This window comes from Staurois parvus, unplaced genomic scaffold, assembly GCF_062004578.1.
Source record: "Staurois parvus isolate SC_StPar_1 unplaced genomic scaffold, SC_StPar_1.0 ptg000024l, whole genome shotgun sequence".
In the NCBI taxonomy this organism is placed as follows: domain Eukaryota; kingdom Metazoa; phylum Chordata; class Amphibia; order Anura; family Ranidae; genus Staurois; species Staurois parvus.
Genome location: NW_028317820.1, coordinates 1,141,681 through 1,285,859, shown reverse-complemented (window position 1 = coordinate 1,285,859; position 144,179 = coordinate 1,141,681). Strand labels below are relative to the sequence as shown.

General features: G+C 44.4%; 2 protein-coding genes across 6 annotated transcripts in view; both read right to left on the bottom strand.

The window, feature by feature from the left end:
• The window catches only part of LOC149472060 (natural cytotoxicity triggering receptor 3 ligand 1-like), a 39,785-nt gene extending 32,151 nt beyond the window's left edge, over positions 1-7,634 (bottom strand). The window contains exons 1-2 of the mRNA XM_089693379.1: positions 7,552-7,634; positions 1,527-1,648 (exon numbers count right to left, since the gene is read on the bottom strand). The gene's annotated coding sequence lies outside the window, so the exon portion shown is untranslated. The remainder of the gene's footprint in view (positions 1-1,526; positions 1,649-7,551) is intronic.
• A 31,592-nt stretch (positions 7,635-39,226) lies between these two features.
• Positions 39,227-128,225, bottom strand: LOC149472059 (uncharacterized). Of its 5 annotated transcripts, none has more exons than XM_089693302.1 (14): positions 127,817-128,223; positions 107,041-107,370; positions 102,760-103,089; positions 99,268-99,567; positions 97,555-97,653; positions 91,014-91,259; positions 89,269-89,463; positions 82,571-82,912; positions 73,256-73,597; positions 69,585-69,926; positions 67,142-67,480; positions 58,636-58,977; positions 45,702-46,049; positions 39,227-41,600 (listed from the first exon to the last, which is right to left on the bottom strand). In XM_089693302.1, the coding sequence occupies exons 1-14, from the start codon at positions 127,899-127,901 to the stop codon at positions 41,533-41,535; spliced, it is 3,708 nt and encodes a 1,235-aa protein (XP_089549428.1). In that variant the 5' UTR covers positions 127,902-128,223; the 3' UTR covers positions 39,227-41,532. The 5 variants fall into 5 exon arrangements, with proteins under 5 accessions (XP_089549428.1, XP_089549432.1, XP_089549444.1 ...); XM_089693306.1 differs by lacking the exon at positions 127,817-128,223 and adding an exon at positions 116,455-116,551; XM_089693318.1 differs by lacking the exon at positions 45,702-46,049 and having other exon boundaries at positions 127,817-128,225.
• Positions 128,226-144,179: the final 15,954 nt, after the last annotated feature.

Below are 144,179 nucleotides of genomic sequence, written 5' to 3'. Positions count from 1 at the left end.
CTGTTCAGATTAGTTATTATTATTATTATTATTATACAGGATTTATAGAGCGCCAATAGTTTGCTCAGCGCTTTACAATATAAAGGGAGACAATACAGCCACAATACAGTTCAATACAAGAGGGTCAGGCGGGCCCTGCTCCTTGGAGCTTACAATCTATTTATGCTGTCAAAGCCTTCTGATGCCTGTAAATACTGTTCACCAGTTATGTGTTTACTTCATAGTATAAATACCTGGGTTACAGAACATATTGGACATTCTCCCCTGGGGAATATTCATACCCTTGTGTGTCAATAAACTTCTCTGTTATCTCACCCGTAAAAAATGTCATCATGATTGAATTCCAGGTAACCAAGAAACAAAGGGTGATAGACAATGGGCAGAACACAGTAGATTAAGGGCCAGTTCACACCACAAAAACGTGCTACGAATACGTTTTCACACCACTCTCTGTTCCAGTGCAGTTTTGATGTAGTTTTCTATTAGTGAGGAGCCGAACACCCCCCTCTTCGGTTCACAGTCTAACATCCGAACCTACAGACTGCTTGACCGTGAACTTCGAACACAAACAATATACTGAGTGGTGTCTTACTGCATCTGAGTATGTGGTAAGAAATCGCTCAGTTACTGAAGTCCGGCATGAGTTCTATTATGAAGTCATGCAGTATTTTAGTAGTGAGACATTCATTCATGTCTCAGCTGTCAGTGAGGTTCCCTGCTGACAGCTGAATGTAAAAATAATTGGCGGCAATGCATGACAGTTAAAATTACAAAAAAAAACAACACAGCTTGGGGTCCCCCCTCACATCCATACCAAGCCCTTCGGGTCTGGTATGGATTTTGAAGGGAACCTTCATGCCAAAATTAAAAAAGAAAATGGCATTGGGGTCCCGCCAAAATCCATACCAGACCCTTATCCAAGCATGCAGCCTGGCAGGTCAGGAAAGGGGGCAGAAGAGCGAGCGGCCCCTCCCCCTCTTGAACTATACCAGGCCACATGCCCTCAACATGGGGGGTGGGTGCTTTGGGGTCAGGTCCATGTTCGAGTCGAACACAAGAACGGTCCATGTTCGAGTCAAACTTACGTTCAACTCAAACATGAAGCCCATCCCTATTTTCTATGTTCCAGTATAGTTCTGTGCAGAAAAATGCAGCATGTTCTCCTTTTTTTTTCTGCATCAGAAACTGACTGGGAATGGCTGCACTGGTGTGAACTAGGGCCATTAGAATACATGGAAAACACTGTGCATGCAATTTTGATGAAGAAAAAAAAACGCACTGGACTGCATCTAGTGTGAACTAGCCCTAAGGCTACATTCACTCTTTGGTGTGTCGGGAACACACAATGAGAGTTTAGCTTCAGCTGCTCTCCAAAATGAAATGCCAGTTTCTGTATCCGTATATTCTGCTAGTGTTTGCTACAACATACAACTAAACAACCTCTGTTGTTTATTACCTCCCAAAATATAACAATGAAACAATCTTCCTTTTGATGAGTGGAGAAAAAATACTGAGATTCAACTGACTTGTATACTCTGAATGTTTCAGTCTGTTTACTTTTTGTAGGTAGGTCACATGAAATTGCTTTCTTTGTTTCTTACTAGTCTTTCAGGATAGATAGCCAGGAAGACACCTGATGAATGTCACCCTTGAAAACAAAGTGACATACAGGTTGTATAACCAGATTGAGTTATTCAGCCTTCCTGCATGTCATACATCCATGCAGTCATGCGTTTTCAAAAATAGACAGGTATGCAGCGCACCCCCACAAGAGACATTAGCTTTATGAGCCCTGTGAAAATGGCTTTTCTTCCAGTTAATCGGTCTGGTGCTTCCACCACTCCGACACACCCCACTTCAATAAGGTGACAACACCAGACTAGATTGACACTAGGTATACAGTTGCAAGGAAAAGTATGTGAACCCCTTGGGATTACGTGGAGTTTTGCATGAATTGGGCATAAAATGTACTCTGAACGTCATCTAAGTCACAACAATAGAAGAACACATTCTGCTGAACATAATACTACACAAACATTAGATGTTGCCACGGTTTAATTGCACATAACATGTAAACATTCACAGTGCAGGGAGGAAAAAGTATGTGAGGCCCTAGCTTAATGACTTCTCCCAGAGCTAATTGGAGCCAGGAGTGAGCCAACTTTGACTCCAATCAGTGTGATGATATTGGATGTGTTGCTGACAGCTGTCCTGCCCTTGAAAAACACACACCTGTTTTGGGTTTACTGGTTTTAAGAAGCACTGTCTGATGTGAACCATGCCTCGCAGAAAAGAGCTCTCAGAAGACCTACGATCAAGAATTGTTGACTTGCATGAAGCTGGAAAGGGTTACAAAAGTATCTCCAAAAGCCTTGATGTTCATGTGTCCATGGTAAGACAGACCGTCTACAAATGGAGAAAGTTTAGCACTGTTGCTACTCTCCCTAGGCATGGTCGTCCTGTAAAAATGACTGCAAGAGCACAGCGCAGAATGCTGCATGAGGTAAAGAAGAATCCCAGAGTGTCAGCTAAAGACCTACAGAAATCTCTGGTACATGCTAACATTTTTGTTGACACATCTACAATAAGGAAAACATTAAACAAGAATGGAGTACATGGGAGGACACCAAGGAGGAAGCCATTGCTGTCCAAAAAGAATATTGCAGCACGTTTGAAGTTTGCAAAAGAGCACCTGGATGTTCCACAGCACTACTGGCAAAATATACTGTGGACAGATGAAACCAAGATTGAGTTGTTTGGGAAGAACACACAACACTATGTGTGGAGAAAAAAAGGCACAGCACACCAACATCAAAACCTCATCCCCACTGTAAAACATGGCGGAGGGAGCATCATGGTTTGGGGCTGCTTTGCTGCCTCAGGGCCTGGGCGGATTGTTGTCATTGATGGGAAAATTAATTCCAGAGTTTATCAAGACATTTTGCAGGAAAACGTACGACCATCTTCCACCAACTGAAGCTCCGCAGAGGATGGGTGATGCAACAGGACAATGACCCAAAGCATACAAGTAATTCAACAAAACAATGGCTGCAACAGCACAGAATAGGCCTTCTGGAGTGGCCCAGTCAGAGTCCTGACCTCAACCCGATTGAAATGCTGTGGCATGACCTTAAGAGAGCGATTCACACCAGACATCCCAAGAATATTGCTACACTGAAACAGTTTTGTGAAGAGGAGTGGTCCAAAATGAGTCCAGATCGTTGTGCAGGTCTGATCTGCAACTACAGGAAACGTTTGGTTGAGGTTATTGCTGCCAAAGGAGGGTCAACCAGTTATTAAGTCCAAAGGTTCACATACTTTTTCCTCCCTGCACTGTGAATGTTTACATGTTATGTGCAATTAAACCATGGCAACATCTAATGTTTGTGTAGTATTATGTTCAGCAGACTGTGTTCTTCTATTGTTGTGACTTAGATGACGTTCAGAGCACATTTTATGCCCAATTCATGCAAAACTCCACATAATCCCAAGGGGTTCACATACCTTTTCTTGCAACTGTATCTGTGCGACATCTGTCATTAGCAAGAGATGATTTTCAAATTTTCAACGACCTGGTCTTTCCCTTCAGGTAGATTTGGTAGGCAGGTTACCCGGGCAGCTTCTTACATACCGCAAAAGGTTGAGATTTCCAGTGGTCAGTGAGTTTGTACTGGCAAGGCAGGCCCAGATTCCTCTGTCCCCTGGATGCAATTTCTAAATCTTTACCCTAAGATCATATTGCTTCTTATTATGCTGTCCTTGGGCATCTGACTCCCGTAGAGCTTTCTCATAGGCTGCCCTCAAATTATTCCTGCCATTCTACATATTCCCTGTGGGATGCTATTGATGTCTGGTTTAATGAGGTGTCAAAGACCAGATAGCCGCCATTCTCTTGCAAATAATAACAGGTACAGGGAAAACCTTGTGGCATGTGGACGTGGCATGGACCATTGCCGCAATGTGTTTACTCCAGTGCTGTTTCTTTTCTGTAGAGAGAGTCCCAAGCATACCTAACAAGGTTCAGCTGAAGCGTTCAGGTCGAGGGTCCCCCTGGTCAAGGAAGTAGGCCTTAGATATCAAATAAATACATAAATATATTGTAATTGCTGCTGTAAACATTATGCTTCAAACCTGGGCCGTGAGCTCCTCAGAACCTTTCTAAGCAGCTAAAACAAGCAAGCTAAGGATATTTTATGACATGACCATTTGGGAACATGTGTCAAAGGTTGCCCTGTACCTTGTTGATTGTCTAGTTATAATGTGACATGTCATACTTGGTCATTTATTCCAAATTAGATATGGTGACAAGCTGCTAGCATCTAACAATGTTGACCAACCACATTTTTGCCTCCTACACAGTATAAATAATCATTGTAAAATAGCAACTGCTGGCCAGTCCTCCCCTGTATGACGTGAATAAACAATTCTTTTGTTCACCTTAAGCGTGTGGTCTGACTGAAATTCCACAACATTGTTAATCAAGATGAAAAGACCCATAAAGGCTGTAGTTTTTACAACCCTTGTTGATTACCACAGTAAACAATTGCGTGATTTGACAAAATAACATGTTTCTAATTATAGTTTGCATTGTCCTTTTGAATAGAGTACAGAAATAGCGTATGAAGAGTCTGCCAATCCTATCAGTCTTCATGGCTTCCGTTTTAACCACTTCCTGTCCGGACACTTTTACCCCCTTCCTGTCCAGGCCAATTTTCAGCTTTCAGCGCTATCACACTTTGAATGACAATTGCACGGTCATGCAACACTGTACCCATATGAATTTTTTAGAATTTTTTTTAGACAGATAAAGCTTTATTTTGGTGGTATTTATTCACCACTGGGATTTTTATTTTTTTTTGCTATGTAAATGAAAACGTTCAAAAATTTTGAAAATAAGTGTTTTTCTTATAAAATTTTGCAAATAAATAATATTTCAACATAAATCTTGGCCAATATTTATTCAGTTAACTTTTTAGTAAAAAAAATAACCCAAATTAGTTTATAACCAAAAATTATAATTTTTAAACATTTGTTTACGTTTTTATTTTATTTTTTTATATTATTATTTGTTTTTGTTTTTTTATTTACATACTGTCACCCTAGCAGTACAGTGTCACCATGGTGACACTGTACTACTTGTGGGGGGTGATGAAGATTTTTTTTTTTTTTTTTTTTACACTGATTGCTTTTACACTCATAAAGGCTGTAAAAGCAATCATTTCTCCTTCTCTCTGGCTGCATTCCTGCAGCCATTGAGAAATACTGTGTGAGCTGTGATTGGTCACAGCTTGTCACAAGGTACAAGTCTGTTGTGACTAGCCCTGTATCATGTGATCTCTGTGATCATTCACAGATTTCACACGTAGTAAGCAATGATGTCAGAAGTGGCATCTTGCTTACTACTCTGCATGTGATCACTGATTGGCCAATCAGTGATCACATGATCAGAACCACGCACAGAGGTCCTGTCCGACGATCGGTGTTCCACTGTGTCCGAAGGACAGGGAATGCGCACAAGCAGGTGGCGGGGAGGCCGTTTATAAACGGCCACCCGACCCTGCACTGCCACCGTCCGGCCGTTTATATACAACGGCCAGACAGGAAGTGGTTAATGTGTAAATTGACTTGTCACTGCAGACACACTACAAGAGATGGTCAGGAACTGCAGACCTACCACAGGAGATGATGAGAGACTACAGACATAGCACAGGAGCCCATACCACAGCCCACCCAACCCGAGCCTGACAGCCTGCCCCACCCAGTGGGCGATGACGTGGTGGTGTCCACAGCGTGAATGCCTGCCAACCGAGTGTGGAGTGATGCAGCGCCTGCACACATGACTTTGACAACTATGCTCTGCTGTTGGCCACACATGGCACCAGCGACAAGCAGCACAGCAGGGACACCATGCAGTTGATTTTTGGCAGCATGCCCTGGAGGGGGGTTTGATCCCCCTGACCCCCCCTTATCTACATCCCTGCTTTGGGGGGACAAAGAATGTAATTTGCCAGCAATTTTAACCGTATTTGTTTTTCTTAATTAAATCTGACTTTTGCTGTACCACATCCTATAGCGAGAATGAAAAACAAATTGTGTAGAGTCCCTCCAAAAATACATACCAAAACCTCTGAGTCTAGTATGGATTTTAAAGGGGTACCTCACACAAAAACAAACAAAAAATGTGTCAGGTCCCCCAGGAAATCCACACCAAACCCTTCATCTGCCCAAACAACCAAAATTGAGTCTAAAATGTTGGCTCTTCCCTGTCCTCTACGGTATGCCAGAGCAATAGTAGATGAGAGTATATTCAGAAATTACTGGTCATTCTCTAAGATCAAGTTGGAGTAAGGTGGACAGATTTTTTTTTTCATATTGCTTTTTTTTTTTTATTGCTGGCTAGATATGATAAAGAGATGAATAGGGAGCGTGATATTAAGAGCCTAATCAACCTTATATATTATGTCAGACAAGTCTACATTAGAGAAATGAGAGGGCAGATTCCCCCGAAATCTTGCATGTTCCTTGTGATCCTATGCAATCCGATGGGGACATGGTTTTGCCCATAGTGGGGTGCCATAATATATGTTTTATGAAGGTCAGGAATAGGAATACTATTGGTGATCCAGGAACAATATTAATGTTTGGTTCTGACATAAGTCTGTATGATTGTTGATGATTACTCACATTTTTGCAGGTCATCTGCTAAATTCGTTACTGATATAACTACAGCCACCATCCACCTGAAAAACCTGTGATAGATAGTCGTGTGATGTTTCTACTAGAATATTAGATACCAATAGCTGGGTATTAGTGGCATGCATAGAGGAATAACCCTCTGTGAATGTAACTATTATTTTTTTTTTCTTTTTCACACTGATGGTCTGATCAGGTCCGCCTGTCAGTTTTTCAGTGAACACTTGTCTGCTGACACCTGCCAGCTTACAATCCGATCCTGTAAGCCACAAACAGACCCCATCTGTCTGGCGGATCAGTTTGGATGACAGTTGGGCGGAAATGTACAGGAGGTCTGTTTCCATCGACCACCCCATAGAAGACAGTGGGCAGTGTCTATGCCCACCCTGCAACAGTGGAGCGGACACAGACCTATCATCTGCCTGCTCAGCAGGGATCAGCGGAAAGATCCCCTGCTGAGCCTTTAACTTGGCTTCTTTGAAAGCCTTTTTAAAGAAGAACCTCACCGTCCCACTATTAATGTTTTTTTTCCTGACTTACCTGATGCTGACCCCCAGCCCCTGTTAACAGACCTCCAATCCCCTTAAGTACCACCCTCTCCCTCCACTGACAGACCCCCAACCCCACCACACACCCGATATTCATGCTACAGCTGCTGTGAAACCCTGTATCCCCTGTGTATACCCACTGTTAATACTGAAGACTTGTGATTGTGTCACCACTCGGCTGTCAAGGTGCCCGAGCTTGTGTTGTGCCTGTGTCTTCGCCAAACATTTGGCATGTAAAGTGTTAAGTGATCGTCTCTGTGTCCCGCCGACCATTCGGCATGTAAGGTATTAACCTAGGAAGTTCATTTACCTCTTCGGGTACAGCTTGGTGCTCGGCTTATTTTGCCTGAATCCGTTGCATGCGCAGTTTCTGCAGAGGATGCAGAACTTTATGCTATACTGGGGGAGGAGACACAGGCATGGCCGCACACAGGGAGGCAAGCGGTGACTGTGGCCCGCGTCAGCCCCATCCAGATCACCGTCCACCTCCCTCCACGCATCCCGATCACCAACAGTCTGTTCCTGCAAGGACATGCAGCCTGGCGGCATCAGCTCACAAGGCAAATGCCCAGTGTGCCCTATGGCCAGTCCAGGCCTGACTCCAGGTAAAAATACTGTTCAAAGAAGCCTAACCTAGTCAAAAGTGTCCTCCTGGTCAGCATGTTTGGAGTATCTGATACCAGCCCAACCCTTCCCCTGTTCTACAAGCAATAAACCTCAAAAAGACATAGCTGAAGTGAATGGACTGTTGTCTGGATGAATGGTGACCTCTGTTATGGAAAGAACCAGTTAAAATCTGTAGCTGCTATGGGGTAGAGCTGCATAAACGTCTGAAAAACAGGAAAACCTTTTATTTTCCAATTTTCTCCCTTTTTTTTCATTTTATCGTGTGTTTTCTTGTTGCTTAAGTTTTTTTGAAGTCAGAAGTTAAAATAACAATTGTTGTACTTTTAATTAATATGCACCTGCTTGTATTTTTTCAATTAGTGTTTTTACTCTCAAATTACAACAAAATACAGAAAAATACACAAAAAAGCAAAGGACATAGGTTTTAGCATTCTCACACAGAGCTCGGATTAGTTTCTTTTTTTATTTTCTTTGGTAACATATATAACTAGTACGCAGTTTATTAGTGCTTTTTGCTTTATTTTCATGTGTGTGTGTTTTTTTTAAATTACTTTTTTTTTATATTTTTATTTAATTGCTTGTTTGTCTATTTATATATTTTTAACAAAATCAAAAATTAACTTTAAAGTAGAACTCTAGGCAAAACTTTTCTTTTCATTATGGACTGAGTAAGGGAGTGTTATAACCCGTCAGATTTTTTTTTTGCCACCTGTCCCATGGGGAAATTTCCCTTAATTTCTTGTCCCATAGCCAAACAGGAAGAGACAGGAAACCTCTGCAAATTCAGTGAATTCCTTGGGGACCCCCCAGGTTACCAGAACTAGTGTCCCCATTGGAAGATTTCCCCTCTATTACTTTTCTGGGTACAACCCAAAATTAGGGATTTTCTTTTATTTTCCCTTTCAATGATAATGGTACACAGGACAAATAGAGAGGGGGAGTCTCCCTAATGGGGACACAGACAGCAACAAAAACTTATTTCTAAGTTATCTTATTATTATTGATTTATTTTATTATTATTAATATTATTATCAATATACCTGTAATAAGCTTTGATCTGGCTTCTGAATAGATTACCATCATTTATTACAACATAATTATTTTATTTTTGACAATGTATACTGTAACGGAACAGGACCCCGACTGCACTTGGGTATTTCCGTTATAATACCGCTTCCCTGTCCAAACACCGACCACGGACACCACCGCGGACCATACAAAACTAGACGACACCAGCCTTGAATTAAACCAGGAAACAGACTCCTTTATTTTAACACAGATACAAAATATATACATTCAAGGGAACAATTCCCCCCTCCCTGCATAATGACACAGGGCGGGGAAAACCACATCTAGCAACAAGAGACACATCAGCAGACACACCCCCACCAAGCCAATACACAAACACATACATCCCATAATAGTTTGCTCCCAAACAAGACACACAATAGAACAATGGGATGCAACCACATGGCATTAAACAATCCACAACCCCCCACCCCGCCTATACATGTCTACACAATATTAGGACAGATCATCCTGTATCCCTAACAGGCACAGGGCGACTTACACATAAGAGGGATATGGGGAGCTGAGACAGGGGTTTCCCCACCTCTCCAAAGTGAGCTGGGTTCCATGGGCCCCCCACCTAAAGTGACTCCCGTCACATATACTACCTGCAGAGGTGTGGGGCCGCGATGGAGGTGAAGTTTTTGCCCTCACTCACCAACCTGTTCAAGGGTTGGTGGGAGCAGTCTCACATCTTTGGAAATGGTAATCCTTTCAGAAATCAGATCAAAGCTTATTATAGGTATATTGATGATCTGCTACGTATCTGTGATGGCAAATAATTTCAAGTAGATGCATTCCTAAAATATGTGAACAAAATATGTGGCCGCTGAGCAGGCAGATTGCAGATCTGTGTCCGCTTCACTGCTGCAGAGTGGTCTGTCTTATATGGGGCAGTCGGATGGAAATAGACCACCTGTCTGATTCTACCTGTCATCCGATTCAATCCACCATACGGAAGGGGAACAATCCCCATCCATCTGTTTTTGGAGTACAGAATCGGATGTCAGCTTGTCCGCTTGTTCACTGACACCCACCAGTCCATAGAGGTCTATGGATGGTTTGATCTAGTCCACCTGAAAAACTGACAGGTGGACCCGATCGGACTGTTAGTGTGAAAGAAAAAGAAAAAGAATAGTTGTTACATTCACAGAGGGAATATTCCTCTATACATGCCACTACTACCCAGCTATTGGTATCTAATATTCTAGTACAGTGGTCTCCAAACTGCGGCCCTTTGTTTGCCTTGCCCTTGGGGCACTATTCCTCCCACTGATATGAGGCACCATTCCTTCCACTAACGCCAACATTGGGACATAATTTCTCCCACTGATATAAACTACAGAACACTATTACTTCCACTAACACTAAACATGGTGTACTTTTCCTCCCACTGGGGTACTATTCCTGCCACTGACATCAACAATGGGGCATAATTCCATCCACTGATATAAAATATAGAGCACTATTACTCCTGCTAACACTAAAGATGGGGCACTATTCCTTCCACTGACACCAATTTTGGGGCCTGGTCCTTCCACTGACACCAGTATTGGGGAAAATTTTCTTTCATAGATACCAGTGTTGGGGAACCATTCCTTCCACTGACACCAATGTTGAGGCACTATTCCTCTCACTGATACCAATAATAGGGCACTATTCCTTCTACTGACACCAATGATTGAGCACTATTTCTGCTGCATTTTCCACTCCCACTGGTTGCAGTCTAAAGTCAGAAGACCAGAAAGCTGGCCCTTTGTTCAAAAAGTTTGGAGACCCCTGTTGTAGTATAAACATCAGACGACTATCTATCACAGGTTTTTCAGGTGGATGGTGGTTGTAGTTATATCTGTAACGAATTTCACAGATGACTTCTACTTCAGACAAAAATGGGAATAATCATCAACAATTGTACAGACTTATGTCAGAACCAAACATTAATTTTGATCATGGATCACCAATAGTATTCATATTGCAGAACTGACTTACAGTGGATATAAAAAGTCTACATATCCCTGTTAAAATGTCAGGTTTCTGTGATGTAAAAAAAGAGACAAACAACTCAACTGAATAACAAACTGAAATCTTTTAGGGGAGAAGAGTAAAAATAAAAATCTATGCCGCATATGCAGTAATCCATTGGTTTTTGAGCGTGAATCACAATCATTGTTCCAGCATTTTATTGAGAGGGGATACCCCAAATGGGCCCTTGATGGGTCTTATTTAATTGCTAAACAGAAAAAAAAAGATCTGAGATGCTCAAGGAGACCAGGACAAAGCAATCAGATAAATTTAGTTGGCCCTCTTACTGTCTTATGCTCCGTACACACTATAAGAAAATTGGACGAACGTATTCGTATGACGAATTATCAAGCAATTTTCTGATGGTGTGTACATCATTTTCGACAGCCGATTCTGATCTTCCAAATGAAAATTACGAAGGGGCCCACAGCAAAACTTTTGTCGTACGGGAACAGAACGAACGATGTTCGTTTAATGTGTACTGTTTTCGTATAAGAAGAATTGGATGCGAAAGGCCTCGCATAATCGGAAGCTGCTTATGACCCGGAAGAACCTGAAGAAAATAAACACCATGGAATATTTGTAAGCATTCTGTAACCATCAGAATTGTGACCGTTCTTGCTAATGTCAAGGTAGATGAACTCATATTTGGCATTTACCACTGCCAGCATTATTATACTAAAGAAGCCCTTGTAGTTGTAGAAGTATGAGCCAGAGTTGTAATTGTAATTGTAGTAATTGTTAAAATGTAGACACAAATATATACACTTTTTGTATATATATATATATATATATATATATATATATATAAATATACACACAGTATCTCACAGAAGTGAGTGCACCCCTCACATTTTTGTAAATATTTGATTTTATCTTTTCATGTGACAACACTGAAGAAATGACACTTTGCTACAATGTGACGTAGTGAGTGTACAGCTTGTATAACTTGTAAATTTGCTGTCCCTTCAAAATAACTCAACACACAGCCATTAATGTCTAAACCGCTGGGAACAAAAGTGAGTCCTCCCCTAAGTGACAAGGTCCAAATTGGGCCCAATTAGCCATTTCCCCTGCCCGGTGTCATGTGACTCATTAGTGTTACAAGGTCTCAGGTGTGAATGGGGAGCAGGTGTGTTACAGTTGGTGTTATCGCTCTCACCCTCTCATACTGGTCACTGGAAGTTCAATATGGCACTTCATGGCAAAGAACTCTCTGAGGATCTGAAAAAAAGAATTGTTGCTCTACATAAAGATGGCCTAGGCTATAAGAAGATTGCCAAGACCCTGAAACTGAGCTGCAGCACGGTGGCCAAGACCATACAGGGGTTTAACAGGACAGGTTCCACTCAGAACAGGCCTTGCCATGGTCAACCAAAGAAGCTGAATGCACGTGCTCAGCGTCATATCCAGAGGTTGTTTTTGGGAAATAGACGTATGAGTGCTGCCAGTATTGCTGCAGAGATTGAAGGGGTGGGGGGTCAGCCTGTCAGTGCTAAGACCATACGCAGCACACTGCATCAAATTGGTCTTCATGGCTGTCGCTCCAGAAGGAAGCCTCTTCTAAAGATGATACACAAGAAAGCCCACAAACAGTTTGATGAAGACAAGCAGACTAAGGACATGGATTACTGGAACCATGTTATGTGGTCTGATCACACCAAGATACACTGATTTGTCTCACATGGTGTCAAGCGTATGTGGCGGCAACCAGGTGAGGAGTACAAAGACAAGTGTGTGTTGCCTACAGTCAAGCATGGTGGGAGTGTCAAGGTCTGGGGCTGCATGAGTGTGCCAGAACTAGGGAGCTACAGTTCATTGAGGGAACCACGAATGCCAACATGTACTGTGATATACTGAAGCAGAGCATGATCCCCTCCCATTGGAGACTGGGCTGCAGAGCAGTATTTCAACATGATAATGACCACTTCTTTGCTAAAGAAGCTGAGGGTAAAGGTGATGGCCTAGCCAAGCATGTCTCCAGACCTAAACCCTATTGAGCATCTGTGGGGCATCCTCAAATAGAAGGTGGAGTAGCACAAGGTCTTTAACATCCACCAGCTCCATGATGTCGTCATGGAGGAGTGGAAGAGGACTCCAGTGGCAACCTGTGAAGCTCTGGTGAACTCCATGCCCAAGAGGGCTAAGGCAGTGCTGGAAAATAATGGCGGCCACAGAAAATATTGACACTTTGGGCCCAATTTGGACATTTTCACTTAGGGGTGCCAACGGTTTAGACATTAATGTGTGTTGAGTTATTTTGAGGGGACAGCAAATTTACATGTTATACAAGCTGTACACTCACTACGTCACATTGTAGCAAAGTGTAATTTCTTCAGTGTTTTCACATGAATATAATATATATAAGATATAATAAAATATTTACAAACATGTGAGGGGTGTACTCACTTCTGTGAGATACTGTATATACGTAGCACTACCCTCGTGAGGGCCGCTGTGTTGTGAGTATCCCTAAGCCTCTCTGCACAGCCAGGCAACAGGTATTTCTCACACAGACTTGCATCCAAAGACAATGACCGGTCAGTGGGCTTGGTTTTGTTGTTTTATTAGGGGAAATCCAATTGGATAGGGAAATAGGGGTTATGGGATCATGGAATCAATGGAATGTCCCCACACTTCCTTCCTATGTGAAAAAGTAGATCCTGAGCTGTTCTTTTCCTGAAAGCCGTGAGTCGTTGCGGATCAGTAGCAACAGCCCCTTATGGGTAAGGAACTAGCAGCCCCTCAAGAATCTGCTTTACTTCTTCTAGCTACATGCAGAGCTGTCTTCTCTCCCCCTGTAGAGCTGCTCCCGGCTCCACAGCCTGCAAACACCACCAGCTTTCCTAGCTTCTTGGAAGATCTCCCGGGACAAGGACAAAGGATTGAGCCTGGCACTGTCCTTAGAAAGCTTGCTACGTGTGGTAGTCTTTCCCCTTGTAGATCCCAGAGAGTGCTGCTGTACTCAAATGGTTCTCTTTGCTCCCTGCTGCTTCAGGTCTCAATCCCATTCATGCCTCACTACTGAATGTATCCTCTCGAGCCAGCCCGAGCCTAGCCTGGAGGCCACCCCCCCCAGACCTAGGGGACCTCTTCTAGGCACTGGCAGTCTTCTGAGCACTGCACCTTCCACCCAACTCCTCTGTCAGCCTGACTCTCCCATATTTATGGGCCAGTCCACCATTCTACCAGGGCCTCCAAACCTGGGATTGGGCAGACTCCCTGGAACATGCAGATCGGGTCTTCACCCCTTTCTGCTTACTGACTTCTGGAAGGTTCTATGATCCTCCAGAGTCATAAGGAGGCGATAGACCCACAACCTGTTGAGTCATCCAGCTAACCTGCAATAACCCGACCTCAATCACAGACTCACTCAACTACCATGAGTCATACACAATCATTTTACTTGCAGTACACTACACTATTCTAGTAGCACACTAGAGGGTGCTACACTTACATATATACACTGTGGACATTCTTGACTTTTTCAACAAATATTAAATAGGCAAACATTAGATCTTCATGAATACAGTGTCTTCGGATCAGGGTGATATACTTGACAAAATGATCAAATGACACAAAAACACCAGCACACAGCAAACATGAAAATTTAAGTGAGCCAAATCCCCTCAGACAGCCTAACCAACTGCTAACTATATACATATATACAAAATGGGAATACAGAAAAGCAGGGGGAAACTGGAGGTGCATGGAGCAGATTGGAAAGGGGAACTGAAACTGGGATCAGGAACAAGGGAGAGCAGGAACAGGATACAGCAGGATACAGTGAACAGGGTAGGAGCAGAAACAGGATAATGGCTAGCAGTATCCGGCAGCAAGTAAAACACTGGAGCTAGTGGGGACTAATAGGGGAGGACCTAAATACCCTCCCAGCAGCCAGCATCAGGTTGAAACTGATTACTGGATCTGCTGGCTGCTGGTGGGAGACACCCGTTGATGTACCCTGGAATTATAACCCTCCACCCAGGGAACCACAGTGCCATCAGCAGGTGATCCAAGTCCTGACTGAAGACACCATTTCAGTACAGGAACCTCCATTTAAATATAGAGGTTTGAAAAGGGAAGTTAATGTAAGGAAATCTGCAAACATTTTGCAACTGAAGGAATTTTGTATGGATAGGTGATGAAAAATTCAGACTGGTGGGCATTTTCACAAAATGCCCGCAGGAAGTCATTTAAGCTAAGGGGGGCAATACCAGTTTCTGTGACCAAGAGCGTACTTATTATCTCTGCAGTACAGCATTATATCTATTGACATTTTTAATAAGAGAATAAAAAGGCAAATTTTCTCTTTATATCATCTCTATTTGAGACTGTAGACACTGTTCAATTGAAAAGCTAGCGTTTGTCTGTTTAAATACAGTGTTGCTAAAAAGCCAACTCATTCCATGGGGTAGAAATTAGTAGAAGACAAGACCCGAAGTGTGATGCACATGTAAACTGAAGCTGTAGTGAATGTACAATGGAATATCCTGGTTCTAATGATAGTTAGGCACTAATTGTCCTCTTCTCTCAAGGAAAAAATGGTTTTGGGAAAACACGCCAAATGTATAAGCTATAAAAGAGCAGAGTGCACAAATGACAGTAAGGCAAGAATCAAAGAAATGCAGGTCCAATCACATTAGATAATGTGTGCAGGAGCCCTTGCAAGTTCAGGGTGACCTTCTAGCTGTGGCCATTGGTAGGGTCATAGCTGTATACAGTCCAGGGTTGCCAGAATTGGCATTTGTTAGGTCTGCCTGTATGCAGGGTCCAGAGCGGGGGGTATATCTCTCACTGATAGCTAAAATATCAGAGATGATGATCTCCCAATTTCTTTGGGTTTCATTGGGTGGATATATTTTTTCACATGACCAGGGGCGGACTGACAACTCATGGGGCCCCCCTGGCAATAGGGGACCATGGGGCCCCTGTGTCCTTGCCCAAACTCAAAAAAGCCTATGAAAAAGGTACCAGGGGCATCTCATGGGGCCCCCTACTGACCCCGGGCCCTCGGGCAGTGCCCAAGCTTCCAAATCGTCAGTCCGCTCCTGCACATGACTACACACATCTCAGATTTCTTGTTTTCAACCCAGTGCTAGCATTGCAGCCTGCTCTCAGTACATGTGTCCAGTCCACTAAGCATTCTCCCAAAAATATGTAAATGGGACATCACGGCTACAATCAATTTATACCTTGCAGCAGTGCATTGTCTACTCATATTCATCCCACTGACACCAATGATGGTGTCCCATCATTAGTGTCAGTGTGTGAGGAATAGTGCCCCATCATTGGTATCAGTGGGAGGAATAGTGCCCCATCATTGGTTTCAGTGGGTGGAATAGTGCCCCATGATTGGTATCAGTGGGAGGAATAGTGTCCAATCATTGGTGTCAGTGGGAGGAATAGTGCCCCATCATTGGTGTCAGTGGAAGGAATAGTGCCCCATCATTGGTGTCAGTGGGAGGAATAGTGCCCCATCATTGGTGTCAGTGGGAGAAATAGTGCCCCATCATTGGTATCAGTGGGAGGAATAGTGCCCCATCATTGGTGTCAGGGGGAGGAATAGTGCCCCATCATTGATATCAGTGAGAGGAATAGTGCCCCATCATTGGTGTCAAGGGGAGGAATAGTGCCCCATCATTGTTGTCAGGGGGAGGAATAGTGCCCCATCATTGGTGTCAGGGGGAGGAATCGTGCCCCATCATTGGTGTCAGGGGGAGGAATCGTGCCCCATCATTGGTGTCGGGGGGAGGAATAGTGCCCCATCATTGGTATCAGTGGGAGGAATAGTGCCCCATCATTGGTGTCAGTGGGAGGAATAGTGCCCCATCATTGGTGTCAGTGGGAGGAATAGTGCCCCATCATTGGTGTCAGTGGGAGGAATAGTGCCCCATCATTGGTGTCAGGGGGAGGAATAGTGCCCCATTTATTGGTGTCAGTGGGAGGAATAGTGCCCCATCATTGGTGTCAGTGGGGGAAGGAATAGTGTTCCATCATTGGTGTCAGTTGGAGGGGAAGAGTGCCCCATCATTGGTGTCAGTGGGGGAAGGAGTAGTGCCCCATCTTTGGTGTCAGTGGGGGGAGGAATAGTGCTCCATCATTGGTGTCAGTGGGGGGGGATAGTGCCCCAACATTGGTGTCAGTGGGAGCAATAGTACCCCATCGTTGGTGTCAGTGGGGGAAGGAATAGAGCCCCATCGTTGGTGTCAGTGGGGGAAGGAATAGAGCCCCATCGTTGGTGTCAGTGGGGGGAGGAATAGTGCCCCATCGTTGGTGTCAGTGGGAGGGGAAATAGTGCCCCATCATTGGTGTCAGTGGGGGGAGGAATAGTGTCCCATCATTGGTGTCAGTGGGAGGAATAATGCCCCATCATTAGTATCAGTGAAACCAATGATGGGGCACTATTCCTCCCACTGACACCAATGACAGTTAACTTGCTGACCCCTGCTCCAGCCTAGGTGCTTCGTAGAGCTCAGAAGTGTGGCAACAGATAAAAAGAAAGAACAATGTATTTTCAATGAGAACATATTTTTGAGCTATCATTGTAGTATTTGCTTTATTTTACACTATATTGCCAAAAGTATTGGGCCCGCCCTCCGAATCATGTGATTCAGGTGTTCCAATCACATCCATGGCCACAGGTGTATACTGTCAAGCACCTCGGCATGCAGACTGCTTCTACAAACATTTGTGAAAGAATGGGTCGCTCTCAGGAGTTCAGTGACTCTAAGCGTGGTCCTGTGGTAGGTTGTCACCTGTGCAATAAGTCCATCCGTGACATTTCCTGGCTACTAAATATTCCACGCTCAATTGTTAGTGGGATTATAACAAAGTGGAAGCAACTGGGAACAACAACAACTCAGTGGTACCAACCAAGTGGTAGACCACGTAACATGACAGAGGGGGGTCAGCGCATGCTGAAGTGCACAGTGCGCAGAAGTTGCCAACTGTCTGCAGAGTCAATAGCTAAAGACCTCCAAACTTGGTGTGGCCTTCAGATGAGCCCAACAACAGTGCGTAGAGAGCTTCATGGAATGGGTTTCCATGGCCGAGCAGCTGCATCCAAGTCTTCCAACACCAAGTGCAATGTAAACATTGGATGCAGCCTGAACCGTTGATACAAGGCAGGGTGGATCCATGCTTTAACCTCTTCACGCCGATGGTGCGCAAACATGCAGCCTCTTTGCGGCTGGGTCTTGACGCCGAGCGGCCACATATTTGTGTATCATTTGTAAACAAACATGTGCTGAGAGCGCGGTACATGTGTCAGTGTTCCATGGAAAGGTTCCGATCTCTCCTTGCGATCAGGACCTTTCTGATCATTTGACTGCCGTGACAGCCAATCATGACCCTAAACCCCACCCTGCCTCCCGGTGACAGAAACCACTTAAAGGGCCAGGAGGCGCTACCGTGAAAGGGTTAATGTTGTTTACGCCAAATTCTGACCCTACCATCTGAATGTGGCAGCAACCAGTCTGCCCATTCTCCTCTGACATCAACAAAGCATCTTCATCCACACAACTGCCACTCACTGAATATTTTCTCTTTTTCAGACCATTCAGTGTAAACTGTAGAGATGGTTGTGCAGTAGATCAGCAGTTTTTGAAATACTCAGACCAGCCCGTCTGGCACCAACAACCATGCCACATTCATAGTAACTTAAATCCCCTTTCTTCCCAATTCTGTTGCTCGGTTTGAACTCCAGCAAGTCATCTTCACCACGTCTAGATGCCTAAATGTATCAAGTTGCTGCCATGTGATTGGCTGATTAGAAAATTGTGTTAGCAAGCAATTAAAGAGGTGTACCCAATAAAGTGGCCGGTGAGTGTGATTTAGTTGAGGACTGAATTGTCCAGTGCTTCTCTGTTCCTGTCCTAATTTATCATTCTAGCTTTGGAATGTGCGCACACTGGAAGAGACTCACACTGACACACAAGTTCAGTCTATGAACACTTCTAGTTTATTATAATGAGAAAGTGAGTTTATATATGCAAAATTATGCAAGAGTCATGTGACAACAGTATAAGCATTATATTAGTCTTTGATTGGTCATTTCCACACGAAAACAATCTCCGTCATGGTATAGGTGTGATCTTCTTCCAAGTCTTATCTTATAGAAAGAAAAACATTCCTTTGTTTCAAGTTGGCACGATGGGAGGGGGTCGGTGCCTGTGAGCAAACATTTCTTAAATAAGGATTTCTTAAAGTACCACAAAGCCCAGCAGGCAGAAAATATTCACACAAGATATATATTCATGCTAAACATTTATAAATATGTGGAAAGAAATAGTATTAAAGTATAAAAGTAAATATGTATAAAAATGTGTAGAAAAATGTATGTATATATATATATATATATATATATATATATATTCAATAGGAAACCAAATAAGCATTTTACCAAATCCATCACAGTCCCCCCTTAAAATGACTATTTTACTCTGTCCCTATAAAACCTAGCTCATCTGTCCTTATGTACCTTGGAACTCTTTTATGCTGTACGTTAGACAGGTGATGACTATTTCATCACCCCCCTTGCCACAGACTTTGTACATAAGGAAGTCAGATGCTATCCCTACAAAATTGTGAAATTGTTGTTGACGGGGAGGGACCGTAGAGGAGTGAAAGGTTTATCCTCTTTCATCACAAAAGGGTCCTCCTCTTCTTGATGGAGAAATATAGGTGTGCTGTTGTCTACAGCCTTGCTTAATAACTTCTTTACAAATGATAGAATACAACATACAATCAGAGCTAAAAGAACTAGAATTATTAATACTGTTACACCTATTTGGGCGAGCACTTTTTGCCACCCACTCATCCAGCTAAAATATTGATCCCACGGGTCTGTGATACCTGAGTTCTTCTTCAGCTCCACTGACAGATCGTCTAATTTCTTTATAGCCAAAGTAACCTTACCATTCGGGCCAGTATTGTCAGGAATATATGTACAACATATTCTGGTTCCTTCTATCATTTTACAGATACCTCCTTTTTCCGCTAAAATCATATCCAGAGCCATCCTATTCTGGAATGTCATGTAGGATGTAGGGGCTAACTCAGGGGTGGGCAAACGTTTTGACTTGAGGGCTGCAATGGGTTCATATATTGGACCCGGGGGCCGGACCAAGAGTAGATGAATGATGTGTATGTGTCATCCATAGTAAGTATAGTAATATTCCCCTATATAGTAATTCATCCCCCATAGTAATTCATCCCCCATAGTAATTCATCCCCCATATAGTAATTCATCCCCCATAGTAATTCATCCCCCATATAGTAATTCATCCCCCATAGTAATTCATCCCCCATATAGTAATTCATCCCCCATAGTAATTCATCCCCCATATAGTAATTCATCCCCCATATAGTAATTAATCCCCCATAGTAATTCATCCCCCATATAGTAATTCATCCCCCATAGTAATTCATCCCCCATATAGTAATTCATCCCCCATAGTAATTCATCCCCCATATAGTAATTCATCCCCCATATAGTAATTCATCCCCCATAGTAATTCATCCCCCATATAGTAATTCATCCCCCATAGTAATTCATTCCCCATATTAATTCATCCCCCATAGTACTATTCCCCCCCAAGTAGTAAGCCAAGTCCCCCCTGTGTCAATTCACTTACCTTTGCTCCGCGCGTTCCTCTCGCCGTGTTCCCGCGCCGTTCCGGTCTCCAGGGCGGACTGTGAGAGGAGCCTAGCTCCCCTCACGTTCGTCACGCTGCCCCGCCTACACACATCCTGACAGCCAATGTATCCCGCGCCGTTCCGGTCTTCAGGGTGGACTGTGAGAGGAGCCTAGCTCCCCTCACGTTCGTCACGCTGCCCCGCCTACACACATCCTGACAGCTCCGCGGGCCGTAGTTTGCCCATTGCTGGGCTAACTGGTCAACGATTCCTTGGAGGGCATCTCTGGTGTAATTCACAAACCTTTGTTGGTTGTAGTATATGTAATTTATCCAATCTACATTTTTATTAACAGTTATTATGGGGATCAGAAATTCGAAGCCTGCTTTTACTTGGTCTCTGACTTTAAATTTATTGACACCCCCCTTGGGACTCCAATGGCATCTATATACACATATGGGTTAAAACTACCAGAAGGAGCTTTTCGCGTCCTCCTACGGCCAGGCATTGGGTCAGGGGTATTTTCTGCTAGGATGTGGAGAGGCATAATGGCCTTTGCAAGAGCATACTCACCAGTCCAAATCCCTTCCAATCTGATTCTAATCTTTTGGTCCCCACAGATCCAGTATATGTCACCGAGAGACTGAGTCTGATTCTGCACCTTAACCCCTGGAATGCTGCTGTAGGTGGAACAATAACCTTCTGTAAAATTACCCAGGAACCTCGCTTTGCCTTTGTAATTAGAGTAACAGGTGTAATTCCCTGGATAGATAGTAATACCCTCTCCAGGTTTTGAGCTTTTAGTAATCATCGGATATTCCTTCTTCCATTTCTCACATGTGGAATGGTTAGTGGATGTGTTGGTGAACAGGCTGAGGAAACATTCCTCATTGTCCCGTGGGATTAAGAGAGGGACTGTACCTATGTGTGGCCTAGCACTACCACAGACATAACAATTACTTTTGTTATGCTGGCTGGCACTGAACCTCATCCACTCAAGCCACAGGTTGGTATCAGAAAAAACAGTTTCTGCGGCCATAGTGTCCTCAAAGGTGGGATTTGCTATTGCCACCATGTCACCTATGGTACGAATAAAGGGTCTGAGGGGATTGACCACTGGTTCTGATGAGTGATACATGTCTCTTAGGTGAAACCTTTCCAGAGAACCAGTTCCAGAAAAACTGGTCCTACCTAACCAATAAATACCTGCATCACCAGGGCTGGGATTCTCTATATTTATGGTGAGCCTTTCCCCCTTGATATTACACCCCGACCTCAGAAACTTCATACAATCAATGAGGGACCTCCCCTTTCCATCTTTCTTGTTTAAAGCACTCTGTGGTCAATATACCCAGGCTGTTCCCGTATTCCATCCTACCGATCCCCAATAGTCACAATTCTGTCCCCAATAATCATCCGTGACACATATGTATATTTGGTCACCACCTTTTTCACATACCCGCTGTGCCCAGTTAGGATCTGGAATGCCTCGGCACCAAGCAAGAAGTACACTACAAAAATCAAAGGTGAAGGTGGCCACATGAATGTTGGATGAGTTGTACCAAAATGTGGTGGTGCCATTTACCTTAGTGATGGCTACCTGTTGAGCACCTGTTTTGGTGATAGCCACCTGCTGAGCTTTTATCAAACTTATTAGAAAAAGGATATACAGCATAATCATCATGGTGTAGATGATTCCTTTTCCTCAGGGGTTGGGGCTTTCTTGCAGTGGGAGGCGTGTATCCAAGTGTTCTTCCCGGCCACCTTGACAGAAGTGGCTGTGATCAGCAGAACTTGGAATGGACCATCATATCTTGGCTCAAGGGAATGTTTCCTCACAAATTTCTTTACTAATACCCAATCTCCGGGTAATAGGCTGTGAGTTCCTGTATCTGACTCAGGATCTGGAATGGAAGAAAACACTTGGGCATGGATACGGGTTAATTCACGTGATAATACAGTCACATAATCAGTTTACACATCAGATTGTAATTGCAACTGTTGTGGAAAATAACAACCAAGTCTGGGGGCTGAGTTAAACAAAATCTCATAAGGAGATAGGGAGTGTTCTCCCCTTGGTGTATATCTGACACTAAATAAGGCAATTGTCAGACTGTCTGGCCAACTCATGCCAGTCTCTTGGGCCATTTTTAGCATTCTTTCTACTTTCCCACTACTTTGGGAGTGATGGGGGTATGCAATGCCAGAGTGACTCCTAATGCCGCCCATATTTCTTTGGTTACTGAAGCTGCGTGGTTTCCATGCGTATCATTTCAAGGCAGTCATGTGGAGTAGTGCAGGGGTCTCCTTCTTCACCTTCGTCTTTTTCTCCCCCCTCGAAAAATGGCAGAAGGGTGGCTGGGTTGAGGGTGAGACACCTTTGGAGGGTCACATTGTCAGGAATGAGGAGGGAGATTTGCAACCGTAGATGTCTGGCCATGGACAGGTGTCGCGGTTGTAACTGATTCAGGATGGCAGCAATGTCATGCGGTGCCAGGAGGACAAGTTCATGTCCCAGAACAATATCAGAGGTCTTATCCAGCAGAGCTTGAGCAGCGAAGACAGCTCTTAGACATGAAGAACCACCCCTAGCTACGGGGTCCAAATAGCAAGAATAGTACCCAATGGGTCTGGTTTGCCCTCCATGTTCTTGAGCTAGGACCCCCGTGGCGTGGCCTTGCTTTTCTGACACAGTTTGAAAGGTTTCCCATAATATGGAAGTCCCAAGGCAGGAGCAGTGGATATTGCTTACTTCAGCAGAATAAAATTGTCCAGGGCCTCGCTTGACAAGATAAATGGCACAGACTTGAGAGCATCATAAAGTGGTTGCATAAGGACCGATGCATCAGGGATCCATGCCCTACAGTAGGATATGAGGCCAAGAAAGGCGTGGAGTGGCTTCTGGCCTAACGGCAGTGGCAGGTTCTGGATGGCCTTAACTCTTTCCTTTGTAAGATGCCTTGTTCCATATGAGAGGCAGTGGCCCAAGAACATGACTGTTGTAGAGCACCATTACAACTTTGGTTTAGAGGCCTTACAGCCTTGGTATGCCAAGTAACATAATAAACTCTCTGAGGCTTCTTCAGCCGTGGGCAGGTCATCAGCACAGAGGAGAAGGTCATCCACATATTGAAGTAGGACCACTGCCGAATGTTCCTTTTGCCACGTGTCCAGTATGGTGGTCATGGCTTTGGCGAACTGGCTCGGAGAATTTTGCGCCTATTGTGGCATAGCTGCCCAGATGTATTGCTGCCCCTCATAAATAAAAGCGAAGAGGTATCTGCAGGAAGGATGCAAGGGAACGCTGAAGAATGCATTTGCCAGGTCCACCACGGTGAAATACTTTGCTGTTGGAGGTACCCCTGTGAGTAAAGTGTGGGGATTTGGAATGATAGGTGTCTCCAAGACAGTGGCTTCATTTACTGCTCGGAGGTCCTGTACCATCCTGTACTTCTCTGGTTCCCCTTTGGGTGTCTTCTTTTCACTGGGAACAAAAGTGTGTTGCATGGAGAGGTACAAGGTATGAGTGCACCATTTGCAGCAAGGGACTTGACCTGCTTTGAAATGGCCTCGGATTGCGCTGGTTTCAGTGGGTACTGTGGTTTCCTGGGTAGGGGAGCTCCAGGCTTCAGTTCCACCATAATTGGGGGTACCTTTTAAACGTCCAATATCTTCGGATCCTGTGGACCATAGGCAACTTGGGATTCTGCTCAGCACATCCGGCAGTACGTAGAATGTACCATTGACTTGTAAGACCGGACACACTGGGTAGAGGCGGCTCACTCGAGGCGTTGGCCTTCCAGTTGTCTAATTTGGTATACCAATATGGCCGCCTCCAGGAAGTGTACTGGGCTGGGCAGGAAGTGACAATACAGGTGCAGCAAGATGGCTGCTAGTGGGAGGTGTACTGGGCAGGGCTGGGGTGGTAAGAATAAAGTAGGCGTTAGACGAAGGGCAAGGCTGTTCCTGGCCTCCTTTGTTCTAAATTCTATCGTCATAGGGCGGTGGTTTTAGCACACTTCCATTTTCAATTTTGTGATACACATACATTATACAATCACCATTTTCTTGAATTTCTTCCAACCATTCTTCTTTATGCAACGCTTTTGCAGTTTTTGTACAAAGCTTCTGTCACGTTCAGCAAACCTTTATCACATAAAATTCCTCTCTGTTCCTGCAATAATTTACGCCAGTCCTCCAGCTGAAGTCAGGCAATGCTGACCTTCAGCTTACAAACTTTCACTACTTTAGATAACTTTTTAACTGCTTCACTTCCTTCTCTCCTCTCTATCCTTCCTAACAGAAATCTAAGACACTTCACAGGCTGCTGTACAGACTTTCCTTAACCCTTAACAAACCCCAACCTTCTGTTATGAATGGCAAAAATTAACTCACAGACACACATTTAGGACATAACATAGCAGTCTATCTTGGTGGGCTATGAGTACAGATCACTGAGTAACTCTTCCTAGCCGCAAACATGGCTAAGGCACCCCGCTGCCACACTACCGTGACGCGTACCCGACACCTCATCTCTTGTGGTCAACACACAAAGTTACCACACACCCAAGAGAAATTATGTGTCAAAACCCTCAGTAGGTCCACTCCTCTTCCACCTCAAGACTGATACATAAAAACAAACACACAACAGAGAACCAGGCAACAGATAAGCAATGCAGGTAGATTTAAATAAACTCCGGGCAAGCAAGGTTACTTGCCTTTAGTGACCTTTAGCAGCCACACCAGGCACAGGAATGAATCAACAACAAAGACAGGATAAGCACTGGTAAGATAGCAAAATATATCTTACCATGCTCCGAGAGTTGATCAGTAGAGATGAGCGAAGTATTCAAAAATTCGATTCGACTGATTCGGCGAATTCGTGAAAAAAATTCGATTCGAGTCGAATATATTCGCTGCGATTTTAACTTATAAAAGGGTGTTTCTAGGCTTCAGAGAGCCTTTATATTAGTGCAGAACAATGTACCTTTAATTTAAATGCCCTTGGAGTCTGCTGGTGAAGAGAAATAATACTGTCAGTCAGTATGACATGGAGATGAGTGCCGTCGATCTTAGAATCACCGCACACTTCACTCATTTGGCCAGTCACGGGGCCAAAACCAGAGTGTGGAGCCACAGTGTGTCGGTGGAGGCAGCAGCAATGGGAGGCCATACAGCACCCTATGACAAAATGGAACCCACCAGCAGTGTGAGGAGACCTGAAAGTGGCACATGGCAGAGTGTGGCGATGGAGACAGCAGCAATGGGAGGCTGTACAGGGACCCACGCTGCTGGTGGAGCTGCCACTGCTCCTACCACCCCACCCCTCCCCTGCTGCCATGGCAGCAGAACACGAGCGCACAGGGCCCACAGTGTCTGAGGATGGACGTTGGCGCAGAAAGGCAGAGACCAACTGACTACATAGGTGGTTTTTATAGTACGTAATTTTGGCCTCCCTCTCAGCAGGTGTGAAAAAGGCCACCATTTTTGAACGGTAGCGAGGGTCCAACAAGGTGGACAGCCAAAAGTCATCCCTCTGTCTGATGGTTATTATTCGGCTGTCGCTACGCAAGCAACCGAGCATGCTATGGGCCATTTGTGCCAAGGAATGCGAGGGACTCCCTGCCTCCATCTCCACAGCATACTGCCACGGTGCGTCTGGGTCCTCTGTCTCCTCCTCCTCCTCCTCTACCAGATGCTCCTGCTCCTCCACTCCTGTCCGCTGAGTGGAAAAACCACCCATTTCACTCAATAATTCCTTAGCACCAATGTCCTCCTCTACCTCCTCCTCTTCTTCCTGTCCTGCCCCCACAGGGGTCATGTGGCGTTGAGATCTGTGCGCCACGTCTACCGCACCCTGACCAGCCATTGTTAACCATTTGTTCCAGGACGTGCAACAGAGGAATGACGTCGTTCATCCCATAGTCCTGCCGACTCACGAATAGCCTGCCCTCCTCAAAGGGCCTGAGCAAGCGGCAGGTGTCACGCATGAGCTGCCAATGGCTGACATCTAAGTTACACAGGGGAGTACCTTTATCCGCTTGTAACATCAGGAAATCGGTGATGGCCTTTCGCTGTTCGTAAAGGCAGTCTAACATATGTAGGGTTGAATTCCACCTTGTTGCAACGTCACAGCATGAGGAGTCGGTACAGGGGCCCATGGCAGATTAGGGGCCTGGCCGCAGCAATGTGAGGCCCGTAATCTGCCAGCACCCTATGACAAAATGGAACCCAGCAGCAGTGTGAGGACACCTGAAAGTGGCACATGGCAGAGTGTGGCGATGGAGACAGCAGCAATGGGAGGCCGTACAGGGACCCATGAGACACTGTGGACCTGGCAGCAGCGTGAGGAGGCGGTACAGGGGCCCATGGCAGATTGGGGGCCTGGCCGCAGCAATGTGAGGCCCGTAATCTGGCAGCACCCTATGACAAAATGGAACCCAGCAGCAGTGTGAGGACACCTGAAAGTGGCACATGGCATGACACACTGTGGACCTGGCAGCAGCATGAGGAGGCGGTACAGGGGCCCATGGCAGATTAGGGGCCTGGCAGCAGCTATGGGAGGCCCGTAATCTGCCAGCACCCTATGACAAAATGGAACACACCAGCAGTGTGAGGAGACCTGAAAGTGGCACATGGCAGAGTGTGGCGATGGAGACAGCAGCAATGGGAGGCCGTACAGGGACCCATGAGACACTGTGGACCTGGCAGCAGCATGAGGAGGCGGTACAGGGGCCCATGGCAGATTAGGGGCCTGGCCGCAGCAATGTGAGGCCCGTAATCTGCCAGCACCCTATGACAAAATGGAACCCAGCAGCAGTGTGAGGACACCTGAAAGTGGCACATGGCATGACGCACTGTGGACCTGGCAGCAGCATGAGGAGGCGGTACAGGGGCCCATGGCAGATTAGGGGCCTGGTAGCAGCTATGGGAGGCCTGTAATCTGCCAGCACCCTATGACAAAATGGAACACACCAGCAGTGTGAGGACACCTGAAAGTGGCACATGGCAGAGTGTGGCGATGGAGACAGCAGCAATGGGAGGCCGTACAGGGACCCATGAGACACTGTGGACCTGGCAGCAGCGTGAGGAGGCGGTACAGGGGCCCATGGCAGATTAGGGGCCTGGCAGCAGCTATGGGAGGCCCGTAATCTGCCAGCATCCTATGACAAAATGGAACCCAGCAGGAGTGTGAGGAGACCTGAAAGTGGCACATGGCAGAGTGTGGCGATGGAGACAGCAGCAATGGGAGGCCGTACAGGGACCCATGACACACTGTGGACCTGGCAGCAGCGTGAGGAGGCGGTACAGGGGCCCATGGCAGATTAGGGGCCTGGCCGCAGCAATGTGAGGCCCGTAATCTGCCAGCATCCTATGACAAAATGGAACCCAGCAGCAGTGTGAGGACACCTGAAAGTGGCACATGGCATGACACACTGTGGACCTGGCAGCAGCATGAGGAGGCGGTACAGGGGCCCATGGCAGATTAGGGGCCTGGCCGCAGCAATGTGAGGCCCGTAATCTGCCAGCATCCTATGACAAAATGGAATCCAGCAGGAGTGTGAGGAGACCTGAAAGTGGCACATGGCAGAGTGTGGCGATGGAGACAGCAGCAATGGGAGGCGGTACAGGGACCCATGACACACTGTGGACCTGGCAGCAGCGTGAGGAGGCGGTACAGGGGCCCATGGCAGATTAGGGGCCTGGCCGCAGCAATGGGAGGCACGTAATCTGCCAGCATCCTATGACAAAATGGAACCCAGCAGGAGTGTGAGGAGACCTGAAAGTGGCACATGGCAGAGTGTGCCGATGGAGACAGCAGCAATGGGAGGCCGTACAGGGACCCATGAGACACTGTGGACCTGGCAGCAGCGTGAGGAGGCGGTACAGGGGCCCATGGCACATTAGGGGCCTGGCCGCAGCAATGTGAGGCCCGTAATCTGCCAGCATCCTATGACAAAATGGAATCCAGCAGGAGTGTGAGGAGACCTGAAAGTGGCACATGGCATGACACACTGTGGACCTGGCAGCAGCATGAGGAGGCGGTACAGGGGCCCATGGCACATTAGGGGCCTGGCCGCAGCAATGGGAGACGCCCGTAATCTGCCAGCATCCTATGACAAAATGGAATCCAGCAGGAGTGTGAGGACACCTGAAAGTGGCACATGGCAGAGTGTGGCGATGGAGACAGCAGCAATGGGAGGCGGTACAGGGACCCATGACACACTGTGGACCTGGCAGCAGCGTGAGGAGGCGGTACAGGGGCCCATGGCACATTAGGGGCCTGGCCGCAGCAATGTGAGGCCCGTAATCTGCCAGCATCCTATGACAAAATGGAATCCAGCAGGAGTGTGAGGAGACCTGAAAGTGGCACATGGCATGACACACTGTGGACCTGGCAGCAGCATGAGGAGGCGGTACAGGGGCCCATGGCACATTAGGGGCCTGGCCGCAGTAATGGGAGACGCCCGTAATCTGCCAGCATCCTATGACAAAATGGAATCCAGCAGGAGTGTGAGGACACCTGAAAGTGGCACATGGCAGAGTGTGGCGATGGAGACAGCAGCAATGGGAGGCGGTACAGGGACCCATGACACACTGTGGACCTGGCAGCAGCGTGAGGAGGCGGTACAGGGGCCCATGGCACATTAGGGGCCTGGCCGCAGCAATGGGAGACGCCCGTAATCTGCCAGCATCCTATGAGAAAATGGAATCCAGCAGGAATGTGAGGAGACCTGAAAGTGGCACATGGCAGAGTGTGGCGATGGAGACAGCAGCAATGGGAGGCGGTACAGGGACCCATGACACACTGTGGACCTGGCAGCAGCCTGAGAAGGCGGTACAGGGGCCCATGGCACATTAGGGGCCTGGCCACAGCAATGTGAGGCCCGTAATCTGCCAGCATCCTATGACAAAATGGAACCCAGCAGGAGTGTGAGGAGACCTGAAAGTGGCACATGGCAGAGTGTGGCGATGGAGACAGCAGCAATGGGAGGCCGTACAGGGACCCATGACACACTGTGGACCTGGCAGCAGCGTGAGGAGGCGGTACAGGGGCCCATGGCACATTAGGGGCCTGGCCGCAGCAATGGTAGACGCCCGTAATCTGCCAGCATCCTATGACAAAATGGAACCCAGCAGCAGTGTGAGGACACCTGAAAGTGGCACATGGCATGACACACTGTGGACCTGGCAGCAGCATGAGGAGGCGGTACAGGGACCCATGAGACACTGTGGACCTGGCAGCAGCGTGAGGAGGCGGTACAGGGGCCCATGGCACATTAGGGGCCTGGCCGCAGCAATGTGAGGCCCGTAATCTGCCAGCATCCTATGACAAAATGGAACACACCAGCAGTGTGAGGAGACCTGAAAGTGGCACATGGCATGACACACTGTGGACCTGGCAGCAGCATGAGGCGGTACAGGGGCCCATGGCAGATTAGGGGCCTGGCAGCAGCTATGGGAGGCCCGTAATCTGCCAGCACCCTATGACAAAATGGAACACACCAGCAGTGTGAGGAGACCTGAAAGTGGCACATGGCAGAGTGTGGCGTTGGAGACAGCAGCAATGGGAGGCCGTACAGGGACCCATGACACACTGTGGACCTTGCAGCAGCGTGAGGAGGCGGTACAGGGGCCCATGGCAGATTAGGGGCCTGGCAGCAGCTATGGGAGGCCTGTAATCTGCCAGCATCCTATGACAAAATGGAACCCAGCAGGAGTGTGAGGAGACCTGAAAGTGGCACATGGCAGAGTGTGGCGATGGAGACAGCAGCAATGGGAGGCGGTACAGGGACCCATGACACACTGTGGACCTGGCAGCAGCATGAGGAGGCGGTACGGGGGCCCATGGCAGATTAGGGGCCTGGCAGCAGCTATGGGAGGCCTGTAATCTGCCAGCATCCTATGACAAAATGGAACACAGCAGCAGTGTGAGGAGACCTGAAAGTAGCACATGGCATGACACACTGTGGACCTGGCAGCAGCGTGCGGAGGCGGTACGGGGGCCTATGGCAGATTAGGGGCCTGGCAGCAGCTATGGGAGGCCCGTAATCTGCCAGCACCCTATGAAAAAATGGAACACACCAGCAGTGTGAGGAGACCTGAAAGTGGCACATGGCAGAGTGTGGCGTTGGAGACAGCAGCAATGGGAGGCGGTACAGGGACCCATGAGACACTGTGGACCTGGCAGCAGCGTGAGGAGGCGGTACAGGGGCCCATGGCAGATTAGGGGCCTGGCCGCAGCAATGTGAGGCCCGTAATCTGCCAGCATCCTATGACAAAATGGAACACACCAGCAGTGTGAGGAGACCTGAAAGTGGCACATGGCATGACACACTGTGGACCTGGCAGCAGCATGAGGCGGTACAGGGGCCCATGGCAGATTAGGGGCCTGGCAGCAGCTATGGGAGGCCCGTAATCTGCCAGCACCCTATGACAAAATGGAACACACCAGCAGTGTGAGGAGACCTGAAAGTGGCACATGGCATGACACACTGTGGACCTGGCAGCAGCATGAGGCGGTACAGGGGCCCATGGCAGATTAGGGGCCTGGCAGCAGCTATGGGAGGCCCGTAATCTGCCAGCACCCTATGACAAAATGGAACACACCAGCAGTGTGAGGAGACCTGAAAGTGGCACATGGCATGACACACTGTGGACCTGGCAGCAGCATGAGGCGGTACAGGGGCCCATGGCAGATTAGGGGCCTGGCAGCAGCTATGGGAGGCCCGTAATCTGCCAGCACCCTATGACAAAATGGAACACACCAGCAGTGTGAGGAGACCTGAAAGTGGCACATGGCATGACACACTGTGGACCTGGCAGTAGCGTGAGGAGGCGGTACGGGGGCCCATGGCAGATTAGGGGCCTGGCAGCAGCTATGGGAGGCCCGTAATCTGCCAGCACCCTATGACAAAATGGAACACACCAGCAGTGTGAGGAGACCTGAAAGTGGCACATGTTTGGGGCATGATTCATGGCGGATTTAGTCAGTTGTGTCAGGAACTGGTGGTTTGAAATCCAGACTAATCCACGCCTGATTCATTTTCACAAACGTGAGTCTCTCCACACTTTGGGTGGACAGTCGTGTCCTCCGCGGAGTTACAATACCTCCTGCCGCACTAAACACGCGCTCCGATGCCACGCTACTGGCCGGGCATGACAGCCTTTCAAGGGCAAATTCAGCTAGTTGGGGCCAAAGGTCAAGTTTCGTTGCCCAGTAGTCAAGGGGATTGTCTACCTCGGTTGGCAGGGTGCTGTCCAAGTAGGCCCAAGCCTGTTGTTTGAGCTCCTGCTCCAGGTCCACCTGATGCTGCTGCTGCTGCTGCGGCTGGTTAGTAGTTTCCTTACTGCGCTGGTGAAGAAAGCTACTCATCATCGACTGCAGACTGAGGCAGCCGCTGCTGGTGGAGCTGCCACTGCTCCTACCACCCCACCCCTCCCCTGCTGCCATGGCAGCGGAACGCGAGCGCACAGGGCCCACAGTGTCTGAGGATGGACGTTGGCGCAGAAAGGCAGAGACCAACTGACTACATAGGTGGTTTTTATAGTACGTAATTTTGGCCTCCCTCTCAGCAGGTGTGAAAAAGGCCACCATTTTTGAACGGTAGCGAGGGTCCAACAAGGTGGACAGCCAAAAGTCATCCCTCTGTCTGATGGTTATTATTCGGCTGTCGCTACGCAAGCAACCGAGCATGCTATGGGCCATTTGTGCCAAGGAATGCGAGGGACTCCCTGCCTCCATCTCCACAGCATACTGCCACGGTGCGTCTGGGTCCTCTGTCTCCTCCTCCTCCTCCTCTACCAGATGCTCCTGCTCCTCCACTCCTGTCCGCTGAGTGGAAAAACCACCCATTTCACTCAATAATTCCTGAGCACAAATGTCCTCCTCTACCTCCTCCTCTTCTTCCTGTCCTGCCCCCACAGGGGTCATGTGGCGTTGAGATCTGTGCGCCACGTCTACCGCACCCTGACCAGCCATTGTTAACAGCATTTGTTCCAGGACGTGCAACAGAGGAATGACGTCGTTCATCCCATAGTCCTGCCGACTCACGAATAGCGTGGCCTCCTCAAAGGGCCTGAGCAAGCGGCAGGTGTCACGCATGAGCTGCCAATGGCTGACATCGAAGTTACACAGGGGAGTACCTTTATCCGCTTGTAACATCAGGAAATCGGTGATGGCCTTTCGCTGTTCGTAAAGGCGGTCTAACATATGTAGGGTTGAATTCCACCTTGTTGCAACGTCGCAGATCAGGCGATGCTGTGGAATTCCGTTCTGCCGCTGCAGCTCAAGGAGGGTGTGCTTTGCGGTGTAGGAATGGCTGAAATGCATGCAAAGTTTACGTGACATTTTAAGGATGTCTTGCAGTGGGATGGTGGATTTTAGGAACCGCTTGACAACCAGATTGAACACGTGAGCCATGCATGGCGCATGGCACAACCTTCCTTGACGCAGAGCAGACACCATGTTCTTTCCGTTGTCGGTCAACATGGTTCCGATTTTCAGTTTGCGCGGAGACAGCCATCTGTCGATTTCTCTGTTCATTACACTCAGAAGTTCCTCCCCTGTGTGACTACGTTCGCCAAGGCATACCAGGTGCAGCACAGCGTGACACCGTTGCGCCCTGCACATGTGATATGCCGGTCGGGTAATGGGACTTGGCACGGGGGTGGCGGCTGAGGACACGGCGGAAGAAGAGGTGGTAGAGGCGGACATGTTTGCTGGACCAAGGACGTGCAAACGTGGAGGCAAAAGCGTCGTGACCTGTCCAAGTTGCTGGTGCGGCTGTGCCGGCACCACGTTCACCCAGTGGGCCGTAAATGACATGTACTGTCCCTGACCGTAGTTACAGCTCCACACGTCGGCGCTGCCGTGCACTTTGGCAGAGACCGACATGCTCAAAGACTGGCCCACCATCTCTTCTACATGTGAATGCGGGCTGGCACTGCCTTTTTGGCGAAGAAATGACGGCTTGGCACTCTCCACCGCGGCGCGGCACAAGCCATCATTTCTCGGAAAGGTGCTGAGTCCACCACTTGGAAAGGGAGGGACTGCAGCACCAGCAACTTGGACAGGAGGACGTTCAGCTTTTGCACCGTCGGGTGCGTGCTCGCAAACTGTTGTCTCTTGGAAACGGATTCCAAAAAAGACTGCTGACGGAATCCGTGAAGAGGAGTAGCAGGAGAAGGAGCATCTGAACGAGCGGAACAACTCCCCTCAGCAGAGGTGTTGGAGCCTTGACTGGCTGATAGAGGGCGATTGACGTCGGGTGACGGAGCAAGTAACGGAGCGGGTGATGGAGCGGGGGCTGGGGCAGGCAGAACCGCCGTATCTTTATCACGGTTTTCCCAGGCCACCAAATGGCGACGCTGCATATGCTGACGCAACGCTGTAGTCCCAACATGGGCCCCCTGGCTACGCTTGACTTTCTGGCCACATAGTCGACATACGGCTACGTTTACTTCCTCGGGCAGCTTGACGAAAAATTGCCACACCGCCGAGTAGGAAACTTTGCCCCCGCTACTCCTCACTGGCTGACTGCTACTTCCTCCGTGCACACCGGCACCACTACTGGCCGTGGTGGTAGGCTGCAGTGGAGCTGGTGCTCTACTCCGTGACCGTTTGCCTCCACTGACACTGCTGCGACCCTGCTGCCTCCTAGGCAACCCACCGACTGTTTTGCTCGCTGCCAAGCTGGCACCCTCTTCTCCTGATGATGCGGAAGAAATTGCCTGATGACGACGAGGCTGCCAAGTGCGATCAACCTCCTCATCATCAAGTAGGGTCTCCGCCTCACTACTAGCCCCCTCGGCTGCGTCTGGGTCAGGAGACAGACCTGTCTCTAGACCGGCTACCGAGCCACTCTCCTCGCCAGTACTTCTTCGCCTGGCTGCTGAAGAGGCGGATGTCTCCCCCCGTTCCTGACCGCCCTCTGTTAGCTCTTCCTCACTGTAAAGTGGGGCTGAGCCCACAGCATGCGATACTTCGCTTGGTGAGGGAACAGCAAAGGACAGGGGCCGGTAGAGGACACGTGATTTCAGTGGGCTTGCTCCCGGGCCATGCCAACTAACGGTTGTGTCTGACGTACACACCGACCGTTGGCTGTAGGTGTCAGAGGTGACCTGGGAAGAGGAAGACGACCGAGCCAACCAATCGATGACGGCAGGGTTGTCGGTGGAGACACGACCGCTGGATGACACCGGGAGCACTGGCCTCTGGCTGCGACTAGTGCTGCCTCGACCCCTTCCTCTGCTGCCACGTCTGCTCGCTCCTAAAACATTGCCTCCTCTGCCACTCCTCTGCATGTTGTCTGACATACTCTTTAATTCAACGATTATGTGTCCCTGAGTAACAATTCTGTGTCCCTGAGTAACAATTCTGTGTCTGTCCCTGAGTAACAATTCTGTGTCCCTGAGTAACAATTCTGTGTCCCTCAGTAACACTTCTGTGTCCCTCAGTAACAATTCTGTGTCCCTCAGTAACAATTCTGTGTCCCTCAGTAACAATTCTGTGTCTGTCCCTGAGTAACAATTCTGTGTCTTTCCCTGAGTAACAATTCTGTGTCCCTCAGTAACAATTCTGTGTCCCTGAGTAACAATTCTGTGTCCCTCAGTAACAATTCTGTGTCCCTCAGTAATAATTCTGTGTCTGTCCCTGAGTAACAATTCTGTGTCCCTGAGTAACAATGCTGTGTCCCTCAGTAACAATTCTGTGTCCCTCAGTAACAATTCTGTGTCTGTCCCTGAGTAACAGTTCTGTGTCCCTGAGTAACAGTTCTGTGTCCCTGAGTAACAGTTCTGTGTCCCTGAGTAACAGTTCTGTGTCCCTCAGTAACAATTCTGTGTCTGTCCCTGAGTAACAATTCTGTGTCCCTCAGTAACAATTCTGTGTCTGTCCCTGAGTAACAGTTCTGTGTCCCTGAGTAACAGTTCTGTGTCCCTCAGTAACAATTCTGTGTCTGTCCCTGAGTAACAATTCTGTGTCCCTCAGTAACAATTCTGTGTCCCTCAGTAACAATTCTATGTCTGTCCCTGAGTAACAGTTCTGTGTCCCTGAGTAACAGTTCTGTGTCCCTGAGTAACAGTTCTGTGTCCCTCAGTAACAATTCTGTGTCTGTCCCTGAGTAACAATTCTGTGTCTGTCCCTCAGTAACAATTCTGTTTCCCTCAGTAACAATTCTGTGTCCCTCAGTAACAATTCTGTGTCCCTGAGTAACAGTTCTGTGTCCCTGAGTAACAATTCTGTGTCTGTCCCTGAGTAACAATTCTGTGTCCCTCAGTAACAATTCTGTGTCCCTGAGTAACAATTCTGTGTCCCTCAGTAACAATTCTGTGTCTGTCCCTGAGTAACAATTCTGTGTCCCTGAGTAACAATTCTGTGTCCCTGAGTAACAATTATGTGTCCCTGAGTAACAATTCTGTGTCCCTCAGTAATTCTGTGTCCCTGAGTAACAATTCTGTGTCCCTCAGTAACAATTCTGTGTCCCTCAGTAACAATTCTGTGTCCGTCAGTAACAATTCTGTGTCTGTCCCTGAGTAACAATTCTGTGTCCCTGAGTAACAATTCTGTGTCCCTCAGTAACAATTCTGTGTCCCTGAGTAACAATTCTGTGTCCCTCAGTAACAATTCTGTGTCCCTCAGTAACAATTCTGTGTCTGTCCCTGAGTAACAGTTCTGTGTCCCTGAGTAACAGTTCTGTGTCCCTGAGTAACAGTTCTGTGTCCCTCAGTAACAATTCTGTGTCCCTCAGTAACAATTCTGTGTCCCTCAGTAACAATTCTGTGTCTGTCCCTGAGTAACAATTCTGTGTCTGTCCCTGAGTAACAATTCTGTGTCCCTCAGTAACAATTCTGTGTCCCTCAGTAACAATTCTGTGTCTGTCCCTGAGTAACAGTTCTGTGTCCCTGAGTAACAGTTCTGTGTCCCTCAGTAACAATTCTGTGTCCCTCAGTAACAATTCTGTGTCCCTCAGTAACAATTCTGTGTCTGTCCCTGAGTAACAATTCTGTGTCTGTCTCTGAGTAACAATTCTGTGTCCCTCAGTAACAATTCTGTGTCCCTCAGTAACAATTCTGTGTCTGTCCCTGAGTAACAGTTCTGTGTCCCTGAGTAACAGTTCTGTGTCCTTGAGTAACAATTCTGTGTCCCTGAGTAACAATTCTGTGTCTGTCCCTGAGTAACAATTCTGTGTCCCTCAGTAACAATTCTGTGTCCCTGAGTAACAATTCTGTGTCCCTCAGTAACAATTCTGTGTCTGTCCCTGAGTAACAATTCTGTGTCCCTGAGTAACAATTCTGTGTCCCTGAGTAACAATTCTGTGTCCCTCAGTAATTCTGTGTCCCTGAGTAACAATTCTGTGTCCCTGAGTAACAATTCTGTGTCCCTGAGTAACAATTCTGTGTCCCTCAGTAACAATTCTGTGTCCCTCAGTAACAATTCTGTGTCTGTCCCTGAGTAACAATTCTGTGTCCCTGAGTAACAATTCTGTGTCCCTGAGTAACAATTCTGTGTCCCTCAGTAACAATTCTTTGTCCCTCAGTAACAATTCTGTGTCTGTCCCTGAGTAACAGTTCTGTGTCCCTGAGTAACAGTTCTGTGTCCCTCAGTAACAATTCTGTGTCCCTCAGTAACAATTCTGTGTCTGTCCCTGAGTAACAATTCTGTGTCTGTCCCTGAGTAACAATTCTGTGTCCCTCAGTAACAATTCTGTGTCCCTCAGTATCAATTCTGTGTCTGTCCCTGAGTAACAGTTCTGTGTCCCTGAGTAACAGTTCTGTGTCCCTCAGTAACAATTCTGTGTCCCTCAGTAACAATTCTGTGTCTGTCCCTGAGTAACAATTCTGTGTCTGTCCCTGAGTAACAATTCTGTGTCCCTCAGTAACAATTCTGTGTCCCTCAGTAACAATTCTGTGTCTGTCCCTGAGTAATAGTTCTGTGTCCCTGAGTAACAGTTCTGTGTCCCTCAGTAACAATTCTGTGTCCCTCAGTAACAATTCTGTGTCCCTCAGTAACAATTCTGTGTCTGTCCCTGAGTAACAATTCTGTGTCTGTCTCTGAGTAACAATTCTGTGTCCCTCAGTAACAATTCTGTGTCCCTCAGTAACAATTCTGTGTCTGTCCCTGAGTAACAGTTCTGTGTCCCTGACTAACAGTTCTGTGTCCCTGAGTAACAGTTCTGTGTCCCTCAGTAACAATTCTGTGTCTGTCCCTGAGTAACAATTCTGTGTCCCTCAGTAACAATTCTGTGTCCCTCAGTAACAATTCTGTGTCTGTCCCTGAGTAACAGTTCTGTGTCCATGAGTAACAGTTCTGTGTCCCTGAGTAACAGTTCTGTGTCCCTCAGTAACAATTCTGTGTCCCTCAGTAACAATTCTGTGTCCCTCAGTAACAATTCTGTCTGTCCCTGAGTAACAATTCTTTGTCTGTCCCTGAGTAACAATTCTGTGTCCCTCAGTAACAATTCTGTGTCCCTCAGTAACAATTCTGTGTCTGTCCCTGAGTAACAATTCTGTGTCTGTCCCTGAGTAACGTTTCTGTGGCCCTAAGTAACAGTTCTGTGGCCCTAAGTAACGTTTCTGTGGCCCTAAGTAACGTTTCTGTGGCCCTAAGTAACGATTCTGTGGCCCTAAGTAACGTTTCTGTGGCCCTAAGTAATGTTTCTGTGGCCCTAAGTAACGATTCTGTGGCCCTAAGTAACGTTTCTGTGGCCCTAAGTAACGTTTCTTTGGCCCTAAGTAACGTTTCTGTGGCCCTAAGTAACGATTCTGTGGCCCTAAGTAACGTTTCTGTGGCCCTAAGTAACGTTTCTGTGGCCCTAAGTAACGATTCTGTGGCCCTAAGTAACATTTCTGTGGCCCTAAGTAACGTTTCTGTGGCCCTAAGTAACGGTTCTGTGGCCCTAAGTAACGTTTCTGTGGCCCTAAGTAACGTTTCTTTGGCCCTAAGTAACGTTTCTCTGGCCCTAAGTAACGTTTCTGTGGCCCTAAGTAACGTTTCTCTGTCCCTAAGTAACGTTTCTGTGGCCCTAAGTAACGTTTCTCTGTCCCTAAGTAACGTTTCTGTGGCCCTAACTCTGTCCCTAATACAGAGAGGTCTGCCTCTCTTGAATGACTGGAGGCAAATGGAGAATTCTAAAATGGCCGCCATTTATAGCTCGACCATTACACAGTGCTGGCTGGCTGGCTGCTGATTGGCTAATGCGATCACATGTCATGAATGAATGCATTATGGCTCAGCGCGCCTTGTCTGCGCGCCTTCCCAGACATCCCCGCTCCGTCGCCGCACATGTCGCCGCCATTTTAGGAAAAATTTCGATTCGCGCATCCGAAGTATGCTAATTTTCGGATTCGGAAATTTTTCTATTATTCGAAACGAATTCCACTTCGCCTACTTCGATTCGCTCATCTCTATTGATCAGGCTCTTGTCCCGTCTGTTACGATTTACACCTAACGCCCTTTCTGGTCAGCTGTCCGCGGGTTCATGACCCAGAGTTCCCGGGTTTCTTGGCACCAGTTGGTTTAGTTGAGGACTGAATTGTCCAGTGCTTATCTTTTCCTGTCCTAATTTATGATGCTGGTTTGCTCTGGAATGTGCGCACACTGGAAGAGACTCACACTGACACACAAGTTCAGTCTATGAACACTTCTAGTTTATTATAATGAGAAAGTGAGCTTATATATGCAAAATGATGCAAGAGTCATGTGACAACAGCATAAGCATTATATTAGTCTTTGATTGGTCATTTCCACATGAAAACAATCTCCCTCATGGTATAGGTGTGATCTTCTTCCAAGTCTTATCTTATAGAAAGAAAAACATTCCTTTGTTTCAAGTTGGCACGATGGGAGGGGGTCAGTGCCTGTGAGCAAACATTTCTTAAACAACGATTTCTTAAAGTACCACAAAGCCCAGCAGGCAGAAAATATTCACACAACATATATATTCATGCTAAAAATTTATAAATATGTGGAAAGAAATAGTATTAAAGTATAAAAGTAAATATGTATAAAATGTGTAGAAAAACGTATATATATTTATATATATATATATATATATATATATATATATGTTCAATAGGAAACCAAATAAGCATTTTACCAATCCATCACAAGTGTATATTCTCACCATATTGTATACAATACAGTCATATGTGATATGCATAAACTAGTCAATAACATAAAAATTAAAAATATTTCATAATTTATTTTCATTCAAAAAAAGCTAAAAAATATAAATATTCCCTTATTTAAAAACATAAGAAAAAGAACCTGTTTATGAACATACTGTACATGAATAACAGAAGATGGTCTTGTTCCTGCTAAGTGTAACAGAAAGAATACATTATTCTGCATACGATTGCTTTCATCTGTTGTGTTTCTTGGAACACTTTTTCAGAAATAGAAATTAAAAACCACAAAGATATTCTTTGTTAAAATTGATAATACAAATATACCAATGTTCTTTGACAACTATACCATTCAGCAATATAGATAAAGAGTGTTTGGGATTGTTTGTCATAGAGCTAAGGTCTAGTAAAAATCCAGGAATGACATCTACATTAGTGTCTGTGACAATGTGTACACCTTTGTAATACTGGTCATTCTGTTCCTGGCCCATCCTCTGGCTTAAGGTGTAACTAAAGGGAAAACTTTTTTTTTCCTTTTGCATGGAGTAAGGGAGGGTTAGAACCCCTGTCAGATTTTTTTTTTTTTGCCATCTGTGTCCCATAGAGGTGATTTCCCTTCACTTTCCATCTCATTGCCAAAACATGAAGTAAGATCCCTTTCAGATGGGGCGGACCTGCCAGCGCATCCGTTTGACAGCGGGGAATCTCTCTACTGATCCCCGCTGAGCAAGCAGATGACAGGTCTGTGCCCACTCCACTGCTGTAGACAGGGCTGCTGTTCGAAACCACGGGGCCCCTTACAGTCAACCTGACAGGGCCCCCCTAAAAAACAGGGCCCCATAGAGCCAACCTAACAGGGCCCCCCTATCCCCAGAAAAAAAACGCAGTTTACTATGCTTAAGTTATGAATGAACACATTGAGTGATGTGTACCGATCACTCATTGTGTTCATTCATTAAAGGAAGGGGCTAGTAAATTTCTGGAACTGATCCCCTGTATGTCTCTCTCTGCAACAGCTGAAAGCCAGTGGAGAGGGGGAGAGGAGAAGAAGCCAGCTTTCAGCTGCTGCAGAGAGACCCATACAGGGGATCGGTTCCAGTAATTGCCCCCCCACCACCGATCAATCCTCCCTGCCCATGTCTGATTCACCCAGCTGCCTGGGCCCCACCGCTGGCATGGGGCACATTCAGGAGGACTGGTGGTACCCCCTTATCCACAGCCCTGGCTGTAGAGTGGAAACAGACACAGCCTACTTTATTCTATGGGGCAGTAAGATGGAAATGGACCACCCGTCCGTTTCCACCCGACTGTCATCCGATCTGCTGAACGTATGGGGAACGATGAATCTGTTTTTGGTGTACAGGATGCGACAGGAAAAAAGTTATAGCAAAAAGTCCCCTGGTGGTAACAGGGTCGAAGGAGGAGAGTGTATAGTTTGGTGTTGGGCCTGGTATGTTGGTTTGAGGAGGAAGCTTGACACTGGAGATCTCATCACAAATTGTGTCGATCTTCTTCTTGAAGTGACTGGCTATCTTCTGTGCAGTAAGTAAGTTGGTGGGTGGAGGCAGTGGGGGGTGGAGTAAGAATTTAAGGGTAGAGAAGAGTTGACGAGGATTGGATGAGAGGGTCTTGATGAGAGTGTTATAGTAGGTTTGCTTAGCAGCGTGGAGGCTGGAGTTGTATTTGAGCAGAGCGGATTTGTATAGGGTAAAATTTTTCAGGGATTTTTTTTTACGCCATGCTCGCTCAAGAGTGCGGCTGCTTCTCTTGAGACCTGTGGTGTCATCTGTTTGCCAGACTTCTGGTGTCATCTGTTTGTTTCTTTTATATTCTCATCTAGTTTATTCTTCTTTTTACCACAAGTCTGGTTCTTTCCTGCAAACATTTAAAATAAAATGAAAGTGTAAAGGAACACATAAGATACATTTTACAATGCATTCAAGTTTTTCTTATTGCATTCGCATTAGTAAAGTAAAATAAAAAAACAAAATAAATATTTTTTTGATGATAATTGTAAAGTGATCACCTGACCTCTGTTCAGTGCAGAATTTCAGGGCTCTGTGGTATAGGGGTTGAGACTCCTTGTGATGAACGTCAGTTTCTGCCAAGGTCACATATCAAAGGAGCTCTTTCAACTGCTCTGGTGTCTGCATACTGTAGGCGGTTGGGAGCAGCTATCAATCATTATGAACTATGGGCATATCATTGAAATATGGGAGTATCACTGGTTTAAGGGCAAGTACTAAAGGACAGGAGGCTAACTGTGCTTATGTTGGCAAAATTCTGAAGGTCGGTGGTTCAGCTGGTTGACAGACAATGAGGGGATGATCTCTGAGGAGTTCTACTCAATTAAGTATATCCTATTATATGTTTTTCTCATAGCAGGGAGGAGGATCAGTGGTGTATAATGCATTAAATGTTATGATTTATTAAAAGCTTTGTAAAGTGGATGCCAAAAACCTTTTGTTGGGTCACTAGTGCATCCTACCTAGGGGAGAATCTTTGGTTTATGTTGTTCTGAAACAATGAAATGTATCCTCTAATGCTAGATGGTTACATTTACTGGTGGTTCTGAGCTTTATTCCACTTCTCTAATATGAAAAAACAGTTTTCCAGGTTTAACATGTGTACACCTTCACAATAATGGGGATACTGCTCTTCTATCACAATTAAGCCTGGCAGATCCTCCTGTTTTCTGTAATGGACAAGCGGATGGGAAGAATATTTTGTTATTTATTTTATTCCAGTGCTATCAAAACTAATAGATCAATCATCTTTGCCTTTCTCCAAGCTAGAGGACAAACTGTCATGTTACTGTTGTTTTCTTGTTCAGGTGATGGACTTGCTAAACTTTCTAATTTATCTCCCTTCTTCATTATCTAGATAGAGTATTTTCCTGAATCTTCTTGACCATATGAGGAACAAAGATAATTTCCATTAGTTCTTCTAACTCCATGCTTTGGAGATCCGTGGATTCCTCCTACTCATCTTCTTCCAGTTCAGATGAAGAGCTACCCCTCGGCAAGACAGTGTCCGTGTTTGTCTTGCTGAGGTGATTGATTTGCTGAGGCTCTCCTATCTTGCTCATCCAACTTCACAGAATATTATCCTGGACCTGGACCTGGCAGGTCAGCAAAGGGGGGACACGAGCGAGCACCCCCCTCTCCTGAACCATAAAAGGCCACATGCTGTCAACATGGGGGGCTCCCCCCTAAACCACCTTGTCCCCATGTTGAAGGGGACAAGGTCCTCTTCCACAAAACCATGGCCAGTGGTTGTGGGGGTCTGTGGACAGGGGGCTTATCAGAATCTGGAAGAGGGCTCTCAGATAGCACCCCCCTTTCATGTGAATGAGTATGGGGTACATGGTACTGCTACTCATTCACAAAAAAAAGTGTAGTGTAAAACATTACAGCAGAGTCTTTGACAAGTCCTTTATTAAAAACAAAAATTTTAAAAATGTCCCCCAAAGTAGATCCAATGTCAATCACAATGTCCGCTGCCACCGCTGACCTGAAAAAAGAAAAAAAACAAACACTCCACTGTCGACGCTGACTCTCGCCGTCTATCAGCTGCATCGGGATGACCGTTCTTAACCAATTCAATACCGGGCAATTTTACACCTTCCTGCCCAGGCCATTTTTCAGGTTTCAGCGCTCTCACACTTTGAATGACAATTGCGCGGTCATACAACATTGTACACAAACTAAAATTTTATCATTTTCTTCACACAACTAGAGCTTTCTTTTGGTGGTATTTAATCACCGCTGGGGTTTTTATTTTTTGCTAAATTAACAAAAAAAGACCAAAAATTTGAAAAAAAACACGTTTTTCTTTAATTCTGTTATAAAAGTTTACAAATAAATAATTGTTCTTCATAAATTTAGGCCGAGATGTATTCTGCTACATTTCTTTGGTTAAAATAACCCAAATTAGGATGTATTTTTTAGTTTGTAGGAAAGTTATAGAGTTCACAAACTATGGTATAGATCTGAATATTGATCAATCCTGAAGTACTGACAGCCAATCTAATTTCTTAAGGTCCAAGAATGTCAGAACATTACAGATATCCCCCAAATAACCCCTTTTTGTAAAGTAGACAGTCCGACGTACTTCATAAGAGGCATGGCGAGTTTTTTGAAGTTGTATTTTTTTTGTCATAATTTTTCGGAAAATTAAAAAATTAAAAAAATAATTTTCACAATTTTTTTTTTTACATACTGTCACCAGTGCAGTACAGCATCATCATATAACTGGCATGGCGGTGAACAGAGACACTGACTGGTGACAGAATGAAAAAAAGATATATATATATATTTTTTTTTTTTTAATTTTTTTTTTTTTATTACATTTTTTTTAATTTTTTTTTAAGATTTTTTTTTTTATATTTTACTATGACCAAAGTAGTACAATGTTACCATAGTAACACTGTACTACTTTGGGGAAGTGATCATTATTTTTTTTTTTTTACACAATTTGCTTATAGCAAAGAATTACTTTGCTATAAGCAAGCATTTACCTGAATGACATCAATTCATTCAGGTTTTTTGTTTTTTTTTGTGCTTAGCTGTGATTTGGCCACAGCTAATCACATGCACATGTCATTCACAGCTAGGCAGTAGTATACAATGGATGGTATGAATGAAGCCATCCATTGTATACAACTGTCATGTGACCTGCTGTGATTGGTCACAGCAGGTCACATGGTACCAGCAACGGAGCCGATACTCAGATCTGTCATCGGCCATGTCCGAGGTATACGGCCGGTGACAGATAACGCCTCTGCGCGGCTCTGTAACCGCGCGAACTGCGCACGTGCGGGAGGACGCCAAATGGCGTACACCCCGGAAAGGTAATGCATTTTTGCGGCCGCCAAACGGCTATAGGCCGGGCGGCAAATGGTTAAATACTGTTATGACGTCACAAGGTGGCAGGGCCCCCTTGTGACGTCATCATGCGCTGTGATTGGCCACAGCATTGCACCTGACCTGTGGTCAGGTGCATTACTTTGTCCAATCACAATGCACTGTGGGGCACATTGGGTGAACAGCCTGCCAAACGCCCTTACCGTTCGTGTGTTCGCCAAACACATGAATGGCCAATGTTCGAGTTGAACATCACTAGTGGTATTATGTGAGGTGGGGGGCACCATGATGAGATTGTGGGGATGGGATTTGTGTTTGGAGGGGGAATTTGGGTGGGGCAGCAAGGGCTAAGAATTTTTGTAGAAGGGGAAACTTGAGAAGGTGTGCTAGGAGAGGTGATTTGGGGGGGTTTGTGCTGGGAGAGGGGAAGAGGATTTGTGCTAGGAGGAAGGATTTGGGTTGGTGGGGGGGGAGTGGTGCTAGAAAAGCTGATATGGTAGAGGGTGGAATGTATTTGTGCTAAGAGGGGAATTTTTTTGGGGGGGGGGGATTTGTACTAGTAGGGATGTTTTGGGTGTATTTGTACTAGAATGGGGGATTGAGGGAAGGGAAATTGTGCTGGGGGGGGGGGGGTTGGAGTGGAGATGAGAGGATTTGTATTCAGAGTGTAAATTAGAGGGGTATGGGAATTGTGCAAGGAAGAGGAAATTGTTTGGGGGGGATTTATGCTTGGGCATATGGGGAGAGAGAGGATTTGAGCTGGGGGGGCAAACATTTGAGCTTGTAGGGGGGATTTCAGTGGGGGGTGGATATGTACTGAGAGAATTTATGCATAGGGGATAAGCATGCAGATTAGTGCTGGATTTTTTTTGGGGGTGGGAGAGGGATTTTGCTGAGACATACTGCTCTTACATCTTGGGGGGGGGGGGCACAATTTGGCATGTTCACCCTGGGCTCTAGAGGACCTTGTCCCGGCACTGCCTGTAGGTACAGTCTTTGCTGTAAAACAACCCATCCAGCACTTCCACTTCACCCACATATACCTGCATAATGTTTTTGTACAATCACACTACATACCTATTATATGCTATAATTTACAGGAACTGCTCACCTTCCACGTGTACCGGTCCTGTACTTCTCTCTATCACACAAGCGGAGTCTGGCAGGTCCGCTCTAAGGATGAATTCTGACCCGTCATCGGACGTCTCTACAGGCATTAAAGCCAGGTACATTATGTGGGTGTTCGGGTCATCAGATGCCTCATCTTTTTCTATACTTTGGTGCTTCTTAACATCACAATTTGCAGCAATAACATCACCAGTAGATTTCACTTTTACATGCCATGTAAATTTGTGTACACCATGAATATAATTATGAAGTCTACATGACAGTGTGGCATTTTTTCCTGCTATCAGCTCTGGTACTGTTATCTCTCCAATCTCCGGATCAGGCAGCTGTCCTGTAGAAATTCAGACAGGGTGTCAATGTATGGAAGAGAATGGATAATAAATGCATTAAACAATTGAATATTCTGTATAAAAGGGATTTTTGCAGGCTCCCATTATGCTACATATTGAAAATGTATTTATGGAACATCTTTTTTTATATATCCATGTGCTGCAATAGGTTAGTACATCCTCAGTTTTAAGTGGTTATCTCAGGATCATGACTGCAGCTTCAGCCATGATCCTGGTGTGAAAATGTTCTGTATGTGATGCTGTCTAATGTAAAAAGTCATCCAATGGTTGTGTCCAAAGTTGTAGTATCAGTATTAAACTAAATAAAAAATTAAATAATATTAGCAACCATAATAATAATTTATATTATAGCAAAAACCCAGCAAAGCATATATTGTACACATTCACACCTGTCCCTGCCCTCAAGGAGCTTACAATCTAAAGGTAATAAATTTGCACTGTTAAGACAGCTCTTCTATAGTGGAAACTTTACAGTTTTTCCTAAAAGCCTTCTTAACATGGCCCCCCTCCTACCCCAGGCCCAATAGAAGCCACCTGAACTGCTATGGCTATTGTTACACTGAGGGACAGAGTTTTCACCCTTCCTCAGTCTTCAACAGATTTTTTACTTTCAGAGAAGGACATGAAAAAAAAGGGAGCTACTAAAGCTGGCCATACATGGTACAGTTTTTCTCTACAGAAGCAGCCAAATTTGATCCATCTATGACTACCTTGGGAAAGTACTGGATTTCAGGGAATCAATACCCGAAACATTCCTAGCTGAGTCAGTGTACAGATTTAGGGAGCTGTAAAAATCAAGGTAATGTTAGGTTAAGGGTTAAAATGCATGTAAAGAAAATGTTCCTTTCTTATTTTCTCCCATCATTTGTTAAAGTGTCTCTGGGCAAAACATTTTTTGTTGTTTTGTAAAAAGGGGGGAAGGGTTAGACCCTCCAGCAATGTTTTCATTGCTGTGTCTCTAATGAGAAGATTCACCCTCTTTTCTGTACTAGTGAACATTTTCTTCAAAACATGAAAGAAAATCCAAAACTTTAAACTTTGCTCCTCACCCAAAAAGCTACTTTTTCAAAAAGGTTTCTTATACATATACATAACAATTATAAAACAGCGTCACAAGTCCCATGGCCCCCCATCGTCCCCCTGGACAGTCTCCCCTGGGGAATGCCCAAAGGACCTTCCCATGCCCCTATAACCTTCCCCCCCAACAAAACCAACTGTCCCCCCTCAAGGTCCAGCACGCCCTCCAGACTCCCTTACTGCTCCCCAAATGCACCAACCTGAATCTAACTCAAGCTGAGAGGAGTACCCAGAGTTGGTGTGATCAAGCAACTCACCACCTTGTTTGAATACATCAGAATACTTGAAGATGTCATGTTGCCTTATGCTGAAGAGGAAATGCCCTTGAAATGGGTGTTCCAACAAAACAACGACTCCAAACACGCCAGTAAACATGCAACATCTTGGTTCCAGACCAACAAGATTGACGTTGTGGAGTGGCCAGCCCAATCCCCAGATCTTAATCCAATAGAAAACTTGTGGGGTGACATCAAAAATGCCGTTTCTGAGGCAAAAGCAAGAAATAGAGAAGAACTGTGGAATGTCGTCCAATCATCCTGGGCTGGAATACCTGATCACAGGGGCCAGAAGTTGGGTGACTCCATGCAACACAGATGTACAGCAGTTCTCACAAACAGTGCGACTACAACCAAATATTCATGAAGTCATTCAAAGGAAAGCAAAATCTTCAAACATTGTTCAGTTTATATAGTGAATGTTTGAGTTTGTAAAGAAGAATACAAACACTGCGATTTTTTTTGAACCGTCTGATATTCACTTTTCTTCAATTTTTTTAGAGGAACAACACAAATTTGAAATATTTTTCTTCATGTTTTGATTTGGAATAGAATGTGTAGTGTTTCTTGGCACCTGGGCGGGGCCTGAACCTGGCGGCAGGGGAGAGCTCAATGTAGGAGCTCGTGGACGGAGCTCCGCTGTCTGACCTCCCCAGGCCTCCAAGCTTATCCCCTGGGGCATGTTAGAGCCCTGCGGTGGGGAACTGACGGCTCCCGGCGGAGGAGAGGTTGATGCGGGTGAGGGAAGAGAGAGGAGCGGCTGGAGACTGGCGAAGAGAGAGTCCCTGGACGCTGGGAGACGAGAGGGGCCGGAGCGATCACGTGACCGGCCGCAAGGCACCACTTGGAGATCGGGAAGTCGGCCGACCGGCGTTTTGCAGTGAGAGAGCAACGCCGACCTGTTTACCGGTGGCCGACACACTCTCCCCCTATCCCCCTAGTAACCCTGGAGCCTAAAAGAAAGTGGAAGGAGAACTATCGAGACCTGGACAAGGAGTCTGAAGAGACCCTGGGGAGTTCCCCCCCACGAATAGACCCTCAGAGGAATTGAGTGAAAAGGCACTCATTGGAAGAGGACATAGGAGGAGGGTGAGTGACTATGAATGAAATGTGATCTGCATTTGAAGACCTATTGTGCTGACCCCCAAGAAATAGAGGGTAAGTGAAAGGGGGGACCCCTGGAGACTGTATAAAAGGTGGAAGAGGCTCGCAGAGAGAAGAAGAGAGGCTTAAGGGGAAGGAGGGGGAGAGGAGGGAAGGAAGAAGAGGAAGAAAAGAAAAGAGAAAAAAGGAAAACCAGCAGGGGGACAGGGCAGAGACTTGAAAGTTTAAAGAAATATTTTCCCACCCCACCCACGAACTTATAAAGGACTATAAGAAGGATAAGTGCCATAGAGAAAAATGAAAAACAAAAATGTAAAAGGAAGTGGGCTTAAAGGGTCCCAGACTGGTACAATTAAAAAATACACATCCCAAGGAAACGTAACCCCAGAAAGATCCCAGAGCAGAACTGAAAAAGGAGAAGCAGATCTTAGTATGGAAAGAAGCCCTAGAGTATCAATAGGCCCTGATACTAGTAATCAGCAAATATCAGGCAATACAGAGATGGAAAAAGATCTACAAATACCTAATAAAAAGGAAATGGCAGAAATGTTTAAAGAATTGGAGAAAACAATAAAACAAGAAATGGTAAACATTCGCAGTGATCTGGGACACCTGTTGGAGAGAGTTGAGGAAACGGAGGAGAAAGTTAAAGGTCAGACCCAGGCTATCTCTGAACTTGAAAAATAACTAACTAATATAGGGAAAGCCCAAGAAAAACTGTTATATAAGGCTGAGATACAAGAAATAAAGACAGGAAGAGAAACATCTTGATACGTGGGGTCCCAGAAAACTTAAAGGGAGAAAGTCTGCAAGAGCTGGTTTGTAAAATATTTAACACTATAACAGACAGCTCTGAAATGGAAAGGTCTGAAATAGAAGGAACCTTTAGAAAAGGAAAAATTCTGAGAAATCTGGGGAAAGAAAGGCCGAGAGATATAATTGTTAAAATCTATGAACTTCGGGATAAAGAAAAAATCTGGAAGAAGACTAAGGGAAATCAGTAATTAAGTGATGGGGGGCACAGTCTCTGATGGGGGTGCTGCTTATGATGGAGTGCGGCTTTGAATGAGTGCAGAGCAGTTAAACACAGCAGTTGAACTAAAGCAGGAGAACTTAAGCAGCAGGAAGACACAACAACAGCAAGAAACTCTACTGCATGCTGGACAGACTGCAAGGAAACACCCTGGGAAACATCTCTTACACACCTGAGTCCCACTCCGTGTACCTTTATATAATACACCCCTCTTCTGCTCTTCATATTACTATCCTCTGTTCACAAATCTCATTTCTTTACCCCTCTGCTCCACCCCAAAACTTGTACATCTCCCCCTCATTGCTATCATCTCCCTACTATTGCTTTCATCACCTCCCCAAAATGCCTCTTCCACTCCTCCTTCTCATTTTCCTCTCCTCTGTTCCCAAAATCCATTCACTATATCCCTCTGCTCCTCCCAAACATTTGTATATTGTGCCCTCACTGCTTCCCTCACCCATTTATGGCACCCACCACCTCCTCCTATTACTCCACTCTCCCACTGACCCCAACACCTCCACTAGTAGTTTCTCACGCTCCTGCACATCCCGCTCCCATGCCACCTTTCTCACCCTTCTCCTCCTCATAACCGCGGGGGACATCTCCCCGAATCCTGGCCCTCCACCACCTCCCTCACCCGCACAAAACCCTCCCACCTCCACGTCCTGCCACAACCCCCGCAACTTAGTATCTGTCCCCCTGCTCCCTAAAATCTCCCCCCCGTTTTCATGTGCACTCCTGAACGCCCGATCGGTGTGCAACAAGCTTACCGCCATCCACGACCTCTTTGTTTCCCGCTCCCTCAACCTCCTGGCGATTACGGAAACCTGGATCCAGCCCACTGACTCTACCTCCCCTGCTGCACTCTCCTACGGCGGTCTCACCTGGACCCACTCACCCAGGCCCAACGGTCGTAAAGGTGGTGGGGTTGGCCTGCTCCTATCACCGCTGAGCACCTTCCGAGTCCTCCCAAACCCCCCCTCCCTATCCTTCTCCTCCTTCGAGGCCCACTGCGTCCGACTATTCTCCCCAACCCCCCTGAAGATTGCTGTGATATACCGGCCTCCTGGATCCATACCCCGCTTCCTGGAAGACTTCTCCTCCTGGCTACCCTTCTTCCTCTCCTCTGAGCTACCCACTATCATCCTTGGGGATTTCAACATCCCTGTCAACCTCAACAACCCGGACACAGCCCGTCTCCTCCACTTAACCTCCTCCTTTGCACTTGCACAGTGCATACAATCCACCACCCACTCCGACGGTAATATCCTTGATCTTGTCTTCTCCAACCGCTGCGCTCCCCACAACCTCACTAACACCCCCTTCCCTCTCTCTGACCACAACCTGATCACCTTCTCTATCTCCTCATCCTCCAACGCCTACCCCTCCAAATGTCACACTACTACCAGCCGTAACCTCCGCAACCTTAACCCTGCCTCCCTCCACTCCGCAGTTGATCAACTCCATGACAGCATCCTCCCCCTGTCCTGCCCCGACTTGGCTATGACCGCCTACAACAATGCGCTGTCAACAGCCCTTGACTCACTAGCGCCTTTAACCACACGCAACATCAGACCCCGACCGCTCCAGCCCTGGCAGACTGATCACACCAAAACCCTCAAACGACACAGTCGTGCCCTGGAGCGACTATGGCGCAAAACCAAATCCCAACAAGCCTTCACCCGATACAAATCTGCCTTCCACACCTACACCTCCTTCCTCCATACTGCCAAACAAGCCTACTTCCTGACCCTCATCAAGGCCCTCTCCTCCAATCCTCGCCGACTCTTCTCCACCTTCAACTCTCTACTCTCGCCACCCCCGCCTCCACCCAGCACCTCACTCACTGCCCTTGAGATTGCCAATCACTTCAAAAACAAGATTGACACAATTCGCAAGGACATTGCCGCAACTCACACGCCTTCTCAACCCGTCCCCTCTCACACAGCTACCCCCTCATCCCCCCTCCCCCTCGACATAACCCACAGGGACTTCGTCGCTGCTCAAACTCCCTCCAACCCCCTTCCCCCTCACTCAGCTACCCCCTCTACACCCCTCTCCCACGGCCCCACCACTGCTCTGACCTCCTCTCCCACCCCACCCTACATTCCTCATACTGAAGCTCCCCCAACACTCCGCACCTTTGACCTTACTACCATCGAAGAAGTCTCCAAGATCCTCTCTGATGCCCGCCTCACCACCTGCCCCCTTGACCCTATCCCCACACAACTCCTACAACCTCCCTCCCCCTCCATCCTACGCTCCCTCACCCACATCTTCAATCTCTCCCTCTCCTCCGGCACTTTCCCTTCCCCTCTGAAACATGCACACATCACCCCCATACTTAAAAAGCCCTCCCTGGACCCCAATGACCCGAACAACCTCAGACCCATCTCCCTGCTCCCATTTACATCTAAACTCCTCGAGCGCCTAGTCTACGCCCGCCTATGCTCTCACCTCAACGACAACAACCTCCTCGATCCCCTACAGTCCGGCTTCCGTCCCCTACACTCCACCGAAACTGCCTTACTCAAACTCTCCAACGACCTGCTAACCGCCAAAGCTAATGGCCACTATTCAGTGCTCCTACTCCTTGACCTCTCTGCGGCCTTTGACACAGTCGACCACCCCCTCCTCCTCAAAAAACTACACTCCCTCGGCCTCAGAGATTCTGCTCTCTCCTGGCTCTCATCCTACCTGTCACAACGCTCTTTCAGCGTTACCTATAATGCCACCACCTCCCTCTCACTCCCCCTCTCTGTTGGGGTCCCCCAAGGCTCTGTCCTCGGGCCCCTTCTCTTCTCCATCTACACCTCCTCCCTTGGCCAACTCATACACTCTCACGGCTTCAACTACCACCTCTATGCCGACGACACACAAATCTATCTCTCAACCCCCCACCTCACCCCCTCGGTCTCCGCCCGAATCACACACCTGTTGAGAGACATATCAGACTGGATGTCGCTCCACTTCCTTAAACTGAACCTCTCCAAAACCGAGTTTCTTGTCTTCCCTCCAGCCCGGACACCACCCCCCATTGACTTCTCCATCATGTCCAACAACGCCACCATCAAACCCGCCCCGCAGGCCAGAGTACTTGGTGTCATTTTGGACTCCAACCTATCCTTCCAGCCCCAAGTCCACTCTTTAACAAACTCATGCAGACTCCACCTCCGCAACATCGCCAAAATCCGCACGTTCCTAACTCCAGAAACCACTAAACAGCTCATCCACTCCCTCATCATATCGCGACTCGACTACTGCAACTCCCTCCTCACTGGCCTGCCTCGCCGCTGGCTATCCCCGCTTCAGTCCATCCTGAATACGGCTGCCAGACTCATTCACCTTTCCAACCGCTCCGTTTCCGCCACCCCCCTCTGCCAATCCCTCCACTGGCTTCCGATTGCGCAACGGATCAAATTCAAAATCCTAACACTGACGTACAAAGCTGTCCACCATACTGCCCCGAACTACATCACTGACCTAATATCCAAGTACCGCCCAGCACGCACACTCCGCTCCTCACAAGACCTCCTTCTCTCTAGTTCCCTGGTCTCCTCCTCCCATGCCCGCCTCCAGGACTTCTCCAGGGTGTCACCCATCCTCTGGAACTCCCTGCCCCAACCCATCAGATTATCACCTACTCTCCTCTCCTTTAGGCGCACCCTGAAAACCCATCTCTTCAGGGAAGCCTACCCCGCCCCCTGCTAACTTGCCGACCTCCTCCACTCTTCCTACCACTCCATCCCCCACAGCTATCTCCTCCTGTGCCACCATCCCCTCCCTCCTAGATTGTAAGCTTGAAAGAGCAGGGCCCTCGATCCCCTCATGTTTTGCATTGTATTGGTATTGTTCTGTCACATGTTCTGTCCCCCTTTGTAATGTACAGCGCTGAGCGAACTATTGGCGCTTTATAAATACTGAATAATAATAAGTATGAAGGAGGAGACATACAGATATATGCGGATCTGGCTCCAGAGACTTTGTGGAGAAGGAGAACTTTGAGACCCCTATTGGAAAGGTTGAAAGAACAAAAGGTGCAATATAGATGGGGGACTCCCGAATGCTTAATAGGATGGAAAAATGGGACTACAGCATACCTCAGGTTTCCAGAAGATATGAAAAATTTTTGTGACAGTTTAAAAATTCAAAGAATGGAAATCCCTGGCTGGGAAGAACAATGGGAAAATAGAGCGAAGAGAAAAGAGGACTGGCAATATGTGAGGGGGAGGAGGTGGAGGGGGGGGGGTGGAGGGGGGGGGTGGAGGGGAGGGGAGGGGGGGAGAGGGATGGAGGAAGAGAAATAGTTTTTTTTTTTTTTCTCTTTCTTTTCTCTTCTTCTCTCCTCTATCTCCTTCTATCCCCACTCCATCGCCCTCGTTTTTGGTTTTTTTTTTCCTGTGCCTGTGATAAATCCAGGTGGGGCCTGGGAGGTTATGGGGAGGTTAGACAAGGGGAAAGTCGTCCATGGACGGAGTCTTAGCCCAAGGACCAAATCAAAAGTGGACTTTTTAATCCATAAATGATTAGTAGGCAAATGTTAGGCCTAAAAAGAGGGGGGAGGGAGGGGGTTGGAAGGGTGGAAGGGTGGGAAATGGGAGAGGGGGGTTGTTTTTCCTGCAAGATAAAAGACGATATAAAAGCAAGTGAGAAGGGAGAAGGAGAGAGAAATGAAAAATATAGATGGAGGAGAAAAGAGGAAATTTAAGGAAGATGGAAGAGATTCAGTTTATAACATATAATATAAATGGGTTGAACTGCCCCGGGAAAAGATATAGATTATTTAAAGAACTACACCATAGAGATGCCTCAGTGATATTTTTACAGGAGACACATCTTGAGATAAGTTCAAATGTTAGGCTGAGGTCTAGAAACCATCCAACATGGTACTATGCAGATTCCCCGATTAAAAGAGCAAAAGGGGTAGCAATAGGTCTGGCAAAGAACATTAGGTTTGAGTTGGAAGATAGAAAAACAGATCCAGATGGGAGATTTTTGTTTTTAAGGGGCAAGTTACAGGAGATCGAGTGTACTGGCCAATATCTACTGTCCTAATAAAAAACCGGAGGAGTATCTGAAAAAAGTGTTGAGGAAGTTGATGGACTTTAAAAAAGGACATTTGATCCTGGCAGGGGACTTTAACTTTTGTATGGACCCACAAAGGGACGCCACCTCCCATACAAAGACAGAAGGAAGTAGGGCCCTGAAATTATTGAAAAAAGAATTACATATAAGTCAATTGGTAGATGCCTGGAGAATTACACACACGCAAGATAGAGATATTCAAGACTAGATCATATATTAATAGAACATCAATTAATTGACCACCTGACCCAGGTAGAAATAGAGACAATATCTTTATCAGATCACGCTCCAGTTATTATGAAAATGGAATGGGGGAGGAGGAAAATCGGAGGGCTGGGATGGAAATTGAATGAGACACTTTTAGTGGAAAAGGAAATAGCTCAGAAAATAGGGGAGGAGATCGAACGCTTTTTTAAGGAGAATGAGACAGGGGAGGTGTCAACGGCCACAGTGTGGGAGTCTCACAAAGCTTATATAAGAGGAATATTGATGGCGATTGGGGCAAGAAAGAAAAAAGAAAGAAGGGAGAAAATGAATGAGCTCTTAGAAGAAATAGGTAAATTAGAACAAATACATAAGAATAGAATAACAAAAGAAATAGAGCTGAAGTTAAAAAAACAGAAAGAAGAACTGAAAGAAATGATAGAAGAGGAGAGGAGAAAAGTATATAATAGAGTTTTAAGTGAGAGATATAGATGGGAAGAAAGACCTGGAAAGTATCTGATGAGAGCCCTGAGGAAAAAGAAAAATAGAAATTATATAGAAAAAATAAAAGATGCTAAAGGAAACATGAAACACTCAAATAAAGATATCATCAAAGCCTTTATAGAATATTACAGGAAACTGTACAATATAAGCCCCTTGGAAGGTTCAGAAACTATAGACAGTGAGAAGAACCAGAAAAGAAAGAAATATTTGGAAACGGCTGGGTTACTAAAATTAAGTGAGGATCAACTAAACTCCCTAGATGCAGATATCTCACAGGAAGAAATAAAATTACCATTGAAGGGGACAGTGTCGGGGAAAAGTCCAGGACCAGATGGTTATACAGTGAGATACTATAAAAAATTTAGTGAAATCTTAGTACCAAAACTCAAAAACTACATGAATGCACTAGGTGGAGAGATGGAAGTAAGAAGAGAATCACTACAAGCCCAACTCGTGCTCATTCAAAAAGAGGGAAAAGATCCCTCTCAGTGTTCGAGCTATAGACCTATTTCACTACTGAACACAGACACTAAGTTGTATGCAAAGGTCCTAGCAAATAGATTGAAAGAGCTAATGCCTGGATGGATACATGAGGATCAGGTGGGCTTTGTTCCAGGGAGGGAGGGAAAAGACAATGGGGTAGGATCATTGATGCTAATCCAAAAGAGTAAAAAGGGAAAATAACCGGTGGTACTACTGTCTATAGATGCTGAAAAAGCGTTTGATAGGGTGAACTGGAGATTCATGATGGATACTCTGGAAGCCTTGGGAATCGGGCCTAAGATGAGAGAGTGGATAGGAAAGTTGTACAGATACCCCTCGGTGGTTATTGGGGTAAACGGGGAGAGGTCAGAACCCATTGAGATGTCAAACGGAACAAGACAGGGATGCCCATTGTCCCCATTGCTGTATGTTATATCACTAGAACCACTATTGTCAACAATAAGGCTGAATAGAGACGTAAAGGGAATCCTGATAGGAGATACAGAACATAAAGTTGCTGCTTTCGCAGACGACTTGTTGTTCTATGTAGGAAATCCCAGGATAACACTTCCAAACTTAATGAAGTCACTAAAAGAGTATGGAGAACTATCAAATTTAAAGGTAAATCCAACAAAAACGGAGATTCTAAATATAAAGATCTTAAAAAACGAAAAAGAAAAGATACAAAAGGAATTTCCCTTTAAATGGAAAGACAGGGATATAAAATATCTAGGAGTAAAACTTACAGCCTCACACAAACATCTATATAAACTAAACTATATTTCATTGATTAATGAGATTAGAGACGAGTTAAAAAGATTGGAGGGAGGAACCCCGACATGGATGGGCCGTATTAATCTGGTAAAAATGGTAATAGTACCAAAAATTATTTATAGATATCAAATGATCCCGATTAAACTCCCAGAGATTTTCTTTAAAATAATTAAGAAATTGATAACAGGATACATATGGAGGAATAAAAAACCAAGACTGTCATACGAACTGTTAAGTAGGAGGAAAGAAAGAGGGGGTTTAGGGCTCCCAGACTTTAAAAGATATTACAAAGCGGTAATATTAGCAAGAACCATAGACTGGATATTTAATTATAAAAAAAGCTGGGTGAGAATAGAGAATGAACTCAGCGGAATAGACTTGGGAAGAATGATTTGGGTGCCAACACAGTATAGGGGTTTAAATGATAATGTAAATACATACACTTTGAATGCTTTAAAGATTTGGGATAATTTACACAGAAGTATGAAATGGACTTTTAATTCCACACTGATTCCACTAAAAAACACAGAGTTTTTTCCCCCAGGCAGAGAAGAAATAGGAGGGAAGTGGTTTAAAAAAGATAAGGTGCAATTAGGAGATATTTTGGTGGGAGATGAAATAGGAGCATTTGGCGAATTGAAAAAAAAAGAGGGAGAGATTTTCACTAAATTAGACGAATGGCGGTATTTCCAATTGAGGTGTTTTGTTGGAAGTTTGCCAAGACCTTTAAGGACAAGAGACAATTGGAACTTGTTCGAAAAGATATTGGGAACACAAGGTGATGGGAAACACGGGATTGCTAGAGTTTATAAAATACTCACTGAACTAGACACAAACACAAAGCCAACATATATAACAAAATGGGAAATGGATATGGGAGTTGTGATAGATGAGGAAAAGCAGAGGAGAATGTATAGATTAACTCACGAAAATGTCTCTATGAGAGAAGTAGAGATGAACTATAAGTGTTTGACAAGATGGCACATTTCACCAACAGTAGAAAATAAGATGTGTGGAGAGAGTACACCATTGTGTTGGAGGGGATGTGGAGAAATAGGCACAATATACCATATATGGTGGGGATGCCCAAAAATCCAGATATTCTGGAAAACAATAATCCACTTAATAAGAAAATTGACAGAAATAGACATAAATCTAGATCCAGAAGTATGTATTTTGCATATCACGGATATAACGGTAAATAACTATAAAAAATCAGGGATATGGTACTATATAAATGCTGCAAAAGCCCTGATACCCAAGTTCTGGCGGCGAATAGAGACACCAAAGGAAGAGGACTGGATTGAAAGAGTCGAGCAGATTAAAAAGATGGAAAGGTTGTGCCATACCCAAGAAGATAAGATGGAGGTTTACTATGGGAAATGGGAGAACTGGGAAAAAGCTAGATTATATATGAGGTATAGGAAAGAATAAAGAAAACAACAGAAACATTTCACTTGCTGATATAAGAAGACGCAGAGAAAAGGTAGAATAGGCAGAGGGGATATGGGGTGGGGGGTGGAGGTGGGTGGGAAAGGTAGTATAGAGTATATAAAGTAGAAATGTTGGTTAATATAATATTATAGAATATATTTTTATATATATATATTTATATTGTGATGATGAAATGTAATTAAAATGGAAAATTAATAAATATTTAAATTATAAAAAAAAAAGAATGTGTAGTGTTCCCAATGCATTTGTGTGGATGGAAATAAAAGCAATTAGAAGGATTTTGAGCTTTATTCACTTTTTTTCAACACACTGCTATTATTTTGAACACAACTGTAGTTGCTAAGGAGCTTGTCCGCAAGTTGCAGTTTTCTTTGGGCATCCCATACACCCCTCAACCCCATCCAAGTTCAATTCCCCTTGATAAAACTAAAAGAAAAACAAGTTCAAGGACTGTTTACAGTCTCCAGTGTGCAAGGTCTGAAGAAAATACATGCTGTGCAGAACTATAGGAGGACCCAAAACACAGTGACTTCTAAGGGAGCAATGCTACGGGTATATAGAGAAACTTCTCACCTTCCACATATACCGGTCCTGTACTTCTCTCTATCACACGATCTGGAAGCTCCACTTTCAAGATGAATTCTGATTTGTCATCTGATTTCTCTACAGGCGTTAAAGCCAGGTACGTTATGTGGGTGTTCAGGTCCTCAGATGCCTCATCTTTTTCTATAGTTTGGTGCTTCTTAACATCATAATTTGCAGCAATAACATCACCAGTAGATTTCACTTTTACATGCCATGTAAATTTGTGTACACCATGAATATAATTACGAAGTCTACATGACAGTGTGACATTTTTTCCTGCTATCAGCTCTGGTACTGTTATCTCTCCAATCTCCGGATCAGGCAGCTGTCCTGTAGAAATTCAGTCAGGGTGTCAATGTATGGAAGAGAATGAATAATAAATGCATTAAACAATTGAAGATTCTGTATAAAAGGGATTTTTGCAGGCACCCATTATGCTACATATTGAAAATGTATTTATGGAACATCTTTTTTTATATATCCATGTGCTGCAATAGGTTAGTACATCCTCAGTTTTAAGTGGTTATCTCAGGATCATGACTGCAGCTTCAGCCATGATCCTGGTGTGAAAATGTTCTGTATGTGATGCTGTCTAATGTAAAAAGTCATCCAATGGTTGTGTCCAAAGTTGTAGTATCAGTATTAAACTAAATAAAAAAATAATATTAGCAACCATAATAATAATTTATATTATGGCAAAATGATTATTGCTCTTGCACACACGCTATACCAGCCTTTCCCAACCAGGGTGCCCAGGCAACCTGGGGAGCCTTGAGGTTACTTCAGGGGTGCCTTGACAAAATGTCTACAATTTTCCCAAGACTTGTATACAAGCTAGCGGTGGAACAAGCCTGCCTTTTAGTTACACAAAGTCACAGGTTTCCATTGTGTACCATTACCACCTTCTAGCCACCAGTGTCCGGACAACCAATGACATCATCAGTTGATAAGGAGGAGCTGTGTGCATAGCATCCTTGTTTGACCCTCCCCCGCCCCTCTCCATCAGTGCTGGGGTCACATTAGCTCAGTGAGGGAGAAAAACTGAGGGAGGAGAGAAACACTGGAATACTAGCCAGTACCAGTGTGCAAAAGTGTATTTGCTTTGGAAGAATAAATCACCTCTAATGTTGGGTGTCCCACATGTGTGGATGTTGCTGGGTTATATAAAATTATTAGAATGGGGTGCCTCAGGACTGTCCATAATTTTACAGGGTGCCTTCACTGAAAAAAAGGTTGAGAAACACTGTTCTATACCATGGTACAAACCTATTTAAACTCTAGCTTCTTTCATCTTTTTTTGTAGAACTACTTATGTCAGTTGTCCTTTAGCTGAGGAGAAACAATGGGATTTTTTTACTGCACTAGGCATGCCAGGCTAATGTCTGTAGCAGAAATTTAGAAATGTTATTTTATTTATTACAGGTATTATAGAGCACCATCAATTTACGCAGCACTTTACATAGTTACATAGTTAGTCTGGCTAAAAAAAGACAAAAGTCCATTCAGTTCAACCATTAAAAAAACAAAAAAACAAAAATCAAAACGTTATAATCCTATACCCACAGTTGATCCAGCAAAGCATATATTGTACACATTCACACCAGTCCCTGCACTCAAGGAGCTTACAATCTAAAGGTAATAAATTTGCACTGTTAAGACAGCTCTTCTATAGTGGAAACTTTACAGTTTTCCCTAAAAGCCTTCTTAACATGGCCCCCCTCCTACCCCAGACCCAATAGAAGCCACTTGGACTGCTATGGCTATTGTTACACTGAGGGACAGAGTTTTCACCCTTCCTCAGTCTTCAACAGTCTTCAACAGATTTTCTACTTTCAGAGAAGGACATGAAAAAAAAGGGAGCTACTAAAGCTGGCCATACATGGTACAGTTTTTCTCCACTGAACCAGTCAAATTTGATCCATCTATGACTACCTTGGGAAAGTACTGGATTTCAGGGAATCAATACCCGAAACATTCCTAGCTGAGTCAGTGTACAGATTTAGGGAGCTGTAAAAATCAATTGCTGTATCCCTAATGGGAAGATTCACCCTATTTTCTGTACTAGTGAACATTTTCTTCAAAACAGTGAAAGAAAATCCAAAACTTTAAACTCACAAGAAGTGAGGAGCAACCTTCTAATGGGGACAACGGTTCTAGAGACAACTTTTTAAGAGGGGGATTCCCCTCAATTTGGGAGGGACAGTCAATGAGTAGTTATGCTTCTGATACTGGCAGAGCTATTCATTGGGCCAAAAACGAAGAAATAAAAAGGGCCAAACACCCAAAAAGCTACTTTTTCAAAAAGGTTTCTTGTACATATACATAATAATTATAAAACAGCATCACAAGTCCCATGGCCCCCCACCGTCCCCAAGGACATTCTCCCCTGGGGAAAGTCCAAAGGACCTTCCCATGCCTCTATCATCTCCCCCCCCCCAACAAAACCAACTGTCCCCCCTCTAGATCCGACACGCCCTCCAGACCCCCTTACTGCTCCCCAAATGCACCAACCTGAATCTATCTCAAGCTGGCAGGAGTACCCAGAGCTGGTGTGATCAAGCAACTCACCACCATGTTTGGCCACAATGGAGATACTCACTGACTGTTGTTCAGAACATCTCCTGCCATAAATATATTTTCTCCAAGCTTTGTTCTTTGAGTCCACTAAATCCTTTCACACATTATTTAAGCCTCAATGAAGGGTTTTTTTTCCCCTGAAAGGCACTGGCTGCCTTTTGCTTTCTTGTTGTGGAGTTAATAAAATACTTTGGACTCCTATGACATTTGTTTGGTTCTCTATATGGCTGAGCTACACAGCAGATAATAACCTGACAGCGCTTTTAATCCATCCCTACTCCATCAACAACTAAAGAAAAAAATTGACTATAAATACATTTTAAATATACCATGGACATTTTTTTTATAAAACTATATAAGGAATCTGCTTGGAGAAGCCACAAAACATCTTCAACATTACAGAACAAGTCCAGAATGTAACCAACTACTATTTTATTTACCATGACCTGGATGAATGAGAACCATCACAGACATTATTCATACTTCATGCTTACAACACTATCCCTGTATTATACCATATAAATGTTTGCTTCTTTGTCTCATTTTCATATTTATACTGAATCCTACATATCAAATGTATGGTAAAAAAAAACACTGATGTTTTCTATTTTCTACATATAGTTTTGGTGCACAATACCTGATGAAGAACCAAGAAACATGTTGAATGTGTTTTATTCTTACAAAATAGAGTTCCTTTTCATGTAAAGATACATTACCATCCCAAATTCTCCACTTCTGACAACACACATCATTAGGAAACATTCAGCAAAGGGTTCTCCATAATACCAGATTTCTAACCTGGCTTTTAAGTTAGTTATTCGTAAAATCTCATACATTTCCAATACTCTCATGTTCATTGCCACAACATTAAAACCATTTTAGTTAGTAACTGATTTCTTAGTTACAAAGCGAAAAGAAATGTATATTCCTTAAAGAGGAGTTCCACTCACACTGTACAAAAAATAAAAGTCAGCAGGTACAAAAACTGTAGCTGCTGACTTTATAAAAACACCCCTCAACTGTCCCATGATCCCGTGGTGTCCTCCCGGCAGCTCATATCACTGGCCGTCCTGTGTTCCAGGCACCGGCATCTTCAGTGCGGGCACCCACCTGTGACAGCTTGCAGCTTCACAGCCGGGTGCGCGCTGCGCATTTGGGAGAACTTTATTAGGTATACCTGTTCAATTGCTTGTTAACACAAATTGCTATTCAGCCAATCACATGTCAGCAAATCAATGTATTTAGGCATCTAGACGTGGTGAAGATGACTTGCTGATTCAAACCAAGCATCAGAATGGGGGGGGGAATAAAGGGGTTTTAAGTGACTTTAAACATGGCATTGCTGTTGGTGCCAGACCGGCTGATCTGAGTGTTTAAAAAACTGCTCATCTACTGGGATTTTCACGTACAACCATCTCTAGGATTTACAGAGAATGGTCCGAATAAGAGAAAATATACAGTGAGCGGCCATCGCGGGGACGAAAATGCCTTGTTGATGTTAGAGCTCAGAGGAGAATGGGCAGACTGGTTCGAGATGACAGAAAGGCAACAGTAACTCAAATACGTTCTCCAAACTAAGTTCGTTCCTAACCCCAGACACTACTAAACTACTCGTTCACTCCCTTATTATCTCACGTCTGGACTACTGCAACTCCCTTCAGACCGGTCTACCCCATCACAGACTATCCCCACTTCAGTCTATCCTGAACTCAGCGGCCAGACTCATCCACCTTACCAACCGCTCCGCTTCTGCCACCCCCCTCTGTCATTCCCTCCACTGGCTCCCCATTGCCCAACACATTAAATTCAAACTACTAACACAGACAAACAAAGCCATTCATAATGCTGCCCCAAACTACCTCACCGACCTGATACCCAAATACCATCCTACCCGTAATCTTCGCTCCTCACAAGACTAGCTCCCTGGTCTCCACCTCCCACGCCCGACTGCAGGACTTCTCCAGGACTTCTCCCATCCTCTGGAACTCACTACCCCAATCCATCAGACTGCCACCTACCCTCCTCACCTTTAGGCACACCCTGAAAACCCATCTGTTCAGGGAAGTCTACCCCGCCCTCACCTAACAGCCAATCTCTTCCACTCCTCCCACCACTCCATCCCCCACAGCCACTTCCTCCTGTACCACTATCCCCTCCCTCCTAGATTGTAAGCTCGAAAGAGCAGGGCCCTTGAATCCCTCGTGTTCTGTTTTGTTACTGTTTTGTCTCAAGTTCTGTCCCCCACTATAATGTACAACGCTGAGCAAACGTTTAAGCGCTATATAAATACTGTATAATAATAATAATAAAAAATAACCACTCATTACAACTAAGGTATGCAGAATACCATCTCTGAATGCACAACACGTCCAACCTTGAAGCAGATGGGCTACAGCAGCAGAAAAGCCACACCGGGTACCACTCCTGTCAGCTATGAACAGGAAACAGAGGCTACAATTCACACAGGATCACCAAAATTGCAAAAGAGGAGATTAGAAAAAACGTTGCCGGGTCTGATGAGCCTCGACTTCAGCTGCAACATTCAGATGGTAGGGTCAGAATTTGGCATAAACAACATGAAAGCATGGATCCATCCTGCCTTGTATCAACGGTTTAGGCTGGGGGTGGTGTCATGGTGTAGGGGATCCATCCTGCCTTGTATCAATGGTTCAGGCTGGTGATGGTGGTGTCATGCTGTGGGGGATCCATCCTGCCTTGTATCAATGGTTCAGACTGGTGGTGGTGGTGTCATGGTGTGGTGGATCCATCCTGCCTTGTATCAATGGTTCAGGCTGTTGCTGGTGGTGTCATGATGTGGAGGATCCATCCTGCCTTGTATCAACGGTTCAGGCTGGTGGTGGTGTCATGGTGTGGTGGATCCATCCTGCCTTGTATCAATGGTTCAGACTGGTGGTGGTGGTGTCATGGTGTGGTGGATCCATCCTGCCTTGTATCAACGGTTCAGGCTGGTGGTGGTGGTGTCATGGTGTGGTGAATCCATCCTGCCTTGTATCAATGGTTCAGGCTGGTGGTGGTGTCATGGTGTGGTGGATCCATCCTGCCTTGTATCAACGGTTCAGGCTGGTGGTGGCGATGTCATGGTGTGGGGAAGATTTTCTTGGCACTATCAAGGTGTACCTAATAAAGTGCCCGGTGAGTGCATACTGTATGCATAGTGACCAGACGTACGGCACCAACCAGAGCTCTTGGCTTCATGCAGCTGCTGTATGCATATTGGGGTTAATTTACTAAAAGCAAATATACTTTGCACTTTGCAAAGTGTAGTGGCACTCTGCAAGTGCAGTTTCTCCAGAGTTTAGTAAATGAGGTACAGCTTCAATTTACAACAAATATCCAATCACGTGCAGGGAAAATAAGAAAAAATAGCATTTTTGCTTGCAGATGATTGGATGGTGGAAGTCAGCAAAGCATCTGCTCATTTGCAAAGCGCACCTTCTATTTGCCTCTAGTCAATCAACCCCATTGAGTTTCTAACTGCTGATTATTTGTCAACCAGAATTTAAAAAGTGAAAGTAATCTCTGTCTGTTCCATGGACCTGCAGTTGACAGTTTCTCACCAGAATCCCATGCTATCTGTATTGCTTTGCAGTTGATGTCCATTACAAATATGAATTTACTGCCAGCACACAAGTCTTGATGAAGGGTGGGGGTTTTACCTCTGAAACATCTTGGTTTTGATTGCACTACAGCAAGCATTGCGGCATTCTCATCCTTCTAATGCTCTACAGACTACCCGAGGGACCCTTTGGGATACCCCAGTTGACAGAAAGGTGCTTCTAAAAGCAGCAGATCGCTGGTACCATGCAGGACTCCTGCAAACTGTCAGTGTATCCGCTTGCCCATACATCACAGGACCTAAGTTGCAATTTCTAGTTAAAAGGACCTCTTCTCTTCTAAGGCCACTCTTATTCAAAATAGGATATCTATACCTATTTATGTCAGAGTATATATTTCCAGAATTGTCTGCATCCACCATTGCGGCGCCATTGGCCTAGAAGGAGCTAATAAGTCAACAAGTCCTTACTTCTCCCTGTTATTGCTGGTGTTGTGGTCTAATAGTTGAAGCTTACTACTCATGATCATATAATTTGTAACATTGCTAATTGATTGTTCCTATTTTCCCAGTGTTCTTTTTAACTTCGTTAACTGGGGTTGTATGTCTTAAACCCATTATTCTTGTGGTCTACTCTTTTGAACCAGACTAACATAGAGGTGTTACTAAAGAATTGTGTCTCTTGCATTATTATCCTATACCAGGGGTGTCCAAACTTTTTTCAAAGAGGGCCAGATTGGATGAAGTGAACATGGTGGAGGGCCGAACATTTTTCCGAACATTCTTTGAACCATTACAATTAAATGCAAATAAATTATTTTATGCCAAGTTAATTGCAAACGACATACTTTTCATTTCATAACATTAAGATCAACTGACAGCTGAGTTTTCACAATGTATTGAAAATAAATAAAAAAAAAAACTTACCTGCACTAATGTGAAGGGTGAAAAAGGTAGCTGGAGCTGAAGTCTCTGCTCGGCAGCCGGGAGGGGAAGAGAAACACACTTCACGCTGGAAGCCCGGCCCTGACGTCACCGCCCTCTGTCGCTCCCAGCGCGGCGCAGTCACGCATGCGCACTGCTCTCAAGCAGAAGACTGTCTGCTACAGAAGGGAGGGCCGTGCGACAGCCGCATTTACACAGACCAGGGAGAACGCACCGCAGTCAGGAATGCGCTCTGCTCTCAAGCAGAAGACTGTCTGCCATAGAAGGGAGGGCCGTGGGAGGGCCACATTACACAGAGCAGGGAGGGCTGTTGGAGGGCCATATTAAACCGACCCCCGGGCCGTAAATGGCCCGCGGCCGGACTTTGGACGTGCCTGTCCTATACTGATGAAATATGTCAGAAACCAGAGTGCCAGAGGTGTCAGGGTGCTTGCAAGATCAGGTCAATCACTGGGGAAAAGCATTATGAAGCGGCCCCAACGTAGTGAGATTAAATACGAATACAATCTGTATGAATTCTGAGGAGAGAGGCATGGATATATTATTATACATCTGGCAAATTTAAATCCACATTAGTGGGTGGTTGTTGGACTAATAAGCAATTGACCCTTGCTTATCTTTTCCTCCATATGAATTGTCTAAATAACTGGTTAATATGTTTGAGGTCAGATTGTTTAGGCATTGACACTACGCCGCCGGTGCCACGTGGAGGCCCGGCGGCCATCTTTAATCTTAAAGGGTCATTTGATTAAACCTGGCACCATTATGAGTTTTTTCTGAACACTCCTGTTTTTCTTGAATAAAATCATTTTCATCAACCTACTACACTATGGGTTCTTTCCTGTGTCTTCTGCGATGAGCCTTTTCAGCTTCTGCAGACCCAGATTGATCCCTGCACCAGCCTTTGAGAGGAGGAATTTTCCACTTCACACACTTCTGTAAGGATTTCTGTGACCTGCTGGACCTCCATTTCGCCACATGAGGGCGCTTCATCTCTACTATCTTCAGCTCCTGCCCATTACCAGACCAGAAAAGAGAGGGGAATCTCCATGATATCATATACACATGCGTATTGTTAATATGTTTCTGGTTAGTGCGCATTTCTAACTTTTGCACTGGGAATCAGCGAGCACCATTACTGGACTGTGATTTATTTATTTATTGATTTATTTATTAATTTATTCATTTGCTTTGTTTTAATTTATTATTTATATCTGCCCGCAATATAGTAACATCACACAGCGCTGCATTTTCTTTATATATATATATTTTTTGGGACTTTTATGTGTTTTCCTTGAATGTTCAGCTGCTGACCATTGGAGCGCTCACTGTATTTTTTATACTCTAATGTACAACTACACTTTCGGGATTTCAATATAACATGGCAGCATGTCTCACCTTCCACATGTACGGGTCCAGTACATTTCTCCATCACACGATCTGAGTCTGGAAGGTCCACTCTACAGATGAATTCTGATCTGTCATCTGATTTCTGTACAGGTAATAAAGCCAATTCTGCTACATAGGTGTCAGAATCTGACCCATCTTTTGTTATGGTTGGACTCTTGGAAGCAGATTTTACTTGAATGAACTCATCAGAGGATTTCTCCTTTACGTACCACATAACTCTGTGTGTACCAACCACATAATTAGAGAATCTGCACTCCAATTTTGCCCTTTTCCCTTCAATCAGTTCTGGAACTTTTATCTCTTCCATCTTTGGATCAGGCAGTTGTCCTGTAAAAGTTCAGACAGTGTGTCAGATTATGGTAAATATTCTGTACATGAGGATTTCTAAGGGTCTCTCAACTTATAATGGAAGTGTATGGAAGGAAGGCATTTTTGCAGATATTTAGGACAACCTGATGTGGAGCTCGTGGTCAATTTTTTTAATTTTCGAGTGGTGAAGGTTTGCAACCTCTGTTGTTGGTCTTTTTTGCTATTATTTACCTTCATTACCTCTCCAGATAACTATGATGAGGGGAAATCTCACCAATGGATTCCAAACCTTCTCCTACACTATTAAAAAGTCTTGTTGTGTTTGACCTTATTGGACATTTTCCCTTTTACTTTCTATCTCTTTGATCAACAAGGCAGAAAGTAAGGAGATAGCTTCCCAACAGGGACAATTTCAGCAAAATAAACATTCAGGAAAATATTGGTCCACACACCAAAATGGAGTTAAAGTATAAACCAAAGGGAATCCTTTTTTTTTTTTTTTAGTTTTGAATGGAGGTTAGGGGTTAGAACCACTGTCAGCAGGACTTTAATGTGCTTTTGCCTAATGTTTTTTATTGTATACTGAAAGCTAGTTGTGATTAGCATCTTGGTGTGGTTGCAAGATGTATTACTAAACCTACAGTGTCAGAAGGGTTAAAGTGTTCTGAAGGTCAGAAAAGGAACAGAGGTCTTATAATATTACGCGGCTCCTACAGGGGTAGCGCTACACTAGATAGTCAAAAAGTGTAAGCCTATTGGTTAGGCTTGTTAGAGGGGAGAGATTGAGAGATTGTTTAAAGGGGTGTAAATGGTGATTGTATTAATCTTTCACCCACCGGACACGTTCCCACCCTCTCTCCCCCATCTGTTTTGTGAATTTTTACCTTGACGTTGGTTAACTGGTGTCTAAGTTGTACCCCACTTGAGCTTTTGGGTAGCCTGTCTAGAACTGTTAGTCAAGATGGGTTGTCAGACTATATCATGTAGTTGGTGTTCACAGCTGTCTTTTGGTGAAAAACTCTTCTCCCGCACAGAATTTACAGAGGATTGTAGTAAAGTACAAAAAAAAAAAAACAGCGCATCAACCTTGCACATTACCATAGTAAGCAATTAGTAGATAGATTTATTGAAATAGGAAATATACTCACAAGAGTAGCGATATAAAACGCATATAATATCCCAAAAATAAGTCCCTGGATTGGGAGACACATGCAAATCCCATCAGGAGGGGAGACTCTCAGGATGAAGCTGGCGTGTTTTGGAGGGGGTCCCTTCTTCATCAGAGCCTGGATCTAAAATGTCAAACAAATTTGACAAAGGCCAGTGCATGCTCCAAAACGTGTCGCATTGCATCCTGGTCACTGACGTCATCACGCCCACTTTGACGTTATGCTCCAGCGTACGTTAAAGCTGGCATTGAGTACGTGCACGCCGGCCTCTGTAAATTCTGTGCGGGAGAAGAGTTTTTCAACAAAAGACAACTGTACCACACTGCTCCAGTGAGACGCGGACACAGTGGGCGCCAGTGACAACAGTTCTACTTACATTTTACATTTAACATTTACATTTTACATTTAACATGCCTGTATTACTCTACCTACATGTGAGTGTTCCTACAGTCTGCTACAGTACTAGATAGAGCTTGGCCTTAGTGCCATACGGACTCCCCAATCCAAGTCACCCTAACCATCTTTACCAACTATTAGACTTTTCCGGACTTGGTTCCAGTATTTGCGCTGATTATTATTTCTCTTTTCTCATTTGGGTCCCCTTGCCCAGAGATTTCCTCATGCAGCTGGGTTAAGAGGAGATTTACATTGGGGTTTGAAGTGGTACATTAGGAAAGCTGGAGAAGAAATCTTTTTGTCTTTGGACATAGTTGTTAAGGAGCTTGTCCGCAAGTTGCAGTTTTCTTTGGGCACCCCATACACCCCTCAACCCCATCCAAGTTCAATTCACAGATAAAACTAAAAGAAAAATAAGTTCAAGGACTGTTTACAGTCTCCAGTGTGCAAGGTCTGAAGAAAATGTGTGTTTCCTGGCTGTGCAGAACTATAGGAGGACCCAGAACACAGTGACTCCTAAGCGGGCAATGCTACAGGTATATAGAGGAACTTCTCACCTTCCACATGTACCGGTCCTGTACTTCTCTCTATCACACGATCTGGAAGCTCCACTTTCAAGATGAATTCTGATTCGTCATCTGATTTCTCTACAGGCGTTAAAGCCAGGTACGTTATGTGGGTGTTCAGGTCCTCAGATGCCTCATCTTTTTCTATAATTTGGTGCTTCTTAACATCACAATTTGCAGCAATAACATCACCAGTAGATTTCACTTTTACATACCATGTAAATTTGTGTACACCATGAATATAATTATGAAGTCTACATGACAGTGTGACATTTTTTCCTGCTATCAGTTCTGGTACTGTTATCTCTCCAATCTCCGGATCAGGCAGCTGTCCTGTAGAAATTCAGACAGGGTGTCAATGTATGGAAGAGAATGGATAATAAATGCATTAAACAATTGAAGATTCTGTATAAAAGGGATTTTTGCAGGCACCCATTATGCTACATATTGAAAATGTATTTATGGAACATCTTTTTTTATATATCCATGTGCTGCAATAGGTTAGTACATCCTCAGTTTTAAGTGGTTATCTCAGGATCATGACTGCAGCTTCAGCCATGATCCTGGTGTGAAAATGTTCTGTATGTGATGCTCTCTAATGTAAAAAGTCATCCAATGGTTGTGTCCAAAGTTGTAGTATCAGTATTAAACAAAATAAAAAATTAAATAATATTAGCAACCATAATAATAATTTATATTATAGCAAAATGATTAATGCTCTTGCACACACGCTATACCAGCCTTTCCCAACCAGGTTGCCCAGGCACCCTGGGGTGCCTTGAGGTTACTTCAGGGGTGCCTTGGCAAAATGTCTACAATTTTCCCAAGACTTGTATACAAGCTAGCGGTGGAACAAGCCTGCCTTTTAGTTACACAAAGCCACAGGTTTTCATTGTGCACCATTACCACCTTCTAGCCACCAGTGTCCGGACAACCAATGACATCATCAGTTGATAAGGAGGAGCTGCGTGCACAGCATCCTTGCTTGACCCTCCCCCACCCCTCTCCATCAGTGCTGGGGTCACATTAGCTCAGTGAGGGAGAAAAACTGATGGAGGAGAGAAACACTGGAATACTAGCCAGTACCAGTGTGCAAAAGTGTATTTGCTTTGGAAGAATAAATCACCTCTAATGTTGGGTGTCCTACATGTGTGGATGTTGCTGTGCTATATAAAATTATTAGAATGGGGTGCCTCAGGACTGTCCATAATTTTACAGGGTGCCTTCACTGAAAAAAAGGTTGAGAAACACTGTTCTATACCATGGTACAAACCTATTTAAACTCTAGCTTCTTTCATCTTTTTTTGTAGAACTATTTATGTCAGTTGTCCTTTAGCTGAGGAGAAACAATGGGATTTTTTTACTGCACTAGGCATGCCAGGCTAATGTCTGTAGCAGAAATTTAGAAATGTTATTTTATTTATTACAGGTATTATAGAGCACCATCAATTTATGCAGCACTTTACATAGTTACATAGTTAGTCTGGCTAAAAAAAGACAAAAGTCCATTCAGTTCAACCATTAAAAAGAAACAAAAAAAACCAAAACGTTATAATCCTATACCCACAGTTGATCCAGAGGAAGGCAAAAAAACCAGCAAAGCATATATTGTACACATTCACACCAGTCCCTGCCCTCAAAGAGCTTACAATCTAAAGGTAATAAATTTGCACTGTTAAGACAGCTCTTCTATACTGGAAACTTTACAGTTTTCCCTAAAAGCCTTCTTAACATGGCCCCCCTCCTACCCCAGGCCCAATAGAAGCCACCTGGACTGCTATGGCTATTGTTACACCGAGGGACAGAGTTTTCACCCTTCCTCAGTCTTCAACCGTCCACAGATTTTCTACTTTCAGAGAAAGACATGAAAAAAAAGGGAGCTACTAAAGCTGGCCATACATGGTACAGTTTTTCTCTACAGAAGCAGCCAAATTTGATCCATCTATGACTACCTTGGGAAAGTACTGGATTTCAGGGAATCAATACCCAAAACATTCCTAGCTGAGTCAATGTACAGATTTAGGGAGCTGTAAAAATCAAGGTAATGTTAGGTTAAGGGTTAAAATGCATGTAAAGAAAATTTTCCTTTCTTATTTTCTCCCATCATTTGTTAAAGTGTCTCTGGGCAAAACATTTTTTGGGGTTTTGTAAAAAGGGGGGAAGGGTTAGACCCTCCACCAACGTTTTTATTGCTGTGTCCCTAATGGGAAGATTCACCCTCTTTTCTGTACTAGTGAACATTTTCTTCAAAACAGTGAAAGAAAATCCAAAACTTTAAACTTTGCTCCTCACAAGAGGTGAGAAGCAACCTTCTAATAGGGACAACGGTTCTAGAGACAACTGTTTAAGAGGGGGATTCCCCTCAATTTGGGAGGGACAATCAATGAGTAGTTATGCTTCTGATACTGGCAGAGCTATTCATTGGGCCAAAAACGAAGAAATAAAAAGGGCCAAACACCCAAAAAGCTACTTTTTCAAAAAGGTTTCTTATACATATACATAACAATTATAAAACAGCATCACAAGTCCCATGGCCCCCCATCGTCCCCCCGGACAGTCTCCTCCGGGGAAAGCCCACAGGACCTTCCCATGCCCCTATCACCTTCCCCCCCAACAAAACCAACTGTCCCCCCTCAAGGTCCAGCACGCCCTCCAGACCCCCTTACTGCTCCCCAAATGCACCAACCTGAATCTAACTCAAGCTGAGAGGAGTACCCAGAGCTGGTGTGATCAAGCAACTCACCACCATGTTTGAATACATCAGAATACTTGAAGAGGTGATGCTGCCTTATGCTGAAGAGGAAATGCCCTTGAAATGGGTGTTCCAACAAGACAACGACCCCAAACACACCAGTAAACGTTCAACATCTTGGTTCCAGACCAACAAGATTGACGTTATGGAGTGGCCAGCCCAATCCCTGAATCTAAATCCAATAGAAAACTTGTGGGGTGACATCAAAAATGCAGTTTCTGAGGCAAAACCAAGAAATAGAGAAGAACTGTGGAATGTCGTCCAATCATCCTGGGCTGGAATATCTGATCACAGGGGCCAGAAGTTGGGTGACTCCATGCAACACAGATGTACAGCAGTTCTCAGAAACAGTGCTTATATAATGAAATATTAATTAAGTGATTCAAAGGAAAGCAAAATCTTCAAATATTTTTCAGTTTATATAGTGAATGTTTGAGTTTGTAAAGAAGAATACAAACACTGCTATTTTTTTGAACCGTCTAATATTCACTTTTCTTCAATTTTTTTAGAGGAACAACACAAATTTGATATATTTTTCTTCATGTTTTGATTTGGAATAGAATGTGTCGTGTTCCCAATGCATTTGCGTGGATGGAAATAAAAGTATTAGAAGGATTTTCAGCTTTATTCACTTTTTTTCAACACACTGCTATTATTTTGAACACAACTGTAGTTGCTAAGGAGTTTGTCCACAAGTTGCAGTTTTCTTTGGGCATCCTATACACCCCTCAACCCCATCCAAGTTCAATTCCCCTTGATAAAACCAAAAGAAAAACAAGTTCAAGGACTGTTTACAGTCTCCAGTGTGCAAGGTCTGAAGAAAATACATGCTGTGCAGAACTATAGGAGGACCCAAAACACAGTGACTCCTAAGGGAGCAATGCTACGGGTATATAGAGAAACTTCTCACCTTTCACATATACCGGTCCTGTACTTCTCTCTATCACACGATCTGGAAGCTCCACTTTCAAGATGAATTCTGATTTGTCATCTGATTTCTCTACAGGCGTTAAAGCCAGGTACGTTATGTGGGTGTTCGGGTCCTCAGATGCCTCATCTTTTTCTATACATTGGTGCTTCTTAACATCATAATTTGCAGCAATAACATCACCAGTAGATTTCACTTTTACATGCCATGTAAATTTGTGTACACCATGAATATAATTACGAAGTCTACATGACAGTGTGACATTTTTTCCTGCTATCAGCTCTGGTACTGTTATCTCTCCAATCTCCGGATCAGGCAGCTGTCCTGTAGAAATTCAGACAGGGTGTCAATGTATGGAAGAGAATGGATAATAAATGCATTAAACAATTGAATATTCTGTATAAAAGGGATTTTTGCAGGCTCCCATTATGCTACATATTGAAAATGTATTTATGGAACATCTTTTTTTATATATCCATGTGCTGCAATTGGTTAGTACATCCTCAGTTTTAAGTGGTTATCTCAAGATCATGACTGCAGCTTCAGCCATGATCCTGGTGTGAAAATGTTCTGTATGTGATGCTCTCTAATGTAAAAAGTCATCCAATGGTTGTGTCCAAAGTTGTAGTATCAGTATTAAACTAAATAAAAAATTAAATAATATTAGCAACCATAATAATAATTTATATTATGGCAAAATGATTAATGCTCTTGCACACACGCTATACCAGCCTTTCCCAACCAGGTTGCCCAGGCACCCTGGGGTGCCTTGAGGTTACTTTAGGGGTGCCTTGGCAAAATGTCTACAATTTTCCCAAGACTTGTATACAAGCTAGCGGTGGAACAAGCCTGCCTTTTAGTTACACAAAGCCACAGGTTTCCATTGTGCACCATTACCCAGCAAAGCATATATTGTACACATTCACACCAGTCCCTGCCCTCAAGGAGCTTACAATCTAAAGGTAATAAATTTGCACTGTTAAGACAGCTCTTCTATACTGGAAACTTTACAGTTTTCCCTAAAAGCCTTCTTAACATGGCCCCCCTCCTACCCCAGGCCCAATAGAAGCCACCTGGACTGCTATGGCTATTGTTACACCGAGGGACAGAGTTTTCACCCTTCCTCAGTCTTCAACCGTCCACAGATTTTCTACTTTCAGAGAAGGACATGAAAAAAAAGGGAGCTACTAAAGCTGGCCATACATGGTACAGTTTTTCTCTACAGAAGCAGCCAAATTTGATCCATCTATGACTACCTTGGGAAAGTACTGGATTTCAGGGAATCAATACCCGAAACATTCCTAGCTGAGTCAGTGTACAGATTTAGGGAGCTGTAAAAATCAAGGTAATGTTAGGTTAAGGGTTAAAATGCATGTAAAGAAAATTTTCCTTTCTTATTTTCTCCCATCATTTGCTAAAGTGTCTCTGGGCAAAACATTTTTTGTTGTTTTGTAAAAAAGGGAGAAGGGTTAGACCCTCCACCGATGTTTTTATTGCTGTGTCTCTAATGGGAAGATTCACCCTCTTTTCTGTACTAGTGAACATTTTCTTCAAAACATGAAAGAAAATCCAAACCTTTAAACTTTGCTCCTCACAAGAGGTGAGGAGCAACCTTCTAATGGGGACAACGGTTCTAGAGACAACTTTTTAAGAGGGGATTCCCCTCAATTTGGGAGGGACAGTCAATGAGTAGTTATGCTTCTGATACTGGCAGAGCTATTCATTGGGCCAAAAACGAAGAAATAAAAAGGGCCAAACACCCAAAAAGCTACTTTTTCAAAAAGGTTTCTTATACATATACATAACAATTATAAAACAGCATCACAAGTCCCATGGCCCCCATCGTCCCCCTGGACAGTCTCCCCTGGGGAATCCCCAAAGGACCTTCCCATGCCCCTATCACCTTCCCCCCCAACAAAACCAACTGTCCCCCCTCAAGGTCCAGCACGCCCTCCAGACCCCCTTACTGCTCCCCAAATGCACCAACCTGAATCTAACTCAAGCTGAGAGGAGTACCCAGAGCTGGTGTGATCAAGCAACTCACCACCATGTTTGGCCACAATGGAGATACTCATTGACTGTAATTCAGAACATCTCCTGCCATAAATATATTTTCTCCAAGCTTTGTTCTTTGAGTCCACTAAATCCTTTCACACATTATTTAAGCCTCAATGAAGGGTTTTTTTTCCCCTGAAAGGCACTGGCTGCCTTTTGCTTTCTTGTTGTGGAGTTAATAAAATACTTTGAACTCCTATGACATTTGTTTTGTTCTCTATATGGCTGAGCTACACAGCAGATAATAACCTGACAGCGCTTTTAATCCATCCCTACTCCATCAACAACTAAAGAAAAAAATTGACTATAAATACATTTTAAATATACCATGGACATTTTCTTTATAAAACTATATAAGGAATCTGCTTGGAGAAGCCACAAAACATCTTCAACATTACAGAACAAGTCCAGAATGTAACCAACTACTATTTTATTTACCATGACCTGGATGAATGAGAACCATCACAGACATTATTCATACTTCATGCTTACAACACTATCCCTGTATTATACCATAGAAATGTTTGCTTCTTTGTCTCATTTTCATATTTATACTGAATCCTACATATCAAATGTATGTTAAAAAAAACACTGATGTTTTCTATTTTCTACATATAGTTTTGGTGCACAATACCTGATGAAGAAGTCTCAGCAACCATGAAACATGTTGAATGTGTTTTATTCTTACAAAATAGAGTTCCTTTTCCTGTAAAGACACATTACCATCCCAAATTCTCCACTTCTGACAACACACATCATTAGGAGACATTCAGCAAAGGGTTCTCCATAATACCAGATTTCTAACCTGGCTTTTAAGTTAGTTATTCGTAAAATCTCATACATTTCCAATACTGTCGTGTTCATTGCCACAACATTAAAACCATTTTAGTTAGTAACTGATTTCTTAGTTACAAAGCGAAAAGAAATGTATATTCCTTAAAGAGGAGTTCCACTCACACTGTACAAAAATAAAAGTCAGCAGGTACAAAAACTGTAGGTGCTGACTTTATAAAAACACCCCTCAACTGTCCCACAATCCCGTGGTGTCCTCCCGGCAGCCCATATCACCGGCCGTCCTGTGTTCCAGGCACCGGCATCTTCAGTGTGGGCACCCACCTGTGACTGCTTCACAGCCTGGTGCCAGCTGCGCATTCGCGAGAAGTGCTGAGCTTTCTGAATGGTCCTGTAGTCTTCTGGGACCTGTCAAGAGTCCCAGAAGACTACAGGGAGGGAGGGGGGGAGGACATCTTCCGCTTCCAATCACGTAGGCGATCGCAGCGGAAGTGGGAGCAGGTACTTGTCAATTTTGAGTACCCACTACTCATCCTGCTCCCCAAAGGTGCCAATCCTTAATGGGGAGCGGGGGAACAATCTTTAAAGCGGAACTTCCCCTTTTGGGTGGAACTCCACTTTAATCTGCCACCATCAAAAAGGTGACAAACACAGTTTCACTTAGTCAATAACATAACGTGTTTTCACTAAATCAGTACAATCATTTTACAATTCAATGCGAAATTCACCCTAGATTCAAGTTACATAATATACACTCACCGGCCACTTTATTAGGTACACCTGTTCAATTGCTTGTTAACACAAATTGCTAATCAGCCAATCACATGGCAGCAAATCAATGTATTTAGGCATCTAGACGTGGTGAAGGTGACTTGCTGAATTCAAACTGAGCATCAGAATGGGGAAGAAAGGGGTTTTAAGTGACTTTAAACATGGCATGGTTGTTGGTGCCAAACGGGCTGGTCTGAGTATTTAAAAAAACTGCTGATCTCCTGGGATTATCACGTACAACCATCTCTAGGGTTTACAGAGAATGGTCCAAGAAAGAGAAAATATCCAGTGAGCGGCCGTCACGGGCACGAAAATGCCTTGTTGATGTTAGAGCTCAGAGGAGAATGGGCAGACTGGGTCAAGATGATAGAAAGGCAACAGTAACTCAAATAACCACTCATTACAACCAAGGTATGCGGAATACCATCTCTGAATGCACCACACGTCCAACCTTGAAGCAGATGGGCTACAGCAGCAGAAAAAGCCACACCGGGTACCACTCCTGTCAGCTATGAACAGGAAACAGAAGCTACAATTCACACAGGATCACCAAAATTGCAAAAGAGGAGATTGGAAAAACTTTGCCGGGTCTGATGAGTCTCGACTTCAGCTGCAACATTCAGATGGTAGGGTCAGAATTTGGCATAAACAACATGAAAGCATGGATCCATCCTGCCTTGTATCAACAGTTCAGGCTGGTGGTGGTGTCATGGTGTAGGGGATCCGTCCTGCCTTGTATCAACGGTTCAGGCTGGTGGTGGTGGTGGTTTCATGGTGTGGTGGATGCATCCTACCTTGTATTAATGGTTCAGGCTGCTGGTGGTGGTGTCATGGTGTGGTGGATCTATCCTGCCTTGTATCAATGGTTCAGGCTGGTGGTGTCATGGTGTGGTGGATCCATCCTGCCTTGTATCAATGGTTCAGGCTGGTGGTGGTGTCATGGTGTGGTGAATCCATCCTGCCTTGTATCAATGGTTCAGGCTGGTGGTGGTGACATGGTGTGGTGGATCCATCCTGCCTTGTATCAACGGTTCAGGCTGGTGGTGGCGATGTCATGGTGTGGGGGAGATTTTCCTGGCACTATCAAGGTGGAGCTAATAAAGTGCCCGGTGAGTGCATACTGTATACATAGTGACCAGACGTACGGCACTAACCAGAGCTCCTGGCTTCATGCAGCTGCTGTATGCATATTGGGGTTAATTTACTAAAGGCAAATACACTTTGCAAAGTTTAGTGGAACTCTGCAAGTGCAGTTTCTCTAGAGTTTAGTAAATGAGGTACAGCTTCACTTTACAACAAATATCCAATCACGTGCAGGGAAAATAAAAAAAAAATTGCATTTTGCTTGCAGATGATTGGATGGTGGAAGTCAGCAATGCATCTGCTCATTTGCAAAGCGCACCGTCTATTTGCCTTTAGTCAATCAACCCCATTGAGTTTCTAACTGCTGATTATTTGTCAACCGGAATTTAAAAAGTGAAAGTAATCTCTGTCTGTTCCATGGACCTGCAGTTGACAGTTTCTCACCAGAATCCCATGCTATCTGTATTGCTTTGTAGTTGATGTCCATTACAAATATGAATTTACTGCCAGCACACAAGTCTTGATGAAGGGTGGGGGTTTTACCTCTGAAACATCTTGGTTTTGATTGCACTAAATCAAGCTTTGCGGCATTCTCATCCTTCTAATGCTCTACAGACTACCCGAGGGACCCTTTGGGATACTCCAGTTGACAGAAAGGTGCTTCTAAAAGCAGCAGATCGCTGGTACCATGCAGGACTCCTGCAAACTGTCAGTGTATCCGCTTGCCCATACATCACAGGACCTAAGTTGCAATTTCTAGTTAGAAGGACCTCTTCTCTTCTAAGGCCACTCTTATTCAAAATAGGATATCTATACCTATTTATGTCAGAGTATATATTTCCAGAATTGTCTGCATCCACCATTGCGGCGCCATTGGCCTAGAAGGAGCTGATAAGTCAACAAGTCCTTACTTCCCCCTGTTATTGCTGGTGTTGTGGTCTAATAGTTGAAGCTTACTACTCATGATCATATAATTTGTAACATTGCTAATTGATTGTTCCTATTTTCCCAGTGTTCTTTTTAACTTCGTTAACTGGGGTTGTATGTCTTAAACCCATTATTCTTGTGGTCTACTCTTTTGAACCAGACTAACATAGAGGTGTTACTAAAGAATTGTGTCTCTTGCATTATTATCCTATACTGATGAAATATGTCAGAAACCAGAGTGCCAGAGGTGTCAGGGTGCTTGCAAGATCAGGTCAATCACTGGGGAAAAGCATTATGAAGCGGCCCCAACGTAGTGAGATTAAATACTAATACAATCTGTATGAATTCTGAGGAGAGAGGCATGGATATATTATTATTCATCTGGCAAATTTAAATCCACATTAGTAGGTGGTTGTTGGACTAATAAGCGATTGACCCTTGCACATCATTTCCTCCATATGAATTGCTAAATAACTGGTTAATAGGTTTGAGGTCAGATTGTTTAGGACGAATGGGGAAGTTTTGATTGAAGTAAAGAAGACATGGAAAGGTCACCAGAAGTGCCGCTCTGTCTATATAAGATAATGTAAGAATTGACCACATGGCAAAGTCCTTCATTTGTTTGGGTGCTGGTGACATATTATGATTCCGGTTTTTAGGAATCAGGATACCTATCAATTCTATGTTTGGCCCATTGAGTGGGTTTGTGTTTGGGGTTTAGGTAATGTTCTGCTAATTTGCATGGCACACAGTTGCGGGGCACTTGCAGAGCAGCGTCACTCACTTGAAATGGGTTGTGTTCAGCTGTGGCTGTGAAGCAAAGCATCGTGGCTGTAGCATGCCTACACATCCAAACACTGCTTCTGCAGCCAAAGGGGGTAGCGGTTGAGGCACATAGGGGGAGCCAGATTGTCCTCTTCAAGCCTTTCATATTTTAACCACAACCAGTTTGAAAGCACACCCACATTTTGAAGGTCTCTGCCCCCTGAAGTGTCCCTCATTCTCAACTATTCTCCAGATATGAAAATTGTGTACTAACATATGGTTTAAAAAAAGTAAAACTTATTATTTTACAATTTTAAATGACAAATCAGTCATATTTAATATTTATGTAGTATAATTAGGGTGCAAAATGTACCCAAGAGAATTAAAGACCTCTAGACTTTAATGACCTCTGAGCACAAAAAGGGTTGATCTGTATGAGTGCAGAGTTCTTGTCACTTGAATTTCCCACCCAAACAGCCATGTAACCATGAATAATGTACAACTACACTTTCGGGATTTCAATATAACATGGCAGCATGTCTCACCTTCCACATGTACGGGTCCAGTACATTTCTCCATCATACGATCTGAGTCTGGAAGGTCCACTCTACAGATGAATTCTGATCTGTCATCTGATTTCTGTACAGGTAATAAAGCCAATTCTGCTACATAGGTGTCAGAATCTGACCCATCCTTTGTTATGGTTGGACTCTTGGAAGCAGATTTTACTTTAATGAACTCCTCAGAGGATTTCTCCTTTACATACCACATAACTCTGTGTATACCAGGGGCTGACCATTTGGAAACTCGGGCACTGCCTGAGGGCCCGGGGTCAGTAAAGAGCCTCATGAGATGCCCCTGGTACCTTTTTCATAGGCTTTTTTGAGTTTGGGCAAGGACACAGGGGCCCCATGATCCTCTATTGCCCGGGGGCCCCATAAGTTGTCAGTCCGTCCCTGGTGTGTACCAACCACATAATTAGAGAATCTGCACTCCAATTTTGCCCTTTTCCCTTCAATCAGTTCTGGAACTTTTATCTCTTCCATCTTTGGATCAGGCAGTTGTCCTGTAAAAGTTCAGACAGTGCGTCGGTTTATGGTAAATATTCTGTACACGAGGATTTCTAAGGGTCTCTCCACTTATAATGGAAGTGTATGGAAGGAAGGCATTTTTCCAGTTATTTAGGACAACCTGATGTGGAGCTCGTGGTCAATTTTTTTAATTTTCGAGTGGTGAAGGTTTGCAACCTCTGTTGTTGGTCTTTTTTGCTATAATTTACCTTCATTACCTCTCCAGATAACTATGATGAGGGGAAATCTCACCAATGGATTCCAAACCTTCCCCTACACTATTAAAAAGTCTTGTTGTGTTTGACCTTATTGGACATTTTCCCTCTTACTTTCTATCTCTTTGATCAACCAGGCAGAAAGTAAGGAGACAGCTTCCCAACAGGGACAATTTCAGCAAAATAAACTTTCAGGAAAATATTGGTCCACACACGCATTACTAAACCTAGAGTGTCAGAAGGGTTAAAGTGTTCTGAAGGTCAGAAAAGGAACAGAGGTCTTATAATATTACGCGGCTCCTACAGGGGTAGCGCTACACTGGATAGTCAAAAAGTGTAAGCCTATTGGTTAGGCTTGTTAGAGGGGAGAGATTGAGAGATTGTTTAAAGGGGTGTAAATGGTGATTGTATTAACCTTTCACCCACCAGACACGTTCCCACCCTCTCTCCCCCATCTGTTTTTGTGAATTTTTACCTTGACGTTGGTTAACTGGTGCCTAAGTTGTACCCCACTTGAGCTTTTGGGTAGCCTGTCTAGAACTGTTAGTCAGGATGGGATGTCAGACTATATCATGTAGTTGGTGCTCACAGCTGTCTTTTGGTGAAAAACTCTTCTCCCGCACAGAATTTACAGAATCCCATCAGGAGGGGAGACTCTCAGGATGAAGCTGGCGTGTTTCGGAGGGGTTCCCTTCTTTATCAGAGCTTGGATCTAAAATGTCAAACAAATTTGACAAAGGAGCGTGCTTCCGCGACTAGAGGCCAGTGCATGCTCCAAAACGTGTCGCACTGCATCCTGGTCACTGACGTCATCACGCCCACGTCGACGTTGCGCTCCAGTGTGCGTTTCAGCTGGCATTGAGGAGTACGTGCATGCCAGCCTCTGTAAATTCTGTGCGGGAGAAGAGTTTTTCAACAAAAGACAGCTGTACCACGCTGCTCCAGTGAGACGCGGACACAGTGGGCACCAGTGACAACAGTTCTACTTGGTGTTCAACACCTTACATTTAACATGCCTGTATTACTCTACCTACATGTGAGTGTTCCTACTTTTATACTATATTAAAGTGGTCTGCTGCACTTAGAGGCACTTCTCCTTCTCTCCTTACTGCACAGAGTCTGCTACAGTACTACATGGAGCTTGCCCTTAGTGCCATACCGACTCCCCAATCCAAGTCACCCTAACCATCTTTACCAACTATTAGACTTTTCCGGACTTGGTTCCAGTATTTGCGCTGATTATTATTTCTCTTTTCTCATTTGGGTCCCCTTGCCCAGAGATTTCCTTATGCAGCTGGGTTAAGAGATATCATCTGGAGTTTGAAGTGGTACATCAGGAAAGCTAAAGAAGAAATCTTTTGTCTTTGGACATAGTTGCTAAGGAGCTTGTCCGCAAGTTGCAGTTTTCTTTGGGCACCCCATACACCCCTCAACTCCATCCAAGTTCAATTCCCCTTGATAAAACTAAAAGAAAAACAAGTTCAAGGACTGTTTACAGTCTCTAGTGTGCAAGGTCTGAAGAAAATACGTGTTTCCGGACTGTGCAGAACTATAGGAAGACCCAAAACACAGTGACTCCTAAGGGAGCAATGCTACAGGTATATAGAGGAACTTCTCACCTTCCACATATACCGGTCCTGTACTTCTCTCTATCACACGATCTGGAAGCTCCACTTTCAAGATGAATTCTGATTCATCATCTGATTTCTCTACAGGCGTTAAAGCCAGGTACGTTATGTGGGTGTTCAGGTCATCAGATGCCTCATCTTTTTCTATAGTTTGGTGCTTCTTGACATCACAATTTGCAGCACTGACATCACCAGTAGATTTCACTTTTACATGCCATGTAAATTTGTGTACACCATGAATATAATTATGAAGTCTACATGACAGTGTGGCATTTTTTCCTGCTATCAGTTCTGGCACTGTTATCTCTCCAACGTCCGGATCAGGCAGCTGTCCTGTAGAAATGCAGAGTGTCAATGTATGGAAGAGAATGAATAATAAATGCATTATACAGTTATACATTGCATGATACATCTTACAATTGTAGATGCGGAATACAAGGAATTTTCACATTTCTTCCATGTGTAGTCTGGTCTGCAGAGCTGGCAGGAGAGGAGCAGCCATACGGAAGCTCAATGTTCACACTGCTGCCCTTGTTAATGTTTGTGAGAAGGTCTATGTCTGGCAGGGGCAACTTATAGACACAGGTGCAAGAAGATACTGCAATTACTGAACTGAGAACAGCCATTGTTAAGCCCAAATCTGGCCAATAGAGGCACACTGAGGATGTGAATTGCCAGAGACCCCAGAGGATTGTGGGAGCTATAGTTTGCTACAGACTGAGCTAGCTCCAGACTCTGGGAAGAAATCAACTACAAATTCCAGAGGGTCTTGAGGGCTGGAGTGAAAGGAAGGAGGAGGGAAGGCTCGGTTCCAGACCAAAAAAAGAGAGGCCTGTAGTAAATTTTGGAGGGATGGAGAGTGCCTCAGACTACCAACAGACTGCTCACCTGTACGAGAAAGGGAGAGAGGAGCTGTGACAGACAGTTGGTGATACCAAAGAGTGCCTCTGATGCTAATCTAGGATAAAAACATTGTGGACACTGGCTGACTGTGCTGTTAACAGGAAGGAACAGGAGATCCCCTTCTTGCTGATAAAGAGTTGGTGAGAGGCCACTGGCCAACCCAGCACTACACTTTGATAAAAGACAGAGACAGAGTTGTTTGCAAGAAGCACACTATCTGTGTCTGTATCAGTTAAAGGAACACTACCCTGAGTGCTCCAACATAATGGCTGGGCCCCAACAAACTGACCAGAAGAAACAGAGTAGTGCATCACTGACAGATGAACTGTTGTTGTGGTATACAGTTGCAAGAAAAAGTATGTGAACCCCTTGGGATTACGTGGAGTTTTGCATGAATTGGGCATAAAATGTGCTCTGAACGTCATCTATGTCACAACAATAGAAGAACACAGTCTGCAGAACATAATACTACACAAACATTAGATGTTGCCATGGTTTAATTAATTTAATTGCACATAACATGTAAACATTCACAGTGCAGGGAGCAAAAAGTATGTGAACCTTTGGACTTAATAACTGGTTGACCCTCCTTTGGCAGCAATAACCTCAACCAAATGTTTCCTGTAGTTGCGGATCAGACCTGCACAACGATCTGGAGTAATTTTGGACCACTCCTCTTCACAAAACTGTTTCAGTGTAGCAATATTCTTGGGATGTCTGGTGTGAATCACTCTCTTAAGGTCATGCCACAGCATTTCAATCGGGTTGAGGTCAGGACTCTGACTGGGCCACTCCAGAAGGCGTATTCTGTGCTGTTGCAGCCATTGTTTTGTTTAACAGCAAAATGTTGATGGGCCTCTCTCTGTAGCAACTCAACTGTGTCATTGATCTTAACATGTTTACGTCAATCAGTCTTTCTCAACTTATTTGCCCCAGAGGAACCCTGAAAATAATTTTCAGGTTTTGGGGATTCCTTGATAAAACAAATTCATTGGGGGTCAATGGAGAAAATGCTCCTTACATTGGAGGTCAGTAGGAAGAATGCAGCCATTACAGTGGTGGTCAGAATGCCACCCTTCAGGCATCTAACATGATCATTGGTGCCATACTGGTGGCTTTGCAAAGTGGCACTGGCCCTGGAACTATGCAAACGCCATTGAATGGGAGGTCAGTCAGCCACCTTTGGAAGAACTCTGATTGAGAAGGGCTGGCCTAGATCAAGGACAGGTAGCGGGAGAGCATAGCAAAGACACTTTTAGGAAGCTGTGCTTTGGACAAAATGTAAAGTTATAGTAGCAATAATGAATATTAAAAATAATAATAATTTTTCATATTATAAGAAAATTATTAATCTTCTTGCACACAATTCCCCTTGAACTTTAATATAAACTTCTTTGAATTCTGTCATAATGTGCTAGTTTGCATCACATGCTATCCCATTATGGCAGACTTACCTGAAAACGAAACCCTCCAGCGGCGCACTGTCACTGGTTTCGTTGCTTCCATCTTCCCTCCAATTTCGGGAGCTTTAGTTGTAGGAATGGCTGAGCCGCAATGGCATCACTCCCAGAAATGCTCGTGGGCATTACCGTGAGTTCTGAAAGGACGACACATTCCATTCAGAGCCCAGCGCGTATGTGTCGGTGGCGTCAAAGTAAATATCTATATTTACTGTACCTATAGGTAAGCCTTATTATAGACTTAAATAAAAAAAACTATATCATGGCGCCAGTGTGACCATGTGAGGGTTAATGTACTAAAATAAAGCTACAAGTTCAGGAAGATGCTGCCAGGTGAAATGTACGTGGCAGTATGATTCTGTCACTTCTGGGTCCTACATGACTACACATACGGCTCACTAACATGAGGCTTGGAATGCATGCCAGCTAAATACAAATTGGCTGTACAGACTGGTGCTGGGTTACCGGCACCATACAATGTGAGTGCATTTTTACTTAATTTATGAACCATGGTTCCCAATAAATACTACATTTAGAGCACATTTTATGGATATTCATTTTTATTTTGAGCTTCTTTGAGAGCTACTACTACAAGAAGCGGAGCCTGGAGACCCACTATATCCGAGCCTACAGTTGGGGATATATATGTCATTTGATTATCCTAGCGTTATTTGACCACCCGGAGTGGGGGTCAACGCCTTCCGGTGAGTGGGAAATTAATTTCTTACTCACATGTGGTGGAGAAGAACCTATTGGATCAATGAGACACCCTCCTATGGGACTCTCATTTACATTTCCTGGACTTTACTATACCCTGTATTAGATTCACTATTGCACGTGGTGTTGGGAGAGCACTTTACATATATTTGTATTTCAACTTTCATGTTATATGACACATATGTATATGTTGTAATTTTATAGAGCAAGCACCTGCCTATTTATTATTATAGACTTACCTATAGGTGAAAATCATAGTGACTTTACTGCCAGTTTAATGGGCCCCCTCCTACCCCAGGTCCAATAGGAGTTGCCTGGACTGCTATGGTTATTGTTATGCCGCTGAACAGAGGTTTTCACCTTTCCCCACTCATCCAATGTAAACAGATTTTCTATTTTCAGAGACAGACATGAAAAATGGGCGAGCTACTAAGAAAAGGGGGGATTTCCAGGGACATAAAGTGTATCTATGGTTGAAATGTAAAATCATATATTCACCTCCATATTGTATTCATTTATTTCTAACCTACTCCTATTAATCTGACACATTTCCTTCCATGAATTCTGTGTCACTAGGCCCCGTGAGTAGCACTACTGTGTCGCACATTTCACAGAGCCCGCCTTCTGAACTACAGAGGCGCTTAAGGGAGGAGTTTCAGGAGGCGGTGGAGTCAGCACAGGAATTACTGCTTGCAGGCAGCGAGGTACCATGGGATATGTAGTCCTTAGAAATGGAAATTAAACAGCACCAGGAGTTGCAAAGCATGCAGGGAATCCAGGAATATGTTGGAATAGATGGCCAGCAGACAGGCAAAACTCAAAACATGAAAGATTTTTCAGGTACGTTTATATTGGATTGTCATATATAATTATTGTTTTACTGTTATTACTGTTAGTGCTGAAACTGTATGCTGTGACCATAGATCTCCTTTAATACCTGGACGATTCTTAAGTGAGTCAATATACAGATTTAGGTATCTTTAAAAGTCAAGATAATGTTGAGAGTTAACCACTTCAGCTACGGAAAATTTTACACCCTTCATGACCAGGCTATTTTTTGCTATGCGACACTGCGTTACTTTAACTGGTAATTGCGCGGCCATGCAATGCTGTACCCAAACTACATTTATATCACTTTTTTCACACAAGCTGGTCTGATGAGTCTCCTAAAGATGATTGTGCGTGAAAATTCAACTAGATCAGTTTTTGAAATACTCAGACCAGCACATCTGGCACCAACAAACATGCCACATTACAAGTCACTTAACCTCCCTAGCGGTCTGATTATGTCAGTATTTCTGTGCTCAAAGCGGTACATTTTTTTGCATGGAAATATGTAGTTTTTTATTGTAGGCCTGTAATTCTTAGGAATAACTCACTGAAATCTGTCTGAACAAGAGTCTAGTAAACATCCCGGGTATGATAAAATTTGAAACACGAAATCATAAATTATAATATAATAAATAATCATAAAAAATAATAATATAATAATAATAAATTTAATTCAATAATGTCATCAAACCAAAAACACTGAAATTTGAAATATAGCGCCAAGTTCGCACATCACTGAGCAAAGTCGCAGAATCGTTTTCAGTGTCTGATGACAAATTTTCCCCACAAATCATTATCACTCAATTCTGCAAGTGGTTCTGATTTACTATCTCTGTTCTCTAGCTGGTCTAAAACCGCTTTTGACCTAAAGGGACGCTTTTTGGACGCCATGGACGTTTCTCAGTTTCCAGGCAGAAAGAACAGTAAAAATGCAGGCAGGGCGCTGGACAAAGCACTCGGGACAAAATGTATGTGAAATGGTTTGATACAGGAATGTTATAGTATGTGATTTTAGTGTATTTAGTGAATGTCACATTTTTAAATTTTTGAATTTCCCGCTGGTTCCGTCCCCGTACGTCCCGACGTCGCAGGGAATGGAACCCGGAAGACGGATGCTGTCATTGTCCCGGAGGAGATGGCCGGGTATGCTGCAAGGGGGACATTGACGGAGCGAAGGACAAGGTAAGTGCTGGAGGGATCGCGGAGCAACGCTGCAGGGTAATCCTGAGTGTAGCTCAGGGTTACCACTTCTGGTACTGAAAGTTTACCCCGAGCTACACTCGGGAATACTGCCAAGGGGGTTAAATCCCCTTTCTTCCCCATTTTGATGCTCGGTTTGAACTTCAGCAAGTGGTCTTCACCACGTCTAGATGCCTAAATGCATTGAGTTGCTGCCATGTGATTGGCTGATTAGCAATGTGTGTTAGCAAGCAATTGAACAGGTGTACCTAATGAAGTGGCCGGTGAGTGTGTATAGAGCAGTGAGTGATTGTTTGTCATCCTAGGAAAAGAAGCGTGTTACCAGTAATATTACTGGGTAAAAATAAAGGAAAAAAGCCTGAAAAGAAAGGAAATGAATGCAGCCACCAGGTCTAAGAACGGGTAAACTGCAGTCTATTACATTTCAGTTTATAGGTGTAGATACACGTTAAGCTTTTCTCTTTTCATGTGTCATTATTATTATTATTATTATTATTATACAGTATTTATAAAGCGCCAATAGTTCGCTCAGCGCTGTACATTGCAAAGGGGGACAGAACATGTGACAGAACAATACCAATACAATGCAAAACATGAGGGGATCGAGGGCCCTGCTCCTTGGAGCTTACAATCTAGGAGGGAGGGGATGGTGGCACAGGAGGAGATAGCTGTGGGGGATGGAGTGGTAGGAAGAGTGGAGGAGGTCGGCAAGTTAGCAGGGGGTGGGGTAGGCTTCCCTGAAGAGATGGGTTTTCAGGGTGCGCCTAAAGGAGAGGAGAGTAGGTGATAATCTGATGGGTTGGGGCAGGGAGTTCCAGAGGATGGGTGACACCCTGGAGAAGTCCTGGAGGCGGGCATGGGAGGAGGAGACCAGGGAACTAGAGAGAAGGAGGTCTTGTGAGGAGCGGAGTGTGCGTGCTGAGCGGTACTTGGATATTAGGTCAGTGATGTAGTTCGGGGCAGTATGGTGGACAGCTTTGTACGTCAGCGTTAGGATTTTGAATTTGATCCGTTGCGCAATCGGAAGCCAGTGGAGGGATTGGCAGAGGGGGGTGGCGGAAACGGAGCGGTTGGAAAGGTGAATGAGTCTGGAAGCCGTATTCAGGATGGACTGAAGCGGGGATAGCCAGCGGCGAGGCAGGCCAGTGAGGAGGGAGTTGCAGTAGTCGAGTCGTGATATGATGAGGGAGTGGATGAGCTGTTTAGTGGTTTCTGGAGTTAGGAACGTGCGGATTTTGGCGATGTTGCGGAGGTGGAGTCTACACGAGTTTGTTAAAGAGTGGACTTGGGGCTGGAAGGATAGGTTGGAGTCCAAAATGACACCAAGTACTCTGGCCTGCGGGGCGGGTTTGATGGTGGCGTTGTTGGACATGATGGAGAAGTCAATGGGGGGTGGTGTCCGGGCTGGAGGGAAGACAAGAAACTCGGTTTTGGAGAGGTTCAGTTTAAGGAAGTGGAGCGACATCCAGTCTGATATGTCGCTCAACAGGTGTGTGATTCGTGCGGAGACCGAGGGGGTGAGGTGGGGGGTTGAGAGATAGATTTGTGTGTCGTCGGCATGTTAACCAAGTTACTTACGCTTCTCTGGTGTGTTAGGATTTGCTTTCGGTGATTGTCTCCATTCCTGACCAGGAGATTGGAAATCTTCTTTTATTGGAAGAGGTTGTTCAGGAGATCCAGCACTTTTGATTCCAGTTTTCTCTGTAGACTGGCTTGGTTTGATTGGAGTTTTTTTCATCTTTATTGATGTATCAGATGGATTTTCTTTGGCCACTAAAATATCAATAAAGAGCTTTCCTTAAGAGCTGATTAATACGTAAACAAACACTAATCCATTCATAAACACTGCTAAAAGTAATTATTTATACAGTGCCAACATTTTACACAGCACAATATGAAGGCAGACAGTACAGTTAAAATACAATTCAATACAGGGGGATCAGAGGTCCTGGCTCCTTAGCGATTACAATCTAATTAGGGTCAAGGGATACAAAAGGTAATACCTGTGGGGGAAGGGCTGATGGAGAAAATAAAAATACAGCTGTTAGGTGGAAGTGGGATAGGCTTCTCTGAAAAGAAGAGTTTTCAGGGATCGTCTAAAACTGAACAGAGTAGGAGCTAGTCGGACAGATTGGGGTAGGGAGTTCCATAGGATGGGAGAGGCTTGGGAAAAGTCACAGAGGCAAGCATAGGAGGAGGTGATGAGGGAACTAGAGAGCAGGAGGTCTTGGGAGGAATGAAGAGAGCAATTTGGTTGGTATTTTGAGACCAAGTTTGTGATGTAGCTGGGGCCCGAGTTGTGGATGGCTTTGTAAGTTATTGTTAGTGTTTTGAATTTTAATCATTGGGTGAGCTTTAGCCAATGGAGGGATTGGTAGAGAGGGGTGGAAGACACTGAGCGGTTGGTAAAGTGGCAGCGGCATTCATAATGGACTGATGGGGGAATGGCCTATGTAAAGGTAATCCTATGAGGTTTGCACCACTGATGTATTTTAATAAAGTGGAAAGAAGTATTTTACTGTTTCATAATGAGTTCTGCCATCATTTTTATCCCAATGGTGGCTCTTTTCTGAACCGGAGGTGGTTCAAGCGGGATGGTCGGATCAGGACGGGAGACCGTATGAGGAGGATCATCCATGTGCTATTGACCATTTATAGCTTAATGGTTCTGGCAGTGTGATAAGAGGCTCTATTTAATAATGGTTATTAAGGTGGTGGAAGCACATATTCTCCTACTGGAAAGAGGAAGACACTTGGCAAGAGTACAAGATTGTTTATATTATTGATGCTTTATTTGAAGGACTTTTATGTTGACTTTGCACACTTTATGGATATATACTGTAATACCTTGTGCACTTTATTGGACACACTTTTTGAACTTTGCACATTTATTCCTATTCAATTAGGGAGCTTGTACTTTTGCTTTATACATACTACTATTCACCTCAGTGCAGAATCTTAAATTTTGTATATTTTGGAGAACTAACCACAGTTATTCTTTGGATGTCGGCTGCCTCAAATCCTTCTGTCTCTTCATGTAATCCCAGACAGACTCCATGATGTTGAGATCAGGGCTCTGTGGGGGCCAAACAATCACTTCCAGGACTCCTTGACATTGACCTATTACACGCCTCCATGATGGAATGGCATGATGGATAATTGTCGGCCTCAGCACTGAGGACACTATTGATACTGACAAACTCTGTTTGCAGAAATTCCGCCTCAAACGTGCAAGGAACCTCCACCATGCTTCATTATTGCCCAATTATCAGTGCAGCCCCAAAAGTGCCCAACATCCATAGAATGTTAACCAAGTTACTTACACTTCCCTGGTGTGTTAGGATTTTCTTTCGGTATAATAGGTCTTCTTGCTGGAGTTACTGTTCTATTGCTTTCTTCTCTTTTATTTGGTCTCCATTCCTGACCAGAAGATTGGAAATCTTCTTTTGTTAGAAGAGGTTGTTCAGGAGATCCAGGACTTTTGATTCCAGTTTTCTCTGTAGACTGGCTTGGTTTGATTGGAGTTTTTTTCCTCTTTATTGATGTATCAGAAGGATTTTCTTTGGCTGCTAAAATATCAATAAACAGTTTTGCTTAAGAGCTGATTAATAAGAACAGATTTGTTAACAAACACTAATCCATTCATAAACACGGCTAAAAGTAATTATTTATACAGCCATATTGTGAAGTGAAAAAATGCTGTGCATTATAGCAGGCAATATTATTCATTGAGTGGCCTCGCATTATAGTATGGATGGTGTCTGTTTTGAGCATGTGCAGGACTGCTGCTGAGATGATACTGCCATCTTGTGTTCAATCAGTACATCACTGGATATTCATCATACTTGGTGTAAAATACACCTCCGGAACGTGAGTGTATTTCTAATGTCTAATTGATGAATAAAAGTTTAAAAGGATAAAGCACTATGTTGAGTTCTTTTTAATGAGGAATACGGCTGATACAAAGATGCTTATCAGGAGGGAGCTTACTTTGGAGTCTTCATTCAGCAAGCTGATCTTCTGAGTCCATATGGGACCAAAAGTGCAGATAGACCGTACCATTATATAATGTGTGTCACACTGCGTGAGGTGAGCAGATATAAGGTGGAGGACGTCTTTGCACGGGAATTGATGACAGATGCACACATTTTTCATTATCCAAAGGAGGGTTCACAGAAGAACACTTTATTGATTGAACTTGAGTTTTTGAATCACTTTTGTTTGACTCATACTTTTATATACTTTTACTTTTTTATTTAATTTTTCACTTGGCTTTTGATATATAGAAATTGTGCAATTGTTTCATGTAGTGCAGCATTTTTTCACTTCACAACATGATTGTATAATTTGCCCCACTGAGACATGGGTTGTGTGCACTAGTGGCTACAGTAGCTATACGTTTAATTTTTTGTTTTGTTTTCATTTCACCATAGTTAGCGCTTGAGTTATTCAATTTATTTTAAATTATTTACACAGCGCCAACAGTTTACACAGCACTTTACAACATAAGGGCAGACAGTACAGTTACAATATACAGTCAGGTCCATAAATATTGGGACATGGACACAATTCTAACATTTTTGGCTCTATACACCACCACAATGGATTTGAAATGAAACGAACAAGATGTGCTTTAACTGCAAACTGTCAGCTTTAATTTGAGGGTATTTACATCCAAATCAGGTGAACGGTGTAGGAATTACAACAGTTTGCATATGTGCCTCCCACTTGTTAAGAGACCAAAAGTAATGGGACAGAATAATAATCATAAATCAAACTTTCACTTTTTAATACTTGGTTGCAAATCCTTTGCAGTCAATTACAGCCTGAAGTATGGAACGCATAGACATCACCAGATGTTGAGTTTCATCCCTGGTGATGCTCTGCCAGGCCTCTACTGCAACTGTCTTCAGTTTCTGCTTGTTCTTGGGGCATTTTCCCTTCAGGTTTGTCTTGAGCAAGTGAAATGCATGCTCAATCGGATTCAGGTCAGGTGATGGACTTGGCCATTGCATAACATTCCACTTCTTTCCCTTAAAAAACTCTTTGGTTGCTTTTGCAGTATGCTTTGGGTCATTGTCCATCTGCACTGTGAAGCGGCGTCCAATGAGTTGTGAAGCATTTGACTAAATATGAGCAGATAATATTGCCCGAAACACTTCAGAATTCATCCTGCTGCTTTTGTCAGCAGTCACATCATCAATAAATACAAGAGAAGCAGTTCCATTGGCAGCCATACATGCCCACGCCATGACACTACCACCACCATGCTTCACTGATGAGGTGGTATGCTTAGGATCATGAGCAGTTCCTTTCCTTCTCCATATTCTTCTCTTCCCATCACTCTGGTACAAGTTGATCTTGGTCTCATCTGTCCATAGGATGTTGTTCCAGAACTGTGAAGGCTTTTTTAGATGTCGTTTGGCAAACTCTAATCTGGCCTTCCTGTTTTTGAGGCTCACCAATGGTTTACATCTTGTGGTGAACCCTCTGTATTCACTCTGGTGAAGTCTTCTCTTGATTGTTGACTTTGACACACATACACCTACCTCCTGGAGAGTGTTCTTGATCTGGCCAACTGTTGTGAAGGGTGTTTTCTTCACCAGGGAAAGAATTCTTCGGTCATCCACCACAGTTGTTTTCCGTGGTCTTCCGGGTCTTTTGGTGTTGCTGAGCTCACCGGTGCGTTCCTTCTTTTTAAGAATGTTCCAAACAGTTGTTTTGGCCACGCCTAATGTTTTTGCTATCTCTGATGGGTTTGTTTTGTTTTTTCAGCCTAATGATGGCTTGCTTCACTGATAGTGACAGCTCTTTGGATCTCATCTTGAGAGTTGACAGCAACAGATTCCAAATGCAAATAGCACACTTGAAATGAACTCTGGACCTTTTATCTGCTCATTGTAATTGGGATAATGAGGGAATAACACACACCTGGCCATGGAACAGCTGAGAAGCCAATTGTCCCATTACTTTTGGCCCCTTAACAAGTGGGAGGCACATATGCAAACTGTTGTAATTCCTACACCGTTCACCTGATTTGGATGTAAATACCCTCAAATTAAAGCTGACAGTCTGCAGTTAAAGCACATCTTGTTTGTTTCATTTCAAATCCATTGTGGTGGTGTATAGAGCCAAAAATGTTAGAATTGTGTTGATGTCCCATTATTTATGGACCTGACTGTAATTCAATACAGGAGGAATCAGAGGGCCCGGCTCATTAGAGCTTACAATCTAAGAGGGAGGGTGAAGGGATACAAAAGGTAATACCTGTGGGGGATGGGCTGATGGAGAAAAAAAAAAGTACAGCTGTTAGGTGGAGTAGGCTTCTCTGAAGAGAAAAGTTTTCAGGGATCGCCTAAAACTGGACAGAGTAGGAGATAGTTGGACAGATTGAGGTAGGGAGTTCCATAGGATGGGAGAGGCTTGGGAAAAGTAACGGAGGCGAGCGTGGGAGGAGGTGATGAGAGAGCTAGAGAGCAGGAAGTCTTGGGAGGAACGAAGAGAGCAGTTTGGTTGGTATTTTGAGACCAAGTTTGTGATGTAGCTGGGGCCCGAGTTGGGGATGGATTTGTAAGTTATTGTTAGTGTTTTGAATTTTAATCATTGGGTGAGCTTTAGCCAATGGAGGGATTGGTAGAGAGGGGTGGAAGACACTGAGCGGTTGGTAAAGTGGCAGCGGCATTCATAATAGACTAATGGGGGAATGGCTTATGTAAAGGTAATCCTATGAAGTTTGCACCACTGATGTATTTTAATAAAGTGGAAAGAAGTGTTTTACTGTTTCACGATGAGTTCTGCCATCATTTGTATGGGGGAAAGCAGTTGTAGAAGGATGCACCGTGTATCTCTCCCTCCATCAGGTGAAAGCTGGTTTGAGGTTTCTCCCCCTCTCCCACCTGCTGGCTTTCTGCTGCTGGAGGGAGAGACAGACCTGGTTGGATGGAGGGGGTGTCCTGGTGTTCTTGAATGGCCGCTCTCCGCTGAGCTCCTTCCCCCACCCGCACTCAGAGCTGGGACCAGGGGACATCTGGAGCAGGGAGAGGAGAAGTGGCAGAGAGAAAAGAGCCCGGAAGAGGTTATTTGGGTTGTGTTCTCTGGGCTCTCCCTCCTGTCATCCATCCAGCACATGAGACACTGATAGATCGCACACCCTACCCACATTTCCTGCTGGCAGGAGATCAGCAGCCCTGTGAGGAGGTGGTGGGGGGGAATCATACTGTGTGAGTGTGTGCAGTACAATACAATCTGAGGAAGAGAGAGGGGAGAAAGAGAGGGAAGAGAGAGAGAAGAGTGAGAGAGAGAAAAGAGAGAGAGGTGGAAGAAAAGAGAGAAAGGGAAGAGAGAGAGGGAAGAATGAGAGAGGAAAAGCGAGAGAGAGAGAGGGAAGAGAGAGAGAGAAGAGAAAGAGGGAAAAGAGAGGGAAGAGAGAGAGAAGAGAAAGAGGGAAGAGAGATAGAAGAGAAAGAGGGAAAAGAGAGAGAGAGGAGAGAGAGAAGATAAAGAGGGAAAAGAGAGACAGGAGAGAAAGAGGGCAAAGAGAGAGAGAGAGAAGAGAGAGGGGGGGGGTAAGAAATAGAGAGGGGGGAGAGAGAGGGAAAAGAGAAAGAGGAGAGAGGGAAGAGAGAGAGAGATGGAAGGGTGGGGGAGAGAGAGAAAAGAGAGGGAAAAGACAGAGATGGAAGAGAGAGAGGGGGGAAAGAGAAGGAGAGAGAGAGGGAGGGAGGGAGGGAGGAGAGGGACAAGAGAGAGAAAAGAGAGGGGGGAAAGAGAGAGGAGAGAGGGGGGAGAGAGACAGGGAGGGGCAAGAGAGAGGGAAGAGAGGGGGGAAGAGAGAGAGAAGAGAGGGGAGAGAGAGGGAAGAGTGAGAAGAGAGAGGGGAGAGAGAGAGTGAGAAGTGAGAAGAGAGAGGGAAGAGAGAGAGAGAAAAAGAGAGAATCATATATACAAGCACACATTCATTGAACTCTCTTGCTCTCTCATTCGGGGGTCGCACAAGTCAGTCAGTTATTCTTTGGATGTCGGCTGCCTCAAATCCTTCTGTCTCTTCATGTAATCCCAGACAGACTCCATGATGTTGAGATCAGGGCTCTGTTGACCAGGACTCATTGACATTGACCTATTACACACCTCCCTGATGGAATGGCATGATGGATAATTATCTGCCTCAGCACTGAGGACACCATTGATTCTGACCAACTCTGTTTGCAGAAATGCATCCCCAAACTTGCAAGGAACCTCCGCCATGCTTCATTATTGCCCAATTATCAGTGCAGCCCCAAAAGTGATCAACAGTGCTGCCCATCAGTGCCATCCAGCAGTGCCGTTTATCATTGCCCAACAGTTCTGCCCATCAGTGCCCAACAGTGCTGCCAATCTGTGCCCGTCAGTGCCACCAGTCGGTGCTGCTCAGAAAATTAAGTCCTGCTAGATCACGTCAGGCTGGACCCTTTGCAGGTATAGCTATGTAAAACATTAGAAATAAGTGCCTATACTATTTAAAATCCAGTAATACACTGTCTCACCCTGCTCTGCACATGCTCAGTTGCTCTCCATTTCTAGGCATTTTTAGCCACTGCTGAATCTGTAGAGGCCGATCTGCTGACAACCGGAAGCGGAATTAAACCCTTCTATCCTTTACAGCCAAGGAAGCTGCTTCTGTTTGACCTGCAACTGCCATAGTGTTGCATATGTGATCAGTTATGACACCAGCCATTGAATGGTTTGACAGTTTGGCTGAGAGCACAAACAAAAGTGACAGCAAACCCGGCATCCAGGGAATGTGACTGTTTTTTTAAACCGTTAAATCAATGGGTTTAGTTCCACTTAATGAATTACTTCTGCTCAGTGGCTCTGGGCTTCAGCAAAATGGCAGCCTCCAGCAAGAAGAAACAGGGAAATTTACAGCACACACTACTTTGGTGGCATAATTATTATTATGGAATGTATGTTCTGCGCTAAAGAACATTATTTTTATCAAGTTGTTTAAGGTTTTTTTTTGTTCTTTTGATAAGACATTTTCTCATTTCCTGAGCTGATGACCAATTGACTCTCATTATTAAACAATCACTCCTATTTGTAGGAGGCCAATACCACCTACCCATGGTGGCACTGGTGTAGTAAAAGCATTCTTTCTGGCACCTCTACCATGCAGCTCATTTTTGTTCAAGCTCATTTTTGTTCATCATATTGTGCGTCTTCAAAACAACCACACTGTCTTTTTCCACAGCAGCCTATATTTTTCTTGTGGTTACCTATGGGTTTTCCTTTGTATCCCAAACAATTCTTCTCTCAGTTATGGCTGCAATCTTTCTTGGTCTACCTGACCTTGGCTTGGTATCAAGAGATCCCCAAACTTTCCACTTCTTAATAGGTGATTTAACAGTACTGATTGGCATATTCAAGGCTTTGGACATCTTTATATGTCCTTTTCCATCTTTATAAAGTTCCATTACCTTGTTACGCAGGACTTTTGACAGTTTTTTTCTGCTCCCCCATGGCTCAGTATCTAGCCTGGTCAGTGCTTCCACATAAGAGCTAACAAACTCATTGACTATTCATACACTGACACTAATTGCAATTTAAAAAGCCACAGATGTGGGACATGAACCTCTAATTGGCATTGTAACCCGTGTGTTACAATGTGTTAAATTAGGATTTAAAAAGGAGCCAAACAACTATCTGATAATAAATGGCTTCATGTGATCATCATTGTTCAATAACAAGGGAGGCGGCATTAAGAGGTTAAAGAGGAGTTGAATAAATCCACAAGAAATGTGGGAAACCATTGTAAACTGAAATCCACACGGTATAATATTTCAGACTGATAATTATTCTATCTAAGGAACTTCATTGTGTGTATGTTACCTTTTCTCCAGCAATATCGCCACAAAACAAATATGACAGCTGCAACTATCACAACTGCTATGAAGGAACCGATAATAATGGCCACAAGAGATGGGGATTCTAGAAAGATAAAATACAATAATAATTAAAGAAGGTGGAGGTTGTTACTAACACATACATGGGGAACATACATACAGTCATGGCCAAAAATATTACCCCCCCTGTCAGATAGTGCAGCACTTTCCCTTAAAAATTGTTGCAATTACAAATGTTTCGGCATTCTCATGTTTATTTATTTTGTTTTTATTGGTATGACACAAAACAGTGGAGAAACAAAAAGTCAAATCTGACACATTCCGTGCAAAACCCCAAAAATGGACTGGACAAAATTATTGGCACCCTCAATTTAATTTTTGGTAGCACACACCTTGGAATAAATAACTGGAATCAATGGCTTTCTGACCCATCAGTGAGTTTCTTCCACCTCTCTACTGGTATTTTGGGCCAATCTTCTTTCACCAACTGCTCCAGGTCTCTCAGACTGGAAGGGTTCCTTTTCCCAACTGCTGTTCTGAGATCTCTCCACTGGAGCTCTATGGGATTGAGATCTGGACTCATTGCTCGCCAGTTCAGTCCTCTGCAGCGTTTTGTCGGAAACCATTTCTAGGTGCTTTTTGACATGTTCTTTGGGTCATTGTCCTGCTGTAAGACCCATGACCTCTGATGGAGACACAACTTTCTGACACTGGGCCCTGCATTGCACTCCACAATTCTTTGGTAGTCTTCAGATTTCATAATGCCATGCACACAGTCAAGACATCCAGTGCCTGAAGCAGCAAAGCAACCCCAAAACATCAGTGAATCTCCATCATGTGTGACTGGAGGGACTGGATTCTTTTCTTTAAAGGCCTCATTGCTGAAAATTTCTGAAGCCAGTAGAATGATGGGCTTTACCAAAAAACTGTAATTTTGTTTCGTCTGTCCAGAGCACATTCTCCCAAAAGGATTTTGGCTTCCTCAGGTAAGTATTGGCAAACTCCAATCTGGCTTTTTTATGTTCCTGTGTCAGCAGTGGGGTCCTCCTGGTTCTCCTACCATAGCGTCCCTTTTCATTCTGTTGGTGACGTATAATGTGAGCTTACACAGTTGAGATTAACTACAGTGCTGTAAACTTGACAATGTTGCGCACAGTGTACACAGGAACATTAAGATCTCTGGAGATGGACTTGTAACCTTGAGATTGTCCATGCTTTTCCACAATTTTTGTTCTCGAATCCTCAAACAATTTGTTGCTGCTTTTTCTCTTCTAAATGATCCATGCGACACACAGAGACACACAACAGAAAGGCTGAGTCAATGTTTCATCATTTTAACAGGTTGTCTGTGTGATTTCTATATTGTCAGCACATGGTAATTGATACAAGTGAGTTTAATTACTAATTACAGGAGCATCATAAACTTGGAATGCAATTATTTCTTACAATTTTGAGAAGGTGCCATTTTGTCTGGTCCATTTTTTGGGGTTTGTGAAATGTGTCAGATTTGGCTTTTTGTTTCTCCACTTTTTTGTTTCATACCAATACAAGCAAAATAAATAAACGTGAGAATGCAGAAACATTTGTAATTCTGAGCAATGTGTTGCATTATCTAACAGAGATGGACGGGTGCCAATATTTTTGACCATGGCTGTATTCATAAAAAGAATACTTTATTGGAATTCCTGATTATTCACACCTTGAAAGGTGAGCTGGAAGTCCTCCTGTAGAGGTTCTTGTAGGGATACATGTTGGACTCTGCAGGAGAAGGTTTTGTTCTGGTCATCATTGCTCGGTGTGATTGTCACAGTGCTATTCACTTTGTAGGTTCCATTGTTGTATCTCAGTGTCTCTCCCATGAGCTGATCCTTGAGGACTTCTCCTTCTTTATACCACGTTACAGTAATATCATTAGGGAAGTATCCATTAGCCATGCAGGTCAGGGTGTTCTTTGTATTTCTCTGGACACTCTTGCCAAGTATGGAGAGTACAGGCTGGGCTGTAGGGAACATAGGGATGGTTAATGAAGTTGTACAATAAATACATAAGAATGTTTTGATCCACAAAAGTTGAGAGAATACATTTGTGAACAACAGGAATAATAAAGGTCATTCAATCTAATTCAGAGAGCAGGAACCATCCTACAGCAGCTATGGAGGAGGTAAGTGTGATGTGTAAGTTAAACTTACCTCCATAGCAATCTTCACTATGTGCAGTATACAGTGAGGAACATAAGTATTTGAACACCCTGCGATTTTGCAAGTTCTCCAACTTAGAAATCATGGAGGGGTCTGAAATTCACATTGTAGGTGCATTCCCACTCTGAGAGACAGCATTTAAAAACAAATTCAGGAAATCACATTGTATGATTTTTAAAGAATTTATTTGTCTTGCACTGCTGAACATAAGTATTTGAACACCTGAGAAAATCAGTGTTAATATTTGGTACAGAAGCCTTTGTTTGCAATTACAGAGTTTAGGCGTTTCCTGTAGTTCTTGACCAGGTTTGCACACACTGCAACAGGGATTTTGGCCCACTCCTCCACACAGATCTCCTCTAGATCTGTCAGGTTTTGGGGCTGTCGCTGAGCAACACAGAGTTTCAGCTCCCTCCAAAGATGTTCTATTGGATTTAGGTCTGGAGACTGGCTAGGCCACTCCAGAACCTTGATATGCTTCTTACGAAACCACTCCTTGGTTATCTTGGCTGTGTGCTTCGGGTCGTTGTTGGAAGATGTTGGAAGACCCACCCATGACCCATCTTCAATGCTCTGACCGAGGGAAGGAGGTTGTTGCTCAAAATCTCACAATAAATGGCCCCATTCATCCTCTCCTTAATACAGTACAGTCGTCCTGTCCCCTTTGCAGAAAAGCACCCCCAAAGCATGATGTTACCACCCCCATGCTTCACAGTGGAGATCGTGTTCTTAGGATGCAACTCATCCTTCTTTTTCCTCCAAACACGACGAGTGAAGTTCTACTTTGACAAAAAGTTCTACTTTGGTCTCATCTGACCACATGACTTTCTCCCATGCCTCCTCTGGATCATCCAGATGGTCATTGGCAAACTTCAGACGGGCCTGGACATGTGATGACTTGAGCAGGGGAACCTTCCGTGCAATGCATGATTTGAAACCATGACGGCGTAGTGTTCTACCAACAGTGACCTTTGAAACTGTGGTCCCAGCTCTCTTCATGTCATTGACCAGCTCCTCCCTTGTAGTTCTGGGCTGATTCCTCACCTTTCTTATCATCAGTGATACCCCATGAGGTGAGATCTTGCATGGAGCCCCAGTCCGAGGGAGACTGACAGTCGTCTTTAGCCTCTTCCATTTTCTAACAACTGCTCCAACAGTTGATCTATTTTGACCAAGCTGCTTGGCAATTGCCCCGTAGCCCTTTCCAGCCTTGTGGAGGTCCACAATTTTGTCTCTGGTGTCTTTTGACAGCTCTTTGGTCTTGCCCATGGTAGTAGTTGGCGTCTGACTGACTGTGGGGTGGACAGGTGTCTTTAAAGAGCTCAGATAGGTGCTATTAAGTTAGATGAATGAGTGGAGTAGAGGTGGACTTTTTAAAGGCACAGTAACAGGTCTTTGAGAGCCAGAATTCTTGCTGTTTCTTAGGTGTTCAAATACTTATGTTCAGCAGTGCAAGACAAATAAATTCTTTAAAAATCATACAATGTGATTTCCTGAATTTTTTTTTAAATTCTGTCTGTCGGAGTGGGAATGCACCTACAATGTGAATTTCAGACCCCTCCATGATTTCCAAGTGGGAGAACTTGCAGAATCGCAGGGAGTTCAAATACTTCTGTTCCTCACTGTATTTCTGCAAAACTCTGCAACTTACAAATTACTCTTACCTCCTCCAAATGGTTTTCTATTTTACTGAAAGCAGAAGCCCTGTAGAATAAAGTGGTGCTAGCTCAATTTTTTCATGCCACATGATTATGCACAGCTGTTCATGAAACACATATTTTCAGAACCATGAACAATACAATGAATTTTAATGCACACAAACACAATATAACACCCATTGTTTTGTAAAATATTATATAAATATTAATGATGGGGTTGCATCAAGTAAATAGATACCAGACATGTTGAGCACACATCTGTTAAATACATACCTCCCAACTTTTTGAAATGGGAACGAGGGACACCTATTAGCAAATGTATGTAAGCATTAGCTACTAAAATTAGTTAAACTCACAAGTGATGTTATTCCTTACCAATACTATACCTATATAATGGCTTTTGAAGTGTATTTAGCTTCATCTATCTTCCCATCAACACTGACTAGCTTCCCTGTCCCTGCTGAAGAAAAGCATCCCCACCACATGATGCTGCCACCACCATGTTTCACGGTGGGGATAGTGTGTTCAGGGTGATGTACAGTGTCAGTTTTCCGCCACACATAGCGTTTTGCTTTTAGGCCAAAAAGTTCCATTTTGGTCTTATCTGACCAGAGCCCCTTCTTCTGCATGATTGCTGTGTCTCTCCTGTGGCTTCTCACAAACTGCAAACGGGACTTCTTATGGCTTTCTTTTAACAATGGCTTTCTTCTTCCACTCTTCCATAAAGGACAGATTTGTGGAGTGCACGACTAATAGTTGTCCTGCGGACAGATTCTCCCACCATGACAAAATGTAGAACATTTCAAGTGGTATGAATACTTTTCCAAAGCATTGTATCTCCCAAATGGGGCACAAAAAACTGAAAGAGGTTTTACCTAGTCTATAATCTTTACAAAACTGAAAAATAAAAATAACAAAACAAAAAAGGATGTGACTTCACTGTCTACTAGGCACTGTGGATGGAAGCCGGGGGCAAGGTGAGTATATATTTAAACTTTTTTTGCCATAGGTAACAGGTGGCAATATATGAAGAAGCCTAATGTAACAAGTGGGCCATGCATTTCTGTGTAAAATCTTCTTCAATCCTTTGCCACCTGCATAACACATATGTGCAGTCAGGGCCAGTTCTAGACTATGTTGTGCCCTAGGCAAGACCAGATACTTGCCCCCCCCCAAAAAAAATAATTATAAAAACAATAGAAAAGAATAAAGCAACAGAACATGAAACTGCTACATTTCTTGTGTGATGGAAGTAAGTAATAGTTGTTTAGGCAAGCTGTAAGAAGCAGAGTATAAAAGTTCCCATAATAAGAGAACAAATCTAAGTTTTTGTACCTGAAATGTCCACTCTGATCTCTCTCCCCATTAAGAAAGAACTGTAGTTGACTGAACATGTGTAGACTCCACCGTCAGATACAGATGTGTCAGAAATAGTTAAATTTGCACTTCCATTTAATGCTCGATCTATATTCAATGAATATCTGGTTTCAGTTGATGTCACGGTGTTAGTATAGTTTAAAATCCGATTTCCTTTTACATCCCAAAAAACGGCAAAAAATCTGGAATCTGCAGGAAGTTTATCTGCTGTGAAGGTGCAGGGAATGTGGGCAATGGTTCCAACTCTGGCTGTATATGTAGAAGGTCCAGTCATCTGTAGACCAGCATCTACATTAGATGAAAATCAATCAATATTATACTTTTTAACCATACATATACTGTATCCTTGCACTATCACCGCTAGAAGTCAGTTGCACATGGACGTGATCATTGACTGATGTTTGTACTCGAAATCCCATTGACAGAAATGTAGCAGCCTTCTAGGTAGCTAGGGGGAGCTCTGGCTCTAATTGTTAGCTAGGAGGGCTGAGTTGCAGCCTGGGTGTGATAACCAGATGGGTCAAACTGCGGTCAGAGCTGAGAGGCAATGTAGACCAGCTCTCTGGGATTTCCCCCTGCTCTAGGATTGTGGAGAAAGATCTAGAAGCAGTGGGTGGAGGTAAGGAGCGGCTGGTCTGTACTCTTAGAGGACAACAGGGGGCTTGTTGATGGGCCAGGATAGCCTTTAAGAGTCACTGAGCCTGCTCAGCAGCAGAAGAGTTGGAGGAGAGTCCAGGTGGAAGAGGAGGATGTAGGGCTGGAGAGCAGGTCTCTGGGAGGGGGCCCAGATGGGAGAGGGGCTTACTTCCAGGCAGGAGGACCTTGGAAAGAGGAAAGCTTGGAACTTCACCAGCCCCCTGATAAAGGACCACTTATGAGGCAGGGAGAAGCAGCCCAGCTTGAAGGCCTGGCAGCAGCCACCGACCCACAGACAACACAGGAGAAGGACTAAGTGAGTAGACCTGCACCCCCTGGGCCAGATAGGGGAAGGAGATCTCTGGTGGGAAACAACATTAACAACTACCCAGGACTGTCTTAGTTTAACGTGGCAAGTACTGGATCCCCTGCTCAGGGATTCCCTCAGATAGCTGGATGAGAGGAGGATTCATCTGGGGTGATACTACAGGATACTGGCTAGTTCTCCAAAAAGAGGATTTTTGCTGTAAAAACTTGTACAGTATATAGTTCCAGGAAATTGTCCTTGATTTCTCAGTTCCATTGGGCATCCCAGACACCCCTTACCCTATCCAAGTTCATTTCCCCCAATAAAACTTCAAGACAACCTCAAGGACTAGTTACTGTTTCCTGGATGCAAGTTAATGTGAACATGTGTGTTGCCTAGCTGTGCAGGACTATAGGGGGACCCAAAAACTCAGCAACTCCTAAGGGGTAGTTCTTCAGAAAAATCGTGAGTTCAGTTGCGCTCTGTAACAAGGCCAAACATTCCGGGGGGGGACGGGGGACTTTTGATCTGGGCCATTTGGGTGATTTCTGTTATCGTTATGATTTAAAAAGGAGCCAAACAACTATTTGATAGTAAATGGCTTCATATGATCCTTCAATAAAAGAGCATTTTTTGGCATGATCAGTCATATTTTCAATATCAATGCCCAAATTTCACAATTTGTGCCAGGGGATGCAAACTTTTGAGCACAACTGTATGAAGCCTAAACTTTTAAAGTGGTAGTAAACTGCAATTCGAAAAAAAAATCCCCTGCAAGGTAATGTCATATTGTGCCGTTATGCATCGCAGACTAGCACACTATGAAGGGCTTACCTTACAACGAAGCCCTCCAGCAGAGCGCTGTTACCACTGTAGAGGCTTCCATCTTCACCTGGTCTTCCTTCAGGGTTTGCGAGCTCCAGCATCTGACTGGCTGGGCCGCGATGACATCACTCCCAAGTGCAGGAGTATTGAGTCATGACACAGTGTTCTGTAGGAACGGCATGGGTATGCTGTCCCTTCAGAGCTCATGTGCCGCCTGTCAAAAAAAGTGAATATCTCCTAAACAGTGCACATTTATGAGACATTAATTTTATTTTACCTACAGGGAAGATTTATTATATGCTTACCTGTAGGTCAGGGGCCTCCAAACTTTCTTGAAAAGGGCCAGTTTACTGTCCTTCAGACTTTAGGGGGGCCAGACTGTGGCCTTTGGGAGTAGAAAAGATCTGGATGTCAGTGGGGAAACCATTTGTAGGGGTTAGTGGGAGGAATTGTACCCCATCATTGGTGTCAGTGAGAGGAATAGTGCCCCATCATTGCTGTCATATAGAGGAATATTGCCCCATCATTAGTGTCATATGGAGGAATATTGCCCCAATATTGATGTTGGTGGGCCCCATTGTTGGTGTCATAGGATGCAATTGTGCCACATCATTGGTGTCAGTGGGGAGAATTATGCCTCATGGTTGGTATCAGAAATAGTGAAATAGTGCTCCAAGGGCCGCATAAAAGCAAGCAAAGGGCCTCATCTGGCCCTTGCGCCGAAGTTTGGAGACCACTGCTGTAGGTAAAAGACACAAAAGGTTGTTTTCTTCCAGTTTAACTTTTTTCCTTTATTTTTGGATGGAGTAGAGAAGGGTCGGGGTTTTTTATTGCAGTTGGTGTCCTCACTTGGAAGATTCACCCTTTTTAATTGTCCTGGGGAGGAAAATAGATCTATAAATGAACAAACTACAAGTCCCATCTGCAACTGCGGCTTTGTAGGATCCTGTGAAAAAAATAATAAAGGCACATTTTTTACTGCAAAAATATGAGAATTTATTATTTTTTTAACATAAACTTAGCTTTTAAAGAGCAGCTTTAATTAATTGCTTCCCCTCCGCCTAATAGTAGAAATACTGCTACAGGGCAGCAGGGGAGCACACAATCATGTGATTTTGCAGTTCCGGGTAGGGGGCGCGTGCAAGCCGTGCATGCGCTTTACCCACAGCGCCATTCGTGGCCTCGGCTGTCAATCACCGGGTCCCGGCCAGTGATTACTCACCAGCACCCGGTGATCGCCGAGTAATACAGACGGGGGGCGAGAACTATATGTAAACAATACATATCTCTCCCCTGCCAGCTCTTGCACACTGCTTTGTATGGCTCTGCTTACAGTGTAAAGTACAAACACAGCCCACTTAGTAAAACAGCTCACAGGTAACATTTTGATTACCTCTCATGTTAACCCCTTCCTGCCCAGTGCCATTAGTACAGTGTCAGTGCTTTTTATTAGCACTGATCACTATATTGGTGTCACTGGGGATGTCAGTGATATCAAATAATTCCCCCCCCCCCCCAATGTTAGAATGCCCACCGCAGTCCCACTATAAGTCGCTGATCGCCGCCATTACTAATAGTAAAAAAAAATCCCAGTATCTATACCGCCATTTGTAGATGCTATAACTTTCACGTAAACCAATTTACACGTATTGGGATTTCTTTTAGCAAAGACATGTCACAGAATACATTTTGACTGAAATTTATGAGGGAATTAGATTTTTTACATTTTCTTACTGGACATGTTTAATAGCAAAAAGTCAAAAATATTGTTTTTTTTCTCAAAATTGTCGGCCTTTTTTTTTTATAGCGCAAAAAATAAAAAACGTGCAGGCGATCAAATACCAAGGAAATTAATTTCTATTTGTGGGAAAAAAAGGGACGTAAATTTAATTTGGGTGCAACGTCTCATAATCGCGCAATTTTCAGGTAAAGTAACACAGCACCGCATCACAAAAAATGGCCTGGTCAGGAAGGGGAGGAAATCCTCTGGAGGGCAGGGGGTTAATCTCCTCTCCAAAAATTAAAAGCCAGCAGCTACAAAAACTGTAGCTGCCGTCTTTTAATATAAGGACACTAACCTGTCCTGGAGTCCAGCAATGTCCTCACCTGAGCCCATTCTTCACTGAGCTTTGGGTCCCTTGTGCTGGCATCTTAACTAAGGGAAACTGGCTGTGAAGAAAAACAAAATTTCTGAGAGTGTTCTTCCAAGATAGTCAGAGATACTTTCAGGATAATGATGTCTCCCTCACCTTGGCACTGGAAGCTGGAGCCAAGTTAAATATGCTTTCTTTTTATTTCACTGGTGGTTTTATTCCCTTTTTTTTACAGATATCACTTGTACGGTTAAACATACTGTGGTTGTTGAATAATTTTAGCTTGCTGCTGGGGTAGAGGGATTCAAGCTGATGAAAAGAATGATTAGATCTTTAAGTATGAGAATAATAAAAAAAAGTAAACCTGGATTTCTTTACCTGAAATTTCCACTTTGATATTTTTTTCTGTTTCTAAAGGACTGTTGGTCACTGAACATGTGTAGATTCCACCATCTGATAGAATTGTATTAGATATGGTCAGCTCAGCAAATCCATTTAATGCTCGATCTCTATCCAATGAATATCTGGCATTAGTTGATCTCACAGTGTTATCGTAGCGTAGGATTTGTTTTCCTTCTAAATACCACAAAACTGCAAAATATCTGGGATCTGCAGGAAGTTTATCTGCTGTGAAGGTGCAGGGAATGCGAGCAATGGATCCAACTTTGGCTGTATATGTAGAAGGTCCCGTCATCTGTAGAGTAGCACCTGCATGAGATAAAGATCAGATTTATACTGACAGTAAGGTGAGGTCACCTTCCCATCCAGAATAGTAGGGCTATTTCTTTGCAATATTAGTTTTCGGCATGAACACAGGTTTGTTCCAACTTACTTTGAACTTTAATTTAAAACAAGTTAAAGGTCTTTCGAAGAGATCCTCTCATGTTCCCATTAAGGGATAAGTGAAAGGGTTTGTGTGAATGTAGTCAACAATGAGAACCCAAAAGGTCATCTTGAGAGTCCATATTCGTTTATTGATGGTAATCATATCAAAACAGGTAGATAAAAGGCAGGCAAAGCGTTTTGGGGGCACACAATCCCCCTTTGTCAGGGCTCCAAAAAAAGTAGCAAGACTTTTATTAGGACTCTTATTTGGAAGCTCTTAAAATGTACTCTTACTCAGGAAAAGAACATTAATAATCATAATGAATGTGTGGTAAAGAAGCATGTACACTTCTCTGGGGGCTCCCATTTTGTGGTGGAGATGCTGGAGTGGTGTCATTGAGCCCAACCAACGTCTCCTGAGTGATAAATATAAGATCAGTGTTCAGCACCTCACATCTACTCCATCTTGGGGGTTTGTGTGAAGACCACCCCCACCACCACCACTTACCTATACTCAACTCTTCAGCCCCCCCCCCACCCATCCTTCCTACTATCGTCAAAGCTTAAAGAGTGTGGTGATGTCACAGCCCTCTGTCACATGAGAGTGCTCAGGCCTAGCAACTGGCTGCATCAATGGAGGAGCACTGCATCATGGGAGGTAGCCACATGATTATTTATGCTCAGAACCACTGATTATTTTGCAGTGGCACCTACTGTAGAAGGACTTGTCAGGGCAGGAGCGGTGGAATGGACAGGCAGGCCTAATGGTAGGGTCACGCACCGACTGACAACAACCACCATCCACAGACCGGAGTCCCTCATGGCGCGGAGTCTAAGCCCCAGGCTGCCTTTCACCAGGTCCCCTGATGGTGGGGATGGACTTGACACAGCCAGGGACCAGGTCGCGGCCCCCGAGTAACCCCAGCTGCAGTAATGGCCGCTGCCAGTGGCGTATAGCTGGTGGGAACCAGATGGGAAACGATAGCATAGTCGGACAGGCCGGGTCGATAACAGCGGGACAGACAGTACAGGACGGTAGGCAAGAATACACAGGTCACGAGCCGGTTCAGCAACGGGAGGTCAGATAAAGGGATAAGGCTGAGAATAGTCTTAGTCAAAGCCGAGTCGGTTTCCAGGAGAGCCACGAGAGTAGAACAAGAGCTTGCTGCAACACAATCATACAGGACAGGAAGGCAAAGAGCAAGTGCAGACAACAGGCTTAAATGTGATCAACCACACCCCTCTGAGGATTGACCGCAGAGGCCTGAAAGCATAAAAGGCTCCCACCATGCTTTGCAGAAACCTAAGATGGATGCCAGCACTTGGAGCAGCATAACCTCTGAGGAAAGGTAGGACCTTGACAGGACTGTTGGGCCAAACCAGAGAGGCAATTATAATAAGGTCTAGCAGTAGGCTTTACACAGACCCTGTCAATTATCCTTGAATAAGCAATACAACAGGGTATCTTTGCCCACGATCTGTATATAAAGGTTCTCCAGCATGATGCCCCATCCTGGGGATACATTTATAAATGGTCTTCCCCTTCAGAGCCACCAAACCAACACTAAGTGAAACTGCTGACTCTCAACCCTTGCTCTGGTCTCCACTGATGATTGAGAAACTGCTTTTTACTGTGCCACCTTTAATCGCTGTGTGCAATCACATGAAATCAAGAAACGATTAGAGGAAAATACTATAATTTTGGTAATTAAAATCATTAAAAGTATATAAAATCAATGCACTCACATTCAGAGGTGCTAACCCTGAAATTAATCTATGCTGTACTAATAGTGCTGGGATTGCACCAAAAAATGTCAGTGCACTGATTTTATATGCTTTTAATTATTTTAATAAATCGAATCATGCAATAATTTACTCCCATCTGTGATAATTGTGCGCACAGATATGGACAATGACAACCATAATTTGGATCATACTCTGCAAATGTCATTCTCACTCCAAATCAGTCCCCCCTCCCTTTTTTTTGAATGGCATGTGCTGGGGTCGTAAGGGCATCGGGCACAGCTGGATACACGTGATGGTTGTAAACCCAATTAGCTAGTTCCATGATGTCTGTCAGACTCTGGCCCTGGCCTGATCGTAAAGCTATAAATCCGTCAGTCACTGGACATGAAAAGCATTCCGGTGTGGCAGTAAAACTACATCCCACTTGAAATCACTTTTTCATACAAATTCATAAATCCTGACAGGAACAAGGTACAATAAAACAAAGCATATATTCAGATAGCTCATTTTAATACAAGTCACCTGACACCTTACACCCTTATGTGGCATCTACACGAGAGTAGAAAGCGAAATCTCTTTAACCGTCACAGCCAGATATGTCATATTTGATGTCTGGATGTTCAGAATATGGTTCTGCATATTAACCTGCCAGTGGCTAGGCTGCTGCATGCACCTATGGAAGGTTATTGACCATGGTATAAACTTGGGAGGGATTTGGGTCACAGCCTGGGTCTCCGCCTAATCCCCCTCCCCAAATGAGATGATTGGCCTTTGACTTCAGTAGATACCCCCTGCTGATACACTAGAAAAAGCTGTCAGGCCTGGAGAGAGAGTAGATGAAGAGATTCTCCCTTTTAACATCAGGAACCAACTTTGGGAGAAAAGGAACCCTTTTGTTCAGGACACTTGAACTCTGCTTAAATCCAGGACTTCTGCAACTATTCTACCTTCTTAAATTTCTTTATGTTATCTCTCTGTTGTGTTTTTGCTCTCTCTATTTATATATGTATATATATATATATATATATATATATGTATATATATATATATATTGGTTACATATTTTCTGTAAATATTTTTATTGCACCATTTTGATCCTTTTTAGTAATAAATCCTGTTTTCTGAAAAGTGTTGAACTGTTTCTAAAGCTCTTTAATGCAAACTAAGAATCTCTGTCTCTGAAGAGTGCTACTGTGTGTTTTAAAACCTCTGGATACATCTGCCTGCAGTGACAGTGTGTATACAGACGCTTATTCAAACATCATAGTGTTACTGCTAAGGTTTGTGAGTTTCCTACTTCTCTATAAAAAGATGGTGGTGGCAGTGTGAAGGGTTAATTGCGTAATTATCTAATAATGGATGAAGCGCTCAGCCATGAGGGTACTAAATTATTAAACTAAATATATGTGAAAATTAGTAAAAATAAAGTAACTAGTGCTCCAAATAAATATGCAGCAGAAACAGATTAAAAATCAATACATAATTATAAAGTGAAAGTGACTAGTGCTTCAAATCAATCAATATGTGCAAACAAAGCAAATGACCAGTCTGCCACCCAGTGGCTGAAACCGGTACTAAATGTAAACACACTAAATTTAAGAAAAGTGACAAGTGCCCAAAAACTAATATGTATATACAAATTCACACATGATCACGTATATTACATATATAAAAAAACTGTGAATACAATACATAAGTGTAAAAATAGGACAATACCAGATCCAAATTAAAGTGCAACAATCGTTCTATCACTCTTATAATGTGAACTAAATTAATGCTTTTCCACTTCAAAACTTGTGCTCAAACAGAAAGGAGAGGGGTGACACTCTCGTGCATGTATCCTCCTGTGGCTAGAGTGCCTCCTCACCTCCTTTATTTGACCCCTAAGGGTCAGAAATCATATAATCAAATATTCCATCCCGGAGTGACTTCCGATAATATTGATGACTTCACAATACCTCATCTATCCCTCCGATATCCACTCCAAATGTATTGGGCATAGAAAGACTCACCGTCACCGGAACTGCGTCACCGAGCTCCACCCGGAAATGACGTCATTGCGCAGTGACATCATTTCTGGGTGGAGCTCGATGACGCAGTTCCGGTGACGGACTTCCGGTTTTTCGCCATCTTGTGTCCCCTAGTACACCCATAACATATGGGAAACCGTGGGCTGTATACTTGGACCATGTGAGTGAATTATCTGGCATTTTGCTATTAAATACATTGGATGTACTACACTATGGAAGTATTTCTGTTTCTTTACTCCTCCATGACCCTGATACCATACTGCTGAGTCTTTCTATGCCCAATACATTTGGAGTGGATATCGGAGGGATAGATGAGGTATTGTGAAGTCATCAATATTATCGGAAGTCACTCCGGGGTGGAATATATGATTATATGATTTCTGACCCTTAGGGGTCAAATAAAGGAGGTGAGGAGGCACTCTAGCCACAGGAGGATACATGCACGAGAGTGTCACCCCTCTCCTTTCTGTTTGAGCACAAGTTTTGAAGTGGAAAAGCATTAATTTAGTTCACATTATAAGAGTGATAGAACGATTGTTGCACTTTAATTTGGATCTGGTTTTGTCCTATTTTTACACTTATGTATTCACAGTTTTTTTTATATATGTAATATACGTGATCATGTGTGAATTTGTATATACATATAATTCGTTTTTGGGCACTTGTCACTTTTCTCAAATTTAGTGTGTTTACATTTAGTATCGGTTTCAGCCACTGGGTGGCAGACTAGTCATTTGCTTTGTTTGCACATATTGATTGATTTGAAGCACTAGTCACTTTCACTTTATAATTATTTATTGATTTTTAATCTGTTTCTGCTGCATATTTATTTGGAGCACTAGTCACTTTATTTTTACAAATTTTTGCACAATTTTTGCATATATTTATTTTAATAATTTAATACCCTCATGGCTGAGCACTTCATCCATTATTAGATATCTATTTCATCCCGAGGTATAGGGTATAGATGATAGCAGCTGGCTCTGTTTAGTTACTCTGTGGAGCGCAGGAGGACATCTTTTACAAATTGCGTAATTAACCTGACCCAGTAACAATCTCTCTCAGGCTGCTGGCACATAGATTGTAGTCCAGTGAGCTGGAAAATCTTTGTGCAGGGTGCAGCTGAGCGTGGCATTGTTACGCAAGTGGCAGCGCGGTTTTATATTGGCTAGTCCTTCGGTCACAAGTTGGTGAGAAGGGCTGGGGTCTGACGCCACGCCCGTCACACCATCTTCACTTGATTTCCCTATTCCATACTCTTACTCTTGGACCGCTCTACTGCCTTTGATACAGTTGACCACACCCTCCTCAAAAAAAAAACTCTATTTGGTTGGTCCCCATGACTGTACTCTCTGTTGGTTCGCATCTTACCTATCTCACCGCACCTTCAGTGTCACTTACAACTCTACTTCCTTCTCTCCTATTCCTCTTACCGTTGGTTCTCTCAAGGTTCTGTCTTTGTTTGGACCTCTCCTATTCTAGATCTACACCTCTTCCCTAGATCATCTTATAGCTTCCCATGGTTTCCAATATCATTTCTATGCTGATGACACACAAATCTAACTCAGCTCACCCCTTCAATTTCCTCACGTATCACTGATTTACTAAAATACACAACAGACACCACTTCCTCAAACTCAATCTATCTAAAACTGAGGTCATAAATCTCCTCCCGAAAGTGCCTCTTCCCCTGATTTCTTGGTTACAATCAATGGCACAACTATCTACCCTTCCCCACATGCCAGGGTGCTAGGTGTAATCCTGGATTCTAAACCATCCTCTCAGGCCCACGTCCAATCCCTGTCCAAATTATGCTGCCTCAGGATCACCAGAATATGCCGCTTTTTAACTAATTCACTCCCTGGTTATCTCTCTCCTCGATTACTGCAACTCCCTTCTCATTGGCTTACCTATACATAGGCTATACCCTCTTCAGTCAATCATGAATGCTGCTGCCAGATTCATCCACCTTACCAACCATTCAGTGTTTAGTACCGCTCTCTGCCAATCCCTCCATTGGCTTCCACATACCCAAGGAATAAAATAAGAAACAATAACAACTTACAAAACCATCCACAACTCCGCCCCCAGCTACATCACTAACCTGGTCTCAAAATATCAACCAAACCATCCAGTTCTGTCCTCCCAAGCACTTAGCCTAAAGCAGTGATCTCCAAACTGCAGCCCAGGGGCCAGATGTGGCCCTTTGCATCTCTTTATTTGGCCCTTGGGGCAATGTTCCTCCAACTGACACCAGCAATGGGACACTGTTCCTCCCTTTGACACCAACAATGGGGCGCAGTTCCTTCCCTTGACACCAACTAAGGGTTACAACCAAAAATGTAAATGTACTTTACTGGGATTTGATGTGATAGACCAACACAAAGTGGCACATAATTGTGAAGTGGAAGGAAAGTGATAAATGGTTTTCAAAATGTTTTACAAATAAATATCTGAAATGTGTGGCGTGCATTAGTATTCAGCCTCCTTAACTCTGATACCCCTAAAATCTAGTGGAATCCACCTGTATGTAATTTATTCTCAGCATAAATACAGCTGTTCTGTGAAGCCCTCAGAGGTTTGTTAGAGAACAAAAGTGAACGAACAGCATCATGAAGGCCAAGGAACACACCAGACAGGTCAGGGATAAAGTTGTGGAAAAGTTTAAAGCAGGGTTAGGTTATAAAAAAATATATCCCAAGCTTTGAACATCTCACGGAGCACTGTTCAATCCATCATCACCCAAAAATGGAAAGAGTATGGCACAACTGCAAACCTACCAAGACATGGCCATCCGCCTAAACTGACAGGCCGGGCAAGGACAGCATTAATCAGAGAAGCAGCCAAGAGGCCCATGGGAACTCTGGAGGAGCTGCAGAGATCCACAGCTCAGGTGGGGGAATCTGTCCACAGGACAACTATTAGTCGTGCACTCCACAAATCTGACATAACAAAAGTGCTGCGCTATGTGAGATAATAATGATAAGTGTATATACCTGAAAATCAAAAAAACTCTCAACCCATATAGATGAAATGTGATACAGTAGCCCATGAATGTTGCAACATATCAAGATGATAAATATACAAAAAATATTATATTATGAAATGTGCAATCATAAATAATAGTGGCTCAACAAATAGTCCAAATGAATAAGAAGAAGTTCTTGATCCAATAATACAATTAGTATGAACCGCAGTCCTGAAGAGAGTGAAGTGACATCCCAAATGTGGAAATAAGACATCTGTGAAATCCTTCACCACTATGCACTCACCAGAACTTAAGTATAACAGGCTTGTAGTAAAGATCCTCCAAGGTATGCATGTCTCCTCCTCTCAAGGGCTGATACGTGGCCTTCAGTAATGTGTCCTAAAAAATGAGAGCTCACCACACAGAGCCCAAGATGGAGGTATATAGTGTAGTATTTATTAAAATTTGTTACAAACAAATACATTCCACGTGGAACAAAGAAAATGCGGCCACACTTATCTGGCCTTTATGGAAGAGTGGCAAGAAGAAAGCCATTGTTGGAAGAAAGCCGTAAGAAGTCCCGTTTGCAGTTTGTGAGAAGCCATGTGGGGGACACAGCAAACATGTGGAAGACGGTGCTCTGGTCAGATGAGACAAAAATTGAACTTTTTGGCCTAAAAGTATAACACTATGTGTGGTGGAAAACTAACACTGCACATCAACCTGAAAACATCATCCCCACTGTGAAACATGGCGGCGGCAGCATCATGTGGTGGGGATGCTTTTCTTCAGCAGGGACAGGGAAGCTGGTTAGAGTTGATGGTAATGGTGCACTGAAATGAAAATTCTGGTGCCCAAACCAAAAATACAGGATGCACTTGACCGCAAACCGAAACCGAAATGGGCAGTTTTTAAAAATTAATATATATTTTTGGGAAAAAATACACTTTAATTAAAAAAAGAAAAATTAACCCCACAATATATACCCCACTTTTTTTGTATAATATGAAAGAGTATGTTACGGCAAGTAAATAGATACCCAACATACAAGATTTATCTGTGGTCAAATCCCAATAGCTAGTACATGCATATTGGAAAGCGTTGAGTAAACTGTTGGCGCTGTATAAATCCTGTATTATAATAATCTATCCATCAGGTGCTAAAGGGGTGTGACCTCATATTAACACTAGAAATTCTGAAGGGCCCTCTGCACACTGCTACGTGGGTCAGTAGCCAGACCTAGGCCTGGTAGCTCAAAAAGACTTTTGCTGCGAAAGAGGGTCCTACAAAGTATTGACTCCAGGGGGCTGAATACAAATATAACATGACAAAATGTGGAAAGTTCAAGGGGTAGGAATAATTTTTCAAGACACTGTAGGCTTTTATCAGCATTTTTTGGTAGGAGTGTTTTCAGGCTGGAAAAAACCCCCAGAACTACTGAGTTTGCAGAGGAGTTTTTCAAAAATGTTCTAATGCTGAAAAATGCTGGAAAACACTGAAAAATGTGGCAATTCAGTGTTTATGTGCGTTTTTGAGCCTCAAGATTTTGTGGGAGTTTTGTTAAAAATCACTAAAAACTCTGAAAAACGCTAATGCAAAGATGCTAAAAAACGCAACAAAACTCGTGTTTCTTTTTCTACAGCTAACGCTACTGGCGTTTTTACAACATCCAGTGTGCATGAGGCCTTAGAGTGGAGCACAGGGCTTGGCAGTGAAAGGGTTAAACAATGTTTGTAAAGAAGCTTTGATAAGAAAGTTGGTCAGCCACAAGTCTGGAGAGCATTACCCCCCAAAACAAATGAGAAAGATTCACTGACTACAGCTTTGATTTCAAAGTCACATGTCAGTGCGACATCAGGTGCGACTTGTAAGACGTCTGTACGACTTCATGCACAAATGTCAATGCCAGTCACATCAGAAGTCGGCAAAACTAGTGCAGGAACTCATTTTCAGCAATTGGAGTCGGACCAATTAGAACGGTTCCATTATCAATCATAGGGTGTGACTTGATTTGAACTGTCAAATTGCATGACAAATCACATCAATGTGAACTGGAGTTGCCACCTCATCCCTTTAAACCCGAACACATATTACTGACATGGATGAAGTGGCAACCCTAGTGTGAATGGGGGGGAGGGCTTAGATATATTTACCTTTAAAACATAGCCAGCTGGTTTGCATTTACTCCACAAAAGAAAAAAAAAAGGTCTGAAAGTAACTGACCTGTGGAGCACAGAAGAGAGAAAAGCCAAACCACTCCTCCATTCATCATGTGGTTTGCTTCTCTTCTTGGTAAAGTATTGTCCTGTTAGCTGTTGAGAAGGTCGAGAAATGAAATGAAGAAAGAACTGAAGGATGAAAAATTAATAATACTTTCACTTTCATGTTTGCACCTCCACGCCTCCTATTATTCAATTCATGAAAAGAATCTGTTAGAATCACAACTGAACAAGATCCAGGAGATCGATGTAGTGAATTTAAGAGAAACCCCAAAAATCCATAGAAAATGTTCAGATATATTGATTTTTAAAGAACTTGTTTTTGCTGTCATTGGTAAAAAAAATGGGCATTGCTATACAGATATATTCCTTGAAGGTACTGCTGTGATAACAGGAAGATATTTGAGCCAAAACCGGTCTGATCAGCATAAAGGTTGTGTCTTTGTTACTCATTCCCCTTTACCTTCATTCATGACTTTAAACTGGTTTGGTGAGTGATCTATGATCTGTAACACACCAGACACGGCCCATCTATCTGTGGACTAATACATAAAGATTTAAAGTGACAATAAACTCTGGTATATAAAATAAATCAAATCAAGTTTATATTCTTAAAGGGTAACTCCACATTCGTGGGAAAAAAAAAATAAAAATAAATAATTATATATATATAGTATACAATTGTGATTCACATCATATTGTAATTAAATGTTATTAAGAATGACCTTTCCTTTTCATTCTGCAGAGCTGTAATTATCTGTAAAATGTAATATGGATCCCTGGAGACATTCTGTACACCGAGGGCGTACACCCCCCTAGAAATGTCATTTCCTGCTTGTGTGATTGGCTGTATGATTTACCCAGAAGTCTGCACTAAGATACAAGTCAGATTTTGGGCATCCCATACAACAAAAATGTAATTTGTGGCGAGATACTCCCAGAGGGAAATCATGTCTAAAGGGATGCAGACCCCGCCACTTTCCTCATTGGATCCCTGCAGCTGTAGCAGCTGACTGATAATTATAAAACCACTCCCATACAGATTGACTCTGCACATGGACACAGCCAGACAAACAGCTCCTTTTTCAAAATAACAGAAGGTAGGAATCTGCAAAAAAGTTTGTTAAAATCCCCGCAATGTACAGAGATCACCTGGAGAGGAAGGGTTTGGGTTTTTTTTTTTACAATTTAACTCAAAAAGGTCCCTTGTATTGCTTCCAGCCGCCTCCAAATCTCCAAACCTTTTTTGCTGCTGTGACTTCATTTTATTTATTATTATTTTTTTATTTCAGGTACTTATATAGAGCCATCAATTTATGCAGCGCTTTACATATATATTGTACATTCACATCAGTCCCTAACCCTCAAGGGGTGTACAATCTAAGGCCTCTAACTTACATTCATACATACACATACTAGGGACAATTTAGACAGGAGCCAATTAACCTACCAGCATGTCTTTGGAGTGTGGGAGGAAACCAGAGTACCCGGAGGAAACCCACGCAGGCACAGGGAGAACATGCAAACTCCAGGCAGGTGATGCCGTGGTTGGGATTCAAACCAATGACCCCAATACTGCCAGGCGGAAGTGCTAACCACTTAGCCACTGTGCTGGCCTAGAGGGTGGCTACGTTCATTCTTCATGGTCTCACTGTAAGTCGGAACTTAGCCAGCCTCTCTTGACTAGAGGGGTTGGACTAGGGACTATGGACAATAGCAAGGAGAGTCCTCCATTACATCAGAGTCCCCCTATATCAGGGTCCCCTTCATATTCCCCCCTTGCATCTGGTTCCCATCAGATTCCTCCATTACATCAGGATTCCAATCACAATCCCCCTTATATCAGGGTCCCCAATAGAGTCCCTCCTTATATCAGGGTCCCCAATAGAGTCCCTCCTTATATCAGGGTCCCAATAGAGTCCCTCCTTATATTAGGGTCCCCTTCTTATTCCTCTTATGTCAGGGTCCCCAACAGAGTCCCTCCTTATATCAGGGTCCCCATCAGAGTCCCTCCTTGTATCAGGGTCCCCATCAGAGCCCCCATACATCAGGGTCCCCATCAGAGTTGATTTTGCGGAATATGATAGATCTGTAAATTAGATTGTAAATCACTGTTTATGTTCCAGAGTGGTATCCTATCCCTGATGAAGATACTTGTGATATATTTTCAAAATGCGTTGGTTTCCCTAGCTCAGCGGTCTCCAAACTTTATAAATGAAGGGCCAGTTTACTGTCCTTCAGACTTTAGGGGGGCCGGACTGTGGCCACTGGGAGCAGAAAGTGTCCTGGGATCAGTGAGTACACAAGCCTCATCATTGGTATTAATGGGAGGAATAGTGCCCCATTATTGGTGTCAATGGGAAGAATAGTGTCCCATCACAGGTATCAGTGGAAAGAATAGTGCCCCATCATTGGTATCAGTGGGAGGAATAGTGCCCCATCACTGGTATCAATGGAAGGAATAGTGCCCCATCATTGGTATCAATGGAAGGACTAGTGCCCCATCATTGGTATCAGTTGGAGTAATAGTGCCCCATCACTGGTATCAATGGAAGGAATAGTGCCCCATCATTGGTATCAGTTGGAGGAATAGTGCCCCATCACTGGTATCAATGGAAGGAATAGTGCCCCATCATTGGTATCAATGGAAGGAATAGTGCCCCATCATTGGTATCAGTGGGAGGAATAGTGCCCCATCATTGGTATCAGTGGGAGGAATAGTGCCCCATCACTGGTATCAATGGAAGGAATAGTGCCCCATCATTGGTATCAGTGGGAGGAATAGTGCCCCATCATTGGTATCAGTGGGAGGAATAGTGCCCCATCATTGGTATCAATGGAAGGAATAGTGCCCCATCCCTGGTATCAATGGAAGGAATAGTGCCCCATCACCTGTATCAATGGAAGGACTAGTGCCCCATCATTGGTATCAGTGGGAGGAATATTGCCCCATCACTGGTATCAATGGAAGGAATAGTGCCCCATCATTGGTATCAATGGAAGGAATAGTGCCCCATCATTGGTGTCAGTGGGAGGAATAGTGCCCCATCATTGGTATCAGTGGGAGGAATAGTGCCCCATCACTGGTATCAAGAGAAGGAATAGTGCCCAATCATTGGTGTCGTGGGAGGAGTAGTGTCTCATCATTGGTATCAATGGAAGCACTAGTGCCCCATCATTGGTATCAGTTGGAGGAATAGTGCCCCATCACTGGTATCAATGGAAGGAATAGTGCCCCATCATTGGTATCAGTTGGAGGAATAGTGCCCCATCACTGGTATCAATGGAAGGAATAGTGCCCCATCATTGGTATCAATGGAAGGAATAGTGCCCCATCATTGGTGTCAGTGGGAGGTATAGTGCCCCATCATTGGTATCAGTGGGAGGAATAGTGCCCCATCATTGGTATCAATGGAAGGAATAGTGCCCCATCTCTGGTATCAATGGAAGGAATAGTGCCCCATCACCTGTATCAATGGAAGGACTAGTGCCCCATCATTGGTATCAGTGGGAGGAATAGTTTCCCATCACTGGTATCAATGGAAGGAATAGTGCCCCATCATTGGTATCAATGGAAGGAACAGTGCCCCATCATTGGTGTCAGTGGGAGGAATAGTGCCCCATCATTGGTATCAGTGGGAGGAATAATGGCCCATCATTGGTATCAGTGGGAGGAATAGTGCCCCATCATTGGTATCAGGGGGAGGAATAGTGCCCCATCGTTGGTATCAGGGGGAGGAATAGTGCCCCATCGTTGGTATCAGTGGGAGGAATAGTGCCCCATCGTTGGTATCAGTGGGAGGAATAGTGCCCCATCGTTGGTATCAGTGGGAGGAATAGTGTCCCATCGTTGGTATCAGTGGGAGGAATAGTGCCCCATCATTGGTATCAGTGGGAGGAATAGTGCCCTGTCGTTGGTATCAGTGGAAGGAATAGTGCCCCATCATTGGTGTCAGTGGGAGGAATAGTGCCCCATCATTGGTATCAGTGGGAGGAATAGTGCCCCATCATTGGTATCAGGGGGAAGAATAGTGCCCCATCATTGGTATCAGGGGGAAGAATAGTGCCCCATCATTGGTATCAGTGGGAGGAATAGTGCCCCATCACTGGTATCAGTGGGAGGAATAGTGCCCCATCATTGGTATCAGTGGGAGGAATAGTGTCCCATCATTGGTGTCAGTGGGAGGAATAGTGTCCCATCATTGGTGTCAGTGGGAGGAATAGTGCCCCATCATTGGTATCGGTGGGAGGAATAGTGCCCCATTATTGGTATCAGTGGGAGGAATAGTATCCCATCATTGGTATCAGGGGGAGGAATAGTGCCCCATCATTGGTGTCAGTGGGAGGAATAGTGCCCCATCATTGGTATCAATGGAAGAAATAGTGCCCCATCATGGGTATCAGTGGGAGGAATAGTGCCCCATCATTGGTGTCAGTGGGAGGAATAGTGCCCCATCATTGGTATCAGTGGGAGGAATAGTGCCCCATCATTGGTGTCAGAGGGAGAAATAGTGCCCCATCATTGGTGTCAGAGGGAGAAATAGTGCCCCATCATTGGTGTCAGTGGGAGAAATAGTTCCCCATCATTGAGCACAGGTGTGTCAGGAGGGAGGCATTTCTCCTGTTGTCAGGTGCTCTAGCTCCTGTGTGTGAGAGGGAAGTGTGGTAAAATCTTTCCCAGCTCTCCTGGCCCATTTCTGGGGAAGCCATGGAGGCCAGTGGGGTTTCTCCTGCTGGGAGCTTGCAGCCATCCCCTGGGCTGATGGGTGACATGTCTGCCCCAGATCTATCTTTCCCGGGTGAAGATGAAGGAGCAGAGTCCATTCGGGAGAGATTGGTGGCCGGGATTAAGGTCCTGAATAGGGAGCGAGACAAGCTCTACAAACTGAGAGCGGAGTTGAAGTGATTACGGAAGCAGCGTGAAAGCATGTATAGCCGGAACCGGGGATCCATAGATACTGAAGTGCAGTTGGCTAAAGTCCGGGTGGAACACCAGGAAACCATTTTGGCCATGATGGCAGGGAGAGATGGACCTTTCAAGGAGAAATTTTGTAATGACAGAAGGTTTGCAAGGATGGCAAGGGTGGAGGTGGAGGAGGAGACCCCCAGTTCTGACCCCTCAGGGTGAGGTACACATCCCTATGCCTTCTCAGGACTCAGGAGGTATGCTGAGGGTGATCTGGTCAATGGAGTCTCCAATATGGGGGGGATCAGCTGGTGTTTGATGGTGAAGACATCCCTGATAATGGGCCTGATAAGGTAAAGCCTATCAAGCCCCAAACTGTGGATAAAACTGTCTTTGTGCCATTTAACGCAGCAACTAATGCTGACCGTTTGCCTAGTGACACCCAGCCCGGTGACCCCCATGTCCAGCAAGGCTGTGACTGATGGTGTTAGAAGTCAGCAAAATGTGCATTTGAAAAAAAAAATAAATTACATTTCTGCAGAGGGACTACAAGTGCCAGCAGAACCTGTTAACCCTTCTTTGGCCAAATCCAAAGCTACTTGCCCAGTCACAGCTGCTGAACAAGGCTCTATAGTGCAGCATCAGGTGACCAGTGGTATTGCAGTGGAGACTGTGACTGCGCCTGATGAAAGTGTTAATGTGTGACTGACAGTCCTCCCAGTGCAGGTGGGAAGGACAATCCTGCTGGTGCAGATGGGAAGGACAGTCCTACCAGCTAAGATCGATCTGTGGAAGGAAAATGATAAATGGTTTTCAAAATTTTTTACAAATAAATATCTGAAACCTGTGGTGTGCATTTGTATTCATCCCTCTTCACTCTGATAGCTCTAACTAAAATCTAGTGGAACCAATTGCCTTCAGAAGTCACCTGATTAGTAAATAGAGTCCCCCTGTGTGTAATGTAATCTCAGTATAAATATAGCTGTTCTGTGAAGCCCTCAGAGGTTTGTTAGAGAACATTAGTGAACATACAGCATCATGAAGGCCAAGGAACACACCAGACAGGTCAGGGATAAAGTTGTGGATACATTTAAAGCAGGGTTAGGTTATAAAAAATATCCCAAACTTTGAACATCTCAAGGAGCACTGTTCAATCCATCATCTGAAAATGGAAAGTGTATGGCACAACTGCAAACCTATCAAGACATGGCCGTCCACCTAAACTGACAGGCCGGGCAAGGAGAGAATTCATCAGAGAAGCAGCCAAGGGGCCCATGGGAACTCTGGAGGAGCTGCAGAGATCCACAGCTCAGGTGGGAGAATCTGTCCACAGGACAACTATTAGTCGTGCACTCCACAAATCTGGCCTTTATGGAAGAGTGGCAAGAAGAAAGCCATTGTTGGAAGAAAGCCATAAGAAGTCTTGTTTGCAGTTTGTGAGAAGCCATGTGGGAGACACAGCAAACATGGAAGAAGGGGCTCTGGTCAGAGGAGACCAAAATGGTACTTTTTGGTCTAAAAGCAAAACGCTATGTGTGACGGAAAACTAACTCTGCACCCTGAACACACCATCCCCACCGCGAAACAGGGTGGTGGCAGCATCATGTGGTGGGGATGCTTTTTTTCAGCAGGGACAGGGAAGCTAGTCAGAGTTGATGGGAAGATGGATGGAGCCAAATACAGGGCAATCTTAGAAGAAAACCTGTTAGTCTGCAAAAGACTTGAGACCGGGGCGGAGGTTCACCTTGCAGCAGGACAATGACCCGAAACATCCAGCCAGAGCTACAATGGAATGGTTTAGATCAAAGCATAGTATTAGCTGTAGTGAAGAACAAAATCAGAGTGCACAAACCTTGCGCATTACCTCAATAAACAGTAAATTTATTGATCTAGGAGATATACTCACAAGAGTAGTAATAAAACAGGGATATAAAATCCAAAAGCGAATCCTACAATAAGGAGACATATGCAAATCCCATCTGAAAGGGAAATTCTCAGAATGACGCTGATGCATTTCGAAGGGGGGTCCCTTCTTCATCAGAGCTAGTCAGACTGAGAGGGCCCTCTCCTATATATAGTCAGTACCTATGTACTGGGATCATATAATGAAGAACTGCTAGCAGTTTGCAGCAATGACCTCTTAGAATTCACTATCATTTTAGATGGACCAGCTGGTATCTTGAAGCCATTCTCACAGGGTGTATAAGTCAATGTCTTGGATTAGTAAATGGCAGTGGAAAGAGGAGTTGTAACTGCAGGGTTAGCTCAGGTGGCGGTGGAAAGCACGCCAGGATCCGAGATCACTACTGCGCATGCTCGATGCTTTACAACGGCCGTTTTGGCACAGGGATCGTCATACAGGGAACAGTTAACTTCCGCACATGCGCACAAGCACCCAGGCTTCGTAACTCTGCTCTTATAGGAGTCAAAAGAGGGATAGGAAAGAAAGGAGAAGACACTACGGCTGTGCATAGTTTCGGGCTAATGAAAGCTGACATATATAGGACCGGGGAGTGCAGAGATGTGAGTCTCTGTTCCCTGAACAACGGGGAAGGGGGGGGGGGGGGGGGGAGAGGAGGAGAAGGAAAACCCATTGTCTACAGGGGACTGAAATAAAAAAAAAAAAAAATAAAATATATATATATATATATATATATATGTGTATACAGACAAAAGCATAAGTGTATATAACCAGAACTATCGAGAGTATCAAAAATATAATAAAATAATATATAAATTAAATTAACCCATCAAGAATGGAAATACAGAACTCTGATAATAAACAATGAATTAATAAATTGATGATACTGGGCAAATCAAGGAAAAAGGGGGAAAACAAGGAGAGGGAGAGATGGAGTGATTACTTCGTTGTTACTGAGTGTAGGTTATACTTGGATTATGAATACACACATATATGAACAGTGTCTACGCATACATATATGTATATATGTGTGTGTGTGTGTATAGGTGCACCCTGAGTCAAACGATGTTGACAGATCAATATATTAAATGGAATTAGAAAAAAAATTAATAAAAAAAATTATTACTATTGAATTGTTGATTAAAATATGGAAACAATTTAAAAATCAAAACAATAAAAAAAACAATAAAATCGGAAAGTTACTACCAACAGTGAGAGTAAGGAAGATACCCAATATATCAAAATCTAAAATATATTAATAAATTTAAAGGGTGCTAAAAATAATATTATTACATCAGTAATGGGACAAGGATTTAGGTATAGGGGTAACGTCAACATTTGGCGTCTAGAGTTAGGATGCTAAATACTATGAGGAATCTTTTCCTTATACAGTACATTAATTTGTTGCTATAATAAATGGAATTAGTAAATAAAAGCAAAAATGAGAACAAGAATATATCAAACATGATACAATACTCGTAAAGACTATACCAAGGTATGTGTTTCTATTTCATCATTCAAACCCTTAGGGGATAAAGTGTCTAATATGAAAATCCAAAAGCTCTCTCTCCTGCAGAGTCTTTGGTGTCTCCTTCCATTATCTAGATCCTTTGGTATGGCCTCAACACCAAAGAATCTGATCCTACTACAATTGCTGTGGTGGACTTCTTTAACCAGTTTCCAACCACGCTATAGCTGAAGGATGGCTACAGCGCGGTTGTGAAATCCTGGGACGAGGTCCATGGCCATTATTACAAAATATTTAACTTTACAGTTCTTAATATTACTTTTATGCCGCTAATATGAATCCTTAGTGGGCGAGAAGTGCGGCCTATATATAATAAGCCACATGGGCACATAAGACCATATATCACAAATGACGTCCCACAGTTAATAAACTGTTTGATGGCACATTTCTTACCATCAGATCCAGTAATTTCAAGTTTACGATGCCAAGTGAATTTGCAAGTGCCACAATTGGGAACACCACATTTATTATTGCCTTTCTGGTCAACGAGGCTAGACCATGTGCCTGAAACTGTTTTTGGGAAGCTTGTGGACTTCCGAAGCCTACTGGGAGTTAGAATGCTTCTCAGAACTCTGGGTTTCCTAAAGATCAGATGGGGCTTTTCTGGAAGCGAATTACCCAGGGTGGGGTCATTTTGTAGGATGTGCCAATTTTTGAAAAGGATCTGTTTGATAACCCAGGATTTATTGGTAAATCTGGAAGAGAAATGTGTTATCTTTGAATCATTATTGTTGACATTGCTCAAAGATTTTTTTATGGGTAGTTTGGTTAACAGAAACGTTATCGTATAAACATAGATATTTATTAAATGCTGTCTCGATTTACGTATTACCATAACCCTTCTCTTTAAATTTATTTTTAGGAATTGCACTTTGTTCAATGTAGTCTTGCTTTAAAGTGCATGTGAATCTTAACCGACAGAACTGTCCATATGGGACATTCCTAATCCATTGTGGGTGATGGTTACTTGTTGCATGTAAATAGGAATTCCCAGCAGTGGGTTTAAAGTGTGTCTTGGAGCAGACATGTCCACTATTATCATGTTTTAACTTGAGATCTAGAAATACTAATTGATTTTGGTCAACCACATGGGTGAATGAGATTGCGTACGGGTTGTTATCATAATGATTCAGGAACCCTTGTAACTGAAGATCAGTGCCATTCCAAATAATTAAAATGTCATCAATATAGTGCGCATATTAATGCAAAGCATATTTAAAGCATATTCATGTGTTAGAATGGCCCAGTCACAGTCCAGACCTAAATCCAATGGAGAATCTGTGGCAAGACTTGAAAATTGCTGTTCCCAGACGCTCTCCATCTAATCTGACAAAGCTTGAGCTATTTTGTTACTGTTAGTCGTGCATTCCACAAATCTGGCCTTTATGGATAAAGGGCAAAAAGAAAGCCATTGTTGAAAAAAAGCCATAAGAAGTCCTGTTTGCAGTTTGTGAGAAGCCAAGTGGGAGACACAGCAAACATGTGGAAGAAGGGGCTCTGGTCAGAGGAGACCGAAATTGAACATTTTGGCCTAAAAGCAATATGTGTGGTGGAAAACTAACACAGCACATCACCCTGAACACACCATCCCCACTGTGAAACATGGGGGTGGCAGCATCATGTTGTGGGGATGCTTTTCTTCAGCAGGGACAGGGAAGCTGGTCAGAGTTGATGGGAAGATGGATGGAGCCAAATATAGGGCAATCTTAGAAGCAAACCTGTTAGAGTCTGCAGAAGACTTGAGACCGGGGCAGAGGTTCCCCTTCCAGCAGGACAACGATCCGAAACATCCAGCCAGAGCTACAATGGAATGGTTCAGATCAAAGCATCTTCATGTGTTAGAATGGCCCAGTCAAAGTCCAGACCGAAATCCAATTGAGAATCTGTGGCAAGACTTGAAAATTGCTGTTCACAGACGCTCTTCATCCAATCTGACAGACCTTGAGCGATTCTGCAAAGAAGAATGGGCAGAAATGTCCCTCTCTAGATGTGCAAAGAGACATCCCCAAAAAGACTTGCAGCTGGAATTGCAGCCAAAGGGGGTCCTACAAAGTATTGACTCTGGGGGGCTAAATACAAATGCCGCCACACATTTTACAGATTTATTGGTCACAAATTTTGAAAACCATTTCTCATTTCCTTCCACTTCACAATTATGTGCCACTTTGTGTCGGTCTATCACATCCAATCCCAATAAAATACATTTACGTTTTGGTTGTAACATGACAACATGTGGAAAATTTCAAGGGGTATACTTTTTCAAGACACTGTAGGCTTTCATCAGTGTTTTTTGGTAGTGTTTCCTGAACCCCAGAACTACTGAGTTTGCAGAGGAGTTTTTCAGCGGTAAAAATGCTCTAACGCTGGAAAACAATGAAAAATGCAGCAAATCGGTGTTTATGAGCATTTTTGAGCCTCAAGCTTTTGTGTTTTGCTAAAAACCGCTAAAAAACCACCAACGCTCAAAAACGCTAAAAATGCTAATGCAAAAAAGCTAATAAATGCAACAAAACTCGCGTTCTTTTTCTACAGCTAACACTACTGGCAATTTTTTCTAATGTCCAGTGTGCATGACTACGGCTTTGAATTCAGTCACGTCAGTGCGACTTCAGGTGCGACTTGTAAGACGTCTGTATGACTTCATGCACAAATGTCAATGCCAGTCGCACCAGAAGTCGCAAAACTAGTGCAGGAACTACTTTTCAGCAATCAGAGTCGGACTGATTAGAACGGCTCCATTGCCGATCATAGGGTGGGAATTATCATGTGATTTGAACTGTCAAATCGCATCAGTGTGAGCAAGGATTTCCTCCTCTTCCCTTTAAACCCGAACACATATTAATGACATGGGTTCTGGGGATGATTTGATGCAGATACAGCACTAAGTGAGTTTAATGACCACCGTAATCGGGTTTAAAGGGACAGAGTGGCAACCCTAGTGTGAATGGGGGGGGGGGGGATATATTTACTCCATAAAAGAGAAGAATAAAAAAGGTCTGAAAGTAACTGACCTGTAGAGCACAGGAGATAGAAAAGCCAAACAACTCCTCCATTCATCATGTGGTTTGCTTCTCTTCTTGGTAAAGTGGTGACCATCCTGTCCTGTTAGCTGTTGAGAAGGTCGAGAAATGAAATGAAGAAATAACTGAAGGATGAAAGATTGATAATCCTTTCACTTTCATGTTTGCACCTCCACACCTCCTATTATTCAATCTATGAAAAGAATCTGTTAGAATCACAACTGTGAACTAGATCCAGGAGATCGATGTACTGAATTTAAGAGAAACCCCAAAAAGCCATAGAAAATGTTCAGATATATTGATTTTTAAAGAACCTGTTTTTGCTGTCATTGGTAAAAAAATGGGCATTGCTATGGAGTTATATTCCTTGAACGTACTGCTGTGATAGCAGGAAAATATTTTAGCCGAGACCGGTCTGATCAGCATAAAGGTTGTGTCTTTGTTACTCATTCCTCTACCTTCATTCCGATCATGACTTTAAACTGGTTTGGTGAGTGATCTATGATCTGTAACACACCAGAAACGGGTCCGTCTATCTGTGGACTAATACATAAAGATTTAAAGTGACAAACTCTGGTATATAAAATAAATTGAATCAAGGTTATATTCTTAAAGGGTAACTCCACATTCGTGGGAAAAAATAGTAGGAAATAAAAATATATATATATATTGTGTATACAATTGCAACTCACGTGATATTGTAATTAAATGTTATTAAGAATGAACTTTCCTTTTCATTCTGCAGAGCTGTAATTATCTGTAAAATGTAATATGGATCCCTGGAGACATTCTGTACACCGAGGGTGTACACCCCCCTAGAAATGTCATTTCCTGCTTGTGTGATTGGCTGAATGATTTTCCCAGAAGTCTGCACTAAGATACAAGTCAGATTTTGGGCATCCCCTACAACAAAAATGTCATTTGTGGTGAGATACTCCCAAAAGGAAATCATGTCTAAAGGGATGCAGACCCTGCCACTTTCCTCATTGGAGCCCTGCAGGTGCAGCAGCTGATTGATAATTATAAAACCACTCCCATACAGATTCACTCTGCACATGGACACAGCCAGACAAACAGCTACTTTTTCAAAATAACAGAAGGTAGGAATCTGCAAAAAAGTTTGTTAAAATCCCCGCAATGTACAGAGCTCACCTGGAGGGGAATGTTTTTTTTTTTTTTAAGTGGAGTTACACTTTAACTCAAAAGGTCCCTTGTATTGCCTCCAGCCGCCTCCAAGTCTCCAAACTTTTTTTTTTTCGCTGCTGTGACTTTTTTTTTAGAGGGTGGCTACGTTCATTCTTTATGGTCCCACTGTAAGTCGGAACTTAGCCAGCCTCTCTTGACCCTCTAGGGGTTGGACTAGGACTATAGACAATAGCAAGGAGAAGCCTCCCTTACATCAGAGTCCCCCTACATTGGGATCCCCTTCAGATTTCCCCCTTGCATGTGGTTCCCTTCAGATTCCTCCATTACATCAGGATCCCAATCAGAGTCCCCCCTTATACCAGGGTCCCCAACAGAGTCCCCCCTTATATCAGGGTCCCAATCAGAGTCCCCCGTATAACAGGGTCCCCATCTGATTCCCATTACATCAGGGTCCCCAAAAGAGTCCCTTCTTATATCAGGGTTCCCATCAGAGCCCCCCCACATCAGGGTCCCCATCAGAATTGATTTTGTGGAATATGATAAATCTGTAAATTAGATTGTAAATCACTGTTTATGTTTCAAAGTGGTATCCTATCCCTGATGAAGATACTTGTGATGTATTTTCAAAACGCGTTGTATTCCTTAGCTCAGGGGTCTCCAAACTTTATAAACAAAGGGCCAGTGTACTGTCCTTCAGACTTTAGGGGGGCCAGACTGTGGCCACTGGGAGAAGAAAATGTCCCGGCATCAGTGGCAGTAAACAATGTATCTTCATTGGTATTAACGGGAGGTGTAGTGCCCCATCATTGGTATCAGTGAGAGGAATAGTGCCCCATCATTGGTGTCAGTGGGAGGAATAGTGCCCCATCATTGGTGTCAGTGGGAGGAATAGTGCCCCATCATTGGTATCAGTGAGAGGAATAGTGCCTCATCATTGGTGTCAGTGGGAGGAATAGTGCCCCATCATTGGTGTCCGTGGGAGGAATAGTGCCTCATCATTGGTATCAGTGGAAGGAATAGTGCCCCATCATTGGTATCAGTGGGAGGAATAGTGCCCCATCATTGGTGTCAGTGGGAGGAATAGTGCCCCATCATTGGTATCAGTGGGAGGAATAGTGCCTCATCATTGGTATCAGTGGAAGGAATAGTGCTCCATCATTGGTGTCAGTGGGAGGAATAGTGCCCCATCATTGGTATCAGTGGGAGGAATAGTGCCCCATGATTGGTATTAACGGGAGGAATAGTACCCTATCATTGGTGTCAGTGGGAGGAATAGTGCCCCATCATTGGTATTAACGGGAGGAGTAGTGCCCTATCATTGGTATCAGTGGGAGCAACAGTGCCCCATCATTGGTATCAGTGGGAGGAATAGTGCCCCATCATTGGTGTCAGTGGGAGGAATAGTGCCCCATCATTGGTATCAGTGGGAGGAATAGTGTCCCATCATTGGTATCAGTGGGAGGAATAGTGTCCCATCATTGGTGTCAGTGGGAGGAATAGTGCCCCATCATTGGTATCAGTGGGAGGAATAGTGTCCCATCATTGGTATCAGTGGGAGGAATAGTGCCCCATCATTGGTGTCAGTGGGAGGACAGTGCCCCATCATTGGTATCATTGGGAGGCATAGTGTCCCATTTATGGTATAAGTGGGAGGAATAGTGTCCCATCATTAGTGTCAGTGGGAGGAATAGTGTCCCATCATTGGTGTCAGTGGGAGGAATAGTGCCCCATCATTGGTATCAGTGGGAGGAATAGTGCCCCATCATTAGTGTCAGTGGGAGGAATAGTGCCCCATCATTGGTATCAGTGGGAGGAATAGTGCCCCATCATTGGTGTCAGTGGGAGGAATAGTGCTCCATCATTGGTGTCAGTGGGAGGAATAGTGCCCCATCATTGGTGTCAGTGGGAGGAATAGTGCCCCATCATTGGTGTCAGTGGGAGGAATAGTGCTCCATCATTGGTGTCAGTGGGAGGAATAGTGCTCCATCATTGGTATCAGTGGGAGGAATAGTGTCCCATCATTGGTATCAGTGGGAGGAATAGCGCCCCATTATTGGTATCAGTGGGAGGAATAGCACCCCATCATTGGTATCAGTGGGAGGAATAGCGCCCCATCGTTGGTATCAGTGGGAGGAATAGCGCCCCATCATTGGTATCAGTGGGAGGAATAGCGCCCCATCGTTGGTATCAGTGGGAGGAACAGTGCCCCATCGTTGGTATCAGTGGGAGGAATAGCGCCCCATCATTGGTGTAAGTGGGAGGAATAGTGTCCCATCATTGGTGTCAGTGGGAGGAATAGTGCGCCATCATTGGTATCAGTGTGAGGAACAGTGCCCCATCATTGGTGTCAGTGAGAGGAATAGTGCCCTATCATTGATTTCAGTAGGAGGAACAGTGCCCCATCATTGGTGTTAGTGGGAGAAATAGTGCCCCATCATTGATATCAGTGGGAGGAATAGCGCCCCATCATTGGTGTCAGTGGGAGGAATAGTGCCCCATCATTGATATCAGTGGGAGGAATAGTGCCCCATCATTGGTATCAGTGGGAGGAATAGTGCCCCATCATTGGTATCAGTGGGAGGAATAGTGCCCCATCATTGGTGTCAGTGGGAGGAATAGTGCCCCATCATTGATATCAGTGGGTAGAATAGTGCCCCATCATTGGTGTCAGTGGGAGGAATTGGACCTGTGTTGTATTCTGTTACATGCTTCAATTTGTGATATTCAAAAATCCTCCATCTATGATTGGAATTTATCATGTAGGTTGTTTTTATGGATTTGGTACAATTTTTATTCTGTACAAATAAATATCAATATTTTAATGAAAAGATGTGTTAGTTCAAAATTCCATTATGAGTACAATTGTTTGATGCTTATAAATAGAGATGAGCGAATTATTCAAAAATTCGATTCGGCTGATTCGCCGAATTTGCGGAATAAATTTGATTCGATGCGAATATATTCGCTGCGAATTTAACTTATAAAAAGGGTGTTTCTAGGCTTCAGAGAGCCTTTATATTAGGGCAGAACACTGTACCTTTAATTTAAATGCCCTTGGAGTCTGCTGGGGAAGAGAAATAATACTGTCAGTCAGTATGACATGCAGATGAGTGCCGTCGATCTTAGAATCACCGCACACTTCACTCATTTGGGCAGTCACGGGGCCAAAACCAGAGTGTGGAGCCACAGTGTGGCAGTGGAGGCAGCAGCAATGGGAGGCCATACAGCACCCTATGACAAAATGGAACTCACCAGCAGTGTGAGGAGACCTGAAAGTGGCACATGGCAGAGTGTGGCGATGGAGACAGCAGCAATGGGAGGCCGTACAGGGACCCATGACACACTCTGGACCTGGCAGCAGCATGAGGAGGCGGTACAGGGGCCCATGACAGATTACGGGCCTGGCAGCAGCATGAGGAGTCGGTACGGGGGCCCATGGCAGATTACGGGCCTGGCAGCAGCAATGGGAGGCCATACAGCACCCTATGACAAAATGGAACCCACCAGCAGTGTGAGGAGACCTGAAAGTGGCACATGGCAGAGTGTGGCGATGGAGACAGCAGCAATGGGAGGCCGTACAGGGACCCATGACACACTCTGGACCTGGCAGCAGCATGAGGAGGCGGTACAGGGGCCCATGACAGATTACGGGCCTGGCAGCAGCATGAGGAGTCGGTACGGGGGCCCATGGCAGATTACGGGCCTGGCAGCAGCAATGGGAGGCCATACAGCACCCTATGACAAAATGGAACCCACCAGCAGTGTGAGGAGACCTGAAAGTGGCACATGGCAGAGTGTGGCGATGGAGACAGCAGCAATGGGAGGCCGTACAGGGACCCATGACACACTCTGGACCTGGCAGCAGCATGAGGAGGCGGTACAGGGGCCCATGACAGATTACGGGCCTGGCAGCAGCATGAGGAGTCGGTACGGGGGCCCATGGCAGATTACGGGCCTGGCAGCAGCATGAGGAGGCGGTACAGGGGCCCATGGCAGAGTGGCGGAGCGTAAGCAGCTAAAATTGAAGGCCATACAGAGGCCTATGTTAAAAAGTCCCCCCAGCAGCAGCGTGGGGAAACGACTAATAGTTGTCTCCCCACGCTGCTGCTGGGGGGACTTTTTAACATAGGCCTCTGTATGGCCTTCAATTTAAGCTGCTTACGCTTCGCCACTCTGCCATGGGCCCCTGTACCGCCTCCTCTTGCTGCTGCCAGGTCCAGAGTGTGTCATGGGTCCCTGTACAGCCTCCCATTGCTGCTGACTTCATCGCCAGACTCTGCCATGTGCCACTTTCAGGTCTCCTTACACTGTTGGTGGGTTCCATTTTGTGATAGGGTGCTGTATGGCCTTCCATTGCTGCTGCCTCCACCGCCACCCTGCGCCATGTGCCTCTGTCGTCTGCTCACGCTGCTGACGGCTTCCGCTTTTTAACCGAGGCCTGTGTTTGGCTTCCGAATACTGCTGCATCCACCGCCACCCTGCGCCATGTGCCTCTGTCGTCTGCTCACGCTGCTGACGGCTTCCGCTTTTTAACCTAGGCCTGTGTATGGCTTCAGAATAATGCTGCCTACACAGCCACCCTGCGCCATGTGCCTCTGTCGTCTGCTCACGCTGCTGCCAGGTCCATACTGATTCATGGCCCCCTGTACCGGCTCCTCATGAACGTGGTTCAGCGGGTTTGCATCACTTAACGGCAAATCGTTGACAAACGCTGGGACGTTCAGTGTTGTGCGCATTAAGCCAGACACCAAAGGGCAGCACAGACCTGTTATTACTCGCTCAAGCATGGCTGAACAAAACCAGTCTCTACCACAAATTGGACCCAGATCTGCCCAGGGTCTCGTAAGTAGATTGCACGGAGGAGTAGAGTTCGTTATTGGAATTAACTGTGAGGGACTTTTAAACCTAGGCCTGTGTATGGCCTTCAATTGAAGCTGCTTCTGCTCCGCCACTCTGCCATTGGACTCTTGATAGTCGTCGACTAATCCACGCCTGATTCATTTTCACAAACGTGAGTCTCTCCACACTTTGGGTGGACAGTCGTGTCCTCCGCGGAGTTACAATACCTCCTGCCGCACTAAACACGCGCTCCGATGCCACGCTACTGGCCGGGCATGACAGCCTTTCAAGGGCAAATTCAGCTAGTTGGGGCCAAAGGTCAAGTTTCGTTGCCCAGTAGTCAAGGGGATTGTCTACCTCGGTTGGCAGGGTGCTGTCCAAGTAGGCCCAAGCCTGTTGTTTGAGCTCCTGCTCCAGATCCACCTGATGCTGCTGCTGCTGCGGCTGGTTAGTAGTTTCCTCACTGCGCTGGTGAAGAAAGCTACTCATCATCGACTGCAGACTGAGGCAGACGCTGCTGGTGGAGCTGCCACTGCTCCTACCACCCCACCCCTCCCCTGCTGCCATGGCAGCGGAACGCGAGCGCACAGGGCCCACAGTGTCTGAGGATGGACGTTGGCGCAGAAAGGCAGAGACCAACTGACTACATAGGTGGTTTTTATAGTACGTTATTTTGGCCTCCCTCTCAGCAGGTGTGAAAAAGGCCACCATTTTTGAACGGTAGCGAGGGTCCAACAAGGTGGACAGCCAAAAGTCATCCCTCTGTCTGATGGTTATTATTCGGCTGTCGCTACGCAAGCAACCGAGCATGCTATGGGCCATTTGTGCCAAGGAATGCGAGGGACTCCCTGCCTCCATCTCCACAGCATACTGCCACGGTGCGTCTGGGTCCTCTGTCTCCTCCTCCTCCTCTACCAGATGCTCCTGCTCCTCCACTCCTGTCCGCTGAGTGGAAAAACCACCCATTTCACTCAATAATTCCTGAGCACCAATGTCCTCCTCTACCTCCTCCTCTTCTTCCTGTCCTGCCCCCACAGGGGTCATGTGGCGTTGAGATCTGTGCGCCACGTCTACCGCACCCTGACCAGCCATTGTTAACAGCATTTGTTCCAGGACGTGCAACAGAGGAATGACGTCGTTCATCCCATAGTCCTGCCGACTCACGAATAGCGTGGCCTCCTCAAAGGGCCTGAGCAAGCGGCAGGTGTCACGCATGAGCTGCCAATGGCTGACATCTAAGTTACACAGGGGAGTACCTTTATCCGCTTGTAACATCAGGAAATCGGTGATGGCCTTTCGCTGTTCGTAAAGGCGGTCTAACATATGTAGGGTTGAATTCCACCTTGTTGCAACGTCGCAGATCAGGCGATGCTGTGGAATTCCGTTCTGCCGCTGCAGCTCAAGGAGGGTGTGCTTTGCGGTGTAGGAATGGCTGAAATGCATGCAAAGTTTACGTGACATTTTAAGGATGTCTTGCAGTGGGATGGTGGATTTTAGGAACCGCTTGACAACCAGATTGAACACGTGAGCCATGCATGGCGCATGGCACAACCTTCCTTGACGCAGAGCAGACACCATGTTCTTTCCGTTGTCGGTCAACATGGTTCCGATTTTCAGTTTGCGCGTAGACAGCCATCTGTCGATTTCTCTGTTCATTACACTCAGAAGTTCCTCCCCTGTGTGACTACGTTTGCCAAGGCATACCAGGTGCAGCACAGCGTGACACCGTTGCGCCCTGCACATGTGATATGCCGGTCGGGTAATGGGACTTGGCACGGGGGTGGCGGCTGAGGACACGGCGGAAGAAGAGGTGGTAGAGGCGGACATGTTTGCTGGACCAAGGACGTGCAAACGTAGAGGCAAAAGCGTCGTGACCTGTCCAAGTTGCTGGTGCGGCTGTGCCGGCACCACGTTCACCCAGTGGGCCGTAAATGACATGTACTGTCCCTGACCGTAGTTACAGCTCCACACGTCGGCACTGCCGTGCACTTTGGCAGAGACCGACATGCTCAAAGACTGGCCCACCATCTCTTCTACATGTGAATGCAAGGCTGGCACTGCCTTTTTGGCAAAGAAATGCCGGCTTGGCACTCTCCACCGCGGCTCGGCACAAGCCATCATTTCTCGGAAAGGTGCTGAGTCCACCACTTGGAAAGGGAGGGACTGCAGCACCAGCAACTTGGACAGGAGGACGTTCAGCTTCTGCACCGTCGGGTGCGTGCTCGCAAACTGTTGTCTCTTGGAAACGGATTCCAAGAAAGACTGCTGACGGAATCCGTGAAGAGGAGTAGCAGGAGAAGGAGCATCTGAACGAGTGGAAGATGCCAACGAGCGACAACTCCCCTCAGCAGAGGTGTTGGAGCCTTGACTGACTGATAGAGGGCGATTGACGTCGGGTGACGGAGCAAGTAACGGAGCGGGTGATGGAGCGGGGGCTGGGGCAGGCAGAACCGCCGTATCTTTATCACGGTTTTCCCAGGCCACCGAATGGCGACGCTGCATATGCTGACGCAACGCTGTAGTCCCAACATGGGCCCCCTGGCCACGCTTGACTTTCTGGCCACATAGTCGACATACGGCTACGTTTACTTCCTCGGGCGGCTTGACGAAAAATTGCCACACCGCCGAGTAGGAAACTTTGCCCCCGATACTCCTCACTGGCTGACTGCTACTTCCTCCGTGCACACCGGCACCACTACTGGCCGTGGTGGTAGGCTGCAGTGGAGCTGGTGCTCTACTCCGTGGCCGTTTGCCTCCACTGACACTGCTGCGACCCTGCTGCCTCCTGGGCAACCCACCGACTGTTTTGCTCGCTGCCAAGATGGCACCCTCTTCTCCTGATGATGCGGAAGCAATAGCCTGATGACGACGAGGCTGCCAAGTGCGATCAGCCTCATCATCATCAATTAGGGTCTCCGCCTCACTACTAGCCCCCTCGGCTGCGTGTGGGTCAGGAGACAGACCTGTCTCTAGACCGGCTACCGAGCCACTCTCCTTGCCAGTACTTCTTCGCCTGGCTGCTGAAGAGGCGGATGTCTCCCCCCGTTCCTGACCGCCCTCTGTTAGCTCTTCCTCACTGTACAGTGGGGCTGAGCCCACAGCATGTGATACTTCGCTTGGTGAGGGAACAGCAAAGGACAGGGGCAGGTAGAGGACACGTGATTTCAGTGGGCTTGCTCCCGGGCCATGCCAACTAACGGTTGTGTCTGACGTACACACCGACCGTTGGCTGTAGGTGTCAGAGGTGACCTGGGAAGAGGAAGATGACCGAGCCAACCAATCGATGACGGCAGGGTTGTCGGTGGAGACACGACCGCTGGATGACACTGGGAGCACTGGCCTCTGGCTGCGACTAGTGCTGCCTCGACCCCTTCCTCTGCTGCCACGTCTGCTCGCTCCTGAAACATTGCCTCCTCTGCCACTCCTCTGCGTGTTGTCTGACATACTCTTTAATTCAATAAGCACCCCAAAAATAACGTAACGATTCTGTGTCTCTGAGTAACGATTCTGTGTCCCTCAGTAACAATTCTGTGTCCCTGAGTAACAATTCTGTGTCTCTGAGTAACAATTCTGTGTCCCTGAGTAACAATTCTGTGTCCCTCAGTAACGATTCTGTGTCCCTCAGTAACGATTCTGTGTCCCTCAGTAACGATTCTGTGTCCCTGAGTAACAATTCTGTGTCCCTGAGTAACGATTCTGTGTCCCTGAGTAACGATTCTGTGTCCCTGAGTAACGATTCTGTGTCCCTGAGTAACGATTCTGTGTCTGTCCCTGAGTAAGGATTCTGTGTCCCTGAGTAACGATTCTGTGTCCCTGAGTAACAATTCTGTGTCCCTGAGTAACAATTATGTGTCTGTCCCTGAGTAACGATTCTGTGTCCCTGAGTAACGATTCTGTGTCCCTGAGTAACGATTCTGTGTCCCTGAGTAACAATTCTGTGTCCCTGAGTAACGATTCTGTGTCCCTGAGTAACAATTCTGTGTCCCTGAGTAACAATTATGTGTCTGTCCCTGAGTAACGATTCTGTGTCCCTGAGTAACGATTCTGTGTCCCTGAGTAACAATTCTGTGTCCCTGAGTAACGATTCTGTGTCCCTGAGTAACAATTCTGTGTCTGTCCCTGAGTAACGATTCTGTGTCCCTGAGTATCGATTCTGTGTCCCTGAGTAACGATTCTGTGTCCCTGAGTAACGATTCTGTGTCCCTGAGTAACGATTCTGTGTCCCTCAGTAACGATTCTGTGTCCCTGAGTAACGATTCTGTGTCCCTGAGTAACAAGTCTGTGTCCCTGAGTAACGATTCTGTGTCCCTGAGTAACGATTCTGTGTCCCTGAGTAATGATTCTGTGTCCCTGAGTAATGATTCTGTGTCCCTCAGTAACGATTCTGTGTCCCTGAGTAACAATTCTGTGTCCCTGAGTAACGATTCTGTGTCCCTGAGTAACGATTCTGTGTCCCTGAGTAACAATTCTGTGTCCCTGAGTAACAATTCTGTGTCCCTGAGTAACGATTCTGTGTCCCTGAGTAACGATTCTGTGTCCCTGAGTAACGATTCTGTGTCCCTGAGTAACGATTCTGTGTCCCTGAGTAACAATTCTGTGTCTGTCCCTGAGTAACGATTCTGTGTCCCTGAGTAACAATTCTGTGTCCCTGAGTAACAATTCTGTGTCCCTGAGTAACGATTCTGTGTCCCTGAGTAACAATTCTGTGTCCCTGAGTAACGATTCTGTGTCCCTAAGTAACGATTCTGTGTCCCTGAGTAACGATTCTGTGGCCCTAAAGTCTCTGTGGCCCTAACTCTGTCCCTAATACACACAGGTCTGTCTCTCTTGAATGACCGGAGGCTAATGGAGAATTCTAAGATGGCCGCGATTTATAGCTCCACCATTACACAGTGCTGGCTGGCTGGCTGCTGATTGGCTAATGCGATCACATGTCATGAATGAATGCATTATGGGTCAGCGCGCCTTGTCTGCGCGCCTTCCCAGAGATCCCCGCTCCGTCGCCACACATGTCGCCGCCATTTTTTGGGAAAATTCGATTCATGCATCCGAAGTTTGCTAATTTTCGGATTCGGCGCGAATCGAATATTTCCTGATCTTCGAAACGAATTCCACTTCGTCATGTTCGATTCGCTCATCTCTACTTATAATATAGGGATGGTGGCCATCACACCTCGAGTCACACAATTCTATTTATATTGATAGAAAATGAATGGATTGATCAGGTGGGTCCTCCTATTCCATAGTTTTGGTAAATCTACAGGAAATTGTACAGAGATTGAATAATGAGATTGCATAGTGTATGGCCATCTTCATACAAGTACATAGGAAGGAGTGGATGAAGACACTCAGTTGTCAGGCCCAGTACACACTCGCCTTCCCACACGCGATTTCTTTGGGCGTTTTGAAGTGTTTCCACTCATTGTGCATAGGGCAGCCCATTCACATGAATGGACTGCCCAACGTGCAACAAACCCCCGAAGAAGCTCCAAAACGTTTTTATTATACTGTACATCAGCCTTGTGTCTTTGTCTAATGTAACTTTAATTATCTTTTTATTTTATTTTTTAAGCAAGACCCCTCCCACATATGACCTGTGTTCATTGAACCTAAATAAAAAGAACTACAGGCCTGTAATGAGATGTCTCCACAACTATATTTCTTTCAATGAATTACATCCATGAGGCTCAAGGATCCGCCAGGTTGGGTGTGCCATATACACAAACCTCCCAGACAAAACCAAGAGCTTTGTAGCTCCTCTCACAACCCCAAAAACGTGCCTTTCTGTATTTCACACTGAAAAAATGTCAGCCGTCATACATTGCGGAATGTGGAGAGTGTCAATGCCCATGCAGCACAAAGTCTCCTTTGCCAGCAGTGCACATGCTCAGAGGGTCATCAGATTGATGGTATCCACACCTCCAAATTTCAGGGCCACTGCAAGGATCCCAGTGAAGCACCACCCACAGGAAAGGCCAATCTATATGAGATACATAAAACAACTATAGTTTGGCTCACTACCAAGTGAACACATATGGTATAGTAAGGACCAAAGGTTGGAACTTATTAATGATAATGATGACTATGAGGACATTAGTGCTATGGCAACAACAAGTCCAAAGAGATATAGCATAAAACTAACACCTACAAATCATATTGCAGACAACATGCCCAATGGATATCAGCAATGAGTGTGTATCTATATCCTGAGCATAACAGTGGAAAGCCGCTGTGTTGAAATAAAGAGCATCCTACCTAGTCACACGGGCGTGTCAATCACCATGAAGGTATGTCCGACAGGGAAGTCAAAAAGTTACTGACTAAATGGTAGGTATATATGGGTAAAGAAAGGAAGATGATTCTCAGAAATGGCCGGAAACCGGCACACAATGACAGAAGGAGCACATCTGGTACCCGGAGGCCAAGAAGGAGGCCCCTCCGCCATACCAGCCGACAAAAAATGTTTTTTGTCAGCTGGTTTGGTGGAGGGGCCTTCTTCTTGGCCTCCGGCGCCGGATGTGCTTCTTCTGTCATTGTGCGCCGGTGGTCGTCATGTACATGCTGGAGGCGTGGTGACGCGTGACGTCATTGCGCACCTATCTGACGTGGTGATGCCATGCACCGCCATGCCTGGGGATCTCATTTTGCACACTGCACCGCGTGTGATGGGCATGCATTCCCTGTTATAGGGACACCATTGGCTATTTCTGAGGATATTTCTGAGGCCATGTTTGGGTACATGTTGGTTTATTGAGTTGGTGTATCATACCATGTTTTATTGCGCTTCACTGGCTGTTTTGCCATTTCTTGGTATTACAAATAAAGATTGACTATTGGTCTTTTGACATATTGTATGTTTTATATTTTTCTGCCCTTAAATTCCTATGGGGTTTTCCTGACCTTCTGGTCGTATCTTTTCTGTACATTTACAGGCATGTTGGTAGTAGTTACTTATTTGATTTTGCTCTGGCTCATTGTCCTTGTCATAGGTTTCTTAGGGTTTGTTCACACTTGGCTTTATTTCTAACTCTTGCCAAACGCCCCTATAGCATTTGACAGGTGTTAGGCAAGCCTTTGGGAAGCGTTTCTAACGCTCCTAAAACGCTCCCCAAACGCCCCGCGTGCAGTTTTGAGGTGGTTGATAGGCATTTACCAAGCGTTAAAACTGCACCACAAACGTCTATAATGAAGTTAAATGGTATTAAAGCTCCGCAACCGTCTCGCAACCGCACCACAAACGTCTATAATGAAGTTAAATGGTATTAACGCTCCGCAACCGCCTCGCAACCGCACCACAAATGTCTATAATGAAGTTAAATGGTATTAACGCTCCGCAACCGCCTCGCAACCGCACCACAAATGTCTATAATGAAGTTAAATGGTATTAACGCTCTGCAACCGCCTCGCAACCGCACCACAAATGTCTATAATGAAGATAAATGGTATTACCGCTCCGCAACCGCCTCGCAACCGCACCACAAACGTCTATAATGAAGTTAAATGGTATTAACGCTCCGCAACCACCTCGCAACTGCGACGCAACCGCACCGCAAACGCCTGCGAGGCATTTGCAGAGCAGCACCATAGACTTGAATGGGAGGCTTCAACTACTCCTGACTCGACACGAGGTGTCAGTTTTGCGACACTAACGTTTCCGTGTGAACAGCACTGTATGCTGCCATGTGCAGAATTTTCATAGGCGTTTGAGAAGCGTTAAAAACGCCTGCTAACAAAGCTAGTGTGAATGTAGCCTAAATAATGTAGACAGAAATGCAGCTTCCTGCTTACCGTGTTCAGGAATGTATGTATTTTGTTGCTGCTGTCAAAAGTAGATGTAAAATATGTAAACCAGTTTTGTTAACATCCAAACAAATAAGTCTAAAAATAATTTTTTTTTTCAGTACACACGCACAGGGTTGAATAACCCCCTCCCCCCCCTCGGGAAAAAAAAAAATGTAACAGCTCAAAAGTGGATTTTTCAGCTTTCATTGTTTTTAGCTGGTGGATAGGTATAGTCTTTAACATATCAACCTGGGCTTTGTTTTTTTTTTGTAATTCACCAGTTGCAATATGTAATCTATTAGTAATTCTAATCTAATAGTAATCTAATAGTAAATCTATTTGCATGTGTGGGAGCCATGACCGCACCTAAACGTTCTCATACACAAATGGTCTCAGGAGCAGCTCCTAGAACGCAACTGCGTCATCACATTTGTGGAATTAGGTTCGCATGCATCCAGAGACCAAGAAATGTCAGTTCCTTGGCCAAAAGTAAACACAGCACCGGGAGGCCGGTGACACTTACCAAACTCAGAAACACAGGAACAACAAACAGGTTTTAATTTAGGGTGGCCACCTCATCCCTTTAAATGTGATTTGTGTGTGGTGCGATTGAAGCCATACATTTTATATGGCTCTAATCGCACCACACCTGCACCAGAAACATGCAGGACCCCTTTTTTGGTCTGCACTAGAATCGGATCGCATGGATATTCACACCCATGCGATCTGATTCTGCACATCGCACTGCATTTTGCAGACCGCTTTTGGGGTGTTGTTAACATACACACCCGCAACGGTTCACATGAAAGGGGTGTGATTCTGATGCGGTGCAGAATTCGCACTGAAAGCACTGCAAATTCTGCACCGCATCAGTGTGAACCCGGGCTTAAGGCGTCAGCATACCAAGACATTTTGGACAATTTCATGCTCCCAACTTTGTGGGAAGAGTTTGGGGATGGCCCCTTCCTGTTCCAACATGACTGCACACCAGTGCACAAAGCAAGGTCCATAAAGACATGGAGGAGCCAGTTTGGGGTGGAGGAACTTGACTGGCCTGAGTCCTGACCTCAACCCCATAGAACACCTTTGGGATGAATTAGAGTGGAGACTGCGAGCCAGGCCTCCTCCCCCGACATCAGTGCCTGACCTGACAAATGTGCTTCTGGAAGAATGGTCCAACCTTCCCATAGACACCCTCCTAAACCTTGTGGGGCCAACTCAATATTGAACCCTACCACTAAGACTGGGAGGCTATTAACGTTTATGTGGAAAAGCAGGCCGACCAATACTTGGGGCAATATAGTGTATATATTTAACTTTAGAAAATAGTATGCATTACTCTGTAACATACATTGTAAAAATGCATTTGTTTGAAGAACGTGTAAAAAACACTACAAAACAGTTAATAATAGAATTAGCATCAAAATAAGCCAAAAAACATAACACAACTAATTGGTTCTTTTTACTAGAGATGAGCGAATTATTCAAAAATTCGATTCGGCTGATTCGCCGAATTTGCGGAATAAATTTGATTCGATGCGAATTTATTCGCTGCGAATTTAACTTATTAAAAGGGTTTCTAGGCTTCAGAGAGCCTTTATATTAGTGCAGAACACTGTACCTTTAATTTAAATGCCCTTGGAGTCTGCTGGGGAAGAGAAATAATACTGTCAGTCAGTATGACATGCAGATGAGTGCCGTCGATCTTAGAATCACCGCACACTTCACTCATTTGGGCAGTCACGGGGCACGATGAAGAAGAAGAAGATGAAGAAGAAGAAGAAGTAGAAGAAGAAGAATGAAAAGAAGAATGAAAAGAAGAAGAAGAAGAATGAAAAGAAGAAGAAGAATGAAAAGAAGAAGAATGAAAAGAAGAAGAAGAATGAAAAGAAGAATGAAAAGAAGAAGAAGAAGAATGAAAAGAAGAAGAAGAAGAATGAAAAGAAGAAGAATGAAAAGAAGAATGAGAAGAAGAAGAATGAAAAGAAGAAGAAGAAGAAGAATGAAAAGAAGAAGAAGAAGAATGAAAAGAAGAATGAAAAGAAGAAGAGGAAGAATGAAAAGAAGAAGAAGAAGAATGAAAAGAAGAAGAAGAATGAAAAGAAGAAGAAGAAGAAGAATGAAAAGAAGAAGAAGAAGAAGAATGAAAAGAAGAAGAAGAAGAAGAATGAAAAGAAGAAGAAGAATGAAAAGAAGAAGAAGAATGAAAAGAAGAATGGAAAGAAGAAGAATGAAAAGAAGAAGAAGAAGAATGAAAAGAAGAATGAAAAGAAGAATGGAAAGAAGAATGAGAAGAAGAAGAATGAAAAGAAGAATGAAAAGAAGAAGAATGAAAAGAAGAAGAATGAAAAGAAGAATGAAAAGAAGAAGAAGAAGAATGAAAAGAAGAAGAAGAATGAAAAGAAGAAGAAGAATGAAAAGAAGAAGAAGAATGAAAAGAAGAAGAAGAAGAAGAAGGAGAAGAAGAATGAAAAGAAGAATGAAAAGAAGAAGAATGAAAAGAAGAAGAATGAAAAGAAGAAGAAGAAGAATGAAAAGAAGAAGAAGAAGAATGAAAAGAAGAATGAGAAGAAGAATGAAAAGAAGA

Coding starts and splice junctions, on each gene's coding strand:
- LOC149472059 (XM_089693302.1), bottom strand. CDS start 127,901: ATGGTCACCACTTTACCAAGAAGAGAAGCAAACCACATGATGAATGGA. Junction 99,568..102,759: donor GATCAGAGTGGACATTTCAG/GTACAAAAACTT, acceptor TGTTCCCTACAG/CCCAGCCTGTACTCTCCATA. Junction 41,601..45,701: donor AGGACCGGTACACGTGGAAG/GTGAGCAGTTCC, acceptor AAATGTTTGCAG/GAAAGAACCAGACTTGTGGT.